Source organism: Panthera onca, chromosome B3 (assembly GCF_046562875.1).
Source record: "Panthera onca isolate mPanOnc1 chromosome B3, mPanOnc1 haplotype 2, whole genome shotgun sequence".
Taxonomy (NCBI): Eukaryota; Metazoa; Chordata; class Mammalia; order Carnivora; family Felidae; genus Panthera; species Panthera onca.
Genome location: NC_138344.1, coordinates 7119892 through 7264070, shown reverse-complemented (window position 1 = coordinate 7264070; position 144179 = coordinate 7119892). Strand labels below are relative to the sequence as shown.

At 47.6% G+C, this 144179-nt stretch overlaps 2 long non-coding RNA genes across 2 annotated transcripts in view; both read right to left on the bottom strand.

The window, feature by feature from the left end:
* The window catches only part of LOC144616576 (uncharacterized), a 6838-nt gene extending 4426 nt beyond the window's left edge, over positions 1-2412 (bottom strand). The window contains exon 1 of the long non-coding RNA XR_013555931.1: positions 2293-2412. This is a non-coding gene — a long non-coding RNA (uncharacterized LOC144616576). The remainder of the gene's footprint in view (positions 1-2292) is intronic.
* Positions 2413-54952: 52540 nt separating this feature from the next.
* LOC144616577 (uncharacterized) lies at positions 54953-141096 on the bottom strand. Its single transcript, XR_013555932.2, has 3 exons — positions 140941-141096; positions 66111-66165; positions 54953-55230 (listed from the first exon to the last, which is right to left on the bottom strand). It is a non-coding gene; the product is annotated as an uncharacterized LOC144616577 (long non-coding RNA).
* Between the last annotated feature and the right edge of the window lie 3083 nt (positions 141097-144179).

The window sequence follows — 144179 nt, the reverse complement described above, 5'->3', positions numbered from 1 at the left end:
ATCCCTACTATGCCACACCTTCACCTTGTGGATTGATCCCTCCGTCCTTGTCTGTCCAGATCTTCAGGCATCTGGAAAAATCACCTGCCCCACCCCCCCACCACTTCATGTCAGCTACAGGTCCGTTTGCCAAATCTTCAATAAAACAGAATGTTCTGCAGAACCGGAGGCTCAGCTAGAGACAAATCACTTCTGTTTGAGGAGCAAATGCCCACCCGCTCATTAGCGTTCATTCACTTCTCTGCCTGGACAATTTCCCTCCCCTCTGTGAACTAAGTGCACCAGCCCATGTCCTGTCCAGCGGGGCCCTCCCAAGGAAGGCCTCCCTTTCCATTTTCTGGTAAGTCCCAAAAGTCCAGCATCTCCCCAAGCTCCACACACCCAAGGAGCCAAGACCAAAGTCCCAGGGCCCCAGTGCCCAGGCTGCATGTCACACTTCTTTGTGGACGTGGGGAGGCTTCTTTGCTTAGAGAGATATACCTGCCATGCTGGAAGCGTGCAATAAACGGCCCTCAATTCAAGAGAAATGAAGCATATTCTACACATGGGTGTGAAGCTCTGAGCTGGGAACTGGCTTCCAGAGGGGCTTCAAGGCCACCCTTCCATAAACATCCATCCATATTTACCCATTGGGCCATTCCTAAAGCCCTTAGGCAAAAGTGTTTTTAAAGATCTCCAAGGGGGAAAAGCAATACAGTCTCTGTGCGGCCTTTGACTCACTCCACCAAGCACTCGTGGACTGAGCATGCGCCATGTGCCAGGCCCTGGGGCGGCGGGGGGTGGGGGTGGGGCTACACAAATGGACGTGATGAGAAATTGACCTGCAGGAGGTGACAGTCTGCTCCGTTAGGGAGCCGTGGAAACATTGCATGATCCCCGTATGTGAAGTGCCCTGGTGGCTTGCTCTGAGCATCCAGGCGACAAAGGGCCTGCCCTTGCTTAGAGGAGGTGATATTTGAGCAAGAGTGGAGGCAAGGTCTGGTCCCCAGTTGTTCTAATCTCCCTGGGGAAGAAAAGGTGAGGCAGAGTCTCTCCTTAACTCATTCCCAGCCCATAAGGGCCACGGGGTTGAGTGAAGGGAAACAAGTGTGTATCTCTATCCCCTCCTGGGTCCTGAATCAGCCCGCAGGTCACAATGCCTTGCATCCCACCCAAAAGGGCTGCTTAGCAGGCAGAACATTCCGGTAAGCGAGGGCTGCGGTTTGCATCGCCAAGGCCCCAGCTGGGCCTCAGCTGGCATCTAGCACCACCTACTGGCCACAGAGGGAAAAGTGAAGGCTGAGCTGTCCCCTCCTCCCCCTAGGGCTCCTTGAAGTCACTCTCTGGGCCTGACTGTCACGCCTCTCCACACCCTGATCACCCCGCTGACCCCCATCTCTCCACCCAAGGGCAGAAGGCAGCCTTGGAAGATGACACGGACACTCTGAAGGGAAAGAGGCCATGGGACCGAGTGGAGCAGTCAGACCCAGAGACCATCTGTACCCAGGAGCATAAATAAGGGCGATGAGACAGAGGGCCAAGCAGGAAAGTGAATGGGAGTTAGGACCAGGCAGCGAAGACATGGAAGGTGCTGGAGGAAGCCTCCCTGGGGAGAAAAGACGAAGCTGTCCTGGGAATTCCAAGGTCCCCGGGAGGAGTCACATGCCCGCCACTGCAGGCCAGGTGCCAAAAAGTGGCCTCGTTCTAGAAGGTGTCCCTCCTCTTACACACAGATCGTCTGGGCAGCTCCTCCCAGCCCTCCAACCTCAGGCGGGCCTGCACTTGCTACCGCTGCTCCGCCCAGGTCGACAGCACCCTTGTGGTGCCCGGCCCCCCCTACCCTGCTCTTGGTAGTTGGGAGAGAATAAGGAAGGGTAGGAAGAAACAAGGGAGGGGGAACAGGGGTGAGGGTTTCCACACGAGCTGATATTACGTGAATCATATATATAAAGTTTCCTTTGTAAGGTTAACATGCAATTAAGCATCCTTCAGTTTTGAATCACCAGCTCAGGGATTTCTGCTTCGAGAGAAAGAGAGCTTTCTGGGCACTAGCAGCAGCCGGCACCCCTGCCAGTCCACGCTCCCCCTCTTCCTGGGGTTCCAAAGAGGGGCCCACGCCTGACCTGCTGCCTGCGCTGAAGAGCAGGACGCTGCCCTTAAAAGCTGGGGCTTTGGGCTCAGAGAGGCTGGCTGTTGACTTTGGACTTTCACCCTCTCTGAGCCTCAGGCTTCTCCTCTAAGAAACAGACGTGACAATACCGTGTCACAGGACTGTTGTAAAGCGTCAGCACCAGGAACCACTCGGCGCATTACCTGGGAGATAAGCACATCAGGGAAAGGAGCCCCGGGCTGCGTTGTCACCGGGCACCTTGCAGCCCCTTCCTTGGAATTAGCTCTCAGGCAGGGCTCGAAGCCTCCCCAGCCAGCGCTCGCAGCCTCCTGTGGGCGAGGAAGGAAAGGTGGGGGCGAGGCCTGTTCTCACCCAGGGAAGAATGCTCCTGGGGTGGGTGATGACTGCACACCTCACCCACAGGGGAAGGCGCTCCCCTAGCAAGCTGAACGGAAAAAGCCAGCGCCCCTCTCTGCTGCATTAATTATTCAGAACTTCCCACGGCCTGGGGCGGCGGGCAGCTCTGGGGGTGTGTGAGAGGCACCAGCCAAAGCCAGTTTTGCCTTCTCTGCCTGAGGTGTGGACAGCAAACCCAGCACAGGGACCCGAAGGAGGGTCGGAGCCGTCTTCTGGAACCTTGACTCTCCAAAGGTCTAGGTGATGGGAGCGGTAGGCATCACACAGGAGCTGGGGCTTCCCCCGGGGTTGGGGTTTCCAGGCTAGTGTTTCTCAAGCTTCACGGTGCATAACAACCCCCTGGAGGGCTGGTTAAAACCCAGATTGCTGGGGCCCCATTCCCAGAGATTTTGATCCAGCAAGTCTGGGGTGAGGCCCGAGAGTCTGCATTTCTAACAGGTTCCTGGGTACAGAGCTGCGGCCGCCGCCATTGTAAGTTTCAATTGAAGTCGATTAAAATTTAATTTAATTTATTTACTTTAAAAATATGGATGCTTGGCCCCACTGGCCACATTCCAGGGCCTCAGTAGCCACATGTGGCCAGTGGCTACCGTATTGAACAGTGTAGACAGATACAGAACGTTTCCATCAGAGCAGAAAGTTCTGTTGAACAGCACTGCTCTGCAAAGTCTATCCTGAACGATGGGAATATCGTGGGAGATGAGGAAAAAAGGGAGTGTGCATCTAAAGCCCCAGGGGAGGCTGAGGCTTTATGAGAGCTTAAGGAACCCTTGGGGGGAGACGGGCCCCTCACTCAGAGACCCTCCAGAAGGATCAGGGTGTGATGTGAAATGCCAAGGAGCAGCCCCAGCTCGTCACTGGCCATGACGGAGAAACACAGGTACCATAGTAACGGGATGGAGGGGCATTTTTAAAAGCGAGCTTGGGGGAGCCGGGGAGGGGGGAGGCATCGTTAAGATCTGAAGGGAGGATCAGGAGGGAACCAGGCCTCTGGTATTTTCTGCTCAGCTCCGATCCACTCGCCCACAGGCCTGCTAGTACCCATGTCAGTCAGGACGTGAGCAAGCGGCTGGGTTTTGTCGTGCGGGGTAGGGGCAGCCGGGAAGGACAGAGCCCGTGCCAGGCAAGGAGCCTGAATAATGTGGCGCCTGCTCTGAGGAGAAGCATACATCAGAGCTCTGAACAGATGGCCCAGCAAAAGGGGTTAAGCAAAGAGATCGCTGTGAGGAGTCTTGTCACTCGCGTTTGAGCGGAGACCCAGGAGGAACAGACTTTCGGTGGGTCCGAAATAGCAAGTGCCAGGGAGGAGCGCGAGCCGCCTCCCCTGCCCCCTCCCCCTCCTGTCCCTGCCAGCGCACCCTGGCTCTGCGAGCTTCTGCCAGGGACAGACAGGGGCTTCTGACAACGGAGGGAGGGGGGGCTCCTGTGGGTGTGTCTTTGTCACACAGAAAAACACAAAGGAATCCGCTTAGGGGGTTGGGGGCTAGAGGTTTCCAGGCCGCACCCCTGACTGAGCCCAGACTTCGAGGGACTTAGAGGTCAGTCCCAGATGTTCTGACCCTGACCTTCTTCCCTTTTGTGACCCTTCTGTAGGGATTTTGCACCCCCAACCAGCCTGGGACACAAAGCTACTGGGCTAGCTGTAGGGACCCGGCACAAGATGGGGCACTGGGTCATGTGGCCACGTGGTCCCCGCACATCTGTTTTGTCCCCTTGCGCTTCCTCTCCGTTTCCAGACAGTGCGTCTGCCTCCCGCCTTCTCTCCCTCTTTCTCCTCACTTCCTCTTTCTTTCTTCTTCTCACATCCTCCGCTGATCCCTAAGGAAACCAATTCCATTCTCAACTTCTGGGCTTCCCGAAGCCACCCCTCACCTGCCTCTCCACCCCTGGGCCCTGAAATTCCCGGGACCAGTCTCCCTGTTTGGCACAGAGCCTCTCCTCACGGCCCCTCTCCTTTCCCGCAGCCTCTGCCTACCTACCACCTCCTCTTTAAGCCTCTCTGACCACTCCTTCCTGCCAGTCTCCGCAACCAGAGTCAGCAATGCAACCAAATTCATTATCCCTGAGCCCAGGGTAAGGAATTTGGACTCTGGTCCCGCCATCCTTTTGCCTGACAAGCAATCATTTCATATTGATTTTGGATAACTTTTTTGGTCTATAAGGAAGGCAGATTTTATGATGCCTTAAAATATTATATATATTTAGCATAAGAAAGATTGCAAAAGGCAAAAAGACATCACCCAGTTACGCAAATCTATTACTTCCAAGGAACTTCACCTGCCGGGACCTCCTTCAGGAATATGCTGAAAAAATCATCACCACCTTGGGGTGAAGGCAGGGATGCCCTTCCCATGGGAAGAGTAAAAGTGCACCCGTGTTTTCAAAATTGCCTTTAAAGGTCTATTTCTTGGGGTGCCTGGGTGGCTCAGCTACTTGGGCATCCAACTTCAGCTTAGGTCATGAGCTCACTGTTTGTGAGTTTGAGCCCCACATCAGGCTCTGGGCTGACAGCTCGGAGCCTGGAGCCTGCTTCGGATTCTGTGTCTCCCTCTTTCTCTGCACCTCCCCTGCTCACACTCTGTCTCTCTCTCTCTCTCTCTCAAAAATAAATAAACAATAAAAAAATTAAAAATAAATAAATAAAAGTCTATTTCTTGTTGGAAACCCCGAAGAAAGGTTTCACACCCTAGGCACTACTGACATTTTGGCTGGATCCGTTTTTGTCCTGGGGGCTGACTGTGCATTTCAGGATGTTTAGCAGCACCCCTGGGCCCTAACCACGAGGCGCCAGGAGCATCCCCTCCCAATTGTGACAATGAAAAAATGTCTCCAGACGTTGCCAAATGTCCCTTGGGAGACAAAATCACCCCTCACTGAGAACCCTCAACCTGACAACAGGCAGGTTGTTTTCATGGGACAGGGAGGAGACTGGTGACTCTGGACAATCTTCTAGGGCCGGGGGGAAGAAATATGACTCTCTCAGATGCATTCGGGGCCACTGCCCAACTTGAGACTTAACCCATGGCCACTTGGCCTCAAGACGGTGACAACAGCTCGTGTGCATTGAGTTCCACTCTGCTCCAGGCACGGACCTGTAGAGTACATTCCATGTGGTATGTATCACACATCATGTAATCTCACCATGCCAGGAGGGGACCTGAGACCTGGGGAGGCTGAATGGCTGGTTTAGCCCTTCCTCCTAACTCCAAGCTTGGACATCTGTCCCTTACCCCCTTGGTTACCCCCTTTGGTACCCCCTTACCCCCTTTGTAGACCTAAATGACTGCACACAAGCACAGAAGCTCATGCCACAAACTCCTAAGTGTGCAAGACATGTTTGCAAACATTAATTCTAACGCTCTACACCACTCCCCACCTTGAGCCCCCTTTGTCCTGGTTGACAGAAATGTCGTCTTAGTCCTTCTGGAGGCTCCCCTGCCCAACAGCCTCCCTGGGGTTAGGTCAGGGCTTCTGGGTCTTCAGCTGTGCCAACACACAACCAGGGGACAGGCAGCGTGAGAGATGCTGTCAGCCACCTGTGCACTCAGATTACCACTGAAATAGTCACAGTCACTCTACGGCCCGCTTGAGTCTGATGGCTCTCTACCTGTGCATGGTACTTGAGACAAGGACCCTTTTTCAAGGTTGCATATAGTCCCACGTGCCAGGCTGTCTTTCCAAAGACGGCCATGATATCTGCCATCCCACATGTTCTTACAAAATGACTCTGAAACTCCTCCCAAGGTGAAGAAGGTCTTGTTGCTATGACACAAGGTGACATCATGTGACCGTACAGGGAAGTGCAGCCCTGTCTGGTTTTCATAAGATGCACGTGCTTAGAACCTAAACCGCCATGTTATGAGGAAGCCCAAGCAGCCACGAAACACAGACACATGTGGGTGTTGCAGCTGACAGTCCCAGCTGAGATCCCAGCCAACAGCCAGCAATGACTGCCAGACATGTGAGTAAAGGGCCCTCTGATGACTCCAGCCCCCAGCCGGCAAGTCACCCCCAGGCTTCTGTTGCCCCCCCCCCCAGATGTCACAGAGCAAGGACAAGTGCTTCTTCCGCACTCGTCCGCTTCTTAAGTGCTCCTTCTGCATTCCAGACCCACAAAGTCTATGAGCGTAATAAAATGATTGTTTTACAGACTTTGGAGTGGTTTGCTACACATCAATAGTAGGCAGAGAATCCACCAAACCCATCAGAATGCAGACGCACCAGTCTGGGGTCTTGCCTCCTCACTGGGGCCCTGCCAGGGACAAGGGCACTGATCTGGACCTGGCCCACCTCTCTCTCCTCTCTCCCCTGTTCGGGAATCTCTTTCCAGCCCAGGATGGAGAATCTAGCTTCCCTTTTTGCTTTTCCAAGCCACTTCGTTTATATCCAAGCATCTCGTCCTTCTTCCTTTCATCTTTCCATAACACATCTGACTTTGCCTAATGGCTTAGACTTTCGAAGCAAAAAATCCTATGAGACACGCAGGCTTTCCACGTGCCCTGCCATCTCTCCTCCAGGGGAAGAAGTACAGAGTGAGAGGCTTACTTCTGTGGGACAAGGGAAAGGGAAAAACACCCCCTGGGAAGGGGGGAGAGGTGCATAGATTATTTTTAACAGCTTTATTAAGACGTAATTCACATAGCATACAATTCATCCTTTTCAAGCATGCAATTTGGTAGCTTTTGGGATAGTTACAGAGTTGGGCAATCTTCGCTGTGGTCAATTCAGAACATTTCATCACTCCAGAGAGAAGCCCCACATTCCTTAGCCATCATCCCCCAATCCACTCCTACCTCCCGGTCTGGGGCAACCAGCAATCTGCCTGTCTCTATAGATTTTCCTATTCTGGACCTTTCATTTAAATGGGATCATACAGTATGTGGTGCTTGGTGTGGCTTCTCTTCACTTAGCACAAGGTCTTTAAGTTTCATCCCTGCTGTAACAGATGAACATACTCACACCTCAAGGTATCCTCAGGCCAGAGACACCCGTCCCGCATCCCCTACCTCCCTTCCACTTGTGGGGAATTTGTTTTCTGCATGTAAAGAGGAGCTCCTGCTATCACGCACACAGCCATTCCACATGTGATTGCAGTGGGGTCAGCAACTAGAGGACCCCCCCCGCCAAACTTGGGGTCCATGCCCCAAAGTGAAGTGATAACGGAGCTCCCAACAGCCCCTCTCTCTGCTGTTCCCTGTGCGATTATGTGCCTCCTGGGTGTCGTGAATGAACTACTTACTCTGCGGGACCTTAGGTGTGCATATGTGGACCTGCCCTGCCCGGTCACCATGAGCTCAGCCAGGAGGAAGGGAGTGGAGGAGAAAGCTAGCAGGGCCCCCAGCCTTGCTGAGGGTCTCCAAACACCGGGTCTGGGGCAAGAGCTCCAGTTCCCAGGATTGCTGGTGTGGAGGGCTGTGAGCAGGCAGGGTTTAGGACCCAGAGCCAAGTGAGAGCTGCCAGTGGAGAGGGCTTGCGGCTCACCCAAGAAATGGATGAAGAATGGGCTGGAAAGGGGTATGACCATCAATGAACCACAAAGCCTTTTAGCGTCCATTTGTGACTGCTGCTGAACAAACATTTGCAAACACGCCGGTCACTAACTGGGGCTTGGGTCTCCTGGGGCAGCCTTGAACTCCAGCCCAGAGCCCCATCCCCAAACAAAGGAGAGAGGATGTGCCCTCAGCAGCCCCATCTTGGTCTGTGTAGATAAATCCAGACCTGGAAGACTGCAGCCCTCCACCTCCTTACCTGTCCCCATTTGTGTTCTGGTCCTTGGCAAGGAGGAGACCCTGAAACCTTTAGGTTAGTGAGCAATGCTCCGTGATGAATAGAGAGGAGCCGCTGGGCTCTGCTGTCTCAGAACAACTGCTTAGGTATCAGCTTCCAGAACCAGCTCCTGTTTAACCCATACAATGCTTATGAGTCCCTAGTTGGAGGAAGGCACAGACTCTGTGTGTGAAGGTTTATGCAAAAGGTTCTATCTCCCCAAAACAAAGGACCAGAAGAGTGGAAGAGCCCATAATTTGGATAAGCGGAAGCGGAGCTATCCCTCCAATGCTCCCCTTCTGTCCTTTCACTCTCTAGGGTGCTGGCCCCCAGAGTTCCAGTCAGCTTGATTTGAGAGTCAAAAGTGGGGTTTAGAGCACACAAAGCCCCAAGGATCTCATAAAGAGGATAAGAATTCCTGGCAAGGAGCAAAGGATTAGGTTCCTTTACCTCCTGACCCAATACAGTGCCCTCTTTGATACATGAACCAGCCAGATCCTTCTGGCACGCCTTCCAGACACAGGGGCTGTGGGCTGGGGACTCTTCACATGGGGAACAAAGGGCAAAGCTAGAGCATAGAGAGGGCGGAGGGGTCAGAGTAGCTTTCCAGCCCCACCAGCTGATTTCATCCCCGGCCCAGGCGGGTTGGGGGGAGCACGATGTTTCACTGAAATGGAAAGCTAGTCAGAGACCAGAACACAGGAGATGTCCAGTATGGTCTTACTGACTCTTAATTCGTCAACTCTCCTCTGCTGTTAAGACCCATTGGCAGAAGAGGGAGAGAAGGTGACAGTGGAAAGTGTCAGGTACTCTGAGAAAGGGCTGAACACAAACATCAACTGAGTCAGGCTGGGAGAGCACCCTCTCCCCAACCTGGGTTCCCAGTGCCACCAACCCGGCAGCAGAACCGCCAACAAAGCCGTGAAGCTCTGTGCGCCACCCCCTGCACCCCACCTCGCCCTGCCGATCCCCTCCTCTCCGCTCCCCTCCCCAGTGGCGTCCGCCTGTTTATTTGCTGAGCACTGGTTTAACAATGCCCTGTTTTTATGAGTTGTGCTGTAGTTCTTGGTAAAGCACTTTAATCCACTTTAATGCCCCCACTCTGCTCCTCCGTGACAGGCTGGTGGTTACTCTAATGCATCCCTCTCACCTCAGGGTTACTAATGAGGTCAGAGGGAACGCAATATCCCAACTGAATAATTCACTAATCAGATGCTACAGACTCCAGTGGTAAAATTTATTTCTGACACCTAAACAGCAAATGGGTTTGTGGACACACTCCCTCTCTTTTTGCTCCAGAGCTATTTCTGCTAAGTGGAGGGCTGCTGTGTTTGCTTAACAAAAGGGCTCTGGTCTGGCCACAAACACGGCTCATCAATGGGGGTTGGGGGGGGGGGGCTTGCATTTCTGCAGGGGGGTTGGTGGAGGGGGATGGGGACACCCAAGGGCAAGCACTGTTGAGATGGGGCTCATGCAGATCTGGGCTGCCTGCTGAGCCCCCTTTCCCTTTTCTGGCCAGCAGCAGGTGACCTCCCACCCACTTTACCATTGTGCACAAGACCACTGAGATCCCTGCTCGCTGTTAGATCCCACCACCATTAGATCAGTCATTCTGACCAGTTGTCCTTGCGGCAGCCTTGCAAATGCGTGGAAGCTCCCCAGAACCACTCCCTAGGGAAACGCACACATTCCTTACAATTTTGCACTCACTTTTCAGGAGTTCCCAGCTCCTAGGGAGGCCTCAGATTCAGGGTAAGACTCTTTTCTGCATTGGGTCCTGCTAGATTCTCTATCACTAGATTATGTTCCACACTAGCTGTCCATGTCCCCAGTTTATAAAATGGAGAGGGAGTGCTAGAAGTCTCCAAGCCGCTCCATAGTCCGGGGTTCTAGGAAACTCCAGCAGAGCCTCTGAGGCCTGGTTCTTCCTGTACCAGTCCACCCAGAGAGACGGCCCCCCAGCCCCACCCCAGGCAGATGCTGTCTCCAAGAGAGGGGGTGACTCTCAGGGGCTGGGAGGACACACATCCATCTTCAGATCCCAGCCACAGAGAGTGTCCCCTGTCCTCCGACACATGTGAAGCTGCAATTCAAACGCCAGCCAGAGTTTCTCCAGGAACCAGAGCAAGTGCCCCTTTTCCCGAACGTTCCAGGCTATCTTGGATCATGAAGGTTTCTTTTTTACCTCTTCAAGTGAACAGTGCCTGGCATCTACGAAGTCAACCACAGTCCCAGTGTTGTGGGTTCAGGGTCTCAGACAAGAAGGAACACGAGAGGCCTGCCTGCCAGGCTCCAGACCCCAGCACGAGTGCACCAAGCAGAGGGCTCTGTTAGTATCCTTTCACCTTGACTGTGTCTCTCTCTCTAAGTATATGCATACATGTACAAGAGAGATACAAAAATCCAGACTATAAATCAAAAGTATCTTCAATTCCCCCAACAAGCCCTACCGTTCAGACATCCTTTGTCATGGAATTAAAACCAGAGCTTGGGGGGCTCTCTCTCCTTTCTCAAACCCCCGCACAACATACGGGGGTCCAGAGCCCTCGCAGGTAGCTGTGCCAGGTGACTGGAGTCCAGCCACAGCCCGTTCCCTCCCTGGGCACAGAGTGTTCTGGGAAAAGTGCGGGAGGAGCCTGGGATGTCTGGGAAGAGCTGGCTGAGAGGAGCGAGCCCAGCTCCCATCCACGTGTTTTTATTCATCAGCAGCCGTGCCACCTGAGGCTGGTGGCCTACCCCGCCTCCCGAGGCTGCGCCAAGGTGCTGGAGCCGGCAAGAGCTCGGCGGCTAATGAAGGGCCCTCTCCTTGGCAGGAGGAGGATGTGCCTCCAGCCGCTGGCAGCTCACCAGCCTTAATTGCCGGTCTGCTCACTCAGCCCCTCCCCAGCTCCCCTCCTTCCCCCCTGCCCCTCTCCCCCTCTGCTAGAAGCTAAATGGGCCTCTGCTCCCTGCCCCAGAGGCCAGGCAGGGGGCTGGCGGTGGGGGGCAAGGTCCCTAGGCTGAGTCAGGTGTGCCCTCAAGGTCACGGAGCTCCAGTCTGCTTTCTGTAAACAGAGGCAGGGGTGGCCCCTCCCCAGCAGCCTGTCTGAGCTGCCCCAGTCTGCCCGCAGCTTCCCCGCTTGACCCTTGCTCTGAGGTGTGACCCCAGCTTTGCACTCTGATTCTAATTTAGGAAGCTTCCTCCTCGCCTGGTTCCTGGGAGCCTTGAGCCTGGCATATGGATGTGAGTCCCGCTTTGCTTTGCTGATTCAGGCAGATTAACACTTGCACTCCTGGACTGGAGCCTGGCTGGGTCGGGAGACTGTCACCTAGCAGGTCCAGCACCCAGATTCTGGCTCTGGCTCCCTGGTGCTGGGTGGTGTTCTTTGTCACAGACTGTTCCAGAACCTATCTCTTCACCTTTCTTCTTCTTGGTACTCAGTCGTGAGCCCTGAACCTTTCTTCCCCTTTGAATCCAGGATGAGACTGTCTTGGCCTGATACCCCATGGCTCCCAGGACCCAGCCTCTCAAGAAAGCAAAGGGAACTCACATTTGCTGAGTCGTTTCCATGCACCAAGAGGTGTGCTAGGGTCTTTATCTTTGAGGCAGTTCTGGGAAACCTCATTGTAGCCATTTTACAGATGAGGAAGTTGAGGCTCTGATAGGTCTGTAGGTTACCTGTGTCCCTATCCACTTTCCTGCCTCATTTAGCTCAGAATGAAAGAACAACTGAGTCCTGACTCAGGTGTCCTCTCTGAGGAGGCTCAGAGAGTCCTGACTGAGGAGACCAGAAGGACATTATGGAAGCAAACAACATGACATGTCAGCCCACACCTCCATGGAAGAAGGGAAGGAGAGCTGAAGGGCAAAGCCTTTACCCCGGGAGGAAGCACTTGCCCCAGCAGGAAGTAGTTACTCCTCCTCAGGATACCACAGGCTTGGGGTCTCAGGGGAGGCATGTAGGGCAGTGGGAACAAATGTCCAGGGCCTCAAGCACTCTGGCTCTGTCACTCAGCAGTTGTAAGGACTTGGACAGGTCATTTCACCTCTAAGCCTTGGGGTCTGCATTATGGGAAGGTGCAGGACCAGATGACCCCTCACGTTCCCCTCAGGTTCTATCATTCTACATTGGGACACAGATCCTTTGTACAAGGGGGCGATAATGAATGATGGTGACCAAGATGTTAATGATATTAATAATGAATTAATAATGAAAAAAGAAGAACTAACATCTGGGGGGGGGCTTATTATGTGGCAGACATCACACAGTGTGTTTTACATGGATTATTTTATTTCACCCTCACATCAAACCTGTGAGAACCAGTACTGTTCTCACAGTAGAGGAAACTGAGGCTCAGGGGTGTCCTGCACCTTACCCAAGATCACACAGCTAGATACTGGCAGAGCCAGGAATCACACCAGGTTCTCGGACTTCAGACTGCTTATAGCCACTTAGGCCCTTCCCTACTATGCTACATAAATGACTTTACCAGTCATTGACCATGCTGTCTTGAGCCCCAATGGGAGAAGGCAATGCATGCTTTTCCAAGGAGTAGCATATTGGGAGTTAGGAATCTGGATTACATATTCATTGGCTTTGACCCACTCTATGACTCAACTTCCATCTATTCATCCACCCATTTGTAAACTCCTTTTATCCTCTAACTAGGTTATTTCACTCAAAAATTCACCTACACATCCATTCACTCGCACACCCAACCATCTACCTATCAACCTATTTATTTAGCTACGCATCTATCTATCCATTCACTCATTCATCTATCTAACCTCCCATCCATTGATCAAACCACACACGTATCCCTTCATCTATTCATTGACTCAGTCATAAATTTCATCTATCCATCCACCCACCTATACAACCATTCACACACATACCTATCTACCCAACCTCCACCTACTCATTCATCTGTCCCTTCATCCATGTACTCACCCATCTATCTCCTCACCCAACCATTTTTCTATCCACCCAGTCACCTCTCCATTCACACATTCATCTATCTACCCTCCCCACCATTCATCAAACCACACACCTATCCATTCATCTATTTATTAATTTATTCATAAAGCCCATGCATCCATCCTTCTATCCACCAATTCACCTTTCCTTGCAGCTGCTCTCCCATGCACCTATTTACAAATTCATCCACCAACTCACCCATCCAACCATCCATCAATTCATCTAGCCTTCCATCAATTCTTCCATTCATTCACTTAACACGTTTCGACCACAGAATATTCCAGATCCTGTATTACGTGCTAAAGATAAAAAGGTGAAAAAATCACAGATTCTGCTTTGAAGAGGTCAAATCACAGTGGACAAGAGAGTTGCACATAACTAGGCAACTGCAATAGGGAACGACGAGGGGTGGCACAGTGGGAAGAGTGCAAAGATATGGGATTTAGAACAAGGGCCTCTGTGGGGATCAGAGTGGAGATCAGGGATCTTCTCCCAGCTGCACACGAGAGTCCCTATCCCCCAAAGTACTGTCCAGCCCCAAATGTCAATAGCACCAAGGTTATGAAACTGAGGAATCTATTCTGGAAGGACTGTAGATAGTTCAAGACAGCTGGTGTGAAGGAAAGAGTTAGCAGTGAGAGGAAAACCCCAGAGAGGTAGTCAGGAGCTGGGTCGAAGACTGAAAACCACATTTACTGAGCATTTATTGCCTTAGTTCAGGCTGTTATAACAAACTACCATAGATGGGGGAGGCTCAAACAACAAACACTTATCTCTCATCATTCTGGAGCCTGGAGTGTCCGAGATCCCATGCCTGGTGAGCTCCTCTTCCCAATTCATACACAGCCATTTCCTCACTCTGTCCTCAGATGGCAGAAGGGGCAAAGGAGTTCTTGAGGGGTGGGGTCTCTCTTATACAGGCACTGACCCCATCCACGCCAGCTCCACCTTCATAACCTAATTTCCTTCCAAAGGCTCCACCTCCAAGCTCCATCACACTGGGGACTGGGACTTCAACATATGACTTTGTAGGGGACACACACATCCAGTCCATAGCACTTACTCTGTAGTAAGTTTTGTGAGAGGCACTGGGAATCCCGAGATAAAATAGGATCCAGCATCTGCTCTCTAGAACTTTAAAGTCTCACTGGAGAAACAAACGAGACATAACCACGAGAAGAAAGAACTTCCAGCAATGGAGCCCCTACTATGCACCAGTCTCTGTTCCAGGACCTTCATATTTATTATTTCATGGCTCTCCTACAATAATCGTATGAGGCGGGCACTTCTTTTTCTGCTTTACAAGGAGAAAGCTGAAGCTCAGAGAAATTAAAAACAAACAAATAAACAACTGGCTCTCCATTATACCGCAAGTAGGTAATACACCAAAATCCACACCGCCCAGCCTGGCATCCCAAGGTGGCGGACAGGAGGCAGATTACCAGTAGGGACCTTGATGGAGAGCGTGGTCCACACAGACTTCATGGAGAGAACATAATTTTACCAGCAAATTGAATGAACAGAGGAATCAGATATGCAGGAAGCGCAGGAGAGGCGGGAGGGTGAGTAAATAATTCTTGCACTGCTGAGCAAGAATGTGGCAGATTCTGGAAACCCTGGGAGATGAGGGACTGGGGGATGGAAGAGAAGAGGAAAAGGGTTCTCTTGGGAGCACACTGCAGCAAACTGCATGTGGAGCTCTGCCGGTGCAGGTGATCTGCTCGTGGCCACGGGAGCCCAGAAGGATACCAATGGTGCAGACATGAGAAATGCCTGTCAACAATCTCCAAGGAATGCAGAGAGAGTCAGAGAAGGAAGAGTTGAGAGGAATTTTATGTTCCGAGCCTGAGTTCTGCCTAGAAATATCTGTGCCCCAGTCCTCTGAATATGGAAACTCCCTCTGCCTGCTCCCATCAGTTTCCAAGGGGAAGGGGCAGCCTACAGGGATGACCACAGGAGAGCCTGCTGCTATCTTCTGCCCCAGCCAGGCCCAGGGGGACAGTGGATGTCCTTCAGGGCATCACATTTACCTCTGTTGAGAACTGTGCCCACCTCCTTCGATTCCTTCCTACCTGCCATATACATCACGCACACGCGGGTGCACACACACATGCACACACGCATGCACACACAGCCACACACATACAGGCACCAAATCTGAGGGTTTAATGGACACTGCCCATCAGATGGGAGAGACAATTGGCTGAAGGAAAGGTTCACTGGCCCCACTGCTCTGAGCTGCATCAGGGTGAGAGGCTTAAAGAGAATCAATTTCGTCCAAGAAATCTGAAAGGAGACAGGGAGGGAGGGGCTCATTTCAGCAGCAGCCAGAGAGACAAGGCAAGGGAGCCACAGCCCAGGCCAGGGGGAATCTTTGCAAATTGAATTTCTGACCATAGCAGGGAGACAAGCCAGAGTGGAGGAAAGGCCTGGTCTCTCTGGGAGGAGCCCAGTGTCCCTGGGTCAGAGGACCAAACTTTGCCTCTCAGGGAGGCACAGGAAAATCCTGTCCCAGGACGGCAGTGCCCCCCTTCCAGGCTGCCCACTGGCTCCTCATGTCCTCCATTTCTCCTTCACCCCTTGGTATTTCGGCCCCCTTCCTGGTAAGAAGGGGAGACAGGGAGGACCAGAGACTCTGCCTCTGGAGTGAGGCCTTAGAGGTAGGAACCATCCAGGCAAAGAGGAGGTGTGAGCCTGAAATGGGGCATTACCTGCCACCTGTAAGGGCCACAAGGAAAAGGCAGCCCTCCTGACCCTGCTCCATTGATTTGAACCCAAAAGGAATCTTCTATGGTTAGTCAACTGGATCCTCTGTCTCTCTGACTCTGAAGACCCCTCCCATCCATTCCCCACCTGCCTCAGACAGTACCTGAGCAGGCCATTCTTAGTGAGGTTATGGTCAGCATTACATCCAAAGAGGACCCTACTGGAGAGTGTGGGCCAGGATGTGAGAAATGCTATATGTGTGCAATGTGTGTGTGTATGTGTGCACGTGCATGTGTGCGTGCGTGTGTGTGTGTGTGTGTGTGTGTGTGTGTGTGTGTGTAGAGCATACCCAGGGCATCAAGCAGCAAGAGTCAATCTTAGACTGATCCTTGGGAGAAACGAAGGTTACCCAGTCAGCCCTCTCTGGCTCTGGGCTGATACATCACACACTGTTGTGTTCACTTGGCTTTGGTTTGAAGAACAAGACCCTAAAGATTGTGGGAGGAGACCTGAGGACAGGGCTCAGGAAACCCTAGGAAACAGCCAGCACTGTGTTCACACTGGAGTGAAGAAGAGGCAGGACTGCAGACCCTATTGGCAAGGCCAGTCCAGTCCAGCCTCTGAGGGATGGTGGGAGCGGGGGCGGGGGGCGGTTAGTTGGGATACATCAGGGACCCAACAGTATTCACAACAATGGAAACACTTCCGGAAGCAATGGCCCGCTGTGTGGAACAATCCAGGTGCCCTTCTTCCTTCCATCAAGAACCTGTCACCCTGCAAGTACTTTTATGTGCTTTACACGCATTACATCCACTAGAATGGTTTTGTCCAACACAGCAAAGCACTAAAACAGTGCCTGACATGTACTAGGCACTTAGCAAATATTTGCTTTGCTTTGTTGATAATCAAAGAAGCATTATCTTGGTCTTGGGAGCTGTAGCATGTTAAGGAAGATTCTACTGAACTATGAATGAACTGAACTACCACGGCCAGGACCGGCCAAATGAGGGAGGCCTTATGGGGAGGAGAGGAGGAAGAATGAGGTCAGGGTGTCTTCAAAGAGCCCCAAGCCTTCCTTGTCCAGGAGCAGTAGGCACAGGGCCCACCAGGGGAAAGGCTTGTCACCAGTAGCCACAGAAATACTTGGGGGAGGGACACGGGGCACCCTGGGGTCAGGAACCTGCTTGCAATGAGAACTGGATCTGGTGGAGTGTGCCTCCAGCACAGACAGAGAGCCTCCTTCCAACCATAGAATGATCCCTATACTTTGATACCGCCAAGGTGGGGGCCTTATCTGTGAGCACTCATGACCCGGGGCTTCCTACGCATGCCTCCCCTGCCCAGACCCTCCAGAGTGAATCAGCCTCCCGTCTTCCAGACCACCTGCTGAGTTTAGATATCATGAACACGCTTCCTCAGGGCCCGATGTCCTCATGACAAGCTCATGTGAGGGGGACCAGGCGCCATCATCACGAACCAGCATCTCTGAGACCCAGCCACCTAGACCTGTTGCGTTCCCTTCCCTCTTCACTACCTTCTAGCCCAGGCTCTCTGCACCCCGAGGGACATCCTTCTCTGTCCCAAGGGGCTCGTGCCAGCCCCTCCCCCAGACCAGAGCGGCTCCAGCCACTGCAGAGGGGTCAGGCTCTCTCGACCACGGGGAGATCATTATTTTAAAATGTGCCCACACCTCTGGAAAGTGTCAGTGCACAGAGCAGAGTGAAAATAACACACCGGCACCACCACCACCAAATGCCACCTATCACAACAGGGACCCGACAAATGAAGAAAATAACTTGGAAGGTGGGGGAGGGGGTTAAGGCTTTAGTCGTGGCAGGACAAGGGAGGTGAGACCGAAGTCTGAAAAGGGGGAGATTCCCCCACCCCCATACTAGAGTACCGTCTCTGCAGCCCTGAGCTCGGCTCCCCACCCACGTCGGGTGGCCTGGGCCAGAGCAAGATGTGGATGCAGAGGGCAGACACTAGGGGTCCTACCTGGAGCGGAGGTCAGCTTCAGGCCAGACCAGATGATCTGAAGTGGGGTCACCAACCCCAGGGCTGGAGAGAGAGAGCATGAGCCAAAGAGAAAAGCCAAAACGGGGCACAGAAACCAGGGGAGACATCGAGCACGGTAGGGCAGCACAGGAGGGGTGGACACGGGCGTGGAGAAATTCTACACCCAGGGAAGCTTCTCTTGCCCACCTCACACACACCACGAGTGGGCTTTGAAAGGCGTGTCTGTCGTCACATTGATCCAACTCTGCTCCCTGCTCTGGTGACAGTGCCCACTTCTCCTTCAGAGAACAAATCCTCCTTCGTGCCCAGCCCACAGTGGAGGCTCTGGCTTCAGGGGTGGGCAGGCAGCCTGGGCCTGGCCAATCAGAGTATTCCATCCCCCTGGCCATGCCAGTAGCTCATGGACGGGCTTGAGAGTAAATTCTGTCACGAGAAAGAAACTCACATCATGCCAAAAGCACGACATAAGCCAACTGCTACCAAGGGCCACTATGCCTAGAGGGCCTGACTGAGAGAGAAGTAGACAAATGGAAAAGAAACTGCGAAGTCAGAGACTAAGAGAGACTAAGAGAGAGAGAGAGATGATGGCACTATTTGTTGTTTTTTTTTTTTTTTTTTAATTTTTTTTTTTTTTTTAACGTTTATTTATTTTTGAGACAGGGAGAGACAGCATGAACAGGGGAGGGTCAGAGAGAGAGGGAGACACAGAATCCGAAACAGGCTCCAGGCTCTGAGCTGTCAGCACAGAGCCCGACGCGGGGCTCGAACTCACGGACCGTGAGATCATGACCTGAGCCGAAGTCGGACGCCCAACCGACTGAGCCACCCAGGCGCCCCATGATGGCACTATTTGAACCCCAGGATCCAGCTGTACTTGACCCTGAGGTCATACAACTTGATACATTTCTTTGGCTTTAAGCCACTAGGATTTAGTGTCTGTCACTTGCACCTAAAGAATCTTGGTTTTTCCAGATACTCCAGATGCATTAAAAAGGCCCAAACAGGATGTTGTCTCTGGCTGATGCTTATTAGGGAAGCAGAGAAGCCATCAGTCAGACAGAAGGTTTGCCAGAGTATTTCTAGGGCTGACTCCACTGGGCACCCTGCAGACTAGGCCACTAGGGAGGTTTCTCTGCATCATGGTCAAGTGTGGTCAAGTCAGAGAGATACACTCGATGGAAGCCCAGGCCGCACGCCAGGACTATAGACACAAAGTTCCAACACGGGCCTCTCTGCCTCACATGGTGGCAGTGGCCGCTCCACTTTGGTACATTCCCCCAGAGCACTAGGCAGTGACAAAAAAATTCTGATCCCATCCTGCTCTGTGCAACTGGGACTTTTGTGAATAATTTACCACCTTACAAAGTTGTGATATCTCTGTTGTTTGTTTGTCTAACGTAATGAGATTATGAGAAATTATTGGTTTCTTTTTTTTGGAAAATGGATTTCACTATCATTTTTCAAATTTAAGAACTGGTGGCTAAAAAGTCATTTTAGGCCATGATTCGCCTTGTCTAGGACAGCAGGTTAACCTACGCCTCCATTTAGTAACATTACTAACGTCTATTTACTAACATTAACACTGACATTTACTAACATGCCCAGTCAGTGGCATGGAGAACATTCGTGTATTTGGGCTACCAACAACACTACCTACCTCTAGAACCTTTCTCGTCTTCCAAGTTGAAACTCCTTGCCTGTTAAACACTACCATCCCATCCCCTCCTTCCCACTGGTCCTGGACAACCAGCCTTCTAACTTCAGTCTCTATGAACCTGACTATTCTAGGTACCTCCAAGGAATGGAATCACATGGTATTTATCCTGTCATGACTGGTTTATTTCACTGGGCATGGTCTTCAAGTTTCCTCCATGTAACATAGCTTCTGGGATATTTTGTGGGCAAACCTTCTAACAGTGGTGCTTCTGTTCTTAACTGAGGTGGCCAGCTCACCTGCGTTATTTCACACCTAGGAAAGGTCAAGTTCAGAGAAGGAAATCTCTAAGTATGGGCCCAGCACCCTATAATTCCAGCAGACTTGAATTAATTCTCCTGGGAGTGAGCTGCTGGCCTCCTCACACATCTGGTAAACCTCCCTGTTAAAGTCCTTTCCTGATGAAGAAAACAACAAGGAATCAGATGATGCCTCCTGCCGTCCATCCCCGAGAAAACCCCCCAAAATGGAGAAAGGTGGTCCCGGGACCCAAAGAATAATTTGGCTACCTATTCATTTGCTTTCCCTCTCCTCCTACTTCCAACCAACCTCATAAGGTTGAAGGTGGTGATTTTAAAGAAAGTTTTGTCAGGTTAAGCATGTGATGTCTTGCTCCAGTCACAGAAAATGAAACCTTCCCTGAGTGAATTTCTGTGGCCTTAAAAAGAATTGAGCTCTTGTTCCTAAGTGAACCAGGTATACCCATGGACGCACTCACACATAAACCCTGTCAAAGACACTGGATCTTGCTTGTGAAGCTTTTCCAGATCGCCCATCCCGAGCCACTAGTCTTGCCCTGGCCATTCCTGGGTTCTATGTGAGTTACTACTGCAGCCTAGATTCCACTTCTTGGCCCAGACCCCCCAGCACATTATGGATGCTTCACCATTCCTAACTCAGCATCTCCCAGACAGTTTTCTGAGACTTGCCCTCTGACCCCGTGCCCTGCCACCATTCACGTTGGATCCCAATTGCTTCCGGCCCCAGCCTCAAAAATAAACAGACCAGAGAAAAGGGCATGGACACTATCCCAAAGAACCAGTTCTCCCACCTGCCCAATCCCAGCCATTGGCAAGGGGGTAGGCAGGAAAACCTGGAAAACCTATTCCTGCCTACTGAAGTCTCTCCCTGCCGTACAAGGCCGAGGAAATACCCACACCGTCTCTCTTGTCCCTACAGGAGCACCCTTGGCTTACCAACTGGCGGAGTGTGCCTACATACTATTGGGAAATAAACATACTATCTGACATTCTCGTTTAATTTATGTGAGATCTCCTGAGCCTCATTGAGGGGTCTCTGTTTGACAGAACTAGAGAGTCTATGATACTCCCCTGATCGAACAGACAGGTAAGTTTTGCCCCATTGACACGGAGAACAGAAGTCTGGATTCAAGGTGCATTAAGCACCTTGTGGTTTCATTATCCAACAGACAGACATGTACCACCTTAAAAATGATAGGCACAAAGAGATCTGGATGGACCCAGGTCCAAGGGCTGATTTTTAAGATTCATTTACTTTAATTCCACTTCCATCTAATGACAGTAATATGTTCTACTCAAAGGGTGGAAGAACTAAGTGAAATAGTTGATGTAAAAGTGTTTGACACATTGCCTGATGTAGATCCCGAATGTCATTTCTCTTCTTCCTTTCCTCCCCCACCCTCCTCTGTCCCTTCGTTCCTCCCTCCCTTCCTTCCCCCTTTTCCTCAGATACGTAGGAATTTGCTGACTCCATGGACTCCATGGCATTTTCCTTTCCACTTGCTCTACAATGACCCACCCTCACCCTGGGAAGAGACAGTCTGATTGGCCCAGGCACAGACCAGTAACTGGGCCATATGCACTGGGGTGCTGTTTTTTTTTTTTTTAATGTTTATTTATTTATTTTGAGAGAGACAGAGCAAGCAGAATTGGGGCAGAGAGAGAGGGAAAGAGAGAGAACCCCAAGCAGACTCCACACTCTCAACACAGAGCCTGATTCGGGGCTCGAACTCACAAACCATGAGATCATGACCTGAGCCGAAACCAAGAGCCAGACGATTAACCGACTGAACCACCCAGGTGCCCCAGTCGCTGTGTTTTTAAAGGTTGTGTGTCCACACTCAGCTCCTCTTCCCTCTAGTCTACCCGGGACCTGGCCATCCCTCTCTTGAGTGCCTTCCTCTGTCCAGCTGGCCACAAGTAGTAAACACCCAGGATTTGCATTCATGCTTCCAGGTATTCTTTCACCATTCAGTTCTTGACTCCCATTCAATATTCTGAAATCCTGCGAAGGAACAGTGGTCAAGACACGAGCATTTCTGGACTCTGGAACATAGAGTAGCAAACTTCGAAGTAATGTGTGCCACCTGCTGCCAACAGAGCAACTTCAGCCTGGCCTGGCAGTATTCCCCTGACGCTCAGAGGAATTTCTTCACCCTTGATGTTTCTTCCAGCTCCAGCAGACCTGTCCCCCTTCCCCGGCCAGGACACCCCCGAGTTCACCAGTACTGTCTCCATTCAGGGCCCTCAGTGGGATCTCAGGGAGGCGTGGCGGAGGCCACAACACACAATGACCTCCAGGAATTCACCCGGAAATATTCATTAGGAGGAAAAGGCACCTCACAGGCTGGAAGGTAAATAAAAATAGCAGTAAAAGAAAGATTCCTGCGCATCCTGGGATGAGGGGCCCCAGCCTTCGGCCCAGACCTGACAGTCCAGTTTTCTCGCCATCTGTTTTAGGTAGGTCAGATTTTGTGGCTAAAAAAATTGGTGCTGTCCGCATAAATATAGTTCATATTGCATTGCACATATTTATAAATATAAGTGCTGTAGCACCACCACATTGCCTGTGAAGAATGCAAGCAGGTTGTGATTAGAGGTGAGCCAGTTGTTGATTGTGGGTTAATTAGCTCTGCTAATAAACTGCCTGTAGCTTTACTTAAGAAAAATAACATATTTCATCTTAGGTAGAACAATTACGGTGCGTGTAAAATAGATATTTTTGCCTAACGAGCATGTGAAATGCTTTCTTTGGAAAACACACACACCACTCTTCTTTTTTAAAAAAATTGTTTTTAAGTTTTTATTTATTTATTTCGAGGGAGACGGAGACAGCGTGAGTGGGGAAGGGGCAGAGAGAGAGGGTGAGAGAGAATCCCAAGCGGGCTCCGACGTCAGAGGCCAACTCGGGACTCGAACTCACGCAACGGTGAGATCGTGACCTGAGCTGAAGCCAAGCGTTGGACGCTTAACCGACTAAGCCACCCAGGCGCCCCCTCCAAAATAATTTTTTTGAAATCCACCCCCCAAATTCCCCAGGTGGATCGTGGTAAAGATGAACTTGTAAATGGTTGGAATGGCTTTCCAGTTGCACAGCTGATCTTCAGCTGATGGCCACTGGCAACAAACAGAGCATGTTCCAACGAAAGCAGAGTTGGATCCCAGTGGGAACCTGGGGGCTGTGGGACAAAGAGCAAAATGAGCTGAAAACAATAGGGCTCAGAAGAAATGCCGCCATTAGCGGTGAGAGGGACACTCACAACAGGCATCCGTAGGACTTCGTGAAGGTGCCAGCGCAGAAGAACCGCCAACGAGGGGGCGGCAGCAGACGACTGCAAGGGCGTGGTGGTCCAAGGAAGAGGACAGAGATGTGACTCCAGGGACAACATCAGGGGACAGCTGGATCCTAGGTCTGCACAAACCTCTCATCAACAAGGGTCCTATAAACTTGGGGCTGGAAGAGCCCTTAGAATTCCTGGGATTCTGGGAGGGTAGACACCTGACATACAGACTACCTTTCTCTTCCCCCAGCACCTTCGCAGACACAGCCAGCTGGGCATAGGATTCTTTCCTACTAGTCCATCGCAGCCACTTGGAATTGACTAGAAATGGTCATTCCTGATCTCTGCCATCTTTGATCCACTCTTCATCTTTGCTTCAAGGTAAGAGCAGTGAGATCCAAGATAAGTCCATGTGAAGTATTTTAAGTGACCTTCACAAAGGTCTCTTGATTCTTTGCACTACAAACCGTGTCTGGGAGGCTTTCAGACAGGTGTAGTTAGTTCTCAGTTTGACCAAGGCCACCCTCAAATGAGTCACAATAAATCTTCCGGAATCCACAAAAATAATCCACAGGAATGCAAGAAAAGAAAGTGATATTTGTTCCAAAGAATCACCTTTCGATGAAGGAGGATGCAAGAATGTAGACTGAAGGGCGAGAGAGGGTCTATGCGGCCATTAGGTTGCACGCCAACAAGAACTGTTCTCCATGGGTGCTCAGCCAGCTGAGACGGTGATGTCAACTAAGATGAACACTCTTCCCATCGGGGTGTCTTGGTTGCTAGGGCTACCATAGCAAAGCACCACAGACTAGGGGGCTTAAACGACAGAAATTTATTCCTCACAGTTGTGTGGCTTGGTGTCCCCTGAGTCCTCTCCCCTTGACTTGTGGAAGGTCACCTTCTTGCTGTGCCTTCACATGGCCTTTTCTCAGTGCGTGCATATCCCTGGTGTCTCCTCCTCTTCTAAGAACATTAGTCCTATTGGATTAGGGAACCGCCCTTATGACTTCATTAACCTAACTACCTCTTTAAAGGCCCAGTCTCCAAATACCACCACACTGGGGGTTAAGGCTTCAACATGGGAACCTCAGAAGACACAATTCACTCTACAACACAGGGTCATCAAACCATAGCCCTCAGAGCTAAAGGGGTCTTGGAAGGCATCAGCTCTAGCCCCTACCCAGCGCAAGACTCCCTTTCTAGAACATAAGTGTGTTCTTCCAGGCTCTTCCCCGCCATGGGCAGGAAATCTGCATCCACACAAACACAGGTGCATGGAGGAGGGGCTAGCAATGCTGCCAAATGAAGGTTATTGATCAAATAATGGCCCCCAAAGCATCCATGTCCTGACCCGCAGAACCTATGAATATATTAAGTTACATGGTGATGGGGAACTAAGATTGCAGATGGAATTAAGGTAGCTAACCCTAAAAATAGGGAGACAAGCCTAGATTATCTGAGTAGGCCCGGTGTAATCACAGGGGTCCTTAAATAGGGGAGAGGCAGGCAGAAGAGAGTCAGAGGGACATGTGACTATGGAAGAAAGCACAGAGATGCAAGGTTGCTGGCTTTGAAGATGGAGGAAGGAGCCACAAGCCAAGGAATGCAGCAGTCTCTAGAAGCTGGAAAAGGCAAGGAAACAGCTTTACCCCCAGAGCTTTCAGAAGGGAATGTGGCCCCGCTGACACCTTGATTTCAGTCCCCAGTCAATGGGGACTTCTAACCCACAGCACTCTAATAAAACAGTGAGTTTGTGTTGTTACAAATGACCAAGCTTGTAGTAATTTAGTACAGCAGCCACAGGAAACGAATACAAACGAATACGGAGGATGCTACCCCAAATGCTGACAAAGGGGGACAACAGCGTTGAAAGGACCCCCATAGGAGGGATGGCAGGGCCCCCACCATGTGGGAGAGCAGCCTCACTGCTCCCTGTTGATCGAACACGTCATACGTGGACTCGCTTTGCTGACTGTGATCAGCTCATGGGCTGGCTCAGTGCTGGCTCGACGCCATTCCATTCCTCGTGGCTTCAGGGAACCCCTCCTGTGGAGTCTGACCTCCTGTGGGACCTCTATCCTCATAGGACACGAGTGTCTCCTCAATGACACCATCAAGCTCCGAGGGCCAGAGCTATCAGCTTTTCAAAAGGGAGACAAGATGGATTCTGGAGTCAACCTTGGGTTCTCAGTAACTATTTGAAAGGAAAGGCAACCCAGAATTTCACGCATCCATATAGTAGGTAGCATCTAGGAAAGTCTTTGCTGTACAGTGCTTTCTGATACAATGCAGTTTTATTTTTTAAGTGTATTTATTTTGAGAGAAAGAGAACAGGGGAGGGGCAGAGAGAGAGAGAGAATCCCAAGCAGGCTCTGCATTGTCAGTACAGGGCCTGACGTGGGACTTGACCTCATGAACCGTGAGATCATGACGTGAGCCGAAATCAAGAGTTGGACACTTAACCGACAGAGCCACCCTGGAGCCCCATGAAACAACGTATTTCTTGAAGACAGTTCAAACCTTTGAAAGGTGGCCTTCCCTGTAATGTCAGTCATCTCTCTGAACTGTTCCTTTTGCCCCCCAGGACCTTGGCAGACAAGTCTGTGATCTGTGCAGATCTAGGTGGTCTCTTCTGTGGCAGGAAGCCTCCCTGGGGAGGGGAGAAAGCCACGGGAGAAGGAAGGCAAGAGCCCCTTGGTAGCCATAGCTTCTGCCAGACCAGGGAGCCAGGCTGGAGGCAGGCTGTCCAATCTTGGAGAGCCTGGCAGATAAGCGCAACCAGTTTTCCCTTCTCTCCCGGAGCCCAGAACCCAGGGACATGTGCAAGGCACGTCTGGGCTTTGGTGTAAAAATAAACCCGGGGCTGTCAAGCCCCAGCATATTAATGACAATTAATGATTCGCTCTAATCCTCCCTAGCTTTCCGTGGGCATCTGTGACATGCTTTGGGCTGGACACCCCTCCCCACTCCCTCCGCCTCCTGCGGATTCCATCCATATGCTGAGGTGCTCGGAATGCAGGTCTGGGAGGGAAATCTAATGGCAAGAGACGCCCACTACAAAACGCCTGCCCAGGGGTAACTGGGGAACAGCAGCCCATCGCCACGGGTGGGGGCTCCCCTGCCTGGGACCTGCAGGACCCGAGCAGCTAGCATCTCCTTACAAGACCCCCTGGGCCAAGCAAATTGCAGCCTCCAACATGGACTCCCGGGGTCAGATTTTGGCACTTCAGGGGCTCCTGCCTCTCGGCTCAGACCCCACTCAAAGAGCAGCCCCATTTTCCCCCTGCTGACCAGCCTCCTCCCACTCAGGACCCCAGGCCCTACAGGCGAGGGGCAGCTGCTCCCAGCCCCAGAAAGCCCCCATCATCCTAACCTCTCTTCTGAGCTAGGAGTGTCTCAGAGGCAATGAGCCCCTTTCTGTGTTGCTGCGGCACCCTGCATGACCCCCCACCCCGAAGCACTCCTCATGGTGTGCACCTGGTCACCCTGCTTCCTGGCCTTGACTGTAACACGGCCGGAGGGGGGAGGCAGGGACCACACCTCTCTGTTCTCCACTGGGTCCCATTGCCTGGCGTGATGCCAGGTGTGTCGCAGGGGCCTAATAAATGTTGGCTCTCTGCCTGGCCAACTGGCCACACATGGAAAGTGCTTAGAACCACACCTCACATGCACTCAGTGCCCTGCGAGTATTAGCTCCTGTTCTCAAGCATCACCTACTTCATTCAATCTTCCCACCTGCCTGTGCACTAAGTCCCATCATTCAGAGGAAGAACATAAGGATCCCTCCACTGGACCGCTAAAGCCAAGCGTCAGACCCGGGTTGCGTCTGCCCCATTCCACCAGGGTCACTTAAGCGCAGAGGTGGGGTCCCGGCCTCGCCAAACAGAGCAGGCTTGTGGGGGGGAGGGGCGGTGGCGGTTCAAATGAAATGCTTGTGGATGATAAGAATTCACACACTTCTGACTGATCAATACTTGAGAAATGGGTGCGGAAGGCTGAAGAAGGTCCAGCAAGAGGTGCTCAGAATGTTTGTGAGAACGTGCCCTGAGTGAGGTCTGTGCTCAGCACCATGAGGTTAGAGGCAGAGATAGTACTGCTGACACCGGAGGGGAAACTATTTGCATTGCTGACCGTGGGGCCAAGATTTCTGTGCAAATCCAGGAGTAGGTGCCTGGGTGGCTCCAGCCCAACCCACGCATTTATAACCCACTCACGCGGGAGAAGGAGAGGAACCGCTGGAGACTGCCAGTTTCCCCTTGTGCTATAATGAGCAGGAGATAAACTTTGCCTACATAACACGCTGCCTTTTCTTGCCAGTTCCATTTGGGATTAAAACCACAATGAGAAAAAAAAAAAAAGAAAAAGAAAGGAAAAGAAAGAAAAATGGAATCAAAAAAGCCCCGAAAACCAAGTACCTTGAAGACTTTTCCCCCTTTGAAATCTCTCTAATTGGGCACTTATCTGGGGCGGGAATGTGGGCTTCTCCGAGCCATTACAGAAACACACACAATGAGGAAATTGTTGCCTTCTTAGTCCTATACGGAATGCCTATTATTCCTGTTGAAGCTGCGTTGGGTTTCCACACTGAAAGTCTTTTGGTAGCAAAGGAAATCTCTCTCTCCGAGTCCCCAGCTGGCCTGGGGAAAAAGAATCAGGTTGCTGTCATGGACTCAGTGTTAACCACCAGATTCCTCCTTTTAAAAGCATAACCTCCTGCACATGCAGCCCCGAAACGTGATGTAAAACACCCAATTCTGTAATGTTTATGCGTCCATTTCAGGCACCAAGGCAGCCGGGAGGATTTAACCTGCTCACACGGTGCTTTCTTCTGGCTTAGTGCGGCTGCTTGGTTTTCCAGCCTGCCTCTCCGTCCACCTGTCTTCTCTCCTCCTAAGGCCCAGACGCAGCTTCCATGGGGACCCAAGCGGAGAAGCACCTTCCACCCTCGCCCTTTCTTGGTCCCCCAAGACACCGAATCAGGGTATATCCATCCCAGTAGCAGCCTCTCTCTCAGATCGAGGTTGCTGTTTTATGAGAAATCAACAGGATCCACCTCTTCACCGAGCACATTCTTTCAGTTTTTCTTATAGAAAAAGGATGGTGATGTGTGACAAGCCATCGCTCCCTTGAGCCCACATAACCAAGAGCCACGTGTGTCTGAGCACATGCAGACTGCACTCAAAAACATATTTGTTGAGTTGTTAAACCAAATCCTGCATTAGGGTCTTTCACGACTCACCCCTCTCCCCACTTCCCTGGCATGCAGTACACCCCCCCCCCCCCACCGGCACCACCACTGCAATGACCTCCTATCATACCTCACACCGCTTGTCCCACCCCCAATCCAGCCCCGCACACTTTTCAGGTTGGTTGTGTCCCTGCCTTGTTCAAAATCCCCACTGGCACTGCATTGCTCCCAGAATAAAGGTGATGCCTTTAGTCCGACACGTAAGACCTCTCCCGACATGGCCCCAGCAGATCTCTGCACTGTATCTTTCACGGCGCCCATGTAGCCCCTGGCCAGCTGCTCCCCATCCCTTGTGCACACACCCACGCTTCCTCCTGTGAGCTTGCTCATTCTACACCCTCTGCCTAGACTGTCCTCCCCTCCAGCTCTACCTGTCATATCCTACTCCACCTTCGAAGCCCAGGTCCGCCATCGCTTCCTCCACGAATCTGCCCACATTTAGCCTGCTACCTGGCCAGCCTGGTGCGAGGCTTGCCATGCAACTGATTTGGCTCAGCCATGTCAGTGTTCAAAATCCCCAAGCCCCAGCTTAGGGTGACTCCCATCCCGTCTCTGATACTCACCCCAGTGGTAAGGGCAGACCAGGGAGGGAGGGGTGTGGGGATGAGGCAAAGGTGTCTGGTTTACACATTTCTTAGCTGGGAAACAGCTGGGCGGATAAAGGTTTGGTTTTCCGGTGCACTAAAATGTTTCTCTCTCGGAATGAGCGCGGGAAAAGCTCCGTTCCTTGCCTGCCCCTCCGCAGGTCTTCCATATGCCTATTGAATAAGGGAGTGGATAAATGAATGAAGGACTCTCCCACCGCTTGTTGTACCTCCTCCCCTCCTGGGCTCACGTGGAGACAGACACCAGCCCGAACCCCTACAGTCTCCACAGTGCCCCTCTTGCCCTCTCAGCCCGCCTCTGCCCCTGAAACTCAGTCACCGCCCTAGAAACTCTGCCGCCAATGGCTCAGCCCTCTGATGCCCCCTGCCCGTGTCGCTGCCCAACGCTGCCCCCCACCCCAGAGTGCTCATTGTGAGGCACTGTTGCCCCTTCTGCCAGATTTCTGGTGACACAGCCTGGCTAGATTCACTGCAAACCCATCCGCTCTTCCTCCTGGCACATACCTGGACCTCATTCTGGAGAATGTAGGGTAGCCACATGACCTCATTCTGACCACAGGAACATGGGAGGAAGTAATGGACTTCTATACTTCACCTCCAGGCCTAGTCCATAAAACTTCCTGTTCAGTCTCTCTCTGTCTCTGTCTCTGTCTCTGTCTTTCACTGGATGATTGCAGATAAGGAGGAGGCTCTTGACTGCCCTGTCCAATATGACAGTGGCTAGCCACATCACCACCATGCAGAGAACATGTCCATCATTGCAAGACACTCTAGGACAGCAGTGCTCTGTGGAGCCCGTGTTGAGTGAAGTCTGGCCCAAATAACAGCTCAGAGCAGACTCATCACCTACTCCTCAAATGACCTTTGTAAGAATGAATGTGGACGAGAAATGACCTTCATTTGGGTTAAGCTGCTGAGATTGCGAGATGGTTTGTGACAGCAGTTAGTGTACCTACCACCCCTTGCTCGGTCGTCCAAATACTCTAGACACAGCGCCCAGCCTCTCTACTCATCATCTGTGCCTTCCTCTCTATCCCCAGAGGGTAGGACCTGTGGTCAGGTCTTCATCCTCTCTTCTTGGCCTTTCCTCATTCCTGCCTAGGTCTGTGGCTCTTTGCATCCTTCCCCTAAGCTCTGCATTTCCCAAACTCTTCTCTCATGTCTGCCAAATCCATGGACTACCTCTATTATTATTTACTTACTATCTTTCCTTAAATGAGCTCCTTTTTTTATTTAAATAAATATATTGAATAAGGACATTTTCTTTACCTTCTTAAATGGAATTACTAGTATTACTTGCTGTACTAGTCAGGGTTCTCCATAGAAACAGAACCAATAGTGTGTGTGTGTGTGTGTGTGTGTGTGTGTGTGTGTGTGTGTGTACGGGGGGTAGGGGAAGATTATTAAAAGAAATTGGCTCAAGCAATTATGAAGGTTGATAAGTCCCAAGATCTGTGGTTGGCAAGCTGGAGACCCAGGAGAGATGATGGTGTGGTTCCAGTCCAAAGGCTTCCAGGCTGGAGACCCTAGAAGGGCTGATGTTTCAGTTCAAGTCTGAGGGCAGGAAAAGACCAGTGTCCTAGCTCAAGGCAGTCCGGCAAGAGGAAATTCCCGCTTCCTTGAAGGAGGGTCAGCTTTTTTATTCTATTCAGGCCTTCAACTGACTGGATAGGGCCCACCCATGTTGGGGAGTACAATCTGTTTTACTCAGTCTACTGCCTCAGATGTCAATCTCATCCAGAAACACTCTCAAAGACACACTCTGAAAGATGTCTGACCGAATGTCTGGCTCCCTACGGCCCAGTCAAGCTGACACGGCACATGAACCATCACACTTGCCACAATCAGCAGACAAATAGGTGGAAGCCCAGCAGTATTATTTCAGTCCAGCTAGAATCTGTAGTCTGTCTTAGCTCTGGGCCTGAGGCTTGCTATTTTTCTCTATTTAAAAGGGCACCTGGGTGACTCAGTTGGTTGAGCGTCCAAGTCTTGATTTTGGCTCAGGTCATGATCCCAGGGTCATGGGATCAAGCCCCACATCGGGCTCCATGCTGAACGTGGAACCTGCTTAAGATTCTCTCTCTCTCCCTCTGTCCCTCTCCCCTGCTCATGCTCTCTCTTTGTCTACAATTAAAAAATAAATACATAAAATAAAAGGGAGATTAGCAAGTATTGGGGAGGTGTTAGAAGTGAATTGACACCACACAGAGACTTTTACCTGAAAATAATCATAAGGACTGTAAAGGGATCCAAAAGGAAAGATGTCTGCCCCTGTGTGATTCAGCTCTAGAATGTACATTCATATCCCATCTCAACTTATCCCCGGTGCCCACCAGTGGGACCCATACTCACATGAGGGCTGCTATCCTAGACTATGGGCTTCTGAAGGCCAAGCCCACATCCTGATGATAGTCACATCCCCCTTGGTGCCTCACATATAAGAGCCACTTAATAGACAGTAAGTGAGGGAAGACATAGCCGGGAACGTTCTGTGACCTAGTTGGCGGTTTCTGTCAGAAGCAGAACATCATGGCGGAGGAAACGGGACTAGCATGTTAAACCACACAAAAGGTTCCATCTACCAAATAGCTCCTGTGGCACTTTGGGGCAGGGCTGTGTCTGAAGGAATTAAAACACTCAGTAGCCCCAGGGCCAGATTAAGACATTCTGAGGCTCTAAACTCTGTGCCACGTCACCCAAAGCACCAGAATGTATTTTCACAGAAAGAACATTGGACATTTATATCTAAACACAGATCAAAGCTGCGTATACACAAACACACAGTGTATTAAGAGAGAAGAGAGGGAGAGAAATTGGAGCGGAGCAGAGAAGGCAAAGAAGAAACGCAATGTGGGGGGAAGAAGAAAGCTGAAATCTGGTTGCAGCTCTTCCTGGTGTGAAACTCTTTGTGATTTTTCCGCTTTGTAAGAGGGGCAAGTCCAAGCTCCTCCTTAGATACACAGAGCTCTGGATCATTTATATCTAAATCAACCCCCTCCCTGTTGCCCTGAGACCACCCGGTGTCTGCAGGCCCCCACAGGAAGTGCTAAGAAGAGCTGTCCCCCTACATGCTTATGGACGACCCAGGGGCATCTTTAGCTGACAAAGCCTTAATTTCACCCAGGACTCCCTGGGCTGGGGGCGGGCGGTGAGGTGGATTCTTAAAGATAGATATGGAAGTCTGGGAGCTATTTTCAAATTTCCAAGAAAAAAAAAAAAACCCATTAGGGTATCATATCTTTTCCGGCAATAAAACCTACTAAATTACCCAAAAGTCAGTCCCAAAGCAGGGCCCTGGACTTACCTCTAACAGTACATTTCATTTTCCTGCCTGTGTCCCCGGAGAAGCACATGCTCCTTACAACGGAGAACCATATATTTGCCTGATTTTGCTTTTTCAAAAAAGATGTCCTCAGTTCCCGCCGCATAATAGTCCCTAAACAATGCCTGATGATTTAGTGAGTGAATGAGTGAATGGCAGAATGCAACATGTACATGTGATGTTGTGCTGTCTTAATCACACCCTTTGTTACACACACACATAGACATAGACATAGATATAGATATAGATGACATAGATATATCTTTGAGTAAGCGAATGCACAGGCAAATCCACTAGTAGTAAATGTAGATTATTTCAAAGGAAAAATTACGCAAAACAAGTTTTAAAAAAATGATGAAGGAGGTGCTAGGGCACGAAGAGGTTGGGAACCTCTGACAGTGCACACACACACATTTGTCCCCACACAAAAGCCTCAGAAACCCACACTGCCCCCAAGGAAGCAGCGTCCTGGGACACAGTCTGCTTCGAAGGCAGGATTTCTCAGAGTTCCGGAGACTCCCAGTATTAGACTCAATGGGAAGTCGGGTTAAAATGCAGATTCTTAGGTCGTACCCAAGACCAGAGAGTCTGAAGATCTGAGGCTAGGACCTGGACTATACATTCTAAGTCCTTTGGATCAGTCTTAAGCACTCACAAGTTGGAAAACCATTGCCCTAAGAGCTTATGGGCAAGTCCCATTCTGGCCACCTGCCGCCCAGAGCCGGGGATGGGTTCAGAGCTCTCTCATCCCGGTACTCCAGCTGTGAGCGCTCATCCCTCACCTGGGACCCATAAACATTGTATCGGAGAAAAGAGGTAGTGAGAACGAGGCATAAATCATGCTCCTCTACCCCCTCTTCCCACCCCTGCCTTCCCCAAAGGAAAACCCCCACCCAGGGACTGCTCACCGGGTATTTCAATAAACTACAACTGGCCCTTTATCAGATGGTCCAGTCAATTAGAACTTCATCAGGAATCAATTTGTGAGGCCCAGCTGAGATGTAACTATAGATCAGGGCAATGGCAACTGATTATCCCACTAATGGAATATTCCATTGATTAATTGAGTATTTAAATCCTTCAGACCATGGCCATGCTTGCTTGCTGCCATTGTTGCTGGATGAAAGGGGTATGGAGAGCATCTCGGTCAAAGAAACGGACGGTTCATTCTTCATTTGTCAGCTCTCAGCAAGATAACAGGTCTGTGCTTGGTGCCCAGAAAGCAGGAGCATTGCAACGTCTCCAGTAAAATGCAGGAACCTCTCAGCTGATTGAACCAGTCAAGGGAAGATGGGTTTAAATGCTCCATTTTCCTGCAAGGCTCTATGCCAAGTGTCTCCGAGAAACATCCATACCCATGCTTCTCGAATTTCCCAACCACCTGGAGACTTGTTACATCACCTGGGGTCTATTCAGCAGGTCTGGGGTGAAGCCTGAGAATCTGCATTTCTAGCAGGATCCCCAGTGAAGCTGGAACCACACTTTGAGTAGCACTTACCTACAATTTATAAACGTACATTTTAACAAGCAGTAGGGGCACAGGGTAAGAGGGGGAGGCAAACGTTATCTAATATCTATCTGAGTTATGCTGGAGTCTGAAATTTAGAATGCACATTTTCAATGCCAGTGCAGCATTCCAACAATCGTAAAACGCATACACGCTGCATCGATGAAAAGGGGGATGCAAGCCACACATTTTACTCGGGCCCTTGATCATGAGTAAAAGTTTTGTTTGGGGTTTACGTCCTGACGCCAGTTCTCGGCCGCATAACTCTGGATAGGCAACCGGGCTTCTCCAGGCCTGGGTTTCCTTGTACCGATGCTGCCCTGTTCCCACATTGTGGAAGACTCATGGTAAGAAAGCATAACGCGGTGCTGGCATGTGGTAAAGACGCAGGAGACGGAAGCTATTGCCGTTATCACCCTGATGCCCAATACCTGAAAAGGTCTCAGACGTCAGGTTCCCTTTGGGGAGAAGAGGGATGCGACTGCTGTTTGCCGAGAAGCAGATGTGTCCGCTCAAGGGACGGGAAGAGCCCGGGAAAAGCCCCCTGCTCCCTGCATCTTCTCCAGTCACCGCACTGGGTCTTCTCACGTGACTGTGAAATTTCTGACGTGCAGACCTTCCAAGGGGCCAAATGAAATTTCCCTGAGCAGTCAGTAGACTGTGAGGGAAAAGGAAAGAAGCAAGGAAACTGGCATGTGTTGAGACCCTACTAGAGATGCTATGCACCTTTTTCATGAGCGATCTCGTATCATCTTCACTAAGGCCTAGAGGGGCTGATATAATTATTCCCATGTTTCAGATGGAGAGACTGAGAGTCAGAAGAGGAAAGAGATTAGCTACGCACCCAGCTGGTAGGCTGCAATTGGAGCCCCGGTTTGCTCTGCTCGGAGGTCTGTGTATATTCCTCCACACCACACCGTGTCCCAGTTCTGGGTGTCTGTGCAGGTGTAGGTGTGAATGCGTGGGTGGTGCCACACTGCCATAAGATACATGAGTGTGGGGGAGCCTGGGTGGCTCAGTTGGTTAAGAGTCCAAATCTTGATTTCAGCTCAGGTCATGATCTCATTGTTCGTGAGGTTAGGCCCTGTGTTGGGCTCTGTGCTGACAGTGTGGAGACTGTTTGGGATTCTCTCTCTCTCTCTCTCTCTCTCTCTCTCTCTCTCTCTCAAAAAATAAATTAACATTTTTTTAAAGGTACATGACTGTGTGGAGATGTATAAACATGCCACACAGGCAGACGTGGGTCATCCAAATTCAAAGCACACTGGTGTAAGTTATTCTAGTCACTCAGTGTTCAACCTATCCCCCTGAGGACTTCCTAACACTGCTCCTTCCCTGACAAATATGGATTGCTTCATTGGTCCTTAAATTTTCATTTGAGTGACCTATAAAGCACAAAGAGTGACAGCAGTTCTTGAATTATTTTAGTCTGTAAACCACTTCAACAGGGGAAAAGATCGCATCAGCTACCTACGTAGTAGCTCCTGCAAATACACATCATCACCAGAATCAAGGGAAAAACTGGCACTACTCTTGATGGGACACCAATGAGAGAGGTCTGATTTTCCGAGAATATCAGATGTAAATTCTTCACCCACGTGATACCATATCAGACCCACAGTCACCTTGTAAAAATTAACCCTAAAACGGACGCACCCATCAAAACCTGAGGACTTCTTATGCATATGTCTGAGAACTCTCAAACTAGGAGATCGTCTTTCTCCCAGGGATGTGAGCCCAAGTGTTGGAAGGTTATAGAGTCTGAGAGAACAGGACACTGAGATAAGTCTGTCTGCCCTCAGCCCTAACTTTGATGAACACACTTCCCCATGTCTTTATTTCAGGTGTTTGGGGCGCCCATTAAATAGATTCACATATTTAGTGTCATACAGGGTGCATGCAACCGGGCATCCAGAATGTTGACTTTTCCACTAACTAGCTGCTAACAGTACAAAATGGTCTATCCCTATATGGGCCTCAACGTCCTCAGTTCTAACGTTCTGTGATTCCAAAAGATATTCTCCATTTGGCAGATGGGATATTAAGGGTCCTGTCCTTGCAGTGAAGGCTCTTGGTCTAGACGAGGATGTTTCCTCAAAGGGTAATTTGAGTTGGCGCAAAGTATGACATAGACAACTTTTTCATAGCCAGCTTGATGGAAGGCAGGGACGGCATTAAAAATTCAAAAAGCAAAGACCAGAATTTAGCCAATGGCCTCAGCCCACACCCCAGCTAAGCCTTTTCAGACTTCCGCCATGTCCTGTGTGGGTTCTGAATCCTGCCAACTGCAGGCTCAACCTGGCCAGTCCCTGTGCCAAGAAGAGCCAGCCACACAGCTTCTTCCAATCTCTGCTTCACTCACATGAGAAGGACTTTTAGAGGTGGTCTGTGAGTGGAAAGCCACCTTCTAGGTGGTCATGGGGTCACAGTAGCTCTCTGGACAATGTCAAGAGGGTGAGGCTGTACCCTCTCTGCCTCGTGCACTGAGAATGACCTTGTGCCCTGCTGCCTCGCTTCTGAACCCATTCCAGTTCTTATCAGGAACCAGGGTCCAGCCTGACCCTCTGAACTTTTCCCACCAATCCCTGACTCACCTCGAGAAGGTAACAAAAGAGCTAGACTCCTAACCCAGTGCTTCTTTCCCCAGACCACACAGCTGCTCTACGTGCACAGGACAGTAGGTGGCAGGGTGAATATATATATACAATTAGTTACGATGCTGTGGGCTGCATGTAACAGAAAACCCAACAAAGGTTAATCAAGAAGGGCATGTATTTACCTAACCTAACAAGTTATGGAAGCTTGGAAGTTCAAAGGTCTATTTAGTGATCCCACAGTGTCATCAAAGAACCAGGTTCTTTCTTGCCTTCTCCTCTTCCATCACTATCAATTTTCTTTCGGCTCATCTCCTCATGGTCCCAAGGTGACTGCTGTGGTTCCAGGCATCAAATCCTCACATGACCGTATTCATAATAAAAAGAGGGCACATCTTCCTTTCGTGTGTCTCTCTTTTTTTTTTTAAGTTTATTTATTTCTTTTTAAAAAGAGAGAGAGAGAGAACATGCGTTGGGGAGGGCAGAAAGAGAGGGAAAGAATCCCAAGCAGGCTCTGCACTGTCAGCACAGAGTCCGACATGGGGCTCAAACCCACGAACCACAAGATCATGACCTGAGCCAAAATCAAGAGTCGGGTGCCTAACCAAATGAGCCACCCAAGCGCCCCCCATGTGTTTCTTTTCATCAAGGAGGAAAATGTTTCTCAGAAACCTCCTTGCACATTTCCTCTTAGATCTGATTGGCAAAGTGAGTATGTGACATTAACATTTATAGTAGAAAGCTAGCTCTACCATCAAGAAAGGATTCGGAGTGCAGAGAGGTCTGTTGGCTAGGCAACCAGCAGCGTCTGCCCCAGCCACCAAGATGGTCATTTATCTGGGTAAAGTTGGGCCATAAATACCTTTTAGATATATAAAATCGCTTCTTGAATGAGTTTGGAGTTCCAGGATGACATAAATATTAGAAGGCAAGTTTTGATAGGAGATATGAAAGGCCATTCCAGGCATAAAGCTCAACCACATGGCGGCAGGAATGGCAGACCCACAGAGAGATGCCTGCTGCAGCTGGAGCGTGAGTGGTGGTGCATGTCAGGCCTCCCCTGCTGCACAACCCCAGGACACGCCGTCTACCTAGGATACAGTCATGGCACACTGAGAAGGTGCATGTGTTGGCACAAAGAGTCTCAGAAGAAGAGCTTGGTCCCCAAAACAGCTGGAAGTCACTGCAGAACCTTCAGCACTGCCCCAGGTCTCTAGGACGCCTCCAGAGGCTCTCCCCCACCTCCCAGGCATGCCTTCCCCTCCCCCCCCCAAAGTCTGCTCTCCCTCCTGCCTCTCTTGCTGGACGTGAGATGCAGATGGCCCTGAGCCCAGTGGACCAAACCTCCTGAATAATCATCGATGAGCAAGAAGAAACAGTTCTTTTTTCATCTCTCTCCCTCCCTCACCCTTCCATCTTCGATCCCATAAGACACATGTCACAAATAAGAGAGCCCTAGAGAAGAGCAGAAGACAGATAAATGAGGGTCGCTGAATGAAACTGAGGGTGTGGTCTCTCCAGAAGATCTCTCTGTTATCGCTGAGGCTCAGATGTCAAATAACCTCCCCTACTCATATCATGCCTATAGGAGAGAAAAAAAAAAAAAAAAAAAAAAGGAAACACTAACGGGCCTCTTGGAGGGCCTGCTGTGTGCCATACAGTAGGTGGGTACCATCTTCTGTAATGTGGCACATCACTAGTGAAAATGAGCAAGCCCCAATACAGAGTCTGCCTTCTTCATGGCTTCCCCCTGCAACCAACAGAAAGAGTTCCCATCGTTTCTCCTTTAAGAGGTGAAAATAGGTTTGGGAAAGCAGTGAGGTTCTGAGCATTGAGCCAGGGCCGTGAGCAAATGGGATGGTGTGTGTGCACACGTGCATACAGGTGAGTGTAGGTGCGTGTTGTGTGGCTCACCAGACAACCCAGCACGGATGCCTTGGAGCCATGCATGACAGGGTGGCTAAGTGCTGTCACCAGAGTGCTACAGTCACCCAAAGCAGCTGCCCAACCAACTGGGGTCTGAGCTGATATTACAGCCCCCCTTGTATCCCCTTACCTTGGCTTGGTTGTCTTGGGTTATCAGCTCTCCACACTGGCCATCCACATTTCCATCTGCCACCCTAGGAGGCAGCCTACCTGGGGTTTTCACAGCCATGGGGTCCTACACAAGCCATGAGACACCCTGGGTCCGTGTTTCTGTGGCTCCCGTGACCTTATGAATGCCATGCAGTGGGTGTCGCTCCCTCTATTCTACAGAGAAGACACTGAGTGACCCTCCCAAGGCCACACAGCTAGTAAGTGGCTAAAGCTGGATCTGGCACTGATCTTTGTGACTTAGAAGCCCTTCCATGGGTTGAGGGCCCCATTTTCCCTGAGATGGGGATAGAGGTTTTCGGGGCGCCTGCGGGTAATAAGAGACAGCTGCTTTGCCCACATCTGTCTGGTACATTTTTGTAGCGTGAGGAGCTCTCTTCTTCCATGGCAACCACTGGGGGTTTGGGCTGCTAACCCCATCGTGCAGGACAATAGCAGCCTAGCCAGGCAGCACCGTGTTCCCATACCCCACTCCAACCTCTTTGTGTTGGTAAACCCTGGATCCCACTTTTCTTCCTCCCGGCTTCTCATTTATTTTTCCAAAGAGCACAATAAGCAGAATTGATTTTAGAATAAAAACCTCTGGCTTATGCACAGAGGCATTATTCAGAAAGGTTAAAAATGATGAGGAGGCATGATTTCCCATTAACCTTCCTCTGTAACCTTGAGACTGAAATGCCACAAGACCGAGGTGGCCTCTCTTGATGGTGTCCGTGTCGGTGGCTGTTCCAGGCGGGCCCTGTGCACAGCGCTGCCGGGGTGCCCTTGGTGGATACAAACCCACAAAGGACAAAGCCAGCAGAGCTGAGAGAGGCCCTCTGCACTGTCTGATACAACTGCTTCCTTTGCTAGCCGGGGGGGAAGGAGGGTAGTTCCATCCAGAGAGGGGAGGAAACCTCAGAAATGTGTCAGTCAGCTAAGCAGAGAGCTACATGGAATTCTACGGAACATCTGGTCAAACAAGGAAACTTGGCCTCCTCCCTGGGGTGAAGCAAACATCTTCTGCATTGAAATGCCCCCTGGGAATTTGGCTCGTGCTTGTCTCTCTTTCGAGGGTACGAGGTGGTGCACAGGTGCCCTGGGAGGACTTGGAAAATCACCTCTGGAAGAGCCACTAACCCTCGAGTCACTGACATGGGTGTAGCAGAGGGAAATCACCTGTGAGCGGGTGGGCAAAAAGGGAATTTTGTGTTTAGAGGGTCTGAAGAGAGTCTAAGGGAAGGAAATGGATTAGGTCTTAAATCCCAGAGGGGGCACATGTCTGACCCAATCCTGACCCAGCACGCCTGTGCACATGGATGTCCAGAGATGCCATCCCAGGATACAACTTGCTCGGACCTGGAATGGATGTGAATGAGGGTGCATGGAGTCCCCGGGGATGAGAGGCGGGGCTGGGGAGGAGGACACCCCATCATGTTGCAGGCAGTTGTTACCCCTCCCCCCCGGCACAGCCTGTTGACCCCTGCTCTGGGCTCCCAGCATATATTGTTGATGCTTATGACGGCACGCAGTGCTGTCTCCCTTGCATTAGCTCAAGCTGGTTTAGCACTGTCTTGTCTCTCCCTCTAGAAGGTGGGCTCCTTGAGGGCAGAGTTCATATCCTATCAATACTCAGGCACCTACATACACACACCACCTCCAGAGTCCACAGGGAGCAGCTGGAGCTTGCTCTAGAAATTGGGCCATGGTCCCGCCTTGCCTAGATCGGTTGGGGGAAGGGGGAGACAGTTAAGAAGATTCAACAAATCTCTAGCAGGGAGGTTGGGATGATGCCAGGAAGGCTTAACTAGGGGCCAATGGGTCTCCCAAGGTAACTTCTGCCCCAGCCAATTCACCAAAGCATAAATCGAGGGGCTCAGAAACTTGATGTGTTAACACACTAATAATCAGTCTGTCATTTGGCAACAACTAACATCAGCTGAGTTCTTCAAATGGCTATTCAAACTGGGCTCTGTTAATTCACATTGAAAAATGTGTCAACGTAATGGTAATACAGACTAGAGCGCCTGAATCTGGCTGACAAGTGTGATCGTTCCTGGAAAAGGTCCTTCCCATCAGCATTAAATAATGCTCAAGCCTCTCTCCTCTGAAAAAGAACAACAGAAATAATCTACCCCCCACCACACACACATACATACTCTGGGACTCATATCTTCCCATTTCTGCCTGTCTTTTCAGAAACGAAGTTCTATAAAGAAGTGTGCATTGTTATTATTGCTGTTTATTCACTTCTCGATCCACAGCAGTGACATTCAAGACACTTAGTTTCCAATATGGCCTGGAAACCTACCAACTAAACCTAGGGTTCAGGCAGGGTCCTTGAGACCCCCTGCTGGAGGCTGACTTTGTGCGGAGATACTGGGGGGGGGGTGGGGAGGGGGCAGGGAAAGGGCCATTGGGCTGGGATGGTGGAGGATCATTTAAGGGGCTCGGGTGGTAGCTATTTACCAACCAATACATACATATTTCAATATTCTAATAACCAGCACGACTCTATTAGGTATGGTGTAAATACCAGCCCTGCTCTGTCACTCCATGTAAATAGCTCCTGCTAAGGTCATCGGTGACCTCCATGTTGCTAACTCTGGTAAGGATATTTTTCAGTCCTCACCTCACCTGATCTGCCAAATGTGTCTGACACTCCTGACCGTGCCCTTCTTCTTGAAACACTCCTTTCTCCTGTCTTCTCTCACCTCACGCTTTCTTGGGTTCCTCGTGCAGTTTGGGCAGCTCTTTTTTAATCTCCTATTCCAGATCATCCCATCCTACCTGGCGAGTAAGTTCGATAAATCCTAAAGTCTCCATCTTCAGCTCTGTCCTTTTTCAATGCTATTCTTCCTCCTTCAAAAACTGTACCCATGCCCATGTTTTCAATTTCAATTTACACAACAATTACGCCACAATTTATGTCACTAGCCTAAGACATTCCTCACTTTAGTGTCTCAAAAGTACTTTAGGACAAAATATTTATAAGACACATATCTGATAAAGGACTTTTATCCAGAATATATATTTTGAAACCCTCAAAAGTCAACAGTAAAAAAACAAGCCTGGAGCACCTGGCTGGCTCAGTCGGCAGACCACGCGACTCTTGATCTCAGGGTCATGAGTTCGAGCCCCACATTGGGTATAAGGCTTAGCTTAAAAAAATTTTTAATAGGCAAAAGATATGGACACTTTAAGAAGATACACAGGTGGTGCATATCAGCATATGAAAAGATGCTCAACATCATTAGTCACCAGGGAAATGCAACACTAAACCACTACATACCTATGAAATGGCTAAAATAAAAACATAATGCCAACACCCAGTGCTGGCAATGATGTGCAGCAGCTGGCACTCTTGTGAATTGCTAGCAGGAATGCAAAAAAGGTACAGCCACTGTGGAAACCAGTTTTGCAGTTTCTTACAAAGTTAAACATATACCTATCATTCAACCTAGCAGTCCCCCTCTATTTATAATCACTATTTATTCAACAGAAATAAAAACATATGCTTACGCATAAATCTGTATGTGAACACTTACAGTGACTTAATCATAACTGCCCAATATCGGAAACAACTCAAATATCCTTCCACTGAACTGTGTAAGCAAACAGCGAGACATCCATGTCACAGAATAATACTTAGCTATAAAAAGGAACAAACGATTGTTACATACAACAACAGCGATGCATTTGAAATTCATCATGCTAGGGCGCCTGGGTGGCTCAGTGGGTTGAGCGTCCGACTTTGGCTCAGGTCATGATCTCCCAGTTTGTGAGTTCAAGCCCTGCATCGGGCTCTGTGCTGACAGCTCAGAGACTAGACCCTGCTTCAGATTCTGTGTCTCCCTCTCTCTTCTGCCCCTTGCCTGCTCATGTTGTCTCTCTCAAAAATAAATAATCATTAAAAATTTAAAAAAAAAAAAAAAAAAAAAGCATCATGCTAAGTGAAAGAAGCCAGATTCAAAAGGCTACATTCTGTATGATTCTGTTGAAATGACATCAGGAAAAGGGAAGCTATGGGGACAGAAAACAGATCAATGTTGCTGCCAAGGGGTAGGGGGGGGACCTTTTTGGATTAGTGGGAAACAGGACCAGCTACATAATTTTCAGGGCCCAGTACAAAATGAAAATGCAGGATGCTTGTTCAGAAAGTATTAAGAATTTCAAGAAGGTGACAGGAAAGCATTTAACGAAGCACAGGGCCCTTCTAAAGCCAGGGCCTTATGCCACTACATAGGTCACATGCCCACGAAGCCAGCCCCTGATGGAAATGTTCTACTTCTCTATGGTGGTGACTACACAGTGCGATGCAGTTGTCAAACCTCACAGAACCACACACTGAAAAGGATGAATGTTACTGTATGTAAATTAAGCCTTGATAAATCTGATATTTTTTTAAAAAACCGAGTCTTATCGAGAGGAAGCCTCACGCTAATGCAGTCTGAGGATCACCCTATGGAAGGACAGGCCCGTAACCTTCACACTGCACCTGAACATCAGGGAAATACTGAGAGAATATTCCAGACTGGAGGAGAGTGAAACAGGGTAGTGGCCGTATGTGACATGTGTTCCTGGATGGGCCCCTGGGCCAGAACTAGGGAAAGACCTAGATGAGGTGGTCAGTATAATGTGAATGAGACTCTTGGTTTTATGTCCTGATTTGAGGTCAGGTGTGGTAGGAATGTGTCTTTGTGAGGGTGGATTTCAGGGTGATGGAACAAATGTGGTCAAGGCTAACTACTGGGGAGTCTGGGAGAAGGGGACACAGGAGTTCTTTGCACTGTTTGTGCAACTCTTCAAGTTTGGTATTATTGCAAAATACATTTTTTAAGTACTCCAGAATCAATAGGTGCAAACCAAGCCTCATGATATCTCCCAAAACCTCACCCCTGAACTTTGTCCCTCTCAATGTGTCCTTCTCACTTGAGAAATGACCCCACCGGCTACTGGGGAAGTGAGCTGGAATCTGGAAGGTTCCCCTGGGGCTCCTCTTCTCCCTTGGCCCCTGCTCACCTTCCAGCTTCTTCCCACACCTTCATACCTCACCTCTAGCCAGACTGGCCTCTGACTCCCCCACCGGCGAATGCCACTTCCTCAGGAAAGCCCCAGGACTCCCGGCTAGGCCAGGTCCTGTGCTGTGCTACTACCCCGTGGCCCCCTGGCCTTTGGGCACACTGTCTCTCCTCGGGCGTCTCACAAACACCTGCGTGATCTACATGTGCTGGGTTCTTCCATCAACACTTGCCTCCATCACGAGGCCAGGTCTGGTCCTGCCCACCACCGTTCCTGGCACTGCTTCACACACGGGAGGGGCTCCGTAAATATTTGCTGATCAATGTATGGGTAGTGAATGAATCCTCGCACATCTCTCGGGGGGCGGGGGGCGGATTCTCATCAGAGAACTGCTCTGGTCGGTTTCAAGTCAGGAAGGAGAGTGAGCTGGTTGTGAGATCAGAAAGCAGAATAGACTTCTTCAGGTTTGGTTTCTCCATCTTTGCCTCCTAAACTCTGGTTTTCCCTCTTTTAGGCAGCCCAACCCCCTCCTGACGGATTCTCCTGTAAGTGTGTTAATTTACCCAGACCCTACTAGCCAAGCTTGCCTTGTCCCGGGACCTCTCATTTTGCCCATCATTCACAAGTGTACATGTCTTTTGTGGGGGCTTAACTCTTCCCAGGCAATGAAATTTTCCTTTACTAATAAGTTCCAGAATGCCATATAACAGGGCAAGACTTCAGATGGGAACCCCTGCCCCAGCTCCCCCTTCTCTTCCCACACCCACTCATTCTCACAAGGGGCCCAGGGCCTTCCTGCCTGTGGACTCTGAGTCCTGCACAGCCAGGCTCTGTCCATAGCCCCATCGTGTGCCCCGACCCTGGGACACCCCTGGAGCTGGAGATAAACATACCAGGGAGCCCATCCTGGGGAAGTGGCCCAGGAACAGATGCCTACACCGGCCCTAGAAGTCGGCGCTGAGCATCCAGGCAGCGAGGTCAAGAAGAGAGTGTAGGGTTCCCGTATGTGTATCCCCTTTAGTGCCTTGGGAGGGGCACAGCCAGAAGAGGACCCGAGTGGGGTAAGGGTTGGGACAGGAGCCTGGGCTATCAGATCTAAGGACAGTCCTGCTGTCTGCTACCGGTATGCACTCCCTACCTCGGCAATTTGTGTTCTGGTCTATTTATTTAGAGGGTTGCCAGGGCATCCATTATGGAAGGTAAGATGCACGGCGCTGGAACATACATATCCCACTAATTGATACTGAATGCCGAGACTTGTCTCAGTGAGTGATGAGGTCTGAATACAGAGCATAAGGAAAGACATAAAAGAAGGTTAAAATCACAGGGGCCCAGTCCAACTCCCTTATTTTAAAGAAGAGTAAACTCAGCCCCACAAAGTCTCAGCAACTCTCCAAAGCTGAGCATCTAAGTGGCAATGCCATGTCCAGAACCCGAGGCCCAGAGCATCCCTGGCTGGGCACCAAAGCGCCTAATACCTGGGGCCAGCGGGGACAGTGTCACGCAAGGGCAAAGTGTGGGGGCCACCAAGCACCACGCTGCCTGTCGCTTGAGAGAAGCCAGACCCTGGGACAAATGACTCAGTCATGCTGAGTTTGATATTCTCATCTGTAAAATGGGTGTGGTATGAGTCTTGGATCCACTTGGTTCAGATGCTGGAAGGATTAAAAAAAAAATCCAGGCAAAGTAGGCAGCACAGTGTCTGGCGTAGAGAAGACAGCTAGAGAAACATTGAGTCACTGTTAATTTTTATGACGGCAAGGAGGATGATATTCACCAAATATTGTTGTATCCACAGGCTCTTGGGAATGAAGGGCTGAGTGCGGATTGGGTTTGCTGTCACCACCCTTGGTGTGGGGAGAGTTCTGGAGGCTTCTGCATCTCAAGCACGTGCATTTCCAATTTCCTCCCCACCACCCCCCGCTGTGGCAGCTAATTTATGCTGTCTCGATTTTCTCTCCCACTAATCTCTCTCCCTCCCCTCATCAGGCTCTCAAACCAGATTCACCTATTTTACCCGTCCTTTCAAGGAATAAGCTTTTGATTTTATTTACTCTTTCTTTTTTTTTTTTTTTTTTTTAACGTTTATTTATTTATTTATTTTTTTGAGACAGAGAGAGACAGAGCATGAACGGGGGACGGTCAGAGAGAGAGAGGGAGACACAGAATCTGAAACAGGCTCCAGGCTCTGAGCTGTCAGCACAGAGCCCGACGCGGGGCTCGAACTCACGGACCGCAAGATCATGACCTGAGCCAAAGTCGGCCACTCAACCGACTGAGCCACCCAGGCGCCCCTTTATTCTTTCTAATATACTTTTGTTTTTATTTCATTAATCTCTTCTCTGCTTTCATCCTTAATATCATTTTCCCTTTTTTGTTGTTTGTGTTTATTCAACGTTCCTCCTCTAACTTCTTAAGATGACTACCTAACAACGCTCCTTTGTTGGGAGAGCGGGGCGGGGGGCTCTTTATTGCTAATGAATGCATTGGAGGCTATAAATTTCCCTCTGAAAACAGCGTTCACCGTGTGTTAGATCTGGGGGCTTACACCCTTCGTAAAAAAAAAAAGACTTCTGGACACAAGTAAACTTCAGCTCAGGCCTTCAAAAAAAACAATCACAAATTCAAAACTAATGAGACGCATGGCTGATGGGTTAATGCTTGAAAGCCCATCCTCAAAGCTCTTCTTCCTCTTCCCACTGATCCCAGACCGGCCTTGAAGGCCCAGGCCTGCAGCTCCCTTCCCTGAACTTGTGCACCAGCTGCTAATGACTTCCTGCCTCCAGCTCCTTCTCCACAGCGTGGCTTCTGTGACCTTTCCAATTCACAAGTGTGTTGTCATTGCTCCTCTGCCCAAAACCCTTTAGTAACTTTCTCACTACAGGATGGATTTGGCATGGTGGATGGGACCCCTTGTGTGAACACCGGCCCATCTCCGGCCTCAGGCAGGCTCACCCTCCACTCCACCCACCCTTACCCTTCATCCTCGGGCAGAACCGTGGTTTGTACTCCCCCACACGCCCCGCTTGCTTCAGAGCTTCGTCTCTTTGCTCTGCGGCTCCCTCCGCCTGCCGTGCCCGCCACGTATCCCCTGCCAACCCTGCTCTGTGACCACCTCGTCTGGACTTGAGAGCCACTGGCTTCCGGAAGCTTTCTCTGGCACTCTCCCTGGACCCTGGCAAAGCGCCACCGGCCTCACACAGCCACCTGGACACCGCTCTCCCCTGTGCCTTACCACACAGCATTAAAATAACGTTTGCTTGTTTATCCATCACTTCACCGTGAGCCAAAGACAACATTCTCTTTAACCTGGGTCCCCAGCCCCTCGCTCAGTGCCAAGTTTGATTGCATCTGATCAGCGTCTCTTGAGCCATCGGCCATAAGGGGGCCAACTGGCGTTCTGGGAAGCAAACACACACACTAGAGCAGATGCAGGTTCCCTTCCTAACCGAAGGCACGGCCTCTTCAGCAGTGAAGCACAAGAGGTGGTCCCCCCCAGTCTCCATAAAGCCTCATTGAGTCCTAGGGCTCAATGACAGGCAGACTGGCTGGTCCTTCCATTGGGGCAGATGACATTGGTTAGGGGTCTAGCCTCTATTGGGCATTTTCTGTTTGGCAAGAATGTTAGAGGCGCATGGGTGGCACAGTCGGTTAAGCGTCTGACTTCAGCTCAGGTCACAATCTCACGGTTTCGTGAGTTCGAGCTCCACATGGGGCTCTGTGCTGTCTGTGCAGAGCTCACTTGGGATCTTCTGTCTCCCTGTCTCTCTGCCCCTCCCCTGCCCACACTCTCTCTCTCAAAAATAAATAAACATTAAAAAAAATGAACGTTATATGGTGCACCTCATTTGATTCCACAAAGTATTCCCATTTTCCATGACAAGAAACTGAGGCTTACAGCAGTAATCCTCAAACTGTAATCTGCACAGGAACCACCTGGAATCTTGTTTAAAATGCAAACTCTGGCTCAGTCAGTCTGGGCTGCAGCCTGGGAGCCCGAATTTCTAGTAAGTTTTCGGGTCAGCTGACACTGGGATCCGTGGACCTCCCTTTGAGTAGCTAGGGCTTAAAGAACTGAGTGGAGGCAACTCCCTTCCCATCATACAACGTCCAGAACAACACTGACAGGACGTTGTGCAGAGATGGAAATGTTCTACAATCTGCACTGTCCAATACGATGGCCACGAATAGCTAGTGTGACTGAGGACCTGACTTTTTCAATGTTTGACTTCATTTGAATTCTTTAAAATAAGTAGTGACATGTGGCTAAGTGGTAGGTACCATATTGGGTCAGTGTAGCTCTAGACAAAACTGAGGAGAGGAAGGGGTCAAAGCCCTTCCCCAACAGGAGTCCAGGGGTGGAATCGGTCACAAGCTCAGGCCTGGGAAGGCTCAGATGCAGGAACCACCCTGAGCTTCCGGCTGGCATCTGGGACAGGGTAGGGGCTGGCACTGCCCATCTGGGCACTGGGAGGGAAGAAACGTGCTTCACAGCATGCTCTGCTTCCATGAAGTAATAAGCTCCCTGCCCTGAGTGGTGCCTGCAGGAAGGCTGAGGAACGCAGGGGAGGCCTTCGCCCCTCACAGCAGGCCGAGGCCAGGGGCAAGACTGCTACTAAACACTCGTCTCTGTGCCAGGCACTCTTGCAGGCACAGCACATATTGGTTCATTGTAATCTCCACAGCAGCAATTTTCCCTTTGTACAGATAAGGCACAGAGAGGTTAAGAAACTTGCCTAAGGTCACACAGCTTGTGAGTGGCAGAGCTGGGGTTCAAAGCCCAGACATCTAAGCCTTTGCTATTGCCTGCATGCTAAAACTGAGGAGGGGGTGGTCCGTCTGGCTTGGAAATGATTGCATTAAGGAATGTCTAGACCTCTGGCATCCCAGTGTAGACCGTTTATTAGGGCTCCAGAGCTCTCCTATGCCATTTGCTCCAGTGAGATGGCAGGTCGTAGTGAAGACCAGTGGCCAGGACTGAGGCCATTACCAGCATCACCAGGGTAGGGAGCCCAGGAGCCCAAGCCAGGGGGGCCTGGGCAAGTCCTCTCCTCCTCCTCCTCCTCCTCCTCCTCCTCCTCCTCCTCCACCACACTGTCTTCAGCTGTGTTCGGTCAGACAAGAGAGCACTCGGCCTCATCTGACTAAGCTGTAAGTTGCGAAGAAGGTCCCAGAGGAGAAGGGTGCAGGATCAAGTAAGGTGGTGTCCATGGGGTAGAAGATTCTATTTCATACCCACAGGGCACCCCAGGACACAGGTCAGAGAGAGGCTCCCTCCCTGGCCTGTCTCAGAGCCCACCTCAAAAGTACTCAGGCAGCTGCTGGCCCTTTAAATGGAGCCAGCTCCCACTGGGCACTCTTAAAGCTCACTTCATTCATGAATTAAGTCCCTGACATCCCATATCTGTATGATCAATATGTTTGTTTATTAGCAGCAGCTGCTGTGTTTTAGCGAAGGCGGTGGACCCCAGTGAGAGGGCTGCTCTGTAACCACAGAGCAGGGCCTGGGATGGGGAGCAGGAAGGCCTCCCGCTGGCCGATGGGAGCTGGGGCTGGATAGGGTTTCATGATAATGGTCCTTTAATTGAAATCACTGGTTCAGTAGGACCGTTGGGTCGGGAGCTGTGTTGATGGCTCCTGGCTCAGCCCCTCTTCACGAGGTCCATTAACTGGTGGATGTGCTCCCAGCTGCTGGGCTAGGAGAGTAGCAGGACCATGGCTGGGGGGGCGGGGGGGCAGGGGGACAGGGGTTGGGGGGAGGCGGCTGCTCAGCAGCATCAGCCATCAGCTTCAGAGTAGCTGCTGGGGGGCGGGGCAGAGGGGGTGGGACTTCGGGTAAGACCCGCCCACTGCGCCTCCCTGGCCTGGTCCCAAACCCAGCTCAGCCCCAATGTCCCTGTCCTGAGTTCATTTCTCCCCAGTGACTCAGGAACCTCACTCCCAGCTGACTTATGCTTTTCCAGAAGAGGACTCATCATTTTCCATTTCTGATATCTGCCCTGTTGATGATTCAGGATCCCTGCCTCTTGTGCATTTGTGGTGCTGGGAGGTCCAGGGAGCAATCCCCAAATCACTACTTCGTTCCTTCATTCATGTGCTTGAAGAACATTTAACAAGCAATATCTATATGTCAAGACCTGTGCCAGGTTCTGGAAACACAAAGATAAAACAATGTACTCTTGTCCCAGAGGGATTTAAAGTACTGTGGGGTAAAAGCATGTGAATATTGAGAATACAAGAAACTAGCAGTTTTATTGGGAAATGTGTGTGATGCATGGTGGGAAAACAGGAGATGGAACCTCTGACCCTTCCATCAGGAAGGTGAAAACCAGGCAGGTGTCAGCTGACCTGAAGGAACCTGTCCTAAGCTTTTAAGTTAGCAAATTTCCAGCCCCACAAGCCTCTTCCATTTCTTTAGACCCCCCCAACATTCCAGTCCGGACTGGCAGGTCTCCTCTACACACCATAACATGCGCTGTGAACCACAGTCTGGCACAGCCTGAGAAGGCAGTGCTTCTCAACTGGGGGCAATTTGCTCCCAACGGACATTCAGCAATGTCTGGAGGCATCTGTGGTTTCACACCCAGGAGGGTGGGAAGGGGGAAGTACCACCAGTATCTAGTGGGTAGAGACCAGAGATGCTGCTGAACATCCTACAGTGCACAAGACAGCACCTCCCAACAAAGAATTATTTGGTCCCACATGCCACAGTAATGCCAAGACTGAGAAACCCCAGGCTAGGAAAATGTCTTCATATTTTATTCTGCGTGAGATATAAACACAAGCACCTTTACCATTTCTGCCTCATCCATCCATCCATCCATTCATCCATCCATCCATCCATCCATCCATCCCTACTTCCAACATGCAACCAACCCTTCCAATGGCTAGGCTTGCTGCCTATTCTGCCTTTCACATTGTTATCTTGACCTTTGGGTTTGATATTGGTTATCACCTTCTATGACAAGACCCTGGCTATTTCCATCTCTACCCCCGGAATCCTCTAATCATAGGGCTGTCCTCCTGAAAGTTGTTCACAATGAGAAACATTTCCCATTTCCCTAGACATGCACTACCTCCACTCCCATCCTTGCTCTCCTGCCTCCACCCCCTATTCAGCTTTAAGTGTGGACACATGGCTAAGAACACCACTCCCTATGCCTATCACCAGAATCCTATCCTCCCAAAGATCTTGTCTTCAGCCCTACAATTCACTTGGGCATGAACACAGGTCATCCTAGCACACAGACAAAGGTCAGGTGAATAGGTGTCACCAATTCATCACACCACATTTGCCAGCCCCTAACTTAGGGTACTGACCCCATGATATGCCTATACCCAAAAATTCTGAGTTACCTTCAATATCTATCTCAGTAAAATATGCTGATGCTGAGAGATTCCATCCTGATTTTTTCTGTACAGGATGCTCAACAGAAAATCCCAGGTTACCAACTCACTGCGTACTGGCCAACTTCTAGGAGGCTATAGAAAAGGTCAACTGTTGCCCTTAAAATTTCTAAACCAAAGATGACAAATAACCACCTCCAATAAACTGATGGTAGCTGCTGGGAGTAATGTGTTGGGAAGGATTCTGGGGCAGTGGAGGACCAAGGAAGATCCTTTAGAAGGGGCTTTTTGGAGTTCTTAGTCATTTCCTCCTCCACTCTTTAGCATAATTCAGTTTTGATCCCACAACTCACTTATACTTCAACGAGGCAGCTGGCCCTAAATCTCTCCTATTATAAAAATTCTAGAACCTTAACCATTTGAGGCCAAGTTTTGGGGAGAGTCAAGATCAATTAGCAATATTTTTACATGCATACAGGTGGGAGGAGTAGAGGTGCTAGGTGGTTGCCATTCTTGCATCTAAATGGAAAATGAATTGTAATACATTCTTCATGCTCTTTTCTTAGTAGGAGTAACTATAGTTTATGGTCAGTGTTTGGGTCTTCATGAGAGACCCAAACCAGTAGTGAGATTGATTACATATTAAATGAAGTTGACAATGCATTCTCATTGACTTTCACCCATGATAATGTACACAGAAAATAAACCTGTCTTCAGTCTGCACATTTCAAGGACCCACTCATTGGAGAGGCACCAAATCTGCGACTTTGTTTCCCTGACTGTCAATATGCATATACCATAGAATATCCCAATAATCAAGGATTTTGCAAGTCCCAAAGGACTAAATCAACCACTTAACCAACGTTTGAGTATACTCGCCAACATTTCTGCCAAGTTGTTGTATGAATTAGTCCACAGATGAGGATTCACAGTCTTCTGCCCAATGCAGCCTGTTTGGCCTGGGCTCAGCCAGAAGCTCTGGTTGGTTAAACATCTTCCTTAAAGGGAACAAAACCTATAGATCTATACTTTCTATCCTTCAGCCTCACTTCTCCCTCTTGAGGACCCTCAGAACAATCCAGTCCTCTTTCAGACATTCCTTCAGTTATCTCATGATGGGATCCTAGACTAGGGATCAGCAATCTATAGGCCAGGGCCAAATCTGGCCCTCCACCTGTTTTTATAAATAACCTTTATTTGAAACACAGGCACACCCGTTCATTTATACATTGTCTACAGATGCCTTCACACTTCAACAGCAGAGCTGAGTAGCTGTGACCCAGACCATACAACATACAATACTTAAAATATTTACTATCTGGCCCTTTATAGAAATATTTGCCGATCTCTGTTGTAGACTACAACTTCTTCAGCACCAGCTGAACAAACCAGCTCTCATTGGTGATCATCCTTGGCAAGGTTGTGAGTCTTTTCATCCTTACCCTCCTGCTCACTCTCCTTTTAACAGCTTCTTTTAATTTATGTTCGTTTTTTTAAAAAGCAGATCCAAAAAAATAAATAAACAAATAAAATAAAAATAAACAAATAAAAAGCAGCTCCAGAACTATGCTCCTGCAGGGGCTGACCAAGGCTAGTATCCTTGCTTTTCCTTAACAGTAAGCCCTTCCTTCTGGAAGATTGCATTTGCTTCCTCATGGTCAATAGTCACTGCTGCTTTACAAGGTGTCCCCTGTTGACAACAAAATCGCACCACCATTACTAGCTAACATGTACTGAGCACTTGCTATAAACCGGGCCAGTGATCAGTATTTATTTTATATCATTGCTTTGATTGTTTCCACCCAATTGCCTTACAACGGAACCCTATCATTATCCCCATTTTATAAATGAGGAAATTGGGGGCTCAGAAAATTTAAGTAAATACCCAAGGTCACACATTCTTAAATGACAAAGTTAGACCTTAAGCTCAGGCTCCACTGACTCCCAAGCTCCTCTTGTAAGAATGGCTTTTCCCTTCCCAGGGGCTGGGACTTTGTTGGGTGGGATTTGGCTGTGGTGCCCAGAAAAGTAAACCTTGACTTTGACTCAACAATTTAGTTCACTTGCATTCATTCATGCATTCAATCATTTATTTATTCCAGAGATGGCCCATTTGAACAACTACATATGCCAGGCCTTGTTCCAGATGCTGGGATAATAGCAGTGGACAAAATAAAGAAAATTCACTACCCTTGTGGAGCTCACCTTCCAGCGGGGTGGGGGAAAGGGGAAGAGGCATAAATAAAATAAATATAAAAAACATATATCAGAAGCTGCCAAGTGCTATAAAAACAACAAAGCAAGGAAGGAGCAGCTTGCTGGAGTGAGGCAGGATTACAGGTCTAAGCAGGGTGGTCAGAATAGCTTTGGTGTGAAGGGAATGCACAGGTGGTGAAGGGTTGAGCCGTGTGGGTACCTGGAGGAAGTGCCTTCTGAGCAGAGGAAGTGTAATCGCAAAGACCCCTGGGGCAGGAATGTGGCTATCACAGTCCCGAAGTGGCAAGGAGCCCACGTTGGCCAGAGCAAAACCAAGGGGATAGTAGTAGGAAGTAAAGTAAGTACAACAGATTCAATGTTTATCTCTCCTCCCTGGTCTACCCCCCAAAATTCATATATTAAATCCTAATGCCCAGTGTGATGGTATTTGCCTTCAGAAGATGATCAGGTTATGAGGGGAGCCCTCATGAATGGGATTAGTGTCTTGATAAGAGATCTCAGAGAGGTCCTTCACCCCTTCCCACCAAACAAGGATGCAGTGAGAAGACGGCCATCTATGAACCAGGAAGTGGGGCCTCGCCAGACACTGAACCTGCCAGCCCCTTGATTTTGGAGTTCCCAGGCTCCAGAACTGTGAGAAAAAAAATTTCTGTTGTTTATTAGCCACATAGTCTATGATATTTTGTTATCGCAGCCTGAACGGACTGGGACAGTGAGAGAGGTAAGAAGGGGCCAGACCCTCTAGGGCTTGAGGCTTCAGTAAGGTTTTCAGGCTGTAGTTTGAAAGGTCAGACGATAAGCCACTGAAGGGATCTGAGCAAAGCGGGGATGGCATCTGACTTATGCTTTATTTTTTTTCAAATTTTTATTTAAATTCTAGTTAGTTAACATACAGTGCGATATTGGCTTCAGGAGGAGAATTCAATGACTCATCACTTACATATGACACCCAGTGTTCATCACGAGTGCCCTCCTTAATGCCCATCATGCATCTAGCCCATCCCCCACCCACCTCCCTCCATCAACCCTCAGTTGACTCTCTATCGTTAAGAATCTCTCGTGGTTTGTTTCTCTTTCTTCTCTTCTCCCCCATTTCCCATATGTTCATCTTGTTTCTTAAAGTCTACATATGAGTGAAATCATACAGTATTTGTCTTCCTCTGACTGACTCATTCCGCTTAGCATAATATACTCTAGCTCCATCCACATCAGTACAAATGGCAAGATTTCATTCCTTTTTTTTGCTGAGTAATATTCCATTGTATCTTCTTTATCCATTCATCCTGACTCATGCTTTATTTTTTATTTAAAAAAATTTTTTTATTAGTTTATTTTGAGAGACAGAGAGCATGAGCAGGGGAGGGGCAGAGAGAAAGAGAGAGAGAGAGAGAGAGAGAGAGAGAGAGACAGAGAGAGAATCCCAAACAGGGTCCACACCACCAGCACAGAGCCTGACTTGGGGCTCGAACTCAGGAACCATGAGATCATGACCTGAGCTGAAACCAAGAGTCAGACACTTAACCGACTAAGCCACCCACCTGCCTGTGACTTATGCTTTAAATGGCTCCCTCCAGCTGCTGGTTTACAGTGGACTTTGGGGACAAGAGTAGAAGCAAATGGGGGCAGTCAGGAACCTACTGAAATGCCACAGGAAACAGATCATGATGGCGTGGACCGGGGTGGATGTGGGGAGAAGTGACCAGATATGTTTTGGAGAACTCCTTATGGATAAAGGATGCCACCAAGAATTCCTCATGGATAAAGAATGTGGCATGTGAGAGGAAGAGGGGAGTCGAGGATGCCACCAAGATTTCTGCCCTGAGTGACAGGAAGGATTGAGCTGTCTTTAATGGAGATGGGAGAAGGTTGTCCAGGGTCAGGTCTGGAGGGGACAACTGGGAGTCAAGTTTGGGCACACTCAGTGTGGGATGCCGATTACACAGCCAAGTGGGGGCGCTGAATAACCAGTAGGCTATGAGAATGGAAGTTCAGGGAGGATCTTCTGGTTCATTCAGCCCTTCATTTGTTCACAGCTGTTCAATGAGTGTCTACTTCAGTTCAGCTAGTTGCAAAGGCATGAAAATGTTTCTGGAGAAAAAATACACTTGTATTTATATTTAGATCAATGCTAAATGGCACATCCTACTATCTTAGATTATTAACACCTATCACTCCTCCATCAGCAGCACGAGCACGCCCTCTACACAAACATACACATGCACACGCACACATGCACACACACACACACACACACACAAACCACAAGAGGATAGAGCCTCTGCAGAGGAAATCTGGAGTGAAGAGAAGGTGAGAAGATGAGTAGACATTTCCTGGATGGAGGCAGAGAGAGCTCTCTCTAAGAGCTCACTGCTTCTGCCCTCCTGTGTCTGACACTTAGCTCCTGCAACTTGGGAATCTCCCCACCCACCTCGACCTCTGCCTCCTTGCTCATCTGGCCTGGCCACCTTCTCTAAGAGGAATGGCCCAGCCGGCATGGCTGTCCAAGGAAGGTGTGTGGCCACCTTCTAGCACTGCAGTGAGGGAAGATCCCTATGGTCTTAGATGACATCTTTTCTTTCTTTCTTTCTTTCTTTCTTTCTTTCTTTCTTTCCTTTCTTTCTTTTTCTCTTTCTTTCTTTCCTTTTTCCCTTCCCTCCCCTCCCCTTTTCTTTTCTCTTTCTTTTCTTTTCTTTTCTTTTCTTTCCCTGGTTTAATTATGGCTTCTGGCAGAGAGGGCTCAGCTGGTACAGAAATCCGTACTCCAAACTCGTTGGCACAAAGGTTCCAGCCAGACAGACCTGAGGAGGCTTTTCTCTTGGACTTAGGCAGGGAGATGGAGACTTTTTAATTAGAAGTTGTTATTAATGGGAAATGCTGCAAATTAAAACTAGGCCTCCTCCCTCTCCCTCTCCCTCCTTCCCCACTATATTTATCTCTGATCTCAATTAGAAAGTTCAGGGGCTCTCTGCTGAATAGAATTTGCGGAGATGAAAGCTGCTGGAGACACCCGGGGTAGGGGAAGACATGGGAGCGGATCGTGGGGGTGGGGAGCGGAGGGGGAGGGGCTAGCTGTGACGGGGCGGGGCCGCGGAGTCCTGGGACCTCTGGCCAGCTCTGAGCTTGGGAGAGGGTCCTGGAACTGCCCCAGAAAAGGCCTCCTCAAAGCTCTTTGTGTCCCTAACACTGCTGACAAATATCTCCCCCACTCTCCCGCGAGGGAGTTACTAGTCACCAACACAGGGATGAGACATCAGAGATGGCTGCGCTCCGAAGAGGGCTGTGTTCAGCAACAGTCAGTGACGCCTTCGATTTGGGCTAGTGTACACATTTCCCAAAACTTTCAACTAGAAAACGACCTTATTTTTCCCACTGCAAAGATAGTGCATGATTGTTACTTTCAAAAATTTCCATGTTACAGGTAAGGTTAAAGTGGGGGAAGAAAAGAAAAAATTATTTGAAATCTTGCCACCTAAAAAGATTTACACTGCTAATCGTTTTGGTGAACATCCCGCTTACTCTCCATCTCTGTGTCTCTTTCATAATTTTGTATCTTGGGGATAATGCTATATATATCAAATGTCCTGAGGCAAGCTTTTCCCTCAACAAAGTATATTGTGAGGTATCTTTCTATATCAATCAACATAAATCTATGTCGTAATTTTTAACGGCTACATGGCACTCCATTATGTGGGTGTACCATCATTTATTTAACCAGGCCTATCTTGGTGGCCATTTAGGTTGTTTCTAGGGCACATTCTTGCAAACAACGCTGTGCCTCCCCTCTCCCCTTTTATTTTTTTTTTAATTTTTTTTAACATTTATTTATTTTTGAGACAGAGAGAGACAGAGCATGAACAGGGGAGGGGCAGAGAGAGAGGGAGACACAGAATCCGAAACAGGCCCCAGGCTCCGAGCTGTCAGCACAGAGCCCGACGCGGGGCTCGAACTCATGGATCGTGAGATCGTGAGATCGTGACCTGAGCCGAAGTCGGCAGCCCAACCGACTGAGCCACCCAGGCGCCCCTCCTCTCTCCCCTTTTAACACTATTTTCATAAACATTTTTTGGAGGTATAACCGACATATAACATTACATTAGTTTCAGGTGTACCGACAACGATTCCATATTTGTATACACTGCGGAGTGATCACCAAAATAGGCCCCTTACTATCTGCCATCATACGAAGTTACACATTTTTTTTGCTTGTGATAAGAATGTTTAAGATTCACTCTCTTGGTGACTTTCAAATACACACTACGATACTGTTATCAGTATGTTATAGTGATATGACTATAGTCCCCATGCTGTACATTACTTCCCCATGACTTGGAATCTTGTCATTTGCGACAACAATGGACCTAGATGGTATTGTGATAAGTGAAATAAGTCAATCACAGAAAGATGAGTACTGTATGATTTGACTTACAGGTGGAATCTTTAGAATAAAACAAACAAAACAAAAGGAGATACAGCTAACGGAATGGTGGTTGCTGAGGTGAGAGGGAGACGAATGGGTAAAGGGAGTCAGGAGGCAACAATTTCCAGTTACAAATAAGCCTCCCCTTTTACAGAGCTGAGCAGGGACAGACCGCCTAGCTCCCTCCTTCCGTCTACAACATGGGACTTCCCAGGGTCCAACAGCTCCACCTACGGGCTGGAAGACCCCAGAGCAGTAGAATTTTCTCAGCCACCTCAGCTGAGAGTTAGAAAGTCTAAGGGCAGAACCTCCAGCCCCTAACATTCTGCCTGGTGGCCGAGAGCTGTAGAAAGTTGCACGGTAAGAGGATCTAGAACAACAAGCAACCTCCCTTCAGGGGCTAAACCCTTAGATGGACCTTCAGATGGGTAATAGCCCAAGCTCAGCACATTCAATATGGTTTTCTCTGATTATTCTAGCCAACCATGAGATATTTGGAAGCATGATCATGATAATCTAATTCTACCAAGGGGGTAGGGGGACTTCAGAGCTGGCCAGCCCAGGAGCAAATCCCCAGCCTCGCTGTAGGACAGAGGTCAAGTGACTTGGTCTGAGTGTCATTTCCTTCATTTCAAAATGGTAATAATGATCCCAACCTTGCAGGTTTGTTTGAGAATTAAAAGTAATGTCTTGAGAGGCTCACCATATGATCAGTGCAGTAGTAGCTTTAATTACGATTATTATTAGCATTAGTTATAGTAGCAGAATAACAAAGTATTAATACAAAATTTCTCTCTATCATGCCTTCTGCTGGTCTTAACCAAGGAACATGTACAAGACATGGGCCCTGCCCTCAAAGCAGACACAAATCTCTCCGCAGGCAACTCTCTCAGGACGCAGGTCATTAGAGAGGCACAAGGTGGCTGTGGGGAGTGAGTGGCTTCCTGGAGGAGGCAGCACAGAAGATAGAAAGAAAGGAATATGTGGCACAATGAGGGAAATTTAGGAGTCAGGAAAGAAACGCAAAGGCCACGAGGTCTAGCTCCCTGTTCCCACACTCCCGTCAGGCCTTCTCTGTTTGCCCAACTGCAGGGATGAGCCACAACCACATCTGGGAATCAGCACTTTCCCTCCGCCAACAGCTCAGCGTTGGAAAATTCTCATGCTCAAAGCTGAGGAAGCTCTAGCATAGGATTGCTAAACTGTCAGGATGATTAAACGCAGACCTCTGCGGGGAAGAGAGATTGTGGAGCCATAAACACGCTAAGCGACCATGGTCTTGGGTGGCTTAGGCTATCATCTGCCAAGAGCAAGGACTAGTACAAGTGACCAGATGACCTCCTGGCTACACCAGCCTTGTGCTCCAAATTTTAGACACATGTTGCCCACCATCCGTGTTTCCAACCCACGCTGAGGACCTCAGAGCACACCCGTGACAGCCAGTGTGGTGGTGCTGGAGACAAAGCAGTGGATGGGGCCGGGGGTGCCCTCTACATCCTACACCACTGCCCCATTGCAGACTCCTACTGCCTCTTCTATGGGCTACTATAACCATCTGTGGCTGGCTCCAGCAGTCTTTGCCTTTCCACTTCAAATCTTCCCCCACTCTGCTGCCAGATTACTCGATTGCAGCTACTCCCCAGCTCAGAAACCATCCGTGGCTCCCCACTACCTGCAAATTGACCCAGCAAACAAAACTCTCCATTATCTGACCCCAACTCTTCCCCCAACCCAGCTTCCTCTCCAGACATACAGAAAGGCCCCATGTCTCCCGGACACATCCCGTGCTTTCCCACGTTCCTGTCTTTGCTCACATAATACCCTCTCTTGACAGTCTCTTCCTCCAGACCTCTACACGCCCAAATCCTCCAAGGTGACACCTTTGCTGGTCGGCCATTCAGAAAGCCATTGTGGCTTTCGTTTGTATCTTCCATATGGAAGTTAGCATTTTAAATCTTTCACAATTATTAATGATTCTAGAGTATGGGCTTCATAGACTCATCCTGGAGGACAGGGACAATGGCATTCATATCTGTCTTAATACCCTAACAATGACCTCTATCTGGCAGATGTTCAGGACACACACCCCCGGGTCTTATCAACACACCCCCTTTGTCTCATCAACTATGTGTCCTCAACTAAGTCACAGTCAAAAGCCTCAACAGCCTTTCTCGTCTGTAGAAGAGGGGGCTCATATCATCTTCCCAGGGTGACTTATCCATCACAAAGCTAACAAATAGGATCCTACACTCCGTGACAAAATCAGTGCAACCGACAGGGCGATCTCTAAGTAGGTGTGTGGGATGGAAGAGAAAGAACTGAAATGGGGTTGTCTCTGTTCCCTCGCCCGGAATCCAAGCAAAGTTCACTGCCTTCCCAAAGGTGGTGCTCTGGAAGGTGTGGCCGGGAACCACTGGAAAGCGACAGCTTCATTTTATCTCCCTTCCGGAGATCCCGCCTCCTTGCCTGTCCCTCAGAGGGCAGATGCGGGACCTCTGGTCCCTTACAGGACACATCCCGGTCCCCTCCCTCTCCCTGCGAGTAGCCCTTCCCTTCCTCTCCCCATCCAGGGTCCCGGGCCTCTCCTGCCCTCTGCTGGGGGACTGCGCTCTCCAGGCAACAACGTCAAGGTGCTCACTCCCACGGAGCAGCCCAGACTCTGAAATTACCCCTCGGCTGCTAATTGCTCGCTGCTATCTCTCCCTCTCTGCAGGAATATCATTGCCAGCAATTAGCACAAAGATCCTTTCTCACTCTGGTTAAGATCCCAAGCTGCAGTTAAATGCTCCCAGATCCCATTTAAATGATTTCAAATGCAATTCATTCTGGCTCATTAAATAATTCCAGGGCTGGCTTTCGTCCTCTTACCACCTTAGGAATCTCTTTTTCCAGAGAAGAAAAATAAATGAGGGAGGGTTGATAACGGGAGAACTGGTCTGGCCTGGGAGAAGGAAGGAGAAGATTTTCTGTTCTGGCCTCTCCAGTGCCTTGTTTTGCATTTCGCTCCCTCCCTCTGGCTCCTGCCCAGAGCTCCCCCTCCAGCTCTCTCCCTCCATCCCTTTCTCTCGGAAATGACTTCACCTGACAGCTATGGATTTAGAGCTTTTTTGCCAATTACTTATGCCCAGTGAGAAAATAGGTTTTTAATGTCTGTCATTGTTCCGCCCAGCCGGGCTACCTCACGGGGAAGTGAGCCCACAGCCCTCTCTCTCTGACCAGACTATGCTCACTGCCCAAGCTGCCAGGCTGGGGAGGGCAGAGTGAGGATGGCTGGAAGGAGGGGCGGGGGGGGAGTGTTGGTCACAGAGGCTCTGTTCATGGAGGCAATACCCATGCTCCTGAGGTCGTTCCAGCCAGTGCAATCCACACCCCGTGCAGCTTGGTTCATCGTGCATTCAATCATTCCTTCATTCTTCACTAATTACTATGTTTACTGAGCACTTACTATATGCCAGGTACCAGGAGAGCATTCTACATTTGTTACTTTGCTAACTCCTTGGAACAACCCCATAACATAGATATTCTTATTAAGGCAGTTTTACAGAGAGGGAAATTAAGGCTCCAGAGAACCTTCATAAATCACCCCAATTCACACGACTAGTAAGTACCAAAGTGAGGACTTGAACTCAGGCACTGTTGTTCCTAGATGGGCATGGCCCTGTGCTGCAGTGACCTACCTATGCAGGGCTCTGGCACACCTTGGGGGGCCTGCCCCGGCTGAGCTCCCTGCCCCATCACAACTCACTTGCTACCTGGGGAGATAAATACTTAAACTACTTTTTCTAGAACACGGCGCACGGCCTGTGAGGGCCATGATCAAGGTCTGTGCAAAGTGCTGCTGGAACTCAGGGAACAGAGCCATCCGTTCTGCCCTGGGAAGGCAGAGTGCAGGCTGGAATGGGTTACTGGAAGAGGTGGCCTGTCATCCAGGCTTTGAAGGCTGAGGAGGAAATCGGCAGAGGAAGGAGAGAGGGGAAAAGGTATTCCCAGGAAAAGAGCGTGAACAAAAGCTAGAGGCTCAAAAGGGCCTGGCACGATTCCACAGCATCATCCGAGGCAAGACACAAGCTGTACATGACCGAGTGGCCTGGAGATTTGTTGCAAAAATGTTTCTCTATCTAGGGCAGGGGTTCTCTCTGGCAGGGGATTCACTCCGCCCTCCCCCTCCAGTGGACTTTGGGCCAGGTCTGGGGACATTTTTGGTTGCCACAGCCCGGTGGGGAGGCACTACTGGCCATCTAGTGGGTAAAAGCCCGGGATGCTGCTCAACTTTCTACAGTGAGCAGGACAGCCCCCACAACAAGGACTCATTCGGCCCCCAAATCTCAATAGAACAGAGGCGGAGAAATCCTTCCAGAGTGAGGGTGCTATGGCACTCAGAGCCTAGTGAAATCAATTCTAGTTGAAGAAATCAGAAAAGCGTTTGTGGAGACGGGGCATTCTTGGAAACAGGCAGGATGGACATGTGGGGATGGGGATAGGAGAGAGCATGAGCAGGACCCAGAAGGTGGAGAGTGAAGGACACATTCAAGGAGTTGGCCAGATTGGCTGGTACAGGGTCCGTGAGGAGCAGGCCACAGAGAAGGGCTGAAAACTAGCAAGGGTTAGATCCTCGTGAGCCTTAAAGCAATTGTGAATGATTCAGTAAGGCAATGGGGAGCCGTGGAAGGGCTATGAGCATCAGGAGACAGGGTCGGAAATGCACTTTAATTCATCAGGCTCTGATGAATTAATCAGGCGATGTAGGTAGAAGCTAGAGGATGGGAGAGCAGTTGGGAGCCGTTTCCATATTCCTGGCAGGAGTTCTGCCAACCTGACCTTGGCTAGCGGCAGCCACGATGAGGAGAAAGGACAGTCCCATGAGACTCTGCGAGGGAGGGGAGGGCTGGGACCCGCAAGGCCCTGGAGAGCGACTGCATGCATGGGAGGAGGAGAAGGAGGAGGGCAGGAGGCTTCAGGGAGGAATCTCCATCCCTGGGGAGCAATCAGCAATACAGGCCACGCAATGGCAGACGCTGAGGGAGTCTGCAGGATCGCTTCCCCCCGACCACCACTTCTGCCTCCAGGAGAAGCTGGCAAGTGGGAAACGCCAGCCACCTTGCTCACTGGCAGTCACAGGCGTGGCACAAAGGGTGGACCCAGGAGGATGCAGCAGAAAGAGCTGCTTGGCAGGGCCTCAACAGCATCCCGCTGGCAGAGAAGAGCAAAGACTGAGCGTCCAGACGTTGATGGGGACGGTAATGACCACAGAAGTTACCATTTGCCAGGAGTTTACCCTGGGCCAGGCCCAGTCCTAACACAAAACACAACACTGAGGCATAGCTGAGCCCCATTTTACCCACCAGACAGTCCTCTAGGAGATACAAAAACCAAGCTCCTATTAATTACTTTAACATTTAAATGTAATTTGATATTTTAATTTGTTAAAACAAGCATGCATTACAGTTGCAATTAAAAAATATAAGGATTTAAGGGGCACATGGGTAGCTCAGTCCGTTTTGATTTTAGCTCAGGTCATGATCTCAGGGTCATGATATCAAGCCCTGCATCGGGCTCTGCATTAGGCACGGAGCTTGCTTAAGATTCTCTCTCTCCTTTGGGACGCCTGGGTGGCTCAGTCGGTTAAGCGTCCAACTTTGGTTCAGGTCATGATCTAGCAGTTCACGAGTTCAAGCCCTGCCTCGGGCTCTGTGCTGACAGCTCAGAGCCTGGAGCCTGCTTTCAATTCTGTGTCTCCCTCTCTCTCTGCCCCTCTCCCACTTGTGCTCTATCTCAAAAACAAACAAACAAAAATTTTTTAATTAAAAAAAAGATTCTCTCCTCTCTCTGCCCCTCTCCCACTTGCTCTCTCTCTGTTTAAAAAAATAAAAAAAAATAAGGATTCTTTTCATGGAAACCAAGATTTTTTTTTAGACAAACTAGGTTGTTTTTTTTTTTAACATGAAATTTATTGTCAATTGGGAAACCAAGATTTATAGGCAAATATATTCACTACAATATTTTCTAGAATGGCAATGTGTTTGCCATCAGTGATTCACCAACTACGTGTCAGACATCGCATGAAAACAAACAGCTATTCTCTTTATAAATAAATAAATAAATAAATAAATAAATAAATAAATAAATAAATGTTTGCTAATTTTTTAATGTTTATTTATTTTTGAGAGAGAGAGAGAGAGAGAGAGCAGGGGAGGGGCAGAGAGAGACAGAGTCACAGAATCTGAAGCAGGCTCCAGGCTTTGAGCTGTCAGCACAGAGCCTGACGCAGGGCTTGAACTCACGAGCGGTGAGATCATGACCTGAGCTGAAGTCAGGCACTCAACCAACTGACCCACCAAGGTGCCCCAATAAGAGTTTGCTTTTAATGAACTAGCATACAGTAGCAGGTCAATAAAATGTGTTGAATGGATTATTCAATTCACCCCAATTAGAACAGAAGGGCACCTGCCTGGGCCTAGGCCTCAGGTATAAGCCAGAAACAGCAGGTATAAATCTGAGTGCCACATCATGCTGGGTTTGCCTCTAAAGTGAGGAGACCTGGATAATGGGAAGTGGGGTGAGAGCCACCTCAAACCCTCTTGCTCCAGATCAAGTCCTGGAGCTAGGGGCTGAGTCTATGACAGGGGAGCAATGCCCCCAGGGAGTCAGGAAGAGAGATGCTGAGGAAGGGACCGGTGAATGACAGGGCAGGTGAAAGGTTTTGTGAAGTGCAGAGAGCTTTACTGAAGAAGCACTGTAGACCTCGGCTGCCATGAAACAGGGCACCTATAAGTCTTGGTGGCATACCATAACTAGCCTGACTTTGTCACTCGTGAGTCAATGGGTCAGCAAAGGGGTGGGAGCAGGGAGCCCCCCAGCCAGGTTTTTCTCAGGGCAGTGACAGAGATCAGGAGGGCAAGGCCAACTGCACAAGGTATTCCAAGCTCCTTCTGGAATCCGCTCTGCTAATATCCAACCAGTCAAAGCAAGCCACATGGCTGAACCCAAAGTCAGGAAGCAGAGAAACACACTTGCCCTTTTGTGGAAGGAATTACAAGGCTTCAGAGCAAAGGATATATTCAGTGACAGAGAATTAAGGGCAACCATCAACTACGCGGTCTCAGCTCAGAGCCCATTTGCAATGTCTTACTCTTATGTACCAAATTTTCCCAAAGAGGGCGCTCAGAGAGGGGCTCTTTGTAATGGGTGAGTGCTCTCTGCCCTGAGCAGAGAATCACAGAAGAGAAGGAGGGCATAGGGAGAGATTTGGTCCATGAGCTGGAAGCCTTGCATCTTTTCACTGCTCTTGGTGCTCAACCCTATTGAACTTTAGCTTCATCTGATGCTAACCTAAAACCAACCTTAACCTTAACTCTTAGATATTGTTGATCACCTAGTTCTTTATGCAACTGAAGAATGTCATTCTCTCGCTGTTTTTATCCTGCCCCCAGCCCAACCCAAGCAGTTCCTTCTCAATCTTCTTTGAAGGTTTTCCTTTGACCACCTGCCCCTGACAATACTGGTGTCCTCCAGAATGCCGTCTTAGACTTCATTTCTCTCTCCACACCATGGATGAGCTTCAGAGCACTTATAAACCCCAAGAAAGTTATTAAAACCCTTTAAACTTTTTTCTGTTTGTAGATTTCTGAATTGAGGGTTCATGGGTTTCGAGGGGTTTCAGATTACCCATAGGCTGCCCCACCACTGCTCTGTACTCTGATTCTCATCTTCCTTCAGTCTTTGAATAGCATCTAGACCCTAATACCTCCCCTCCCACCCTTGATTCCACCCAAACCTCCCATCTCTCTCCACGCAACTGCCCACTTAGTCCCACAGGTACCTCAGAACAAACCCATGACAGAGTTCCAAGACAGAGTGTACTATCTCCTCTCCTCATAGATTCCCAAACTCAGTGGCAGCATCAGACTGCCCTATCCTCTACAAAGACTTTGCAGAGTTGTGTCTGCCTTTAGCCTTCCTTTCCAATTATTTCTTAAATCCATACTTTCCCCTCCTTCCCAGCTCTCCTCAGTGTGGGCCCCAACACCTCCTCCCTAAAATGCACCAAAGGTTCCCCACTGCCTTCAGGATAAAGAACAAAGTTCTTGGCCGGCCATAGAAGTTCGACTATGTGAGCTGGTTCGCACCCACAGATGCAGCCCAGGCTCTCCCAACAAGCACCACGGCCGATTACTCACAGCTCCCAGAGCATAGCATAGTCCCTCTAGATTTCCACACAGGCTGTGCCCTCTGCCCTGCTCCCAAACTTTCGTTCTTCCTGTAAGATTCAGCTTTGACATTATCTCCTCCAGGAAGCATTCCCAAACTGCACACTGGGCAAGTGCCCTTTCTTTGAGGTCACAAAGAACCAAGGGGTGATTCTGTCATAGCTCCAATGAGATCATACTGTCCACTGATTTATAAATACCACATGAGCAGGAATATTGTGTTTGCTCCTCAAAGGCCTTATAGCCTTTGTATCATATGATATAATAGCAGGTGCCCTATAAATGTTTGTTGAGTGAATGAATAATAATAGATAAATGGATGAAATGTTGATTGTGCCTCTTACCTGTCTTGTGATGTTGGGTAAATCTCATATCTCCTATAGACCTCAGTTTCTTCATCTGCAAAATAGAAATAATAGTCTAAATATTAGTACTGAACAATGAATGGTAGCCCAGTCGCACAACTGAAAATTACATAATCAAAAAATGTTTATCAAGACTATGTAGTGACATGGACAATGCATATGATGTTAAAGCAAAAGAAGGACAAAAAAGTAATTTACTGTGATTACAACTACATAAAAACAACTGTGCACACAAACACATCCGCACACACACAAGATGGAAAAGACGTGTCCTTGGGTGGTGTGCCCCTGCGTGATTTCTCCTTCACTTTATATCCCCATGTTTTCCACATTTTCTTTAGAGAATGTGCATTATTTTTATGATGAACATTAAACTTTATTACGAAAAGAAAAAAGGAAAGAGGTTTCTAAGAAAAGAACTCCGCATCCTCCTCACTTGGCAGTGAGTCGAATGCCTCCCGCACACTCAGGGACGCAACTCACCACGTCGCTCCCAGGTCTTCTTACTCCTGTGCGGAAGCATGTCCCTCCCCCGCACCCCCGGCCCTCCCACGGTGCTCACAGGCAGTGCCTGGCGACTAGACGCTTGTGCGGGGGTGCGTATGAGCACCACGCCTAGAAACGAACTCTGTCCCTGGTCTCCAGACGGTGGGAGGAAATGCAATGCAGCCTCAGATACTTCCTCTGACCTACAATTCAGCGCAGGATGGACAAACATATTTCTGAGCCTTGATGTGTGAGAACACACTCCTGGAACCAGCTCTTTGGGACTGCCTGTTTTCGGGGTCTCAAGCTGTGCCCTTAAATCCCAGGAAGGGCAGCCCATTTCATCTTATTTAGAGCCATGGAACTGCTAAAGTCAAAGGTATTGGTCTAACCCGCATTGGGGAGGCTTCTAGGAAACCCACAGTCTCATCCAGTGCTGGTGGAAGCCAAAAATGGCACAGTCTTCCTGTTGAGTCATTTGGCAAGATGTATCTGACCCTGATTTCCACTAATAAGCATTCATTCAGGAATGCGGTGAAAGGCAAAACTCAAAGGATGTTCATCAGACACTATAATATTAAAAAACTGGAAACAACGTAAATTCCAAAATAGGGATTAAATAAATTATGATATACTCATTAAATGGGTTGCCATGCATAACAAGGTAGGGAAATCACCCACTACTTAGAAAATTTGTGGAATACTGTTAAGACTGGAAAATAGTCTATACATATAATCCGGGTTTGCGATATGTATAAATGTATCCTCAATGTATCTATAAGCATAGAGAAGAGACTGATAGGATAAACAGGAAACTGTGAGTGGTTATTTCTGAGTAGTAAAATTTCAAATGGCTTTTCTTCTTTTGGCTCATTTCTATTTTCTACATTTTCTGCAATTAGTTTGGATTGCTTTTGTAACATGGAAAAATATTTTAGAAGATTTCTATTTTTAACAATCTTCGAATTCCCTTGAGCCATCTTATTTTCTAAGTCTTGCGTTATGGATTTGGCCACCTTTTCTTCAGTTCTACTCAGCTCTACCTTCTTACGGTTTCTGATTATGCCCAGTTTCATCCACTCTCAGATAGACTGGGAGCTTCCCAAAGACACTGGCCATTTCTTCTTTATCAACCAATTTCTGTTTATCAGTTCAAAGACTAGAGTCCTAGGACCCCATGAGTTTCCACCTGTCCAACAGATGAATTTAACAGGAAGGGAGTTCTAAAGATTGTCAGAGACTCGGCCTGTAGTTGAATGGGATTTCAAGCTGGGTGGATTTCCCCATCCAGAGCTGCCTCACTCTTGCACAGGTTGTTCACTGCACAAGGCACCCACACATCCAAGGGGGCAAGTGGAGGCTGAAACCCCAGCCTTATTCTGCTCACTGAGTCTCATGCTCACTGGGCTCACAGGGTACAAGGGTCCTTTTTAAAATTCAGAGGTCAAGGGGCGCCTGGGTGGCTCAGTCGGTTAAGTGGCCGACTTCGGCTCAGGTCATGATCTCACGGTCTGTGAGTCCGAGCCCCCCGTCGTGCTCTGTGCTGACAGCTCAGAGCCTGGAGCCTGTTTTGGATTCTGTGTCTCCCTCTCTCTGACCCTCCCCCGTTCATGCTCTGTCTCCGTCTCAAAAATAAATAAACGTTAAAAAAAATTTTTTTTAAATAATAATAAAATTCAGAGGTCAAATACTATATGATCTCACTCATCTTTGGAATTTAAGAAGCAAATGAGCAAAGGAAAAAAGAGGGGTGGGGGGAGAGAGAGAGAGAGAGAGAGAGACCAATAAACCGACACTTAACTATAGACAACAAACTGATGGTTACCAGAAGGGAGGTGGGTGGAGGGATGGGTCAAATAGGTGATGGGAATTATGGAGTACACTTACCATGATGGAAAAATAAATAAATAAAATAATAATTTTTTTTTTAAATGAAAGAAAGCAGGTGATCAAAATATGAGGGGAACACGTCAAAAAGGCAGTCCTGCTGGCCAGATCTGGGACAATGTAAGCATCAAATAAATAATAAGGGTAACAACAGATTATAAGCTGCCGAATAAACTATGAATCGTGTATACCTCCTGATATCAATGAAAAACAATTAAAAATAAAAATAAATAAATGTTGTTAAAAAACATTCTTGGATATAAGTGCAGGTCTCTCTAAATGTCCATCGAGAAGTAATATTTGCATCTTGCCAGCAGTACCTGATGGTCAAAACTTGTTTGTTGTGCTTTTATAAGTTCTGCCAGTTTGATGGGTGTGAAAGGGCATCTTACGTGAAAAATCTTAGAATATTGCCTGGTTCATAGTAGGGTCTCAGTAAGGTTGAGTTACCATTTTAATTAACATTTCCATAATCAATATGGACATGGGGCACCTTTTCATTTGCTTGCTGATCATGAAAGTTTCCTCTTTGGTGAAAAAATTAAATTTTAAAATTAAAAAATAAATAAAATTCAGATGGGCAACCATCCTCCTGCCAATCATGGCACCTGCAGGGCTGAGTCTCTCTAGAAGGGATGTGTTTCTAATTTGCACAAAAATGCCGTGTGCTAGCAGTGGCCTTGTCCCCAACACCGTCTGCATCTGGAAGCCAGTACTGATTTCCTTCGTCAGGCTTCTATACGGATATTAGATCTCTTCCTTTGTCCTATCATCTCCTCGAATGCTTTCTAATTTGTTTCTACCCTGAGTTCCTCGACTCTCTCCTGGAGCAAGCAACAGCCTTGCACGCCACCCCATGGAGGGGGAGTGGGGCCCTGCTCAGGTTCTCGGCCCTGGCTGCATATTAGAATCCCTCAGGGAGATTCGTAAAGTCTAGATGCCTCGGCCACACCTCAGACCAATTAAATCAGAAGGCCTGACGTGAGACCCAGCCAGAGTTGGAAAGCACTATAGCACCGGAAACAACTTGAATTAAAAAAAAAAAAAAAAAAAAAAAAATCCTGGGTTTAAGGCTCAGCTCCTCTCTGCTTCTCACCACACAATCCTGGACAAATTACTTTACTTTTTTCTGGCCCGGTTCTTCAACTGTGAATCCACCAGATCAGTGTCTTCCAGTCAAAATTAGAATGTGACCTGGTAAACCCTCTGACTGTCCTATCGCTGACCCCAGCACGAGACAGTGAAAGAGATCCAGCCACCGTGACTGAGAGAGAGGGGTGCAGTTGGGAAACGGGGGGAGGGTACGGGCATGAGGTGCTAAAATTTCGGCTCACCAGGCCATAAAACAGTGGTTGAGAATTCTAAGTCTAGATGCTCCCTGAGAGTCCTCTCCTCCCTAACAATTGGTATTCTGTACATGTGTACGAAGCTGGCAGGAAGATAAAACTCTGCTTCCACATGGCTCAGAGGGGATTGTGAATTGCCTAAATATGACACCATTTATTTCTCCCAGATTCAGGTCATCAGGCTCAGAGAATTTGCTGCTCCTGCCACTCCCTCCCTCCGCCATCTTGAGTCCTCCCTCCCCTTGTACTCGGGAAAACCTTTCAGCTACTGCCAGCCATTGCCAACCAGCTGGCTCCACTGAGAGATCACCAAGAGAAACAAAGTCACCGGGCCAGGAAAGTAACAACCCTTCAAGGAATTCGTCAAATCTCTTAACCTTTTCCCACTTTTTCAGCTCCTCCCACAAAGACAAGCCACACGCCATTTTCTCCACACTGAGAAGCTACCCTGTCGGATGATGTGATATAGTAGAAAGAATGGTGGGTGAAGCCCCAAAAGACTTGAGGTCAGGACAGAGCTCCACCACTTCCTAATTGCTTGAAGAAGCATACCCTCCATGAGCCTCAACTTCCTCATCTGTAAAATGAGGTTGATAATATCTGTTTTACTTTTCTCACAAGGTTTTGTAAGGATCGGTTGAAAAAGTGCAACCAAAAGCAATTAACACACTCTGTTATTGCAGCCTAGTTTCCCAGCCTACATCCTGCCACCCTTAGACTCTGTGGTCCAGTGGGGCCAACAGCATCCCCCAACCATGCTCACTGGACAAGGGATGGTCATATGACCTAAGCCGGCCAGTGGGCCTTTTGCCGGTTCTACTACAGAACAGTCCTCTCTGCTGGGAGCCATCTTGTCCCCCCACAGGAAGAGGTATTCCAAAGAATGCAAGCAACACAGAGAGAAGCAGAACGGGAGATGTTTCAGAACAAATTTCCCATGATGTCATTTGAGCACCTGCATGAACTCATTCATTCATTCTTTCATTCAACAACTAGTCATTATGTCCGTCCTATATTCCATGTCCATTTCTGGATGCTTGGCATTTTGTGGTGAACAAAAGAAAGACTCTACCCACCTGGAGCCTGCATGCCAGTAGGAATCCCAGGCAGTAAACAAATACCAAGTATATACATAACATAATGCCAAGTAATGATAAGTTATGAAGGAAAATTAAAGCAGGGTAAGTGGATGAACACAGAAGGGAAGATTCTGTTTAGATAAAGTGACTGACTCCAGCTCTCCCTACGGATTTTCAAGCTCCGTGAGCCAATAAAGCCTCATTGTGTTAAGCGAGCTTGAACTGGGTTGCCCTCGGTGCCACCAAGATTCCTCATGAACACAGCTTTACAAATGTAAGCATTGGTAATGCTGCTGCTGCTGATTACTATAATAGCAACAAAACAGCCTCTTGAGAAGGAACTGGACCACACCCTTGGGAATGCATACCTAAGATATTTATGCCCATGGAACAACCCAAGGACAGGAAATTATCAATTGATTTCCAAAAGTATTGTCTGTGGAATTAAACACATACAAAGGTCATTCCTCTAGATTCATCCACTCCATCAGTTGACTTGAAAGTCAGAAACTTAAAAAAAAAAAAATGTGTTTAGGTCAACTACACTTTAATTAAAAAAATAATAATTTTAAAAACGTGCTTAGAAAATTGGAGTTGATCATCGAGTGAAATAAACTGTTAGGTTGGTCCATCTGTGGCCAGTTGGCTGTCGAAATATTGCCAGCACGAACACCTACCACTTACATGGATTTAAGGGACACTCTAAGGGCATGAGGAATAATTCAGTTACAGAGCATCCACAGCCAGTATTCGCGGGGAGCTGACTCCCTGTGGTTCTTACAGAGTAGTTAGAGGCTGATAGTTGCAAACTCTGACCTCACATAACCAGTTGCCAAGGGTAAGAATGCAAATGCCCAATAATATCAGCATTCCCACAAAAGTTTTCAAACTTTCATCCCTTTAATTTTAAGTTCCTAAAACCCAGGACATTTTTCATGCTTTCTAACTCACCCCATGCCCCCTCACATACATAGACACATAGGCACACAATCTCTGGAATTCTGATGTGATGATTAGTATTTAAGGGGAGCTCCAAACATAGGGTCTCTTAGCTTGAGCTCTTAGAAGGACTTGGGAGCATCCTATATCACTTTGATGCACAGGATGCATAACCAAATAAAGAAAAATGTGAAACTGGAACTTCTATCATTGTCCTCCTGGGCTGCCACACCCACACTGTGAATAATAATTTGCTTTACTCAGATTAAGACATGTGCAAGCCAAGATGAGCCTACTCAAAAAAAAACAAAGAAAGTGCTTCAAGCCTTCCTGTAGCTGCTGGAGTTTCCTCATGTTTCTCTTCCACAAACTGCAACCATTGTGGAGATATCACATTACCTGCTGGGGAAAGGTGTTCAGTAGCACTGAACTAGACAGCATGAGGACCCTTTCCAGAATGTCTAGCAGGCATTGTCTTCTGTAACTGGGCTGGTTTAAAGTATTGCACACCAGGACTGAAATGAGCTTTGCAAGGGCGGTGTTCTGTCAGAGGTGCTGTGACTATGGTTTTGGCTCCTTTTTGTACCTGAATCTTGACTCCAAGAAACGTTTATAATCTACCTGATAAATATATATCTCAACATGTCCCCAAAAATGTTGGAACACAGGCTGTTACATGAGGAAAGAGTTCTATGGTCAAGGAAGTTTGAAAAACACTAGGTTTTCTTTTTAAAAAAAGACTTTTTAAGTGATAATACCCATTGGTTACCCAGAGCCTTTTAAATGGTAATACACATTGTGACTATCCCAGAGCGAGGTATGCCAGCACTCCCAATTTTTTTTATCACAGATATTTTTTAGGTAGGAGCACCTGTTAACACCCCGCAGAGCACAATCTGAGACAAAGCGAATTGTGACCATATTCAGGAGAATTCTTTATTCCCAGACATTGGGGCTTCAACACAAAGGGATAAATGAGAATGTTTGAACTAACACACTATGGAAAGAGATTAAAAAGAGATTATACTCTGGTTTTAACTTAAGTATAATTAAATTCAACAAATTACAGATTAAAAATTTTGAAAACTTCTCTACTTATGAATGTCCAAGTTACAAACTTTCATGGAGACAAAGCTGCAACACATCAGCTCGACCTCCCACCAGCAGATGGCAGTAGTTGTAGTGCAAGGTCCTTCCAGTTTGGACCATGGAGTCTTTTGATAGCAAGCAGCAATCTTGCCAGGGTTCTACTTAGTTTTGCAAACGTGGTTAATCCCACTCTATCCAATGAGTACAAGAACAGCAAATGTTTTAAATAAAAGGTGTGCAATTGCAATGGAACTGAAAGAAGAGATAATAAAAGACTGAAAGTGCAGAGAAAAAATAAGGACTGTTGTGCTCCTGGTGCTGTGATTCATCCCAAGAGGAGGCATGGTTTGGGAGAATGCTTAGCATAAGCCCCGCTGCACATACACCATCCATGACAATCAGCAAGAGAGGAGGGGAAAGAACAAACGCCAGGGGGCTTGAGAGCAGGGGGCTGCAAGATGAGCACCGACATGGGCTTCCCATAAGCCAGATGTCAACTCAGAAGAAAGCTGGGACTTGGCTCAAGGACCCAACGGCAGAGCATGGTGAATGTGCTGTTGAAGTGTGTATTCATTCATTCAGCACCTGTTTTACTGAGCGCCTAATACGACCCAAACATACTTGCTGGCTACTGGCAACACATTAGTGACTAAAACAGATATGTCCCCACCCTTGAGAAACATACATACTATGGGAAGATGCGGAGAGAAACAGGCAATAAACAAACAAAAACATAAAAGTGTACATGTTGGTGAGTACTATAAAAGAAGCAAAATGGAAAACAGTGGTAGAAAGCAAGAGAAGTGAAGGTGGGGTGCTGGTGGTGTAGATGTGGTCCTCAGTGGATAACTGGGGGTGGACCCTGAGTTTCGGTCCCTCCAAATCTTCACAACATCACATGGAGTGGGGAGGTGGAAAATGTAGCTACCATGGCAGCTTAGGGGCTCCACAGGAGGCAGGTGGAGGTGGGAGAGCGTCACCCAGATCCACAGACCTCCTAGTACACTGCACTGATCTACTTTGGAGAAAAGATGGCCCAGGAAATATTTATCAGCACAAAGAAGAAGCATCTGCTGGTTTTCAAGTTTCACAAGACTCATACTCCAATTAAGTAGAAATGGTCCCAGGGCCTTGGTTCCCCTGGACTCAAACAAACAGACTCACAAAGAACGTAACCCTCTCTCTTAAGTAGAGGAACTTCTGTGCTACCTAGCAAGGCTGTGGTGTTAATTTTTAACTTCTTATCACTTAATAACTGAAGACATGTTTTAGTGGATTTAACGAAAAGAACCATCTGTTAACCTGATCTGGATTTTTTCTTATCTTGTGTACCAAGGAGTCTGCTGAGCCTCTTCTATTCTTCCTACACTGATCTTGACCCACACTTGTCTGCACTTCCTGTGTCACAGCCTTCTATTTGCAGACAGCCCCCAGTTTTTATTTAACATGTCAAAATCACATTCAGCATTTATCCATTATGATGCTGTGTTTGCTAAGATTAGGTTTGGCGATGACTAGTAGCCAATTCAGAATAACAATGGCTTAAAAAGACAGAAGTTTATATTTCTCTCTCAAATAAGCATTGAAAGACAAATAGTCCAAGGATAATGGCAGCTCTGCTCCACAAAATCCTCATGAAGCAAAGCTCCTTTTCTCTTATAGCTCCAGCAAGCATGGCCTCTGTTTACTCAGGAGCCAATATGGCTGCTACAGCTCCAGCCACCACATCTGCATTCTCAGATAGGACAAAAAAGGAAGAACAGTCCCTTCGTGGACCCTTCCCAGTAGTTGCACTCACCTCTTCCACTTACATCCCATTGCCTAGTCATATGCCCAGACTTAGCTGCAAGGGAGTCTTGGAACTTATTCTCCATCAAAAATAAAAGGGCTGCCTCAGCCAACAAGCTCTACAAGTTGTCTGTTACTAGTTTTGATGGCTCTGCTGTGTTGTTTTTCATCTGTATTCCTACCTTAGCTCCTTCTGGGTTCTGTGCTCTATGAGAAGTCATATCTCCCTCTCCTCTGAGGTGAAAAGACACAGTGTGATTTTTACAGGGCTACAAATGGCACATTGGGCAAACACCCAAACACCAGGATATACCCTAAGTATTATAAGAAAATAATTTGTCTAGATTGCAGCAGCTTATAAATTTGCTATTTAAAATCATCATGTCCAGGGTGCCTGGGTGGCTCAGTTGGTTAAGCATCTGACTCGATTTTGGCTCAGATCATGATCTCATATTCATGAGTTCGAGCCCTGTGTTCGAGTCTTGACTTGGGCTCTGTGCTGACAGCATGGAGCCTGCTTGGGATTCTCTTTGTCTCTTTATCTCTCTCTCTCTCTCTCTCTCTCTCTCTCTCAGTAAAATAACTTAAAAAATAAATAAAGGTAAATAAAAATAAAATCATCATATTCACTGTTCTAAGGACTGAAGCAGTAATTTTAGTAAAGGGTCTGAACAAGGAGGCAAAGATGGGAAATAATTTTAATGAAAAAAACCACGTTATACCACACATAAGCTCAGAAGCACTTTACCCACTTACAACCTCTAAGAAATAATTATTGCCTCAGAGACGTTCATTAACTGTATTACTTCATTCAACACCTACTTCTTGAGCACGTGCTATGTGCCTGACACTGCTCTAGCCATGGGGCATGCAGCAGTAAACAAGACAGGCAGGGTCCCTGTCCTCATGGTTCTTGTATTCTAGAAGCAGAGAGGAAAATAAGAAATAAGAAAATAAAATAATCACACATTCTTGCATAGTGGATAAGAGGACAGAATGGCAGTGGTTAGTGAAGGTAACATGTTATTGACTAATAGTAATAGCTAACTCTTACAAGAACTTACATGGGATGGGCATTATCCTGAGACTTGACAGACACTGACTCATTTAATCCCCACAACAATTCAGGCACTCAGGCACATGGAGCCATTACCATGCTCAAGGCGGCAGAGCTTAGATTTGAACCGAGGCTGACTGGCTCTAGAGTTCTCGCTGTTAATGCTACATGATAATATCCTCCTGAAAGAATGAGTAGAAGGCTGCCATGTGAAGAACTGGGAAAGAACATTTTAGAAAATGGAATAAACTTCAGTACGGGCCCTGAGGTTAGACCAATCCAAGATGTTTAGAGAACCATAGGAAAGGAAGCAGGATTAGAGACTGGAGGTGCTGAATGAGGTGGAGAGTGACATAAATAGGCCAGGTCCACTGACACAGGCCTGGAAAGCCAGCCCAGGTGAGGAATTGCCAGAGAGTCACAGAAGCAGGTCTTTGTGCCACTTTCTTCACCACCAATCATCCTCTCTCAATGTGACACTGGCCCAGAGATGCTGAGCTGTGCTCAGCCAGAAAACACCCATCTGCTTCTAGTCGAAAGCAAGGTCATCTACAGAGGGACATTATGCCAACATTGGCTCAAAAGCCCTATTGTTAAGCTCTTGGAGTTAAGAAGAGTCGCCATTTTTTTCTTTTATAATCTGTCACATTTTTTTTTAATGTTTATTTCTTTGTGAGAGAGAGAGAGCACAAGCAGGGGAGGGGCAGAGAGAGCGGGAGACACAGAATCCGAAGCAGGCTCCAGGCTCTGAGAGTCAGCACAGAGCCCGACATGGGGCTCGAACTTGTGAACTATGAGACCATGACCTAAGCTGAAGTCAGACACCTAACTGACTGAGCCACCCAGGCACCCCTGGAGCCTTGTACTAAGGCTGATAGCAGGCACTTTCAGGGCTCCTCAGAAGAAGAACCCACAGCTCCTATCCATTCCTCTGTAGGTACTGCAGAGTCTCGGCATGGTATTTCTGCCCTCTTGATGACGTGAAGGAGAAGCAGTGGGAGGCAGGAAGTTCTGTGTGATGGAGTGGCCTTCTCCCACACCACTGGGCCTAGGACAGGCCTCTTCCCTTGGAAGTGCTGTCCATGGCCATGGAGTTTACCTCCTCAGGTGGGTTGATAACACCACACAATAATGCCCCTGAATCAATACTCACTGAGGTCTGGGGCTGGCTGCCGAGAAGTATCCTTAGAGAACCTGCCTGAAGGAGTCAAGCCAGTAACAAGGGCTGTCTGTCCACAGTGGCCTCTTATATTGGGAAGTCATCCACATGCTTGTTCCATGAGACAAACCTCACCTTCTTTTTTCTTTTTTTTAGTGTTTATTTATTTTTGAGACAGAGAGGGACAGGGCATGAATGGGGGAGGGTCAGAGAGAGAGGGAGACACAGAATCCGAAGCAGGCTCCAGGCCCTGAGCTGTCAGCACAGAGCCCGACGCGGGGCTCGAACTCACAGACCGTGAGATCGTGACCTGAGCCGAAGTCGGAAGCCCAACCAACTGAGCCACCCAGGCGCCCCAAACCTCACCTTCTTTCTCATCCTGCTACCTCAAAACCTTAAAGGCTCCCATTCCTATAAAATAGAGCAAACACTCCCATTGTGTGTACGCGGCTTTTTAATGACCAATTGCTGCTTCACTGTTCAGGTTCATCTCCCCCCCCCACCCCCCCACCCCCCCACCCCCGTCCTCCATCATGCCCACTTTCCTCCCTCATGTCAAATACTCTATTCCTCAAACACATGTCCATTGGTTCAGGCTCTGCTCTCTACCTAGACTGTCTTCCCATCTTCTAGAGAACTCCATCCTTCATGGTTTTCATTCGAAGTCCACATCATCTGCAGAACCTTCTCTGACTTCCCCAGGCACAGGGGACATTCCTTCCCCATCCTGGTCAAATAGCTCCTTGCACACTGCACTATCAAGTTTATCTGCCACTGCCTCCACATGCACTGGTTGAGACAGGGTCCAGTTTTCACTTACCTTTGTCCCCCAGTAAAATTTTAGAATTTTCTCCATAAAGGTCTGGCATATATCCTGTTTAAGATTATTCTCAGTATTGGGGCACTTGGGTGGCTCAGTCAGTTGATCTCACGGTTCATGAGTTTGAGCCCCACATCAAGCTCTGTGCTGACAGCTCAGAGCCTGGAGCCTGCTTCAGATTCTGTGTCTCCTTCTCTCTCTGCACCTCCCCTGTTCTCTCTCTCAATCTCTCTCTCTCTCTCTAAAAAAATTTTTTTTTCCTGGGTACCATTATAGAAGTTTTATTTCCCTAGTGAATGGGACTTTTTTTCTGTATTATATATTCTGGTTAATGATTACTCATATATTAGGATTTTTTTTTTTTGCTTTTACTTTTATCAATCTATCAAGCTATTGTATTAATCTATCAATCTATATTGGTAAACATAAAAGTCTTTGAACAGTCATCTGGTTCAAAGACTTTTTCTTAAAATAAACATGAAGCTTCAGTCTTCCTTCTCCCCTACCTCTTTAACACATTGCCACAGACAACTTTTCATTTTTTTTAGATGATTCTTTTGGTATTTACCTTGCGATCTCTAAATACCATGTTTCTACTGCTATTTCTTGATATTACTTGTAGAAATTATCTGTTAACTTCCCCCTAACCTTCCCCTGACCAATATGCACATACTCCCCATCCACATTAGTTTACTAGGGCTGCTGTAACAAAGAACAACCAACTGAGTGGCTTAACCAAGAGAAATTTATTGTCTTGTGGGTCTCGGGGCTAGAAGTCCAAAATCAGGATGTCATCAGGGGTGGTTCTTTCTGAGGGCAGTGAGGAAGAATTTGTCTCATGCCTCTCTCTTAGATTCTGGTGGTCTACCACCCATCTTTGGCATTCCTTGGCTTGTGGACGTAAAATTCCAATCTTCGTGTGGCATTCTCACTGTGTGTTTGTCTCTATGTCCAGATTTGCCCTTTTTATGAATACACCAGTCATATCAGATTAGAGCCCACCCTAATGACCTCCTCTTAATTTGATCACTGTAAGACATTATGTCTAAAAAAGATCACATTCACGCATAGTAGGAGTTAGGACTTCAACATATTTCAGAGGAATACAATTCAACCCATAACACCATCCTTTCAAAACTATATAATTATATTATCACACTGTTAATGTTCAGTATTTACACTGTAATGAACCTATAGCTAGGCAGAGCTAAGCCATGTAGCTCTATTCCCTTTCCTGAATAATTTTGTTATATCCCTGGAGTTAACAATTATATTTTATTCTGTTTGATTATTTTTTTGTGTGTTCTTATCCCTAGCTCAACTGAAAACTCCCTGCCAGTTGTCTAATTTATTTTTCATCATATTCCCCCACCTCAGCTACTGTATCAATTTCATCATGATGAATTTCCCCTTCCCGAGCCTTCTGTCCGGCACTAATGTGGCCACATTACTCTTTGGAGGATGTCCCTTCACCACTATGCTAGAGATTCTCCTTATTTCCTGTTTCTTGGATCAGATATCTTCCCTTTTTTAGCTACTCCCTTGATTTATATAGTCTCCAATAGTTTCCTAAGAAAAAGTGTGCAAGAGATAAATATTTGAGACCTTTTATTTCCAATAATATCTGTATCCTACTTTCACATTCAATGGATAGCTTGACTGGGTATAGAACTGTAGGTAAGAAATCATTTCACTTCAGAATTGTGACAGCAATAGCTCCAATACCGCTATTCAGAAGGCTGAATCACTCTGCTTCCTATTGTTTGTGTGAACCTATTTATTTATAAGAGCTTCTTTTGGTTTTTTTTCTTTGTTTGTTTGTTTTTCAGTGTAGTTAGAACACAGTGTTATATTAATTTCAGGTGTACAATATAGTGATTCAACACTTCCACACATCACCCAGTGCTCATTACAGGTGCCCTTCTAAACCCCCATCACCTATTTCCCCCATCCACCCACCTCCCCTCTGGTAACCAGCAGTGTGTTCTCTATGGTTAAGAGTCTGTTTCTTGGTTTCTCTCTCTCTCTCTTTTCTTTTCTTATCTTTCTTTGCTCATTTGTTTTGTTTCTTAAATTCTACATATGAGTGAAATCATATGGTATTTGTCTTTCTCTGACTTATTTTGCTTAGGATTATATACTCTAGCTCCATCCACATTGTTGCCAATGGCAGGATTTCATTCTTTTTATGGCTGAATAATATTCCATTTTGTATATATACCACATCTTCCTAATCTATTCATCTATCAGTAGACACTTGGGCTGCTTCCATATCTTGGTTAATAATGCTGCCATAAACATTGAGGTGCATGTATCCCTTTGAATTAGCGTTTTTGTATTTTGAGGGTATGTAAGAGCTTTGTTTGATCAACAGTTGTGGTAGGCAGAATTCTAAGATGACCACCCAGTGATTTACACCCTTATAGAATCTGAATGTGAGTAGAACCTGTGATTTACTTCTAGCCAATAGATTATGGAATGGTAACTTCCTTGATTAGATGACATTCTATGACAAAGTTGATGGGCTAATCACTCGTGATTGTATTATATACATAGAAGGTTCTGTCTTAGACTGGAATGGGAGATTTTCCCATAGGCTCTGAAGAAGTAAATTGCCATATTGTGAGAGGGCTTGTGAAAGGGCAGTGTGGCAAGGAACTGAGGGATCTCCAGGAGCTGAGGGTGACCTCTAGCTGACAGCCAGAAGGGAAGCAGGGACCTCAGCCCTATGATCACAAAGAACTGACTTCTGTCAACAACCACATGAGCTTGGAAGAGAACTCCAAGCTCCAGACTGGAATGTGGCATAGACTGCAGCCTTGGGAGCCCCTAAGCAGAGGACCCGTCTAACCTATGCCCTAACCCCTGGAGACTGTGACATAAGTGTACGTTCACTTGAGATACTTACGTGCATGGTAATTCACTACAGAGTGATAGGAAATTAATACAATAGTACTCTAAAATTTCATGATGAAAAGCTTTTAGTAATGGTTTATTTTCATTTTCTTAAGTAATGAGAAATTTTCTTGAATTATTTCACCAATTATTTTCTCTTGTCCATTTTCTTTGTTTCATCCTTCTGACTCCTATTATTTGGATATTGAATATCCTAGGTTGATTTACATGTAGATGTATATATTATTTCTCTTCTACTTTGCATTTTTCTGTCTTTTTGTTATACTAGCTGAGAGATCTGCTCAGCTTTATCTTCTAACCCTTCCATTGAGTTTTTCATTTCTGCTACCATGATTTTCATTTATAACAGCATATTTTGTTCTTTGAATATTCTTTCTTCAGAGAGCATTATGTTCTTGTTTCATAGATGCAATGTCATCTGTTATGTCTCTAAGGATATTTATGATAGCCTTTTTCATTGACATTTTCTTCTCCCTTCAAAATTTCTATTTTCTCCCTGTTGCCTCCCTATAAGCTTGTTGGAGTTTCAGTCTTTCATATCAGAATCTTTTCTCAGATCTCTGGTGGCCATATTTAAGAGTAGGGGCCTAAAGCACTGACTGGAAGCTCTGAGCCCATTGGTGGAACTTGCTGGTTGTGAACAACACTGTCAAATGATATGGCTGAGCCATTTGCTAGGGAACCTCAACATCAGTCCTTCAATGTCAGCTTCTTCTGGAGCTACTCAAATTTCACAGAGAAGAGTTTTCCAATCTCCTGCTATGCAGTTGAAGGCCTGTGTTTGGGTATTCAAGGAGGGCAAAGTGTAGGAGAGAAGGCTGGGAGTCTTAGCATTTGGTTTGTGCTCAGTTATTTTTGTCCCCCTATTTTCAGTATGTACCCCTGAGTTCAACTGTGTCTGGACCCTCTCTTTTACCTGTCCATAAAATAAGCCACTTGTACTTTGGCCAGGATGGGAGAACTTCCTACCCGGCAGCAAGAAGAAAGGGAGGGGCTGTAAAGGTCTGACTACTTCTTTTATTATTGTGATAAAACATATATAACATAAAATTTGCCACATTAACCATTTTTAAGTGTACAATTCAATGGCATTATTTATATTTACAATGTTGTGCAACAACTGCCACTACCTATTTCCAAAAATTTTCATCACAGAAATTCCGTACGCATTAAGCAAAAACTGTCATTCCAACTGCTTTTTAAACAGCTTTCCACCAACCCTCTTTATTCCCCCTTCTACCTCCAGTCTCAAAAGTTTCCAGTGCCACTGATCCCTGAGTCTTTGAGGATGCTGCAGTGTAAATGATTGGTTCTTAGGACTTTTCTTTGTTATGTTAGTTACAAAAGCTATCATCTGCTTTCTAACTTCCAAAGTGATGTTGTCTCCACTCTCACTGTAATCCTTGCAGATTTATGGCAAAAAAGGAACTCTTTACTGGTAGTTTTAGTGGCATTTCAGGACAGTACAAGTTAGATGAGTGTGCTTAACCCACCATTTTTACTAAAAATTTGATTGGGTATGCAGATCTTATATCTGACCACCTTGCCAAAATGCTCTGATTTCCAACTACTTTCCAGTCCATTTCTTAAGTATATGATCATGTTGTGTACAAATAATGAGAGCTTTAAGATTTCTTGCAACATGGTCTGCTGAATTGATGCAATTCCCCCATCAAACTACAAATATGTAGAAAATTCAAGAGCTGTACTTGAAAGAAGGAGAAATGCCATGGTGTCAGAAATCAAGAGAGAAGTCAGAACTAAAAAAGTACAGGAAAGGTAATAACCACCCACAGAGGGCTTGGGGTTATGGCCCAGGGTCAAACACTCACATAAGACAAAAGATGCTGCCTTAGCTCTTGAAGTGGGGACTCTGGAACTGAGCTGTAAGAGGTGCTTTTTGTGTCCTGTGTTATATTCTTTGGCCAGCCCCTGGTTTCCATGTGACAACATGACAGTGTCCCATGTCTAGTGTGCACCTAAGAGCAGAAGCCAGGTCATGTGGGGCCTAATAGACCAAGATAAGAAGTTTGGAAGGTTTTTGCATTGCAGAATGATAGTATCTTATCTATGTTTCCAAAACATGCCTGTGGCTGCTATTAGTGGGAGCAAGAAAATAAGTTGGGAGGCCACTGTAGTTGTCAAGGGGACTGCTCTGATCTATTATCTATTGCTGGATAACAGACCAAATTTAAGTAGCATTAAAACAATAATCATTTTATTATACTCATGGATTCTCTGCATCAAGAATTCAGAAAGGGTACAGTAAAGAAAGCTTACTTCTGCTCTGTGAGGTCTGGCTCCTCAGCAGGAAAGTCAGATGAGTGTGGATGATTTCAAAGACTAGCAACTATGAAAGTGGGACTTAGCCAGAATTGTCAACTGGGCCACCTACATGTGCCTCTCTTGGGCTTCCTCACAGCATGGCAGCTCAGTCAAGAGGGAGCATCTGAAGGGAGAATCCAAACAGGACCAAACAGAAGACTGGTATGATCCATCCTGAGAAGTCACGTAGCATCACTTCTGCAATACTCTATTGGTCACCATAGTCCTAGGCCCATCCAAGTTCAAGGGGAGGGAACATCACCACCACCTCTCAATGGAGAAGCATCAAAGAATTTGGAGGATGTGTTTTTAAAGCACTAAGGGAGAGATGACTGTGGCTACAACTAATACAATAGCAGTGGAGATGGTGGGAGAAATCAGATTCAAGAGACATTCAGGAGCCAAGCCAAGGAACTTGCTATTGAATTGTGTGCCAGAAAAAGGTGGAGTGCTATTTTAAAAAAATCAAGGGTAGCTCCTATCCTGGGCATTTGGGTAAATGGCAGTGCCATTTATGAGATGGGGGGTGGAGTTATCCCAGAAGGTTTTATTTCATTCCAAAGGAAAGGTTAAAAGAAAATTACATTTTTGACCACCTAATATACACAGATTTTGCGCCTGAAATGTGTCTTTTCATTTAATCTTTGAAACACCTCTGCGAAGTAGGAATATTTACTTACATTTTTCAGATGTAGTAACCAAAGCCCCAAGGATAAGCTACTTGCATAAGGTTGCGTGGAAAGTGAGGGTCAGAGCCAGGATTCAAACTTTAGACTCTACTCTCTCCTCAACAATCCTCCCTTAGCCAAGCTCACATAGCTAGGAAATGGAAGAACTAGACTTTGGAATAAATTCTAGCCCTAAAGCCGCTGCTCTTAACAGTGCAGGTCGTGACTGAAGGCAACACAGCAGGTTTACCACTGGGACCCAGCCCATTCATGGAAGAATGCTAACTCTCTGAATAAGAATGTCAAGGCCCCACACGATGCCCAGTGCTCCCTGGACAGTCCCACGCACATCAGGATGCTCTGTGGATCGTAGATGATTTTCAATTTCAAAAACCGAGAAAGGAGAGGAAAAGGAAGAAAAATGCCTGCCCTTGAACACCTTGACCTAGAAGTCACTACCTAAAACTTGCCCACAGATCATCCATCCACCCAGGGTATGGTCTTACGGATGTTCTTTGAAGACACAGAGCTGTATGGGTGTTAACCCAAAGGGAACAGCAGTATCATCAACTTTTGAAATGCAAGAGAAGAGATGTTTGTTTTGCTTAAGTCCCAAATCTTTGATCATCTGCATCACAAATTTTTGATGCTTCTGGCAGTCTGCAATTGGTGAAAATTAACACTCAGGTAGGAAGCAGGTTAAAGAAGCTGCGAGAAGTGAGATTTAGGTCTTAGATCTGAACGGCGGCACCCTTTATCTCCACCCTCTTCCCACTCAGAAGCTGAGGCTTGTTTATTGTCTCTCTCTTCCACTGGAAGTGAAGTTTCTTGAGGTCATGAACTTACCTGCCATGTTCATTCACTCTCCAGCACCTAAAAAAAGGGATCTAGTATGGACTATGTCCTCAATAAGTACTTGTTAAATAAATGAATCAATAACCTAGTTACTTTTCTTTCCTCCTACACTAGAGAGTAGCATCTCCTGCCTATTGGTGAAATCTCAGGGCGCCAAATCAGTGCCAGACTTCCCATCCCGACTGCCCACAGCCCGAACCAGGATAACTTCAGCCCAAGAACAGCACTAGGCTTCCTGATGGCTGGCACACTATCAGGCGGGCATCCCTCCATTCATGATCCTGTTGGAGCCTCCATGTAACCGGCAGTCCCCAGCTCAGGGAGTGTCAGAGGAACCAGGAAACCAGAGAGGGAAGTTCCACCTGTGTCTCTCCAGGATGCCAGTCCTACAGCGAGAAGCAGAGGGCACACATCCTGTGCTATGTCCCCAGCCTATCCCCATCCTACTCACCCCATCAGCCAGCCTTGGCTTCATGCCCACAGCTGACACCAGCCTCTTGCCCAGAAAAATGCCTACTGGGCTACTGGATTCAGTGTGATATTCAACTCAGGATATTTGATAACCTTAGACAGCAGTAAGGGTGAAAAGAGAAAGCCAAGGGCAAGAAGGAGGAAGAGAACAGGGAAATTAAAAATGGACATTGGTTTCAAAGGGAATGGGTTTCTGAGGGAGGAGGGGAAGAAACGAAGTGACAAATTCTTCCTCCTTATAACAGATTTTTCCAAACCATGTAAAATTCTTCTCTAGAAACTTAAATAAGTTGTGATCAAAAGGTCCTCATGAGTTTTGGAGGCAGACAGACCTGGTTTTGATTCCTGGCTATGGCATCTGCTTGTTCCGTGGCTTCTGTGGCTTCTCTGGATCTATTTCTTCCCCATGAAAGTGTGGAAATTACTTGTAGAGGGGCTATGAAGATTCAGTGAGGGATGGGAGGTGAACTCGCCCCATGCACCTCATAGCCACTCAAAAAGGTATTTAAGTTTTTTCTTTCCTTGCTCTCCGCGCACTCCCCACCCCACGTTGAAACCCCGCCTCTGGTTGTCCTCTATTTTTGATTGTGGGTTTGCCTGTTCCAAAGTCTCTCACAAGCATCTGACCCTGGATTGTGAGCTCAGGAAATAAATCCGTCTATGAAGAAGCCCTGTGATAAATAAGTTGTTACGCCCCAAGCCAGCAGTCAGCTGAAAATGGTCCCAGGAACATACCTGCCTTCAGTGGGACTCCAAGTCTCGTGGTGAGGTAAATCGGGAGGCAGCATGGGGACAGTGAGGTCTTGGGGTGGGGAGAAATAGGGGAGGAAGAGGAAACTGAGGCCCAGGGCGGTTAACAAGCTCACCCATGTGAGTTAGTAGGTGGCAGAACTAGGATTCCCAGTCAGGCCTGTTGAAACCTGAGCTTGACCTCATAGCCTCTGTGCTGGAGGCCTTTGCCAGTGTGTGATGCAGAAAGAGAAGTCCACGGAGGACCAGGAGGCTGTGTGTGTGCTGTACAGGGACAGACACCAGACGTCCCCATGCAAGCAGCAGAGCCTTCGGGGATGCAGGGAGGAGAAGTGGCAGGGTAGACTGGGTCCCGGACCACAGTCCCAGGGGACCCTGGGAACTCTTCGGGAGGGATTTGGGGGTGGGGATGGTGGTCAGAGTGTGACTGTCCCTGAAGTTCTATGGACGGGAGCTGTACCCTTCAGGTCCTTTGATGCAGATAATAAAAGACAGCTCTGATTAGCATATCTTACACAGGAAAGGAATGTGCTGGAGGAGATCAGAAGAACTAATATGAATCCTCGAGAACTTGGCTCAAATCACTAGGGGCCTGGCAGCCATGAGTTCCTGTAAGTCCACCCACGTGAAAAGCTGATTGGGACCATGCTGATGGAGCACCCATCCGTCACCCCAGCACCCACAGACGACAAGTGATGCTGGGCTCTCCTCAGCTGCCCGGCCCCGGTGACTGATTCCAATACTCCTATGTCACCACTCTGTCCATGTTCGCAACTCCAGCAGCATCCCCCAGGAACCCCCAATAGAAGCTGTGTGTTGGGGGTGCCTGGGTGGCTCAGTCGGGTGAGCGTCCAACTTCGGCTCAGGTCATGATCTCGCAGCCTGTGGGTTCGAGCCCCGTGTTGGGCTCTGTGCTGAGAGCTCAGAGCGTGGAGCCTGCTTCGGATTCTGTGTCTCCCTCTCTCTCTCTACCCCTCCCCCACTCACGCTCTGTCTCTCAAAATTGAATAAATGTTAAAAAAAGAAGTTAAAAAAAAAGAAGCTGTGTGTGTGTGTGTGTGTGTGTGTGTGTGTGTGTGTGTCTACGATGAGGGTGGATTTCAGGAGAGGAGATTCCACAGTGGCACTCTCTGCCTCCCACAGTGACAGGTTGGTTCCTGCCTCTCACCAAGTTCCTTTCGATGCACAGATTTCCCAAATAAAAACGTGTCTGGATAGGTGGTAGACAAACCAGGACAATGTCCACCTCAGATACTGACCCACCTTCCATCCTAGGCTGTGACTCTGCCACAGAGCTCACAGAAGATTTTCTCAGACAATCACTTCTGGGAGGTAGACAGAGCAGATATCAGGATTTCCAGCTCTGGATGGAGACACTGAGATTCAGCTTGCCCACAGGCACCTGGCCAGCTGTGCGGGACAGGGAAGAGGACCCACAGGTCCCCCAGTGCCCAGAGCAGCAACCCTGCCTCTGTTCTACACAATGCCTCTCCCACAACAGGGGCTGACACGTCCACCTATAACCACGGTTCCCCCGGAAGCTCCCTGATGTCACCACAGGGTGCCTCCGAGGAACCTGCCCATTCAGTCACCTGGCAGACAGGCCAGCCAGCACATGGCAGAGGGCAGAGAAGACCTCCTGGTTCCTCTCTTTCTTATGACAAGCTCAGCATACTTCCCGGAGACCCTCTCCTCCATCCCCTCTGAACGCTGGGAAATGACAAAGAAAGGGGGCCATGGAGGTCAGAAAAGGGAAGTCGGCTGTCACGTGACACCACGGGCTTACCCGCTCCCGTATTATATCTGTGGTTCATGCCGAGATGTGGCGCCAGACCCAGAGAGCAAATGTCAGCTCCTCGCCAGATGTGTGACCTTGGCATGTCACGTAAGCGGCAGCCTGTTATGTCAAATGTGAAAGAGTAAAACCACTGTTCCCCTCACAGGGTTGTGGCGATAATTGAATGAGAGAAAGATGCACCCTGGGTATGACCCTGAAGGGCACGATGATTGTAACCGGCTCCTCGGACTAGCCTCATCTGGTGGTTTATAAACACAAACAGCTTTGCTTGATCTTTTTCTCCTTTCTACTGTCTACTCTCCTTTCTCTGTCCCTGATATATTGAGCAGTTCACGTATATTTTCTGGGTTTTTTTTCCAGGTTTTAACAGTTCTTAAATGTAGTAAAAGTGTGGAGGAATCTAATAGAAAATCTTCGCTCTCATCTGATCTAAGTGGCTCCCTTCCCAGTGGCCGGAGGCCACAGTGGGAAGGAAGACATCTTGGGTTTCTCCATCCTTCTTGTTCAGTCTCTACCCCCATTCACTCAACTGCTTGCACCACATGTAGGAATGGGGGCGAGTTGTGCGGAAGGAAGGGAAATAAAGGTCACAGAAGCTTTCACTTGACTTGTACTGTTGCAGTCTGTCATGGATGCCCTTCTAGGGCTTCCTGGCTCCCCTCCCCTCCCCTCCCCTCCTCTCCTCACCTCTCCTCTCCTCCCCTCCCCTTGTCTTTCCTTCCTTCCTTCCTTCCTTCCTTCCTTCCTTCCCTCCTTCCCTCCCTCCCTCCCTCCCTCCCTTCCTTTTGTTAATTATTGCAGTAAGAACATTTAAATATTATGGCATGAGACCTATCCTTAACAAAATTTTAACTGCACAGTGCAGTATTGTTAACTATAGGCACGATGTTCTACAGCAAATCTCTAGAACTTATTTGTCTTATGTAACTAACACTCATATCCACTAAACAGTGACTCCTCACTTCTCCCTCCCCTCACCCCTGGCAACCACCCTTCTATTCTTGGTTTCGATGAGCTTGACTATTTAGATTCCTCATATAAGTGAGATTATGTAGTATTTGTCCTCCTGTGTCCAGCTTGTTTCACTCAGCATATCCTCCAGGTACCTCCATGGTGTGACATATGGCTGGATTTCCTTCTCTTTTAAGGTTTAATAATACTCTATCACACACATGCACATGTGTGCATACACACACACACACACACACACACACACACACACACACACACACATCTTTTATCCATTCATCCATCAGGGGACACTTAGGTTGTTTCCACCACTTGGATCGACTTGAACTTGAACAGCGCTGCAATGATCATGAGAGTGCAGATAGCTCTCTGAGATCTTGATTTCAATTCTTTTGGATATATACCCAGAAGTGGGATTGCTATATCAAATGGCATTTCTATTTTTAATGTTTTTAGGAACTTCCATTCTGTTTTTCGTAGCAGTTGCACCATTTTGCCTTCCCACCAACAATGTGCAAGGGTTCCAATTTCTCCACATCCTCGCCAACACTTATCTTTCGGTTTTGTTTTGTTTTGTCTTGTTTTTGATAACAGCTACCCTAACAGGTATGAGGCAATATCTCATTCTGGTTTGATGTGCATGATTAGTAATATTAAGCATCCTTTGGGGTTTTGTTTGTTTTTGCTTCCAAGTTGTAGGAACCTATAGAGATTCTGTGAGCCCTGTCCTCCCCGTTTGGGAACCTCTCTGTGCGTGGCATCTCTGTGCAAGGGAAGTGCTCTCAGGTGACCTCCTTCTAGAGCCCACATCCAGTGACACAACCTACACAACCTCTTTTTGTTGGGGGAGTCCTCTTGCACAGGGCCCTTTCCAAATGCCATCACCCTTCTTAAAGACTCAGAACCACTCAACTGAAAGAGGGAAGAGCCCACCCGCTCAAGAAAAGCCCAAGGAAACTACAAGCTTCCCAGAGACGTGTGTCCTCCAAATGCTCTGCACGTCCAGGAGCACCTCCCCAACCAGGACCCATGGATGGAGCTCAGCAGGGCTGGGGTGACACACAGAGCTGGGCTTCTCCTCCTCTCGGATGTGCTCAGTGTCTAGGAGCAGAGATGGCCCCTGGGCTCCTGCACATGAGGACCTGAGGAGCAGGGCAGCTCCTGTGGGAAAGTGCAGAGCAGGGGGCGGGAGCGGGGGTGGGGTGAGCCAGGAAGCCAGAGACAAGGCACTCAGGAGCCCTTGAGTTTTCATCCCCCAGCACACCTGCTGGTCCTCACAGAGGGCCCCCCTCAGGTCCTCACTGTTTCCCTTTCGCAGAGCAAAGAAGAGAATGGGGGAAAAAGTGACCACATAATAATAATAACAATAATAATGGCAAAGCAGCTGTAATTTGCTTAACTCTTATCACAAGTCAGCACAGGCCCAGGCTACACGGACTGTCGCATTCAATGTTCATGACATTCTGAGGCAGTGGGCAGGCAGAATAATGGCCCCCAAAGAGATTCCTGATCCCCAGAATCTCTGTATGCTCCGTTACATGCAAGGAGGAATTAAGGGTGCATATGGAATGAGGGCTGCTAATTAGCTGACCTTGAAATAAAGAAATTATCTGGGTGCCCCAATGTAGTCATGAGGGTCCTCAAATGGGGCAGAGGGAGAAGAATGAGTGTCAGAGTGATGTCACGCGAGAGACTCAACTGGCTATTGCCGACTTTGAGGACAGAAGGGGCCACGAGACAAGGGATGGGGGTAAGGAAAAGGCAAAGAAACAGATTCTGCCCTGGAGCCTTCAGATGGGAGCCCAGCCCTGCCAACACCTGAATTTTAATCTAGTAAGACCTGTTTTGGACTTCTGACCTCTAAAAATGTAGAATGAGAAACTTGTATTGTTTTCACCCACGAAGTTTAGGGTAATCCGTTGCAGCCCATGGGTACTCTTATCAGATGGGAAAACTGAGGGTGGGCTTCTTCCAACTGTGGGCCCAGGGCCAAAGACTTCCCCCCTTTCAAGTCCTGTATCCAAGCCTTCTCCTCCTCTTTCAGACTCTGAGCTTCTCTCCCTAATTCAAGACCTAAGACTGTGTTGGCAAAGGGGAAGATGCCACCTCGTGGGAGAGAAAGAGGAGAAGCGAGGGGGGGCCCGGCCAGCACAGGTGTATGAAAGGAAAAAGGAACATCTCCCCAGGGCTCTGCAGGCTGTCTCTGAGCAGATGATGCAGAGTGTGTGAGGGAGGCTGCTGCCGCCCCCCAGCCCATCACCATTCTCCCTTCTGCCTCCCTGCCCCCTCCCCGCCTCCTACTCAGAACCAGTGACTAATTGCATTGCATTTCTCTTTGACTTGCGTCACCCAGCAGAGAGTGTGTGGTTGTTTTTACAGCTTATTCTTTCAGGGATTCTAAGTGACATTTTTAAGTGCTCTTCCCCTGTCTTGGAGCCGTACACCCTCCTCTGCTCTCTCCCCCTCGCTCCTTCCTTCTTCCGGGGGCTGCAGGTGAGAAGAGGCCTGCCCCCAGGCCTACAAAAGCAGCAGAGGGGCTCTCCTGCTCCCTGATCGTTGGGAGACCCTGGCAAGGGTGAGCCCCTCAGGAGGCACACCCCACCCTGCAAGAGAAAGCCCACACCTGGGTTCCTTCTGTCCTTCTTCCCCTCTTTTCTTTTTCCTTCCCTCCCTCCCTCCCTCCCTCCTTCCTTCCATGAATGTTTTCTGAGCACCAGCTAATTGCCAGCCCCAAGTACAGAGTGGCGAGCAAAACAAACATAATTTCTGCCCTTGAGGTGATAGGCGGAGGGGGAGGTCCACTGTTATCCATCAGGAAACTGGCTGTTCTAACACAGTGGGTATATATATGCTTCAATCTGGAAGGCTATAGGGGCCATTGCATTGCATTGAGTAGGGACCAAACCAAACCCAGGAGAGGAAGGATGATCAGGGGAGGCTTCTAGGAGGTGATGTTACAAAATGAGGATGAGAGGGGCGCCTGGGTGGCTCAGTCGGTTGAGCGTCCGACTTCAGCTCAGGTCGTGATCTCACGGTGTGTGGGTTCAAGCCCTGCGTCGGGCTCTGTGCTGACAGCTCAGAGCCTGAAGCCTGCTTCAGATTCTGTGTCTCCCTCTCTCTCTGCAGCCTCCCCCCCCCCCACTCACCCTCCTTCAAAAATAAAATAAACATTAAAAAAATTGAAAAAATAAAACAAAACAAAATGAGGATGAGATGTTGGAGGAAAAGGGGAGGGAATGAACACAAATAAAACCCCCAAAACTATCATCATGGTTAGAATACGATAGAAAAAGCAAAGGAGTGAGATGAACAGTTCAGTGTGAGCCATCGAGCAGCCATCTGTGGTCCTCAAGTTTCCTCCCCCACAATGTAAAGAATTTAGGCCAGATGACCTCTAAAATCCCCTCTAGCACTAAAACTCTGGTAGTCAGGACGTTCTACCATTTAAAAAAAAAAAAAAGGCAAATACAGCAAATGACAGAGAGCTGTAGAGTAAAAGGCAGTGGCTGGGCTTTGTTTCTGAGGACCTGTATTTAAATCCAGGGCACTTGCCACCTGTAAAACTTGGGCAAGATCGATATGCTACTTGAGCCTCAGTTTCCTTATTTGTAAAACGGGATGAGAATGTTACCTGTTTCACAGGATTATCAGTAGAATTATCCTGTGAAGTGATAATGAGAGACTGTTTACAAGTGTGTATTGAGTGCCCAGTGACTAAGTTCTCAGCACCCGGTGACTAAGTTCTCAGCACCCGGTGACTAAGTTCTGAGCTACCACTGCCAGGGGTGTGCCTACTGGCCCACACAGAACGTTAAGGACACGGGGATCTCTTTTTTGTTCGAGTTTCAAGCAGAGACTCTTCACATCAAAAGAAAGGAGGTGCTTAAAACCCCAAATTCCAGTCAGAGAGCCCAGGAGTATAGTCAACAAAACATTGCTGATCCCAAAGGACTTTTTAATTCCTGCCAGAGAAGCCACTGATGGGGCAGGGAACTGTAACATCACAGGACCCTCCACAGATTAGATGACCAAAGACCTCCCACTCCTAGGGCCTAACGAGCAGGCATCCCAGCACAGAGCAGACCATAAGGACAAGAATACAGAGGGGCACTCAGACCAAAACCCACTGCCAGTCTCGAATCTGCTAAGCCTTACCTGCTCCTTAGTGAGGAAGATGCAGAGGCCAACATCGGGACCTGCGTATGGGGATCCCTGGTCAACCGTCACAAGAGTAAGCCCTTCCCAGGAAATAGTTTGGACAGTATCCAAAAGTCCCCAGTGGAAGAAGAGCTCTTGTTCCACATGCATACCTGAGCGTGCCAAGAGGGAGTAAATCCAGGTAGGCCACTCCCTTCCAGAACTCTGTCTGGGGGTGTGCCACTCTGACAAAACATCCAGCATAGCACTCGGCACGCAGTAGCACACAAATGTTACCTGAACAACATCTCACTTGTGTCTGTTATTTGCAAAGTGACTTTATATCCATTACCCCCTTTAATCCCTACAGTAACCCTACGGGGAAGTTGCTATTACAATGCTCTTGTAGGAGCCAGTGGTGCTGTTCACCAAATGCTTCCATATCTCCCCCTTTCTGGGCACATGTTAAGACTGTACTTCTCTGCATCCTTGGAGTTAGAGGTGGCCATGTGACTTGCTCTGATCAATGAAACAGGAACAGAAATGACTTGCGTTACCTCCAGATGGAAGTGGTGTGAACCACTGTGCCATTATTTGCCCCCGTTCTCTTTGTCCAAGTGTCACAAAAATTGGAAACATTTCTGATGATAATTTTTTTTTATCAATCTGAGTCCTAGAATGAAGGCAACATGTAGCAAAGCCATACATAAGTCCAAGATGGACATGAAAAGTGAATAAGAAATAAATCTTTGTTGCTCAATGTCACTCATCATCAGGGAAATACAAATCAAAACCACATTGAGATACCACCTCACACCTGTCAGAGTGGCTAAAATTAACAACTCAGGAAACAACAGATGTTGGCAAGGATGTGGAGAAACGGGAACCCTCTTGCACTGTTGGTGGGAATGCAAACTGGTGCAGCCACTCTGGAAAACAGTGTGGAGGTTCCTCAAAATATTAAGAATAGAATTACCCTATGACCCAGCAATAGCACTGCTAGGAATTTATCCAAAGAATACAGGAGTGCTGATTCATAGGGGCACGTGTACCCCAATGTTTACAGCAGTGCTTTCAACGATAGCCAAATTATGGAAAGAGACTAAATGTCCATCAACTGATGAATGGATAAAGAAGATGTGGTTTATATATACAATGGAATACTACTTGGCAAAGAGAAAGAATGAAATCCTGCCATTTGCAGCAACATGGATGGAACTGGAGGGTATTATGCTAAGTGAAATAAGTCAGAGAAAGACAGATATCATATATTTTCATTCATATGTGGAACTTTAGAAACTTAACAGAAGACCATGGGGGAAGGGAAGGGGAAAAAATAGTTACAAACAGAAGGGGGAAGGCAAACCATAAGAGACTCTTAAATACAGAGAACAAACTGAGGGTTGATGGGGGGGCAGGGGAGAGGGGAAAATCGGTGATGGGCACTGAGGAGGGCACTTGTTGGGATGAGCACTGGCTGTTGTATGTAAGTGATGAATCACAGGAATCTACCCCAAAACCAAGAGTACACTGTATCTACTGTATGTTAGCCAATTTGACAATAAATTCTAGAAAGAAAGAAAGAAAGAAAGAAAGAAAGAAAGAAAGAGAAAGAAAGAAAGAAAGAAAGAAAGAAAGAAAGAAAGAAAGAAAAGAAAAGAAAAGAAAAGAGAAAAAAATCTTTGCTATGTTAAGCAATTGAGATTTGGGATTATTTGTTACTGCAGCATGAGCCTACACTGACCGATACACCCATGTCACAGATAAGAAAACCAAGGCTGAGTTAGGTTAAGTGAACTAACTTGCCTTAAGTAACACAGCAAGATAGGAGCAAACCCAGAATTTAGAGGGTGTTCTTGCTGATCTTAAGTCCAATATTGCAAAACTGTTTTGAATCTTGAACTTTGTCCCTTTGGAACTAGAACTACAGGACTTCTTTATCCTTGTCATCAGTCCCTAGGATCTTGGCTTCTGGTGAAAAAGAACACATGAAACAAGTCAGTTCATGACTACCTTTTCTGGGTTGAAATTTCCAAGAGATTTGGAACCTCCCAATTATAGTCAAAGCTCATGCCAACAGTAAGCTGACAAGGATATGCTTCAGTTTCTCTATTAATGACAGAGAAGATGGCTTAGGTCACCAGCCCTTTCCTATCTAGAGCTATGAGAGAAGATAAGTATAGGCATATGGGAAGAACCAAGTAATGACTTAAGCAGGGAAGGCCAAAAGTCCCACCCACAAAGAATAACATTCACCTGAGCCCCAGACCAGACCACCAGACAACTCTGGAGAAGACTACCAGGTCGAGGATGGCTGGGGGATAACGGTCAGTGGAGCTCAGTCACCGGTGACAAAAGTGGACTAGGGTCTTAGATGTACAGCTGCACCCAGCATGGATTATTCTTCTAAGAAGAGAAATAGATACAGCTCTATACTTGGAGTTAAAAATATCCCAGAGTCACTGCTCTTGGCTTAGGCTGCTAGCCCAAGACTTTTAATGGAGGACCTTGGTACACCACATAGCCAGCCTCACCCCGGCCCAGGCCTGCATAATGACCTCCCAGGCAGCCTGTCGGACCTGTAGTCCCTTATAATGTCCTTTATAGGTGCTCTGGGTTCACTCAGCCTTATCCAGCAGTTCTAACATACTAGGGTAGCAGGATGGCCATCCAGGAGTGGCCAGACAGGAAGGGTCTGGTGTAAATTGAGCATTTACCAGGTGTCAGGCACCGCCCTGGACATTTTACTTACTTAAATCATCTAGACTTCACAGGCTCTCTGTTGAACTGATGCTGTTTTGTTCATTTTGTGATGAGGAAACTGAGGCTCAGAAGACAAGTAACTTAGCACAGTGGCCTCCAAGAATGAAGTATTCACATAAACATTCATTCTTATTATTGTTACTGTCATCATCCTTGTTTTCATCATTTGGAAGATCCAGACTTCAAAGAATTCCATGGTGTCTCAAACTCCCTCTTTTAGACATCAGTAAACTCTTTAGATCAAAGTTTCTCAAACTTGGATGCAAATCAGAACTATTTCAGAAGTTCTAAAAAATTGCATATTCATGGGTTCTACCTCAGTCCAACTAAATAAAGATCTACAGGTTTGGGTCACAGGCCATGGCACTTTAACTTACCTTCCCTATAACTGTAATAGCCCTCCTAGATTGGAGAACCACTGACCCGGTGGAAGAAGTTTTACAGCCATCTGGCTACTCACCCACACCTCTACTATCTCAGTCTCCAATGCAGTGGGGTGGGGTCTCTAAAGTCTGATTTCTTCTGCCTGAAATCTTAGAAGCCTAATCTCTGATCATTAGAGATTGGTCCTTCGGTAGGGAAGTGGTGTGTGTGATTGCTGAAGTAAGCAGTCTCTAAAATGGCCCCCAAATTTGATTCCCTCCCCCCACTGCCCCATTCCCAATAGTCACACCCTTTGCAACCCCCCTCTCCATGAGTGGATTTATTCATTCATTTCTAACAAAGAGAACATGGCAGAAATGATGGGATGTCATTTCCAGTATTGGGTTATAAAAAGATGGGGGCTTCCATTCTGGGGGCCCTCTTTTGTTCTCACACTCCCTCACTAGGAAGGAATTCAGCTGCCCTTAGAAAGCAACTCACCCACTCCCCCCATCAAGCCTTGAGATGACTACAGCTCCAGTTGACCTTAATTATAGCCCTGTGAGAGACCCCACACCAGGAGTAACTGAATTTCTTACCAACAGAAACTGTGAAACAGCAAATGTTTCTTGTTTCAACCATGAAATTTAGAGGTAATTTGTTAAGAAGCAATAGATAACTAATACAATTACCCTTAGGGTGACAGTATCATCGTAGGCAGAATAACAGCCCCCAAATGGCACCCACATCCTACTCCCTGGAACCTGTGAATATGTTACTTTACATAGCAAAAGGGATTTTGTAGATGTGATGAGTTAAGGACCTTGAGATGGGGAGATTTCCCCGGATTATCCTGGTAGGCTCAGTATAATCACAAGTGTCCTTAAATGGGGAAGAGAAGGACAGAAGAGTCAGAATCAGAGATGCGCATGGCACAGTAAGAAAGGCTCGACTGGCCATTGCTTGCTCTGAAGACAGAGGAAGAGACCACAGGCCAAGGAATTTAGGTGCCTCTAGGCAAAGAAACAGATTCTCCCCAGAGCCTCCAGAAGGAATGTGACCTTGACAATACCTTGATTTCAATTCATTGAGATCCAATTCAGACCTGTGACCTCCAGAACCATAAGATGATACAACTGTGATTTTTTTTAAGCCACCAGGTGTGCTAATGTATTACAGGAGCCAGAGCTGTAATACAAGCATGTAATAGAAACTAACGCAGGCATGAACAGCACTGGGAAGTGTTTTTCTACCCAAAAATGTTAGTCTTGACATCCCTGTAGGAAGCCAGGCTTCGGCTAGCAAGGGTACTGGGATGAAGCTATGGGGCACAGGAAGATAAGGATGAAGTAACTAGTCTGCCCTCTTAGGGGGAGACCAACTAGGCACTGGCCTGACACACACCAGCTATCACTCAAAAGCACGCCCCAGATGAAACCTTTGAGAGACTTGCTAAGAGGGTAGGACTCATTCAGGATAGCGTCTGTGCCTTTCAAGGTGTCTACACCACCATCTCCGGGTACCAGCAAGGCACAGAGCTGCCCATGAAATTCTCAGCCCAGTTCCCTACTGGTACCACTCACTCCCATCTCAACTTCCAGAAAATGGAGGTCAAGAGTAATGGGGCAGTATTGGGGACCCCCTAAACCTCAAGTCCACTGAAATTTTCACAGCCATGTCTGACTTTTCTTTACTCAGATAAGAAATCTCCCCACCCCCACCCCAGATGGCCAGGGAGTCTGCCCAGTGGATTGCTGTTATTGTAAGATCTCTCACTTTACTGATCTGATCTAATTTTGTCCCTAATCAATCAATGAAGTAAGTGGAGAAACTAAGGCTCAGAGAGGTTAATGGATTTCAGAGCCAAGACTAGAATCCAGATTTCCTGATTCTGGCCCTACGTTCTGTCTAACAGACCACACTTTTGCCCACTTGTAGCAAAAGAACTCGAATTAAAATCTAATCTATAGGGCTGTGAGACAGACCACTAAGTTCCAAGCCTGGCTCAGTCACAGAAGTGCTGTCTGTCACTTCCCTGTGCCTCAACTTCCTTGTCTATAAAATAAAGATCTACGGGGCACATGGGTGGCTCAGTCAGGTAAGTGTCTGACTTCCGCTTAGGACATGATCTCGTGGAGTGTGAGATCAAACCCTGCATTGGGCTTGCTGCTGTCATACAGAGCCCACTTCGGGTCCTCTGTCCCTCTCTCTCTGCCCCTCCCCTGTTTATCCTCTCTCTCTCAAAATAAATAAATAAACTTAAAAAAATAATAATAAAATAAAATGAAGATCTATGGGGCCCCTGGGTGGCTTAGTCGGTTGAGCATCAACTCTTGATTTTGGCTCAGGTCATGATTCCGGGGTCATGGGATGGATCCCCGCATCAGGTTCCGTGCTGAGTGTGGAGCCTGCTTAAGATTCTTTCTCTCTCTCTCTCTCTCTCTCCCCCTCTGCCCCTCCTGCCACTGTGCTCTCTCTCTTTCAAAAGTAAAATAAAAATAAATAAATAAAATAAAATAAAATAAAATAAAATAAAATAATAAAGATCTAACAGGAAATATGAAACAGAGTGTGTGGTGATGTCAGGGAGCTGAGGAGGGATACAGAAATACCCAAAAAGTCAGTAGTCACCCCACTCAATTCTCCAGACCCAAAGCTAGAAACCATGAGGAAAAAAAAAATTCTCCAAAGTTTTTTTAGAACAAACTTTGAAAACTAGAATGTGGGTGTGAGCACTACTTTAAGGGTTTATGAAGTGACACGCGGCTCACCTGTCAGGGAGCCAGGATTAGAATGCTGGGTTTAATTACACCGAATATTCCGCTTTCTTATGCAGAGGCATAATCAATTATCTTATTTAAAGGCATTACGATAATGTGTGTGTAAAATGGAGCCATTCCCTGTATTGCATTAGATTCTACTAATTATAGGAGAATGTTTGGAGCTAAAATGTCAGCTTGTCATCCGGATGGCTTGTAATTCAGGATTTGCATTCACAGATGAGAAGGGAACTCTGACAAAAATTGCATTCAGCCCGAGTCTGGCCTCCGCCCTCACTGGCTCTAGCAGTGTGGGGAGCACTGGTCTTTGCTCTGCCCCCACCCCGCCTTCCAGGTGTGGGGAGGGGGGGCTCCACCCCCTTTCTTTCCCCCAAAGGGCAAGACAGTGAGGAAGGCGTACGGGCAGGATCAGAGCACAGCAAACCACACCAGCCACAGAAATGGAAGAGCAAAATCCCCCTCAACCCCCTTCTCTCCTATTTTGTTTTTTTCCTAGTAACCGAAATTCCAAAAGTGGTGGGTGCTTAAAGAGATTCGGGTTCCAAAGAATTTATGATCTTTGGCTTTCTTGGGACTAGCAATCTGATTCGATTTAATTCAATGCAACAGGTATTTCATGAGCACCTACTACGTGCAGCACGCCAGGAATTTGGCTCAGGCGGCACTGGCTAACAGTGCAGGCTCTGGAGCAGGCTACCGCTGCCACATCGGCCTCTAGAACTTCCTGGACGTGAACTGTGAGCCAAGTTAGCTCTCATTCATCTGAGTCCCTGTCTGTAAAGGGAGGATGGTGGGGTCACTATTGAGGTTGAGATAGATGATCTCTGTGGAATGCTTAGAAGGAGGCTGACGTCAATTAAGCCGTCAGCAAAGCTTAGCTGTTACTGCATCATGTTACGTGACCATGACAGTCCAGGAGGACAAACAGGGACTCAGCAAGGGAGGGCTCCCTGCCCTCGTAGGGGTAATCACACTAATACTCACTTTCTCATAACCATCTGCTTTATAGCGAATTATTTCAATGCCTGTTTCTCACTTTATCCTCCCAAACCTCAGCTGCCCTCAGACTCTCAGAAGACCCATCCGAGTCTTTGGGCTCCAAGGAGAGAGACCAGCTTCCCCCATTCTGTCTTCCCTGGGCTTCACTCTTTCATGGGGTCCTGGTGTTTGGAAGCAGAACCATATCTGGGGCACCCCTTCTCCTCAAAACGAAACTCTTAATCTCTGGTCTTAAACCTTCTTCTTTTGATTTGTTTTTATAATTACTTTTTGTTCTTTAAAAACTATCGTATGCCAAGAAAAGTATTAAATGCTCGCTGTAGAAAATTTGGAAGGTCCAAAAAAGTACAAGAAAGAGGGGGGAAAGTCGCCATCAATCTTTGGCCAGGAGGCCACTACAGTTAGCATCTCCTTGTTGAGTTTTCTAGACGGGCTTTTTCTAAAGTTAAATCAGATCACAGACTGAGGTGGGAAATTAGCTGCACTCAGATCACTGTGGAAGTGTGGGATCCACTCCCCTGTGAGGACCACTTGATAGTTTGCATTTCTTCCCCAGACAAAGAATTTCCCGTGGTCCGATCGTCTGTAACAAATCTTTAGGGATGGCTAGCCAGGCTGCTCTTGAGCTATACTTTACTTTTGTCCCTGGAGAAACCTGGTGCCTGTGTCCCTAACCTAGCCCTCTTGAGTCATCGCTATGGTCCCAATGTTTGTGGCCTGGCTTCAAAATTCATATGCTGAAAAGCAATAGTATTAGAAGCTGGGACCACTGGGGGGCAATCAGGTCATGAGGGTGGGGGTCCTGTGGATGCCCTCAGTGCCCTTCTGCCACGTGTGGACACAATGAGAAGATGCCAGGTGAAGGTCCCCACCAGACACACAACCTGACTGTCCTGGCACCCTGATCCCTGACTTCCAGCCTCCAAAACTGTGAGAAATAAATTTCTGCTGTTCCCAAGCCAGCAAGGCTATGGCACGTCGTGATGGCAGCCGGAACGGACGAGGACGGCCACCCTCCAGGTTCCAGGGGGCCCTGCTCCCCTTGAGTCCCATGCCCTCAGCCCTGGCCAGGGCCCCTCCCCTGAGCCCAGATCCACGTGTCCGAGTGCACCCCAGTGTCTCCTTGTCACACCCAGCTGCGCAAAGCCCAACTCGCTCATCTCACCCTGAGACCTGCCCCCCCACCTTCCTCGGCAGCATTGTTTACTCAGCGCAGCTGGCAACCTCCAAGGCATCTCTGACTCATCCTTCTTGCTCGTACCAGTCACTCGTCAAGTCCCAGTGTTTTGTCTCGGAAATATCTTGCACGTCACTCCTGTCTCCTCCTACCGCCACCACTGCTGTCACCTCTCCTGTGGCAGCCAAGGCCCTTTCTCAGCAGCCTCAGTCTCCCTTCCCAGTCTCGTTGACAGTACGTCTCCCCAGACAGACTTCGTACATTCCAGGTACAGTCCCAAGCGCCTGTCATTGACGTCCCCTGCCCTGTGACAAGGTGCTCCTCATCGGGCCCGTGCTACATCTGAGAATCCAAGGGTCAGAGGAATCAAACGTCTCGGTTATCTATGAGTCAGTGACAACAGATCCTCAAACTCAGTGCCTCGAAACGTCAATGATTTTTTTTTCATTTCCCACAATCCGGGCTTACAATCTGGGGGGTCCTTCTGCAGGTCTCACCCGGGGTCACTCAGCTGCCAGCTCCCCCGGAGCTGGAAGGGTGCCTCACTCGTGAATCTGGCAGCTGGTGCTGGCTAGGAGCATGGTGTCTGGTTCTCTTCCACATGGGCCCTCACCCCTCACCAAGCTAGACAGGCTTCCTTCCATGGTGGTCTCGGGGCAGCGTTCCAAGACAGTGGAAAGCAAAATCTACAAAGTCTCCTGAGGCCCAGGCTCCAGGACTCACCTAAAGACTCATCCACCATATTCCAGTGGTCAAAGTGATGAGCCACGGGCCAACCCAGTGGGAGGGAGATGGAGAAGTGAACTCTTCTCTCGGAGGGAGGAGTGGTGACATCTCAGTGCAGAAGGGACACAGGGAGGCCTGTCTCTTTGGCCTGTCCAGGACCATTTTTAGAATAAGCTACCATACCAAAGAACCTGTCCACAGTCGCTCACTCAACCCAAAAGCCCCAGCATATGAGCCAGGGCTTTCTGATGCCTATGTGCTCCCATTTTCACATCTACCGCCAAACCTGCTTCCTACCAAGAGGAGGCCATCAGGGGAAGGGTCACCCAGAGGAGTCACAGTGGTGACACTGTCCACTTTGCCACCCTGGATGAGAGTGGCTGTCCAGTGGGCCGGCACCACCTCACCTTCCAGTGGCACTGGCTATGACAGCAGCTGCCCATCCCGCCTTCCCACCACCGCATCCAGCTTGGCTCCAGCGAGCAGCATAATGCGGGGCTTGAGATCTCCCCCAGGTCCCCAGACTCCATTAAGGAGCTGATTAAAGTTTGATGCTCCCATTTAACACCTATTAGCAAACCCAGTGCCCTCCTGCTTGGAGAGAGAACTTGGAAGAGGGGGCCTCCCCAGCTCCCAGCGGCACCCTTCCTGCCAAGGTGGCAAACCATTAGATGGAAGAAAGCAGAAGCAGAGCTAGGGGGCGGGGGAGGACCAGCCCTTCCTGAGCCCCAAAGAGGGACTGAGAGCTTAAGTCCTCAAGTGCAAGTGTCCCACAGTGGATGGTGGGACTGGGCAGAGATGAGACACTGGCATCCGACAGAGTGAAGCATAAGGGATAGTGAGAGGCCCCCTTCTCTCCCCTGCCTTCCCACAAGGAAAAGATCTAAATTGTCCAAGATCATGAAAAGATGCATCACGGGAATGAATGTCATCAGGATACAAATGCTCCAGCAGAAGGAAGTGGATCTCTGTTCCCAAGGTCAGGTATGGGAACTCCTTGCAAAAACTTCCAAAGGAAAGGGGATCTGAGAGAAAATGACAGCATCCCGTCTCTCCCTCCTAAACAGAATGACTTAAGGGCAGCGCATGTTGAATCGAGGCTAGGAGGGAAGAGATAATCAGCCGAGTGTTGACTGAGCACTTCATATGTTAGTCCCTGGCACGAAGGGGGGCTTGCACAAAGCAGAAAGCAATCTCTACCCTCAAGGAGTGTATAATTTCACAAGGCTGCAGGTGCACACACGCCTGCAGCTAAGTACCACTACAAGGTGTTGAAAGCAACAGAGAACCAGGATTTGACACCCAAGCTTTTCACTTACTAGTTGTGCGAAAAGCTTCTAAAAAGCTAATTCAAGCACTTCTGGTTAGCACTTGGCAAACACAGTGCCCTGACGCTCTGAAAGGGAACTCAAAAGGGGGCTTCCCCAGTGACCTTCAAGGCCACAGTGCCAGCCATTAGGAGAAGCCTAGCAACTCACACTTCATCTCAAACCTCAGCATCCTCATCTGTAAAATGGGCATGATAATACCCATTGAATAGGGGGTGATTAGGATGATGGGATGATATAATGCACACGAAAGCACCTTGTGAATGTTCGAGGGCAATTCGAGGTCACTGAACAACACTTATGGTTGTTATGACAAGTGCTTGGAGAAGAACCCTTCTCCTCCAGGTTGTGGACCTTCCTGGGGTCACTGTAATAACATGGAAATTGAGATGTTTTAAGGTTTATCCAGTTAACTTTATTCCCTATGAGGCCCTCTCCCTGAGATATGAAACCTTTCCAGTCCTACCCAAGAACTGTGGCCTTGGCTATATGCCATAATAGGTGTTTTCACAGCAGAGCCTGGAGGAACCCTGTGATGACCCTTGTCCATAATATGGATGTGCCCTCAACACACCCACCTCCCTCCCCCGCAGGATCCTGTGGTTGACCGATGGCTCCCGTTATCTCTGCTTCCTCTTTTGGCCTTTTCCTCTATCCAGGGCTCTTTTGCTCTGAGACTCAATGCCCTTGGCCTCCCTTTTACCTTGGCCAGCCCTCAGCACCACTTCCTGGGGGGTCAGGCAGACTTCACATCACTATGGCATCAGGGGAGGGCTGGCTGGCCAGGGAGGGTCCGGAGAGAGGAGAGGGCCCGGTGTACCTTGAGGAACACATCTCCTTGAGTTTGGAGGGATGGGGTGGCCTCGGCAGAAGGGCTGTTGTGCCTCTCTGGGGGGCCAGGACAGCGGAGGTTCTGTCGGGAATGGTATCAAGCGGACTTGAAAGAGAAGCCCAGGGCCCTGTGGTGGTCGGACCTTCCCTGCCAGGCTGGAGAGCTACGTGTGCTCTGTAGATAGTGGCAACACGGGGTGCCCGGGTGGCTCAGTCGGTTAAGATAGTGGCAACACACTGCAAATCGGGCACGTCTGAGCAGTAGAGGGATGGAATGGAATCACAGCAGTCCCCCTCATTCCCGAAGGAAACGTCCCAAGACCCCCCCACAAAGCCTTTCCTGTACTCCCAGTGGACTCTACTGTTTTTCCCTCTATGCCAGGGGTCTGCAAACTACAGCCCAGATCCAGCGGACCACACGCTTTTCTCTGGAGCACGAGCTGAGAATGGTTTTTACGTTTGTAAGCGTCCGAAAAACATCAAAAGAATCGTATCAGGATACAAGAAAATGGTGCCGAGGTCAACTTGCAGTATCCATAAACAGTGTCGTCAGAGTCCAGGCACGCACACTCGTTCACATGTTCTCAGGCTGCTTTTGTGCAACCGGGGGAGAATTGAGTAGCGGTGAGAGACCACGTGGCCCACAAAATCAGAAACATCTACTCTCTGGCCCACCCCCACCCCCACTCTGTGTTGCTATGCTTTTCATTCGCAACAGCTCCGGTCCTAGGAACCAGCCGTCTTTTCCGTGCACCGGGAGCAACTTGAGGAAGAATCCGGTTCAACTCTATCCCCGGGGCCTGTCCCAGTCCCTGGCAACAACAGACAACTCAATGTTCTGTTCCCACCAAAAATACCTCTTCAACGGCCCGGCCCCTGCAGGCAGGCCCGTGTGCCTGGGGTCTGGCGTCGCCCCTTGCCTTTGGCCCTCCAGCCCCGGCAGTGGCGAGGTCTGCTGAAGACCCTTACGGAAGCAGACGGCAGAAAGCGTTCCGCTCACCGGGACACGGAAACCGCAGCCTGTCGGAGCGAGCCGGCTTTCCTAAGATCACGCAGGTAGAAGGGCCAGAGCAGAGACCCGAGTCCAGACCTTTCCCCGCAAACCTTGTCCGAACACGGCCTGGGGCCGCGCGGAGGGACCCGGAGAGCCCTTCAGCTCTGGGGAGCCGGGATTCCCTCGGCAGCAGAGTCCCGGGACCGCAAGCAAACGCCGCGGGAGTGTTTGTTGCGTGGGGTTTATAAGTAGCATTTGTCTAATAAAGTAATTTCTGAACATCTCACATCCCCTAATTACTTGTCACAATAATGTGAGGCATCTCCCGGCATGCTTGTTTTTCCCGTTGCTGGCACAGAGCGGGAGCTCCTGGGCCCAGGAGGCGGAGATAAATATAGCCACTCATTTACCCACCAGTTGGGTTGCCGGAGCGCACAACCATCCACGTGGCCACCCCACACACGCCAAGCCCGTGCGCGCATGCACCGGGAGTGACGCTGCTCACGACGCGTGACGTCACTGTCGCTTCCTGGACCAGCCCCAATGTGGAAAGGGGCGCAGACTTGTCTGCCCAGCATGGCACCGACTGGCCACAACTGGGACCGTTTTGGGGGAGTTACTGAGGGCAGTGATTTAAGAAGGAATCTCTCTCGTGATAGGAGACACTTAGTGATGCCCAACCAAGGGCATTTGTCACTAGGCAAGGACGAGTTACCTTCTAAGGTTCTCAGAGTTCCCAAGCCCAAGTCCTCCCACAACGTTTACCCAACCCGTGACTTTCTTTAGGGTCTGCTGAGGATCCTGTCACTAGCTCTGCCTCTTGGGAGGATCAAGAGCAGGGCCATGAGGTGGTGATGCACGTGGTCTCAGTTCTTTCCTTTCTGGGTCCACACTCCCATCCTCCCTCAGCGACCCCTTTCTGGTGTGCCCAGTGTCCCCACAACTCTTGAACTCCCAGCAGCCCCTCCCCAGAGTCTTGACCAGAGCCTTTATTTCCCCACATCATGGTCTGGAGGCCCCAGATAAAGTGCTTCAGAAAGAACGTATGTGTTCCCCCTCTTTCTACGCATGTGCATGAACAGAGCTGACCCCAAATTGTCCAGAAAACAGCCCCAATCTAGAAAGGCAGAAAACTGCTTCCTGCGGGCAAATTCTCATTTCTCTCAAATGGTCTTGCTCAAAGGGTCCTTCTTGCTTGCAAGTCTCCAGGTGGATACAGAACTGAAATACCTTGTTGCGTGGTATTTGTCCAGCTCCTCCCAATGTAGGGACCATTCCCGGGGTGGGGGGAGGTCACAGGATTCCCCTGCTCTCTGGTGTCATTCTGTGAAACTCCAGGACTTGTGTGTGTTCAAAACACCCTGTGAGCCCAGTCGTGTCAGGCAAAATACAATGGCATTTGCCAAACATTAAGACTGGCTGGAAGAGGCTTTGGGCAAAACAGACAGGTAGTGCCACTTGGAACAGATTAAAGAGGCCAGGTCTCTTCAGTGTAGATGTGTCCCTTAGACAACCGTGATTCCCAACACTTCTGCCCAACCACCTGAGGTCCATCTGAGGTTTACCCAGTCAGTGGCTTTTTTCTCACTGGTTATTCCAGAAGACCAGATTTTTTTTTTCTCATCATTCCCTACCCTGTTCCCTTCTACTCCCTGAACAAGCTGAAGTTTCCTGCAGTCCCCTGTCAAGCCTGAGAACCAAGGCAGAATGAAGAGTGAGCCCAATGTGGATTGACATTGCATCTCTGCTAAATCTTAGCTGTGTTAACCTGTTACAAGCCACTTAATCTCTTTTAGGCTCAATTTCTTCATCTATAATATGGGGGTTGCAATATCTATCTCTAATACACAACTACCATTTTTGCCTATCCAAAAACCATTCTCCCATCTTCTGGTGTCAACCCCACTGTTTTCTTTTGAGGAAACCACATCTTTCTCACTCTAAATCCATGTAGTTTAGACGGGGCAGGCACCCCCATCACCATAAGAGGGCAGATTGCCCTGGGTTGGCAGTGAGAGTACAGCCAACAGCCTGGCCATAGTGATTGGCTCAGGAAAGGCCATGTGACCAGGCCAAGCCAATGAGAGTCAGCCCTGGGATTTTTGCTGAGGACACTGCTACAAAGACAGAATGGAAATGTAGAGCTGGTAGTGGTCACCTTTGCCACCATGTGAGGCACGCCTGCCGGAGAATGAAACCAATACAGAAAAAAGCAGAACCGGGAAATACAGAAAGAAATTCCTCAGGACACTATTTAAAGAGCTAGACCTAGGGGCGCCTGGGTGGCTCAGTCGGTTAAGCGTCCGACTTCAGCTCAGGTCATGATCTCGCGGTCCGTGAGTTCGAGCCCCGCGTCGGGCTCTGGGCTGATGGCTCAGAGCCTGGAGCCTGCTTCCGATTCTGTGTCTCCCTCTCTCTCTGCCCCTCCCCCGTTCATGCTCTGTCTCTCTCTGTCTCAAAAATAAATAAACATTAAAAAAAAATTTAAAAAAAAAAAAAATAAAGAGCTAGACCTAGCCATATCTGAAGCTCATCCCTAAGCCTCCCAGTGACGTGAGCCAATTTCCTCTATGCTAGTTTAAGTTGGGTTTCTTTCACCGGCAACTAAAAGTCCTGACTGATATTCTACCTCTGGGCTTTTGTCAGAAGCAAATGAAACAGCATATGCAATCACCTCGCAGACTGCTGGCACATAATAAGAACTCATTAAATATTAGTCACCTTCCCAACAAGAGGAGGAAGGGAAAAGTGCCAGTGGACACAAGACTGAGAAGACAAGAAAGATATATAATCAACAGAACAAGAGCCCAGAAGAGCCAAGAAGGGATGAGATCAATGCACGGGTGGAAGGCTTAGCCTAAGCAGGGACAGAGCAGGGAAAGGGACACTCCTTTTGGGCGGTGAGGTGAAGAAAGTCCAGGGAATTCAGAAAGACTGAGGCAGGGAGCAAGAATGGCAGCCTGGTTTGTTCAAGCTCGGGTTTGGGGTCCTCTGCTGAGTGGCCACATGGGTGGCCTCAAAGGCTGGAGGACAGTGGGGACAGGCTGGATGGACTGCTATAGCAAGAGAAAAATGGCGGACTGCTGCAGAGCAAGAAGCCTGCTGCCCGTGGCTGCTGCCGACCTGATCCACACGGTCTTGTGCCTTTTTTCCTATAACGTTTCTTTGGTTCTCATCCTGTCTCCCTCTTGATTCTGAAAAGAAGAAACTGCACCTTGCTTCCCAGGAGACGAGCTCTAGGACCCACGACCAGGAACTCCCTGCCCCCAAAACACGCAGCCCTTGTTGGCGGGAGGGCCCTCCTCTCTTCTGCTCCTCTGGGAAAGAGAGAAGGTGGTTCTTGATGGAGGTCGCTCCTCCACTCAAGCTGTCTCTGCTCGCGCTCTCTTTCACTTGCCTACAGTAACCACCCTCCACTAGAATCCAACACATCTAAGACCTACGGCCTCCTTATCCTCAGCCCCTCACCCAAGGTCGCCCATGGGAATCCTACTCAGCACTCAAGGCCAGACCCACAGCAAATCCTTCTGAGTTCCCAGGGCAACCTCTTTTCCTCCAAATCAGAGGTTGGCAAATTTTTCCTGTAAAGGTCCACATAGTAAATACTTTAGGCTTTCTGGGCCCAATGGCCTCTGTCACAAGCAACTACTCAACTCTGCAGTTGTGGAGCAAAAGCAGCATACACAACACATAAACAAATGGGCATGGCTGTGTTCCAATAAAACTTTATTTATGGACACCGAAATTTGAATTTCACACATAATTTTCACGTGTCATGAAATATTACTCTCCTTTTGATTTTTTTTTTCCGAACCATTTAAAAATGTAAAAATCAGGGGCATCCGGATGGCTCAGTCCGTTAAGCATCCGACTTTGGCTCAGGTCATGATCTTGTGGTTCGTGAGTTCGAGCCCCACGTCGGGCTCTATGTTAACAGCTCAGAGCCTGGAGCCTTCTTCAGATTCCCTCTCTCTCTCTCTCTCTCTCTCTCTCTCTCTCAATCTCTCTCTCTCTCCCCCCCTCTCCCCCTCCCCTGCTCACACTCTGTCTCTCTCTCAAAAATAAATAAACATTAAAAGAATAATAAAAAAGTAAAACTCATTCTTAGCCTTTGGGCTGTACAAACCTGTCAGTAGAATGGTAACAATTTGCCAACTCCTGCTCTCAAAAATGAATGCCAATGGCTGCCATTCATTAAATTCCTGCTCCGCACAACATCTACTTATATTTCCTTATTTAATCATGGCCCCAGCCTTATTAGATGAATAGGATTATCCCTATTTTACAGTTTAGAACATCTGAGTTTCAGAGAGCTTCTGTGACTTGCCTCACAGTATCCAATCCAGCCCACGGGTGGCGAATCTGGGGTTACAAACCAGGTCTGCTGTCCCCAAAGTCTGCTCCTTCATCAAGCTCTTTCCAAAGCCCCTCGCATCTTTCTGAACCCTCCTCCCTGCGTGGTCCCATTGGTCTGATTTATAGCTGTTTGTTATCTTGACTTAATTCCCCTGCAGAGGTATACACTGCCAGAGGGCAGGGACACGACTAATTTACACACACATCCCCAGGCATTACTGCTGAGCCCTTGGCCAACCCTTCTTAGTCACTCAGAAGCAAACCACATGGTGAGGCTGGTGTTCCTCTAAATTCAAGACCACAAAGCATCCTCAGCGCTGCCCAGCAATCCTAGCATGTTTCTCTAGAAACTTCTTTTCTCACTTTCTGAACTGATCATTGAATACCTCTTCTTCTCTCCACATCCCTCCATCCCCTGCTCCCTAAGTCCCCCTCACTCTCAGCAGCTGATCTCACCTGGTGCTTCCTGCTTAGTTCAGAAACAAAAGCCACACTTGGGTACCCTCTTAGCTGCCATCACCAAATCCACAACCGTCCCTCTATCCAAACCCAGAATCTCTTCCACGAGCCCCTTTAGGATCTGGCACTGGCTCCCTCGCTAACCCCATTTCCCCACCTCTCCCCACACTCATGCTCTTCCTTGAACAGATGGTGCACATTCCGCTGGGGCAGGGCGGGGTGGGGGAGGGGAGGGGAGGGGAGGGTCTTGGCCTCTCTGCCCTTCCCCCACCACCTGCCACCTGCCTCGTTCACTCCTTCACTCCCTCCAATCTTGGGGCAAAGGTCACTTGCTCGAAAGTCTTCCTGGGCCTAAAACCAACCTCCCTTGTCTCTCTATCTCTTAATTTGGCTTTATTTTTCCTCTTGCAGGTCCTACTCCCTGACAACATACCACATATACACCTGCACACGCGCTTCTTTTGTGTCCCCAAGGCAGAGTGTGAGCTCTGCAAGGGCAGGGAAGGCCATGCTCCATTTTGTTCAGTGGTGGACCTCCACCATCTAGAACAAGCAGCCACAGCAGGTGCTCAGTAAATATTTCTGAATGCACTAAGAAAACTCAGAATCCTGGAAAAACTTCTGCCAAATCCCCTTTCCTAAAACTTGCCATCTCTATGGGGGCCTGGGTGGCTCAGTCAGTTGAGCATCCGACTTTGGCTCAGGTCATGATCTCGCGGTCTGTGAGTTTGAACCCCGCATTGGGCTCTGCTGACAGCTTGGAGCCTGGAGCTTGCTTCAGATTCTGTGTCTCCCTCTCTCTGCCCCTTCCCTGTTCACACTCTGTCTCTGTCTCAAAAATAAATACACATTTAAGAAAAAATTTTTTTAATTAAAAAAAACTTCCCATCTCTAGAATTCTCCTTCTGGTGTCCCAGAGGCCTCCCTTCCTGGTCCCAGGGGTGCTGACAGGGATGGGAGACTCCCAGGGATCCTTCAGGAAACACTCTCCTCCCTCCGCTGCCCTGGTCCACATCTCCAGAGCCTGATGCCATCAGAGCTATTTCCGGGGCCTTGTAAACTTTCTTTAACTTGGGAAGCCCAGGGTGGTGCTAGAAACCAACAGAGCAATTAGAGGGCTTTTAAACTGCCAGGCTCCTCTGTGCTCCCTTCCCCAGGGGCCTCTCCGAGGCCAGGACGGGGTTAGGCCAAGAGGGAGGAGGAGAGCACGCTCATCTCCCCCAGGGCAGAGCATGTCTTCAGCTAATGCAGCAGCTGCCTGCTCAGGGCCTCAGAGGATGGGCACCCAGGGAAGGGCTCGGGCCGGACAGTGGATCCAGGCTCCCATACCCCCAAATCAGGACCCGGAACTGGCTGCGGTGGGAGGGTCTCCACCAGACCAGGGATAGTTGGGGGCGGGGGGAGGCACTGACCTCAAAGTTAAACCCGTGTCCTTGGCAGAAGAGCCTGAACTGGCTCTGCCTACCTCTCTAGCTGCATCCATGGGGGGCCATCTGGCCCACCAGGCACAGGTCTGTCCATCAGATGGCCAATGACACCGAAAAGCTCTTCCTGGCTTACGAGTCTGCCTGCTTCCTCTGCAGCCCCCTTGATGCTCATGGGCTGTGACTTTTTGTCCCCAGAGTGGGTGCTTAGTCAATGCTTGCTGAATAAAGAAATGGCCCAGGAGAAGCAGGTGGGGTAGGAAAGGGGTGCCGAACAAGTCCACCTCATATACGGCCTGGTATATCACAGGCCGTGAACTGCTCTGCAGCTCACCAGTCTTCAAGTGGGGTCCGGAAGGTGGGGAATTTGATACGGAGCCAGCTAGAGCCCACTCTTGCCTCGAGCCCAGTCGCCTCCTGGAATGCAGGGTTAGATGTGGCCCCCGGAACAATAGCCCCTCAGCTCCACCGCTCTGGCCTACCCTCCAGGACAGGCTTATCTGTGCCACTAAGAGCTCAGCCACCCCAGGACACAGCTGAGTGCCGCTTCTCCTGAAAGCACAGAGTGTCAGAGTTGGAGGGGCCCTCAGGACTCCTCGAGGCCAACTTCCTCAATCAGAAATGCTGGACGTGGGGACACCTGGGTGGCTCAGCCAGTTCAACATCCAACTTCAGCTCAGGTCGTGATCTCACGGTTCATGACTTCGAGCTCACATCGGGCTCTGTGCCAACAGCACAGGGCCCACTTTGGCTCCTCTGTCCCCTTCTCTCTCTCTACCCCTCCCCTACTGGTTCTCTTTCTCTCTCTCTCTCTCTCTCTCTCTCTTACTCTCTCCCTCTCTCAATAAACAAACTTAAAAGCAAATTGTAAAAAAGATAAAAGGAAAGAAATGCTGGAAGTGAATCCCCAGAGCTCCTGGTACCCTAGCAGGACCACCGGGAATGGGGTGGCCTCACAGAGACCATGGTGCCGGGGGAAGAGGCTTTCATCCCTCGCGGCTTGAGCAGTTCTGACCCTGGGGGTCTGGGGCAGGCCCCCAGAATCTGTAGTTAACAAGCCCCTCAGAAGAGGCTGAGGCAGCCCGATCCACCTCTGTTGGGGGATGTGTGCCACTGGGTTCACTCTCTTGTGAAGACTGATAAACCGCCTAGAGACACCGAGCGATGCCATGCTAGGAGCCTTGCCCTTCCTCAGCCCCTCTCCTGGGAACCACGTGGATGGCTCCCGAGGTGTGAGTAGGGGCACAGAGGAACTTCCCCAGGCTCTCTCTGGCTGAGAAGACCATGTCCTTTGGAGGGATGGGGCAGGAGCCTCTCTGAAGCTGCCATCCTCTGGGGTGACTGAGTGGCCCAGTCTCTACGCTTGGGGACGATGTCCCACTGGGACTCACACCTTCACACAAGGAGGAGGGCCTTATCCAACTCAAAGCTCTGTGCTGGGCGGGGGTGGGGGAGGGGGAAGAACAGAGGAAGCCCTTACTAGGCCCCTCTGAACCAGCTCTCGGTGAATAGTCACAACCACCCGGGGGAAAGGCTGTCACTGCCCCCATTTTACAGGTGGGCAAACTGAGGTTCTGAGAGATGCAGTGGCTTCCCCCATGCCATCCACCTGGCATGCGGCAATGGCCAGAGCCCAGAGCTTCTGGCCCAAGGCTGGTGCGCTCAGCCTCCCCACTCAAGGCCTAATGGCGATCACCATTCTGACTGCGGATGAGGCTGCTTCCCCCTCAAAGGGCTGAGAGACAGCCGAGACTGGGTAAAAGCTGTGGGTTCTGACCCCAGTGGAGCCTCTAGGGCAGTATCTAGATCACCGCCGCCGGCCACACCCCTGCCACCAAGTGAAGAGGGAGATTTTGCTGGTGCGGCAGATCTCCCCACGTCCGGCTGTGAATCAGGGAAACAGATAGAGCTCACAAGCCGAAAGCGCAGGCTGAAAGCCCATTAACAACCCTCCTGGCAAGGCCTGACCTAGGCTGCACAGGGGGGTGCCATTCATAAGTCTCTGGCTTGGGCTCCAGCTTCTGCACCACAGCCTGTAGGGAAGGGATGATTTGGCGTGAGCAGCCTCCAGAAGCGACTGGGAGAGGAGCCAGGGGTGTGCTGAGCCCCCGGAGGGGGACCTGAGAGCCTCTTGTCCCCCACACCCTTCTCCCCAGACTCCACAGCAGCGGGAACCAGGAGGGACACCTGACCATTCTTTTCCAGGCTATCCAGGGAAGCTGCACGCTTCACGGTCGAGGATGACCTCCAGCCTGGAGCTCTGGGACCACAGGCAGGTGCTGAGCTGATCTCGTCCAGGACTGGTGACAGCTAAGACCCTTCCCTTCCAACTCCACTATCCTTGGTGCTTACACAAACCTAACTGTGAAACTCGGTTTCCCTCTTGGAGGGTAAGGAACTAACATTTCCAGAATAACCACCAAGATCTAGGCACCCTGCGTGCTCTACTTCAGGGAGTCTCCCCAATAACCTGATGAGGCAAGTGCAGAGGTGAAAACCGAGGCTCACGAAGTAAAAAGAACTTCCGCGGAATCACAGATCTATTAACGGACTGGCTTAGCCACTCAGATCCTTTCGGAATGTGACAGAGAATCAAAGAGAAAACAAAAACTCAACACGGAGGTAGAATTCAAACCCGGGCTGCTAGGCCTGCTAGCCCCTGTGCCGCCCCAGAGCTTCTTCCTCCTCACCAGTGGTCCTCGGCAGAGACATGGGGCAATGTAGGGAGATGTTTTCGATTTTCACAGCTCAAGAGATATGGTGTACAACTGGCATCTAACGAGTAGAAGCCAGGGATGCTGCCCCAAATCCTCCGGTAAACAAGACAGTTCCTGTAATAAGACCACCAAAACCGAAAAGTACAAAGCACCACAGTGGAGAGACCCAGACCTAGAGCCCCTGAAGACAGGACAGAACTGTGCTCTGTCTGGGCTCTCACTGCACAGATCCTCTGAGACAGGGCCAGAGAGCCCCGACCGATGGTTTCCAGAGTATCCTGTGGGGTGCACTGGGTGTAAATGGGAACGCCTATTGTTGGCAGATTCTTGTTCGTGCAATTTTAGGAAACAGAGGGCTCACCAAAGTGAGAGTGACTTTGGTGTAGGACTTCTCAGTGTGTTTATTTGTGTGGTCAGTCTTTATACGTCAACATGCCTGGACAGAAGCCCTGGTTATTCAATGGAGTATTAATCTAAGTGTTCCTGTGTAGGTATTTTGTAGATGAGATTAAAATCCATGATCAGTTGCCTTCAAGTAAGAGACATCATCCTTTGCCATCTGGGTGGGCCTGAGTCAACCAGTCCAAAGGCCTCAGGGGCAAAACTGAGTCTTTCACGAAGAACAAAGAAGAACAAAGCCTGCCCAACTGAAGCTGCACCCGGTGCCCGAGGGTTCCAGCCTGCCCTTCCTGACAGCCAGCTTGCCCTGCAGCCTTTAGACTTGCCTGGGCACCCCTAAATTGTGTAAGCCGATTTCTTGCAATAAATCTCTGTCTGTCTGTCCGTCTATCTGTCTGTCTATCCCATCTATCCATCCTCCTGGTCCTATTTCTCTGGTTGAACTCTGCCTCATCCAATTTTTATCATGATTCATAACCTCCAAGAGTAGAACATAGTTTTACGACAATTCTGAAACAGATTTAGCCAGTGGGGCCCTGAGCTGGGGAGCATCTCATGGGATTCATGCTGGGCAGATGTCTCTCTCTCTCTCTCTCTCTTTCTCTCTCTCTCTCTCTCTCTCGGTCTGTCTCTCTCTCTCTCTCTGGCAAACCCTGGTTTAGGCAAGCTGGACGAGCAGACCACAAGGGAACGCCAGCTCCCCATGACAGCTGGCATGATGGTGTTGCCCCCACAGTGGGCAGGGCGTCCTCACCGCTGTCATGTCAGCCTCCAGTCACGGTCCTGGTGGCTAACAAAGCACATCCTCCACATCAAGTCAGGTGGGACTCCCTGGGACACCACTGGGCCCAGATGTTTCTCTCAGTCAAGGACCTTGTCTATAAAGCAGAGCTAACAGCCCCCAGCCCTTCGTGGAGGGCACAGAGACAAAATGAGACCGTGCATGCAAAGGACCTGGCACACAGAGGGTGGTGGGTGCCAATCCCTCCTCCCTCCTCCCCCTGACAACGCACTGTGCTAAAACAGGCCTCCTACTATATAAGGTATGAGCAATGTTTCAAAACCACTCAAAATGTTCAGCAGTTGCCAAAAGATGCTACGGAGCTCTCCCAGGCCCGTGGCCCACCCTAAATTTAACAGGCTCGTGTTTACAAACCCAAATGCATGCATCTCCGAGGCTCCCACACACAGCCCAGCTGCACTTCTCAAGAACTCCATTTGGAGCGTCTGTGACAGCGTCACCGCCAGCTGGTGCCTCTCAGAGTGTTCCTGACACTCAGCCTGGGCTCCAGGAAGCCACTCGCGGGTGGGAGAGAGTGGGAACCAGGAGACACTTCTGCTGTCTAAGGACCACTGGGACCCCACGCTGGAGGGTTCGGGCCAGAGCTCTGAAACCAGGACACGGGGTAAACCCTAGCAGCTAAGCGCAGGGAGTGGAGCAGGAGACCCACATCTCTCTGAGCCCTGGTTTTTTCTCTTTCTACCCTTCCTTCCTCCCTCTGCATGCACACGGGCACAGGCGCACAGACTCCATCCTAGGACTCAGCCACCCTGCAACAATCCAGTCACACTGCACAAGACTGGGACCCAGGGAGAAGCCCCTTGCTTGGACAGAACACAGATCAAAGTGCCCGCAAGTCTGCACACAGCAGAGCACCTCAGCCCTCGCTGGACCCTATTTATCCTTCCTCACAGCACTGGTCCTCCGCAGGCAGGGACAGCTGCACCACCAGGACAGCTTGTTAAATACAGCTCCTGGCCCCACCCACAGAGTTTCTGACTCAGCAGGTTTGGGAGGGAGCCCGAGAATTTGCATTTCTAACAAGTTCCTAAGTGAAGCCCAGCTGCTGGACCAGGGGCCTGGCTCTGAGGATCATCCCTTTCCAGTTTAGAGAAAACAAGTCCACTGACTCCCCAGCACTCCTGGCCCAAAATACCAGCAGCTAGAAAATGGAGCACAAAACTAAGATGAGAAAACCGTGCTTTCCATAGTTGATCAGCTTACCTGTAAATAGAGGGCATTAATGAGAATCAGCCTGAGCTACTGGTTGGCAGGAACCGCCTCTGGGCTGGCAGGGCAAGTGGAGAACTGCTCCCTCCTGGCACAACGGGCTGCATTAGCCAAGCAAGACTCGAGGACATGGGGAGACTCCCCGCCAGGCTCCCCAGGCTGAGGACCCATCTTCTTCTCCCCAGCTCCATCACAGCCTTGAATCCATTTCTTGAGAACTCTACAGAACTCCTCAACTTGCCAAGAAGCCCAGCAATGTGGACATGCAAGTGTGCTATAACCTAGCAGCTGCCTCACCCACGAAGACAGTTTTCCTCACTTCTCCTCGGGCGAGATTCAGATGGGTTCTGATTCTCCCAAAACTTCTCTCAAGGTTTTTCCATGGGAGAGTAAAACTTTTTAAGGCGGTAGTTTTCCCTATTTACCACCAGTCCGAATGGCACGTTTCTCAGACAGACTTCCTTCTCTCACATAGAGCCAGGGTGTACTACATTATGCGCTGGTAACAAACTCCCTAAAATCTCCTTGCCTCTCGATCACAAGATTATTTCCCACCCCTGCAGCATGTCTGTCCCAGGTCAGTTATGGTTCTGCCCCAAGAACCAGGCTGAAGGAGCAGTCACTCCTGGAGGCTGACGATCACCAGGGAAGAAGGAAAGTGAACTTGGCAGAAGCACCTGCTGGCTTCTAGAGCTTCTTGATTGGCTAGAGCCAGTCCCATGGCCATGTTGAGGTTCAAAAAGATAGGGATATATAATCCTTCCCCAGCGAAGAGTGCTAAAGAGAAGGACACCAAACAGGAGTTACATAGTTATACAACCCACCACACCCTTGACTTGCCAGGCTGCCATCGTCCTTATAATAATTTATAACCCATCACAAGCACACAAACACCACCCACACCATCATCACTCTGCACCCCCACCACCACACTCACCCCCCTCATCACACCCACATCAACACCCTCCTCAACAACGTGCTATTGTTATTACTATCTGTCTTCACCCAGGGCTCCTGGAGAAGAGATCCTGCCTGGGAGGAAAGCTTACCTACTAACATTTGGTTGGAGAGTGCAATACCAGGGAAAAGGAGACTGAGGCAGGGAAAGAGGGGGAGCAAATAAAAGAGGATATTTAAGAAGCACACCACATTTCACAGCAAACGCAAATGATTACTGATAGGTCAGCCTGTTTGGTTTTTTTTTTATGTTTATTTTTGAGAGAGAGAGAGAGAGAGAGTGAGAGCGGGGGGAGGGACAGAAAGAGAGGGTGACAGAGGATCCAAAGCGGGCTCTGCACTGACAGCAGTCAGCTGGATATAGGGCTCGAACTCACAAATTGTGAGATCAAGACCTGAGCCAAAATTGGATGCTCAATTGACTGAGCCACCCAGGCGCCCCCCGATATTTTAGTCTTTCAGGTCATCTTCAGATCTTTTTTGTTTTTTAATTCAAGATAGTTAACGTACAGTATACTCTTGGCTTCAGGAATAGAACCAGGAGATTCATCTCTTACATGTGACACCCAGTGCTCATCCTGAAAAGTGCCCTCCTTAATGTTCATCATCCATTTAACCCCCTCCACACACACACACACTCACCTCCCCTTCCAGCAATCCTCAGTTTGTTCTCTGTATTTAAGAGTCTCTGATGGTTTGCCTCCCTGTTTTAAATTATTTTTCCTTCCCTTCCCCTATGTTCATCTGTTGAGTTTCTCAAATTCCACATGAGTAAAATCATATGATATCTGTCTTTCTCCGACTGACTCATTTCACTTAGCATAATACCCTCCAGTTCCATCCATGTTGTTGCAAATGGCAGGATCTCATTCTTTTTCATCGCCGAGTAGTATTCCATTGTATATATACCACATTCTCTTTATCCGTTCATCAGTTGTTGGACATTTGGGCTCTTTCCACAATTTGGCTATTGTTGATAGCACTGCTATAAACATTGGGGTGCATGTGCCCCTTTGAATCAGCATTTTTTTATCCTTTGGATAAATTCCTAGTAGTGCAATTGCTGGGTCGTAGAGTAGTTCTATTTTTAATGTTTTGAGGAACCTCCATACTGTTCTCCAGAGTGGCTGCACCAGTTTGCATTCCCACCAACAGTGCAAGAGGGTTCCCCTTTCTCCACATCCTCGCCAACATCTGCTGTTTCCTGAGTTGTTAATTTTAGACATTCTGACCTGTGTGAGGTGGTATCTCATTGTGGTTTTGATTTGTATTTCCCTGATGGTCACCTTCAGATCTTAACAGTTGCTCTGCCACACCTCTTCCTGGTTCATTTGTGGAGAGGAATGGAAAATAATGTATCTATTGACTCCCTCCTGGCCCCCGTATCCCATTGGTCAAAGTCAACTCTGTGAAGCATTTATCCACTTGCTCTTCTAAGATGTGTGACCTGATCTCCCCAGGAAACCTCTAGAGAAGCTTCTGGGGATCTGGGGCACAGCAGTCAATATCATTATGCAGTCTTGTCTTCAAGGATCCTCCATCCATAGTGGTAGTGATGACACAGACAGCCAGAGAACTGGCTTCACTGTTGTGGTAACAACATGCGAGGCTCTTGCTGACTCTGCTTGACTGGAGAACAAGGCAAGTTACCAAGGCCCAGGAAGAGGGAAGCTGTGGCCACATGGGCCTGGGGTGGCATACAACCAGAGTCCAGTACAATCCACCCCTTGTGCCTTTTGGATCTACTCATTCCAATTTATAACAGGTATCTCATATCAGAAAAAGATACCTTCAACTCATCCCAAGAAGTGAGATGAAATCCAGTTCTTCAAGGTGACAGCAGTTTTCAATCTGCTAAAAAGACTTAAAGAGGGTTAGTAAGCCAAACTTGCTACATCTGCATTATGGCAGCTGCTCCTGAGCTGTTATAACTGATACTTATCATCACTTCATTCAGCATCCATTTCTGCTTGCCTGGTGCAGTGACCTAGACCTTCTACCCCCAAGGAGTCTGAATCCTTAGTTGCCCCAACCTTGTAGAGCCACCATTGCTAGGGTTTCCCACAAGCACAGTGGCACCAAAATATGCCCCCAGTGAATCATCTAAATTCCTGGAATACTCTTCCCTGTCCCCATTATGTAAGAGCAAACCTGGCCCCCATGACAATCAGAGTCAATTACTCCCCCTACCCAGTGACTTCTTGCTTTTCCTATTGATTTCATTGCCATAAGGACCTGTGATGCTTATTGCTAAAAAATACTAACCATTATCTGAGCTTTAGGTGAGTTATAACCACTGATCACAGAATACCATAACAAATACAATAAAGCAAAAGTTCAAAATATTTCAAGAATCACCAAAATATGAAAGAGACACAAAGTGAGCAGCTGCTGGTGGAAAAATGACACCAACAGAAGCTCAATGCAGGGTTGACACTAATCTTCATCTTGAAAGAAAAAAAAACCCCACAATATCTGTGAAGCACAATAAAGCAAAGCACAATAAAATGAGGCATGCCTATATTTGTCCTTGCGATTCACTGATCTTGAATCTGTCCATTTATGTCTTCACAAAATGGAAATTTTCAGCCATTTGTATCTTCAAACATTTCCTTTTCTGCCCCATGTTCTCCTTCTGGGACTCCAATTCTACAGATGTTGGACATTTTGATGTTGTCCCTTGGGTACCTGATGCTCTAGTCTATGTTTTATTCAGTCGTTTTTCTCTCTCTGCTTCAGATTATACAATTTCTACTCATCTGTCTTCAAGTTCACTAACTCTTCTGTTACCTCCATTTTCTTGGACTCTTTTTACTTCATTGATTTCTACAATTATGTTTATTATTTCCTTTACACTATTTACTTTAGATTTAATTTACTTTCTTTTTTCTAGTTTCTTAAGGTGGAAGCCAGATAATTGATTTTAAGCCTTTTCTTAATATGAGCCTTTCAAGCTATCATGCTTTATTTTTATCCCACAAATTTTTACATGTTCTGTTTTCATTATCATTCAATACAAAGTACTTTAAAATTTCCCTTGTGATGACTTCCATGACCTATGGCTTTCTTAAAAATACAGTTTAATTTCCAAATATTTGGGGATTTTCCAAATATTTTATTGTTACTGATTTCTTTTTTTTAAGTTATTCATTTATTTTGAGAGAGGCAGAGACAGCACAAGTGGGGGCAGAGAGAGACAGAGAGAGAGAATCCCAAGCAGGCTTGGTGCTGCCAGGGCAGAGCCTGACATGGGGCTTGAACTCACAAAACTGTGAGCCAAACCTGAGCCAAAACCAAGAGTCAGAGGCTGAACGGACTGAGTCACCCAGGTGCCCCAGTTCTTACTGATTTCTAATTTAATTTCACTGTGATCAGAGAACACATTCTGTATTATTTCATTGTTTTTTTATTTAAATCCAAGTTAGTTAACATATAGCGTAATAATGGTTTCAGGAGTAGAATTTAGTGATTCAACACTTACATGTAACACCCAGTGCTCATCCCAACAAATGCCCTCTTTAGTGCCCATCACCCATTTAGCCCATCCCCCCGCCCAATGCCCCTCCAGCAACCCTCAGTTTTTTCTCTGTATTTAAGAGTCTCTTATGGTTTGCAGTTTGCCTTCTTCTCTGTTTTTATTTTTCCCTTCCCTTCCCCTATGTTCATCTGTTTTGTTTCTTAAATTCCACATGAGTAAAATCAGATGATATTTGTCTTTCTCTGACTGACTTATTTCGCTTAGCATAAAACATTCTAGTTACATCCATATTGTTGTAAATGGCAAGATTTCATTCGTTTTGATTGCCAAGTAATACTCCATTGTGTGTGTGTGTGTGTGTGTGTGTGTGTGTGTGTGTGTGTATACATACCACATATTCTTTATCTATTTGTCAGTCGATGAACATTTGGGCTTTTCCCATAATTTGGCTATTGTTGATAGTGCTGCTGCTTTTTGAAATTCATTAAGGCTAGTTTTATGGCCCAGTATATGTTCTGTATAGTGCACATTCCATATGCACTGGAAAAGAATGATTGTACATTCTACAGATGTTGGATGCGCTGTTCTACAATTATCAGTTAGATCAAGTTAGTTCATAGTGTTTAAATTTTCTATACACTTACTTATGTTTTAGTTATGGTTCTCGAATTACAGTGCGGTGATATTAAATATCCAACTACGAATATTGATCTCTTTTTCCCCCCTTTATTTCCATCAATATTTGCTTCATGTGTTTTTCCAGCTTCTTATTAGGTGGGTACACATTTAAGATTATTAGATCTTCTTGATGAACTAGACCTTTTATTATTATTAAATGATCCTCTTATATCTGTAATATTCTTTAGCTTGTCTGATCTTGATATACTAACAGAGCATCTTCTAATGCTGAGTGTCTACAATTTATATACTGTTCCATCTTTTACTTTCAATCTGTCTGTCTTTAGATTGAATGTGGTTTTCTCATAAACAGCATATAGTTGGGTCTTACTTCATCACTCTGATGATCTCTTTTAGTTGGAGTGTTTAGGATTAGTCCATGTACATTTGACAAATGTATTGATACGGTCGATTTAGTTCTATCATCTTACTATTTTTTGCAATTGTCCCTGTGTTTTTCATTTCTCTGTTTTTCCCTTTCCTACTGCCTTTTGAGTTAATCAAATTTTTTAGTATTCCATTCTGTCTCTTCCACCTCTTTGCATTACTTTTAAGCCATACCTCTTTGCATTACTTTTTGGTTCTCATAGAATTACAATATGCATACTTAATTTATCACAGTGTACCTTGAATTAATGTTATGCTACTTCACATATAAGAATTTATAACAGTAAAGTTCCATTTACTTTCCCCCCTTTGTTGTCATATATTTCCCTTCTACATAGTGCATGGTTGTTATTTTTATGCTAAAGAATTATCTTTTGGGGAGCCTGGCTGGCTCAGTCAGTCAAGCATCCAACTTTGCTCAGGTTGCGATCTCACGGTTCATGAGTTCAAGCCCCACATCAGGCTCACTGTTCTCAGTGCAGAACCCACTTCAGATCTTCTGTCCCCCTCTCTCTGCTCTTCCCCACTTGTGCTCTCTCAAAAATAAAAACATTAAAAAAGAACTCACTTTTAAAGTAATTTAAGAAAACAATCTTTTCCCATATATTTATCATTTCAGCATTCTTTATTCTCTCCCATAGATTCAGATTTCTACCTGATATCATTTATCTAATAATACCTTTATTTTTTGCCTTCATTTTTTCTCATTTATTTTGTCTTCATTTTCAAAAGATTTTTATACTAGACATGAAATCCTAAGTTGATAGATTTTAATATGTCATTACATTCTCTTCTTGAATGACTTTTATGAGAAGTCAGCTGTTATTCTTATCATCATTCCCCTGTATGCTGTCTCTCTAGACTTTTTACCTGGTTGCCTTTAAGACTTTTTACTTATCTATCGCTTTCATCATTTTGATCATGTGTGATTTTCTTTATATTTACCTCCTTTGGGGTTGGCTCTCCTTTTTAGATCTGTAAATTGCTGTCTTTGATCAAACTGGGAATTTGGGGTCAATATCTGTTCAAATATTTTTCCTGCCCTATGCTTTTGGGCTCTTGGTTTTGTTGCCTCCCCCACCCCCACCCCCATCCCCACCCTGCCACCTCAGGACTCCAAGTACATGTTTTCTAAACTCCTTAATATTCCTTTCAAAGGTTACTGAGACCTTATTATTTTATTTTCATTTTTTTCCCTCTTTGTTTCAGTTCAGATCATTTCTATTGGCCTGTCTTGAAGTTCACTCATCTTCTTTTCTATTCTGTCCAATCTGCTTTTCATCTCATCCAATAGATTTTAATATTTTATTTTTGTAGTGTTAGCATTTCTATTTGGTTTTGTTTTATAGTTTTCAAATATGTTTTGAAATTCTCCTTCTTAGGGAGCCTGGGTGGCTCAGTAGGTTGAGCATTCGACTTTGGCTCAGGTCATGATCTCACAGTATGTGGTTCGAGCCCCGCCTCGGGCTCTGTGCTGACAGCACAGAGCCTGGAGCCTGCTTTGGATTCTGTGTCTCCCTCTCTCTCTCTGACCCTCATGTTCTGTCTCTCTGTCTCTCAAGAATGAATAAACATTAAAAAAAATTTTTTTAATTCTCTTCCTCATCACCATTATATCATCTTTTACTATAGATTCTAACATACTAATTACAATTATTTTGAAGTATTATTTACTAAAGCTGACATTTAGAGCAACTCTTGGTCTGTTTCTATTGACTTTTTTCTCTTCACTATGTGTCCCATTCTCCTATTTCTTCTCATGTCTAATTTTTGTTTAGCAAGCATTTAAACTACTGGCAGATAACCTTGGTCTTTTGGAGGCTTTCTTTTAAGCTTTGTTAGGATAGGTCTTTTCAGTTTTTCATTTTTCCCAAGGAGCAGCCCATAGTCCTTGTACATGGCCCTTATGCCTAAAGTTTTACCCTTTGACATTTTAATAGAAAAGCTGAGGTATTTGTCAAACTCTTTTAACTTGGTAGAACTTGAACTCTAAACTGTGTATCCACAGAACTGGGGAATTGCTGTAATATCTCTTATAGGAAGTTCCCTAGAGTTTTCTTATAGGGTTCCTTAGAGTCTTGCCCTGTGTCTTCACAGTTCAGGGGTCAACCAAGAATTTGAGAGCAGACTGCATGCAGATTTAGGGGTTTGCTCTCACATAACTCTCTCTTTTCCTCAATATCACCCTTCAATTTTCAGCCATTCTAGCAGCCCTGACCTCCAACCTCTGTCTCCTCAGTCCATTTGGAATTCTATATGAGCTCTTGTACATTAAGCAGACTGGGGAATGCTCTCAAGTAAAAACAAAAACAAAAACAAAAACAAAAAACACATCTCACCTAGGATGTTTCTCTTTTTCCATGGGTTGTAGCCCCTCCAGTTTCTACCTGCTTTTGGTCACTCTATGGTGCCTTCAAACAATTATTTTTTGTATTTTCCAAGAATTTTAAGTTATTGTCACTGGGAAAGTTGATCTGATATAAGGTCCTCTTCCATTTGAAGCCAGAAATCTCTTGAAATATTTTTATTATACAAACTGAGAAACATTCTAGTCAGTTGTCCATATATCTTACTACTTGAAACCCAGCCTTTAGATTATCTGTCATTTATTTGGGCAGCATGTCAATATCCTTGCAGATAAATCCATTTTGGTTTGAATTAGCCAGAGTAAATTCTATTATTTACAATCAAGGGCTGGGACTAATACCTCAGGTTTATATTGACTGGATGTTGCTCAAATCTTGCCTGCATATGTGGCTTCAAAGCCCTCTCCACAACCACTGGCCATCCATGACTCTTTGAAGATATTATCCCAGATCACTGCTGCCTTTAATTTTTTCAATTTTTCATTTTCTTAATTAACAGTTCGACTTAAAATATTTTATTTTATAATAATTATATTCCTGCATATGACTAAATTTATTTCTCCCTGATACTATGAAATCATTTTACCCCCAGGTGTGCATAGTGCTTCACTAGCCCCTTCAACCTGTACCTTATTGGTCAGAATTCCCCTCCTTTACATGAGTTCTAAGGGCCTATAACACCCTCATTTAACCATCTGCGTTGCTCTCCACTCATGCATACGCATGCACGTGCCCACACACAGACACATATGTCAGATGCGTATGTAAAGGCAGATGTTCCAAATTTTCACACCCTCTCCTCCCAGTGACAGGCAGAGAAGACTTCCAGACAATTAGTAAAAGAGAAAAAGAGATGTATATTTGGAACATGGTGTATGACATCAAAGGCAGAAGTCAGGAGTGAGAAAGAATACTGTGAGTGCAAGAAAGCTGATCTAGGGAATTTCAAGAAGTCCTCATGAGCTCATTTGGTTGTGCACTGTCCAATCATTTTCAGAATTCCAAACAAAGTGCTGCACTTGTTAATGAGTATGCTAATGACCCTTCAATTTACTCAGTGAAGACCAATTTATAAAATATTCATGCTCCATTATGCAGGGTTTCCTTTGTATCTCTGAAGTGAATCTTTCTCTCCTGAGAGAGACCAAGAATGGGAATGGGCAAAGTCTTTTAAAAACTGGGTTCCTGGATCACTCTTCCTGCTAAAGTCAAGAATGGATGAAGAAGAGGAGAACAAATTTTGGTAGTACCAGGCCTAAAGTTAAGTCTCCACTCAGCTTCTTACTAATTTTGTGGCCTTGGGCAAGTCAATTATGAATAATAATAATAATAATAATAATAATAGCTAACATATACAGAATATTGAGAGCTATGTGTTATTCAAATACTCTAAAAGCTTTTCTTTCACTTAATCCTATAACTATTGAGGTAGTTACCATTACTATTCCTATTTCACAGATGAGAAAACAACATCATAATAACATGTTATCTGAGCCCTGCCAGAACAGACAGCTTTTATTCACAGTGTTTGATCCTTGGTTTCATAAATGCTGTGCATCAGATGAAAGCAGCAGCAGGATTGCAGCTATAACGGTTTCATCGTATGGTTGGACATACCTCCCGGTTGTGTCGATTCTGGCTTTGTAGCTTTCAAGCTTGGATCTTGGACCTTCTAAAATTCTGTAAGCGTGCTAGTATACTGCATTGGTTTTCCATTGCTATGTAATACACTGTCGCAAACTTAGTGGCTTAATACAGCCACTAACATTAAAACATTAATTATTTCATAATTTCCGTATATCAAGAGTCCACCATATTTTACCTAGGCCCTCCGCTCAGGACTTCATAGAAATCAAGGTGCTGGCCAGCTATATCCTCTTCAGGAGGCTTGACTAGGGAAAGATCAACTTTCACTCTCTCAGGTTATTGGCAGAATTAATTTCCCTATGGCCATGTGATAAGGTCTCTATTTTCTTAACTGTCAGCTGGGACCATGACCAGCTCCCAGAGACTGCTCTTGGGTCCTTGCCACATGGCCATCTCTACAATATGGCAGTTTGCTTCCTCAAGGCTGACAGGAGGGCATCTGTTATTTCTTCTCATATCTTTCAAGGGATTGGGGAATTGAGTGAACTGTTTTGGTTTTGGTTTGGTTTTTTTAATAGTCTTTTTTAAAAATAAACTTTATTTATTTTGAGAGAGAGAGAGAGAGAGAGTGAGCACATGGGGGAGGGGCAGAAAGAAGGGGAGGCAGAGAATCCCAAGCAGGCTCCACACTGTCAGCACAGAGCCTGATGTGGGGCTTGAACTCACGAATTGTGAGATCATGACCTGAGCCAAAATCAAGAGTTGGGCACTTAACCAATTGAACCACCCAGGTGCCCCTGGTTTGGTTTAAATGAAATGTTTTAAAACTCAATGGATGACCCACAGCAGAATTGGAAGATAATAATATAAAGGTATTAATTCTCATCAAGTTGATCTACAGGTCCATTTAAAATCCTAGCAGAAATTTTCATAGATATAATCAAGTTAATTCTAAGGTTTATATGGAAGGCAAAGGAATTAGAATAGCCAAACCAATTTTGGAAAAGAAGAATAAAGTTGTAGGAATCACACTACCCAACTTGGAGACCTACTGTAAAGCTTTGGTAATCAAGGCAGTGGAATAATGGTAAAAGGATAGGCAAATAGGTCAGTGGAACAGAACAGGGAGATGAGAAATCAACACACATATAGGGACAATTGATTTTTTTTTAAACACTTAAAAAAATTTTTTTACATTTATTTATTTTTGAGAAACAGAGTGAGACAGAGAGTGAGCAGGGGAGAGGCAGAGAGAGAAGGAGACACAGAATCTGAAGCAGGCTCCAGGCTCTGAGCAAGCGGTCAGCACAGAGCCTGATGTGGGGCTCGAACCCATGAACAGTGAGATCATGACCTGAGCCAAAGTCGGACACTCAACCGACTGAGCCACCCAGGCACCCTGGGACAACTGATTTTTAATAAGGATGTAAAACCAATTCAACAAAGCAAGTATCTCATTCAACAAATTTTGTTAGAACAACTGGAAATTCATGCTCAAAAAAAATTTTTAACCTCATTCTAAACCTCACAACATACCAAAAAAAATTTTTTTCAGTGGAATAGAGATCTCAATTTAAAACTTAATACTATAAAACTTTAGAGGAAAACATAAGAGAAAACCTGGGTTTGACCAAGATTTCTTATATCTGACACCAAAAGCATGATCCGTAAAGAACAATTTACTTCATCTAAATCACAAACTTGTGCTCTTTGAAAGGCATTGTTGGGAGAGTGAAAATACAAGCTACAGACTAGAAGAAAATATGTGAAATCATGTATCTGACAAAGGACTTCTTTCCAGAATACAGATATCTTTAAAAGCTCAACAGTAAGAAACCAGACAACTCAATTTTAAAATGGGCAAAACACAGGGCGCCTGGGTGGCTCAGTTGGTTAAGCGTCCAACTCTTGATCTCAGCTCAGGTCTTGATCTCAGGGTCATGAGTTCAAGCTCTGCATTGAGCTCCATGCTGGGCATGAAGCCTATTTAAAAAAAAATAATAAAACAAAATGGGCAAAACATTTGGACAAAGGAAATGTATGGATGACTAATAGGCACACAAAAAAGATGTATACCATTGACCATTAAGGAAACACAAATTAGAACACACCTATTAGAGAGGCGGGCATAAAATAAAAACCTGACAGTATCAAGCAAGTTGGGAAGAGTGGGGAGGAAGTAAAATTTTCATACGTTGTGAGCAGAAATGCAAAATAATGTATTCACTCCAGAAAACACTTGAACAGTTTTTTTTTTTAATTTTTTTTTTAACGTTTATTTATTTTTGAGACAGAGAGAGACAGAGCATGAATGGGGGAGGGTCAGAGAGAGGGAGACACAGAATTGAAACAGACTCCGGGCTCTGAGCTGTCAGCACAGGGGTCCGATGCGGGGCTCGAATTCACGGACCGCGAGATCGTGACCTGAGCCGAAGTCGGCGCTCAACCGACTGAGCCACCCAGGCGCCCCACTTGAACAGTTTTTTAATAAAGTTAAACATACACCTACCATATGACCCAGCAATCCCACTCCTCAGGTATTTACCCTAAAGAAATGAAAATTTATGTTCACACAGAAACCCTCACATGAATGTTTAGAGGAGCTCTAGTCATAATTGCCAAAATCTATAAGCAACCAGAATGTCCTTCAGAGCTGAGTGGGTGAACAAACTGGCACATCCACACAATGGAAAATTCATCAATAAAAAGGAGCAGAGTACTGATACACACCAACAATGTGGATGAATCTCAAGTGTGTTAAGCTAAAGAACCCAGTCTGCAAAAACTACATACTATGCGATTCCACTTATATGACATCATCAGAAGACAAAACTACAATGATGGAAAGCAGATCCATGGTTTCCAAGAGTTAGGTGTGGGGGAAGCGTTAAGACTGCACAGGGGTAGTACAAAGATTTGGGGGTGATGGAATTATTCTGTAACTTGATTGTGGTGGTATCTACATGAATCTATATGTGTATTAAAACTCATAGAATTTATACGCCAAGAAAGTTCATTTTGCTGTATGTTAATTTTTAAATTAAAAAAATATTTATGAGGAACATGTGTGGGAATGGAGCCTCGTGGACCTGGAACAGGGAGAGAGGAACTTAATTTTAGATTAGGTTAAATTTTCAATGTGTGAACACCTACTAGAGACTCTGGATGCAAAATATTGACTCAAGCAACTGGGAAGGATTCCATTTATTTGCTTGGTTGATGGACTAAAACTAGAGTCAACAGTAGCCTATATGAATTTGAAATGCCAGAAAGAACTTGATATAATATAGAGGAAAGAACCCTAAAAGCTGCGGAGATGAGACTATAAGAGCAGATTTCTCATATGTTCACAATTCCTACCCTGAAAATAACCCACACGAGGGCTCAGAAGACAATCTTTTCACCATAGTATTGAAAAATATGTTGTCAACAAAGAGGAGCAACATCCTTTAGAAGCACGTTAGTAGCTATCCACTGTAGATAAAGTATAAAGGTAGGAAAAGCTGCCATTATAATGATCTCCTTAATTTAGGTGGCATGATGGAAACTTAGAATAACAAAGATCTAGCAGGTGTACTCAACTACCCAAGCAAATGTAGAGTAGTTCCCAAAATACACAGCAGAGCCAAAATAACAAACGGATTGGTTTTACCTATAGGGATGTTTGGAGATAATTAGATCTCTATGACTGAATTAAATGGGCTACCAAAGTTTTACTTAATGTGCATGACCAAAAAACAACAACAACAACAAAAACCAACCAAAAAACCAAAAAACAAAACAAAACAAAAAACCCTAGGCTTAGTAAGCAGAAAAGATTGATTTGAGCCACCACTCTAGAGACTCACTACATCACTACTATAGAGACTCCCAGACCTAAATCAGTTCAAGGAGCCAGAGCTTTCTGATTGAAAAGGAGATTGGGTATCCTTAAAAAAGAATTATGTGGTAACATCAAAGCACATACCATCAAACATTACCAAAGGGACATAAAATACATTTCAGCATAACTGTACACTAGAGGAAAAAAAAACTCTTAGGACTTTGGGGAATTATTTGATCCTGGCTCTGAGCTAATACTAATCTCTAGCAACACAGAATATTGCTCTGGTCCACTGCCAAGGTAGAGGCTTGCAGAAGTAAGGGTGACCGGAGTTGGGTGTGAGTCCCACCTCAGCTATTCCACCAGTTCACGACAGTGTAGTTGAAACAGGTAAGACTTACCCGCAAGGCTGCCTGCTTTGTGTGGAATACAAAGCAAGAGAAGGCTGTGTGGAAGGCTCTGGATGAGGTGCAAAACTATGCCACTAGGCCTGCATGTCTTGGCAGATTTGTGGCTGACTGAGAGCTGTGTGGAGCCGGTAGCCAACCCCAGTAAGGGAACCACAGCTGAGGCAGCTGGAGTCTTGAAACAAAGCCATGCCCTTTCAGTGGGCAGATTACACTTCGTGGCTTCCATGTGTTCTTGTCAGCCTTTCTATTCAGATGGGCGGGCTACAGGTGCCTGATCAGACAGCACCACTGACTTCGTTCTGCAGATGAGCAAAGTGCTGGTCAGGACACTACTTGAGCTCTGCAGGGAGGAACCGAGTCTGCTTAGGTCCCGGTGTGGGTTGTTCCAACCCTCTGCTTCTCCAGCACAGTCAGATTCCCAGGGGGAGCCCTGAGGATCCCCTGCCATCCCTATGGGGCACACCTGGAGTGGAGACCCCAAGAAGCAACCCACAATGTTAGGGGAGCTGGATGTCCTCCAGGGGTGCTCTTTTCCCACTGGAAGGACTGTGGGCTCTAGGAGACCTCTCTATTAGGCGCTGAACCATTCCCTGCTGCCGTTCCTCTTCCCTTCCTGCAGTCTGGCTAGATCTCTGTGTGCAGGGGTGCCTCAGCCTCACCCCGTGTTCTAGAATTCTCTCAGGGGTGTCTTGCCCATGAATAGTTGTTAATTGTTCTTGTGAGGGAGAGCAAAGTCAGGATCTGTGATGCCATCTTGTTGATGTCACCTCAACCGTTCATGGCTTGCTATTGGCAGAGGCAGAATGTCCAACCATGAGAAAACTGGAGGCCTTGCAACTAAGCTGCCCATCGTGAACTAGAGATTGCCAACCAGTGTTAGGGTGGATCCAAAAACACTTCATGACCAGATGGAAGTGGTATGCAATGTATAAACTTAGCTGATCCAAAAGACACAAGAAATTTGCATGATCTCCCAGGGTATCTACCTTCTCCACATTTCCATCCTTTCTTCAACCCATGCCATAGCCTTAAGAGGTGCTCCAAATGATGGGGCACCTGGGTGGCTCAGTCAGTTAAGCACCCAACTCTTGATTTCAGCTCAGGTCATGATCTCATGGTTCATGAGACTAAGCCCTACATCAGGCTCTGCACTGTTAGCTTGGGATTCTCTCTCCTTCTCTCTGTCCCTCCCCTGCTTGTGCGCTCGCTCTCTCTCAAAATAAATAAATAAACATAAAAAAAAGAGGTGTTCCAAATGACCAATTGACTATAAAGGTAAAAACGAGTACCTGATTTTGAGGTAGCTCTGCACACTCTGGGGGCATCAGATGAAAATGGACTATCACTCCACATAGAGATACAGTAAGGAAAAGAACAGAACAGTACAGTAAGGAAAAGAACAGTATAGAACAGTAAGGAAAAGAAATCTCCCCCACTAGGCAGACTTTTAAGGGCACATCTCAGCCTCTGCTGTGTATGGAAAGAGAGATGCCCTGGAATAGGGATCGTCTAGGTCTCATGGGCAGTGGCTAATGGTTTGAGCAGACTTGGAGCTAACAATATTGAAGGATTGATGACAAGTACTAGAGAAGAGGCATGTGGATGGACCTCTCAGAATGGGCACAGGATGAGAATACTCTGTGGTTCCTACTGAAGAGGAAGCTCATAATATAAGGATGGATAAAATAAGCTGTTCTGTGGATATCAAGGCCTCTTCCTTCAGCCACCCTTAATTGCTCAACAGCTCATAAAAAACATGACCGTGGTGACAGAGATGGATATTATGCATGGGCTCAACAAGGACTTTCCCTGATTGAGAAAATGACACTGGTAAGCACACAACTTGCCAGTGGTAATAACCACCTGGGATCCCTGGACAAGTCACATACCTTGACAGACAGCCAACTACCTTTGGGCAGACTGATTGCATTGCAGTCTCTTCTCCATGGAGGGGGCACTAATTTGTTCTTACTGGAACAGATACTTATTCCAGTTTGGGCTCAATTGTGTATCTCCAAAATTCATATGTTGAAGCTGTTAACACTCGGTACCTCAGATTGTGACTCTGTTTGGAGACAGGGCCTTTTAAAAGGTGACAAAGATAAAATAAGACTGTTAGGGTGGGCCTAATCCAATGTGACTGATGTCTTATAAGAAGAGGAAATTTGGACACACAAAAAGACACCAGAGATAGGTGAACACAGAGGAAAGGCCATGTGAGGACACGTGGAGAAGATGGCCATCTGCAAGCCAGGGAGAGAGGCCTCAGAAAAAAGTAAACTGGTTGACACTTTGGTCTTGGACATCCAGCTTCCAGAACTGTGAGAAAATAAATTTCCATTGTTTAAGCCACCAGTCTGGGGTATGTTTTTATGGTGGTTCTAGCAGACTAATACATCTTCCTTGCCTACCATGCTTCTGAAAATCACATAATTCATGGACTTACTGAATGCCTTATTCAAAATCTGGACATCTTTTAAACACTGCTCATCACCAGGGAATTCATGTACAGCGAGTTAATTGCAGTGATAGGCTCATGTGTATAATATTCACTGGTCTTTCCATGTATTCCATTGTCCCAAAGTAACTGGCCTTATAGGACAGAGGAATGCGCTGTTGACATGATGGCATCAGCAGACAGACATCTGGTGAGGTTGAGGTGTTGTCCTACAAAATTCAGTCTATTCTTTAAGTTAATGATGACTGTCTCACCCCAAGAAACAATGGTAAAAGTAGGGGTAGCTCCCTTCATTATGTTACCTGATCAACCACTTGCTAAATTTTTGCTTTCTGTGACTTTGGGCTTTGCAAGTTTAAAGGTCTTTGAACCAATGGGAGGGATACTTTTACCAGGAGACAAAATAATGGATCCATTGAATTGGAACCAGAGACTTATCATGCCCTGTTGGACAAAATGACTGATCCAGATTATCAAAGTAGACTGCTGCCATACACGTAGATAGAAAGGACTATTTCTGTAAACCATAAGGGATTCCCTGGGGCACCTCTAAAATTGCCATGTCCGGTGATAAAAGTTAACAGAAGGTAACTTCTAACCCCATACAGGCAGAGCTAGGAAGTATTCAGATTCCCCAAGAATGAAGATTGGGTCACCCCTCCGGATAAAGAATCATAGCCAACGGACTCTTTTGCTGAGGACAAAGAGAACATGAATCGGTAGCAGAGAAAGGACATTTATAAAGACCAGCTGCAACCTTGTGGCCAGTTTCATACATAAGTTCTGCAGTAATTATCCATAATTGCTTCTCTGTCTGCTTTATCACGTACATATCTATGTATATTCAACAAATTTTCTTTTTTCTTCCTCTTCCCTTTTCTCTACTGTTTACAATTTAGCCCACAGGCTACAGAATATCAATGTGCTAATATGGCAGAACTACAGGAGAAATGCCTATCACCCACTTGTTTCTGGAATCAGCAACTAATGAAACTTTGGGTCCTTCCTTTGGGGAAGTGGATTATCACTGCATAAGGGATAGTTGTATGATGTTGGGCAAGCACAGGTTACCGTTACTGCTGTGGTTGGAAACGTAAGTATGAAAACAGGGCCCATATTGACACTGGGGGTGAAGGAGTGGATTATAGTGACATCTGTAACTTTTGAACACTTCCACACTACAAATTCTGCCTTTCTAAGATATAATCAAAAAACGGTGCTTTCCAGCCTCCCTTTTAAGTAAGGTACAGACATGAGACTGGCTTCCTGCAAACAGACGCCTTCGCGTGAGACCTAGAAAGCAGAGGGAACAATAGTGAGGTTACAGTTACTACGAGGTCTTAGGCAGATCTGCAGGAGCTATATCAGAAGGAGGTGCAGTGGAGGGCCAATCTGTACTTTTGTAGGAGCCGAGCAGAAGGTCACAGCATCTGCAGGATTTCCAGATGAGAAAATAATCGAGATCTGGCTATATCCATCTCTACCTGCAGACGTTGCTTTCCTCTGCACCGGACTTCCTTGGACTGAGTTTTTCATGTGGGTTCTCCCCCCACAGCAGCTTCTGGCAGCTCCAATCCAGGAGAAAGAGTTTCTATTTCCAAAAAAAAAAAAAAAAAAAAGTCCACGGATTGGATCTCATTGATCCAATTTGGGTCACATCACCGAACCAACGGCAACAGCCAAGGGGACAGAATATGCCAGACCTGGGTAATGTGCATACCCTGAATGCTGAGAACAGGATGAAGTCCGAAGGGAAGAAGAGATTTCTCCCATACATATATCTCCTCCCTTATATTTTATCACCCAAAAGCAACTGGCCATAGAATGAAGCAACAGCCTATGGAAGTTATGTCACCAGCAGTGAGGCTGAGGGATGGCCCCACAAAATGTGCCATATGCTTTGGGTTCGCAATGACTAACCTAAAGGTAGCCCTCAAACTCCACTCAGGATGTAACTAAGAGCAAAGATAATGGATGGTGGGCAGCAGAAATGGCAGCTGTCCACCAGACAGGAAGCGCTGGCTGCTCCCTTTGGCTACGAACGGGATAGCAACTGGCAAGCCTGCGAGCAAAGACCCTGACGCTTCTCACCATGTGATCCCAGCAGCACTTTCCGTTTGCTGGACTAAAATTCAGAGGCCCTCATTGCCAATTCTGTTGTCTGTGAACTTGGGAATCTCCCTTAACTTTTCCGGGCCACCATCCCCTTCTTTGCCAAGTGAAGACCTAACAAAGCCTGCCTTTTGAAGATTCAACAGGATACAACTTCTAAAACGGACTCGAAATCTGTAAAGCACTCTACCTATGTAATGGATCGTCTTTACTGCTCCAAGGAAACCAAGGATGACCCGAGCCTAGCTCATCCCATTTGCTAATAATGGGGAAATTGAGGCAGATGGAAGAGGTAAGACAAACAGAGGAGCTTAGATCGGAACCACTGTCCCCACGCCCCTCACCCACAGACGGGGCCGATCCACCTCTTGCTAGGCTGTGATCACATTTTTCTGAGCTCTTCCCCTTTCCGGGATAAGAGTGAAAATAGCAGGTGGGCTCCCACCCAAGGCTTACACAGTAAATAGGTTTGACACAGAATTCCTCAATGCAAACATTTCTTCTAGGAAAATAATTGGGTAAAAAAGCAAAGATTCCTACAGAAGGAGATCTATTGCGGTAATTATTAGGAACACAAAAAGTTTGAAAGTAAATGCCCTGCGGTGAAGGATTGATTATATAGTTACACAAATGATGGTATTATCTCTTCAGTGGCATACCAGGAGGTCAAGTAAAATATGGATATTATATAGAAGGATATCCAGGATATAACAGCTGAAAAGAGCACATACACTATGATCCTGTTTTTATCAAACAATCACAGATGTATTCATATGCATAGACAAAGATTCAAAAGATATATAGTGGAGTCACATCATACATGCATTCAATTTCTCTGAATTCAATGCTGTGCCTATGCCACATGGTGGGGGAGGGGCAGGGGAGAAAGAGATAGAACAACTTCAATAGTGTACCTGTGATCTGCTACCCTCCTTGCTAAGATGGGGACACGAGGCTGCTGAAATTTCAGTCCCTCTCAGTTCCCATCTGCCTTCCAGAATGTGAGCATCCCCCCATGCTGAGTGTGACTAGAATGTTTCACGACGTGTATTTTCCATGCTATCTGTCCCCTAAATGCAAGCCAGCTACTTTTTCTGGGGCTCAACCAACAAAACAGTGATCTGGTTCCATCCCAGAAGAAAGTGGTTGGGTTGTATGGATTGAGAGGTCGTATGTCCACTGCTAATGCAACACATTCCTTAAGGAAATGTCCAGGGTAATTTTCCTCCTGGTGGACTGCCCCCCTCCAGCCCCCAATGCCAGATCCTATGCAACAAAGTGTGGACAGTAGGGATGTCTGGGTAAGGCTGGGTGTTTTTTTCAATTTATGATAATCTATATCACCAAGTTTCCTAAAACGAACATGTTACTTATGTGATATATTTTTTAATGTTTATTTATTTTTGAGAGGGAGCATGAGCAGGAGAGGGGCAGAGAGAGGGAGACAGACAATCTGAAGGGGGTTCTTTGCTGACAGCAGCCAGCCCAACGCAGGGCTCGAACTCGTGAACCGCGAGACCATGACCTGAGCCTAAGTCAGACGCTTAACCAGCTGAGCCACTCAGGAGCCCCTTCAAGGATGTCCCCTTAAAGGATAGGGAAGGCCCCCTGTCCCGGTGGGTATTTGACCAAGCACCCTCCAGAAAGTTCCATCTAGGCATCTCAGCTTTGCCAACCCACAAGGGCAGCTTCCTGTCAGGTGTCTGTAGGCCGTCCTGCTGTGGCTGCAAAGCTGCTCTCCCTTTCTCATGGCCCTTATCAGTGAGGATCTTTGTGGGTGATAGCATTAGGCCAGGCGGGGAGCCCTGGATGGCTGCAGGGCCCAGGGTGCCAGGCTGCTCGGGGCCATCTCGGCCCATCGCTCCCAGGCTCCATCAACCCTTGTTAGTCCTCATTACCAGCCCAAGCCCAGACAGGCTGCCTCCACGCTGGGTCCTTGATTTTTCTATTTTGAGAGGGTTACTCAGGCCAAATCATCAAATCGAGTTATGTCCTTGACGTCTTCGGTTGGCAGTGGGCTGACGGTTCCCCTCCCCCTGTCCCCATAGGCTGGGGGCCCTCCCTGGTCCCCCGGCAACCCAGAAATACACTCTCTCACGACACGGCCTCCCACATACTCACACACACACACACACACACACACACACACACACACACACACACACATACCCCTCACCGGCTCACAAACACACACTTTCACCGGTACTCACACAAATAATCATAACAACATGAACATCCACACTCGGGGGTCCTCAGAGGTCATGAGAGACCCAGGCCATGTGCAGCTTTGAGGCTTCCAGAATATTACAGAATGAGAAATTGCTGCAACCGAGTCCCCATATTTGTAGCTGTTCTAAATGTTAACATTTAACAAATTATCATCATGTGTTTTAAATGCAATATAATTGTGTTATCCACAAAATAACCATAGGATTTATGAACTATTAATTCTCAGGCCACTACAGGCAGCGCACTTTGGTAACGCAATGTGCTCAGAGCCGTGTGATGAATGTCTTCTCCTCTCCATCTTGTCAGCGTATCTCGGACCGCGAGTGTAACCTCATTTGGGGATAATATCAAGAGCCCATATCTGAAGTCCTCTGAGAGTGTGAGGCCCACAGCCAAATGGCTCCTGTCAACTCCTGAACACACACTCACACCAGGAGGCCACGTGCCCGCGCTCACTAACGCCCCCCGTGCCCACCCACGCCGGCCGAGAGAAAATCCAGAGTCCTGTCGCTCGCCAGTGATCTCCGTTACCTTGTGACAGTCATGGCAATGTCTCAGGGCCGGGAGGGGCCCCTTGTGCCATCTGCTCCGGCCCCTCTCAGGACAGAGGCTTCCCTGGTCGCCCCCCCCCCCCACCGGGTGGCTGGCCATGCTGCTCTTTCAGATCATTCCTGATGCGCCAGCCTAGACTGGCATCTAATGGGAAGGTCATCCTAGAGCTTCCAAACATCAGCATCCTCAACCTCTTCCATCAGGCGGCCCGGGACAGACATTCACCATCCACTCCATCCAGGGCTTCTGTTCCACCTGCCTGCATCTGGGCAAGTGTGCACACACGTATATGTGCTCACACACATACCTGCATGCACACACTTTAAAAGATAGCGTGGCATTAGGGGAAGACCCTGAAGCAAACAAGCCACTACTTACAGCTCTCTTCCTCACGAGTGGTCACTTTCAGAGTCACTTGTCCTCTCTACACCTCGCTTCTCTGTATCTTTAGAGTGGACACAGGAAAAACCTGCCTCAAAGGTCATTGGTGGATCTCCCGAGATGTTTCCAAAAGCACGTAGCAAACTCCCTGGCATGTCATTTCTTTGCTATATAGGATGCTCTTTTCGATTTGTTCCTCTGCTCGGGACTGACATTAAGAAATGACGATCCCTCTCAGAGCAAAAATGTTTTAAATTTGAAGAAAAATTTGCTTCTCCCTGTAATATGGGGCAAAGAGCATCAAAATGGAAATCTAATGCCTGAATGCTGGCTCCAGTTCTTCCAGAAACGAGTTGTGTGCAATCGCCAGGGCATCAAACACACTCAACCTCAGTTTTCCTATCTAGGAAAGGGGTACATTGGAGTAAATCCCTCAGGCCCTCTTCAGAGTCAGTGTTCTAGAACTCTTCTCAGAGGCAACTAACTCTCTTACCCAAAGTGCACACCGACTTTCCCAGACTGGCCCGGTGAAGTTGGTAAACTAGACCTGAGAGCAGGCGTATCTGATCCTGTCCCCACTTCCAGCCCCTGAGCACAACCACGCCTCTGTCCCGGTAGGGGGCCCTGTACCCTTTCCACCGTATCCTTTCCAGTCCTGCCTGCTGAGCCACGGTGAGCCTGGTGGGAGTGAGGGGCACGCGGACTGCACTGAGCTGGAGGGTCCCGGGAGCAGGGTGGCACGGGCAGCCAGGGGCAGAACCGGTCAAGCAACGCTCCAAATGGAGTTGAGGAAGGAAGGAAGGTTGAGTTTGCAAAGTCAGAAGTGGAACCTCAGGAGCGAGGACGATCTGGAGCGAGCTGGCACGCGGCACGGAAAGTGGCAAGAGAAAACGGCTCCAGGCCAGTTTTAGGCGGTGCCAGTTTACGGCACAGGGCAAGCCCCAAACCACAGAGAGGTCGGCAAACCCTTGGCCATGGCCCTGGAAATCACTAGGGCCGATGCGTGCAGAGCGAGGCTGGAAGGGGAAGGCAGAGACGAGGGAATGACAATGGTCTACAAGCCGGTCCACTTCTCAGCCTTTCCTAAGACATTCGCAAGGGAGAATCGATACTGCACTTCGCCCAGGAGCAACTCTGTCCGCACCCAGGGAATGAGGAAACAAGCACAGAAGACACAGAAAAGCTTGCCATTCCCTAAAATCTGTTCTGGAGGCTTTTGCACTAGAACCTCCAAATGGATGCTTTTCTGCTGCTGGTCCAGCGAGAAGGTGCCCACAAGGATCCATCACTGGCTGTAGTGGCTGGACTGAAGAACGGGACGTGTCAAGGCCTTGCCCGGCATCCCCAGCCGGTGAGACCAGGACCAGCCTCAGGCTCTGCACACACTGTCCAGCTCTTAAATCATAGAGGGGCCACTTAATATCAATTTTCAATACCTTCCGTAGAACAGATATGTATGCCCTTTGAAGCCAGGGGGACTTGGGTTCAAACCCCAGCTTCACCTTTACTAGATGGGTGACCATAGGAGATCGTCTTAATCTCTTTGTTCTCTACTCTCATCGGTAAAACAGGCATGAATAATGCCTACCTCTCAATGTTTCTGTGAGGTGTTTATGAGAACCTAGCTTATGTCTGTCACATAGTAAGGACTCAATAAATGGTGATCTTCTTTCCCTCTCCTCTTCTGGCCCCATTGGCCCCATCACAAGTTTTAATGCGGCTGGCTGCCTCGCACACGTCAAAGAGAAGTCTCCTGGGGTGTCCCTGAGTCTCTCAGGTGAGCACACCTGAGCATTCACACTGTTTGTCTTTGGGTTTAGGGTGTCATGGGAGTGGGTGTCCTGGAGGGGTCAGGGCCCCTCCAATTCTCAGGTCAACTGGGCCTCCACCTCTTTGCACAGCTGAGGGCAGGGAGTCACTGGTTGTCCTGGGAAGCCGTCAGCAACCAAGGTCAGCGCTGTGTCTGAGCACACAGCCAGAAGCCACCTTTCAAGGCCATTGATTAACCACTGTTGTTCAGGATGACTCTGTTTTTTTCTGGCATGGTTTGCTGATAAGAGTATCCCCCAGACTTAGCTGATTCCCCCCATGTGTATATTCAGTGGCACATTATGCCATCAAGAAACATCTCCTGAGCTCATTGGCCAAGCCCTCGGGTCAGAACCAAAAGGACTCCCTGAACTCTCCTCCTGGTGAGAAAAATCTTCTGGACTAAGTGTCCCCCCAGGATCTTCCTGAGCTTTGGGGAAATCCATGGGCCAACCACAACCTGATCCACTCCCATCTTATATGAGCACCAATTCAAACACCCAAACAGAAGATGTGGTCCATATCCTGTGGGTGGCTCATTATCATCCTTGATCTAGCCAGATATTAGAGAAGCATCATATCCTGGGCAAAGTGGGATCCTGGACTCTGCCTACCTCTTCCACCTTCTATTCACCTCCACTCATTCTCATGATCTACATTCAGAGCTTGCTGAAACCCTCTGCCCTCAGCCCTGTACAGTCTCCCTAGGCTTCATGTATTGCTCTCTCTGTTTGGAATGTCCTCCCTGTCATTCCCCAGCTCCTCCAGATCAGGGAAGGCTTCCCGGAGGCAGTGAGTCCAGGGATCAGTCTGGAGGGATGAGCTGCATCACCATTTACCTGCCTAATTCCCATTCGTTCCCCCAAAGTAGCGCACATAGCTCCTCCCCCAGGAAGCCCTCCCTGACCAACCCCCCCCTCCAGGTAGTTAGATGCCCATCAGGTAGCGTTCTTCAGTGACTGCTTTGGCTTCGGGGTTGAGACATGTATCGGGAAACAGATGGCACACTCAAACTAGCTAATTGAGAAGAGTTCAATAAAGGAACAGTTTACAAAGGCATAGACAGGGTTCAGAGAGAACAAAGAGAGACAGAGCCCACACATGGGACCAGCGGCCGAGGGCAGCCTGAACCACACACAGGGGTGACAGGAGACCAGTGGGGAGTGGTGAGCAGGACCAGGACAGGAGGGCAGAGAGGAAGCAGCGGGGGCTCGTGGGGGGCAATTGCGCATATCAGAATGATAGCAGAATAATAATGTATTCTCTGTGTTCATACTTTAATTAATACTTTTGGTTGACGTTTTGTAATCTGTTTATACATAGTTTATATTTGAAAGGTATTAAGGTTTTAGTGTCACTGATTATTTAAAAATGAATTTTAAATACTTGATTTTAAAGTACCAGTATTCACACTAGCATTTCAGCATCCCGTGAAATAAATACTAAGCCACAGTACTATCATTTTGTCCCGATATTGAAAATTAGCATTCTTTTAATTGGAGGCAGTAAGAACCCAGCCCAAACTGGCTTCCCCAGTCTGATGGCTCCAGGCCCAGCTGGGTTGCAAGGGCCTGAGCAATGTCACCAGAGCTTGGGTGACTCCTTCCTTTCACCTGGCTCTCTCTGTTCTCCTCCATGGTTGTCTTAATACTTAGACAGTCTCCTCTTTGGAGTCACTAGGAGGCTGTAGCAGCTCTAGACGTCCGACCCACTCACCTTCACATCCAGCGGAGAGAAGCCTCCTTCCAGGAAGTCCGCCGAAGGCTCGCTTCCTCTCGCGGGCTCTGGAGGGGAGACTTGTCCATCACTACAGCAATCCTGTGACCTGGCTGTGAGCTTTGACCATCCTGGGGGCCCAGCATGGGCTCAGCTTTTTCTGAAACATAAACATTGAGGATGAGAAGGAGGTGGTTCTCCCAAAACATAAGAAGCTATCCCCCAAAAAGTGAGGTCTGATGTCGAGTGAGAAAACAACAGATACCCACCTCAGCCACACCTCTCTACACTTCCACAGAATCCTGGACTTGCCTCGTAAGTGACTCAATTCACACTCTTAAAAACAAAAAACAAATAAGCAAAAAAGCCCTCTCTCTTGGACTGAATTCCTAGAGGACAGAGACTTTCTTGTATTCCCAGTCCCTAGGAAGTGCCTGGCATTCCGGGCTTCCTCCACACTTGTTTGTGGAGTGCACACATGATCACCAGTGCTCAGTAAGAATGCCTTTGCCTGTGGCCATCTATCCAATAGGCTGGAGCTCCGTATGTAGACTTGAGCATACCTAGGAATTTCCGGGGCAGTTTTTTCAAACACCAATTTCCTGGACCCAATCCCAGAGATTCTGATTCGAGATGTCTGCAGTGAGGCCTGGGATTCTGCATTTCCAGCGAGCTCCCCGGTGGTGCTGCTGCTGGTCCGGGACTATATTGGAGCAGCATTACTCCAGGGAACCTGCAAGGGAGGCCCTGAGCATCAGGGCAAGAGCATTGTTCTGGCCAAGAGTTGGGTTCCCCTTTGTGATAAAACAATATATTCAAAATGATGCTCCAGTGACTGCTACATTAAGCGAGCATTTTCAAATGGCTTTGCTCGATGGGGCTTCTAATGAAAGGACTAGAATTTTCAAAACTATCTGGTAAAAGATTTATTCAATTAAAGTGATTCCATTTTTAAAGGTATTTGTCCCTTCGTAGAGGCAAAGACATGCTTTTCTAATTAAAAGCTAATTACTGGCTAATATGCTGGTCTCACTGTGTTCAGCACAATGAAGCAGAGGAGGAAGAGGGCCTGGGGGCGATGTGAGAAACGCCAAGAGTAAAGAAAGATGGGCACTCCTCCCCCATGCCTCAGAGGTCTTGCAAAACAAACCTACACCACTTGTCTTTATTCATTCAACAAATGTCTTAAGCCTTTTTTTTTTTTAAAGTTTATTTGTTTATTTTGAAGGAGAGAGAGAGAGAGACAGAACTAGCAGGGGAAGGCAGAAAGAGAGAGGGATCAGAGGATCTAAAGCACAGATTCTCTGTGCTGTCAGCACAGAGCCCGATGCAGGCCTTGAACTCAAGAACCATGAGAGTGACCTGAGTCAAACAAAGTCAGATGCTTAACTGATTGAGCCACCCAGGGGCCCCAAGCCTTTTTTAAAGAGATTTTAAGTTCCTGCATAAACCAAATCATGTCACCCCTTTGCTTAAGACCCTTCAAAGCCTCCCAATTGCATAAGATAGGTACAAAAGCTTTCACATGGCCCATGAGGACTAATCAGGCCCCTCCCCATCTCTCCAGCCTTGTCCTGTTCCATGTGCTTCTTCTCTTGAGGACCAGCCGCACCAGGCTTCTCTCTTTTCGTTCTTCCAGTGCACTCTTTTCCTGCCTCAGGGCCCTTGCACATGCTGCTTCCTCCACCAGAACAGCCCTGCCGGCCTTTCCTGAAATGTCATACTCTTGCATAGACCTTCCCTGATCACTCCTCCCTCAGTCTATTATTTTAGAGAATCCATCAGTGAAACAGATTTCAGATTCCAGAAACATACCCAAATACAGGTAAAAATATAGTACAAGGTCAACATAACATTTTGAATCAGTAGAACAAAGGATATAGTATTTAACAATTGATGTTGGGATAAACTGTGTCTCTGCCTGGAAAAGAAAAGTTTGATCTCAACCTATTCCTTACACCAAAATAAATCCCTGATGGAAGAAAAATTCATATACATAAAACAAAATCACAAAGAAAAACTTTTACATTCTTGGAGGGAGAAAGGCCTTTTTCAAAGTATGATACAAACCCAGAAACTATGATAGGAAAGACTATTACACTAACTTCACAAAAATAAATATTTTCTTTATGAGAAAAAGAGTCATTAGAAGAGTAAAAACTGAGGGAAACATTTGCAACGTGTATCACAGACAAAAGGCCAATCCCTCAATATACAAAGAGCTTCTACAAATCAATAAGATCAACACTCCAACAGGAAAATGTGGACAAGACAAAAGCTACCAATAACCGAAGTGGAATGGATTTTAAACATAACAAGATGTGAAATTTTAAATGAGATACCATTTTTACCTATCAGGTTGGCCAAGCTGACAAAGCTTAATAACAGACTATTAGCAAAGGTGTGAAGAAACTAACACGCTCATTCTCTGCCTGTGACCTTTCTGGAGGCAGTAAACCATAATATTTAAAATGTGCGGAGTCACTAACCCAGCAATTGCAATTGCAGAAAATTATCCTACGGATATTCTTACACACGTGTGAAATGACATATGTATTCGCTGCAGCATCGTTAAAAATGTAAAAGACTAAAAACAAACTAAGTACCCTTCAATATCAGACTAGTTAAATAAATCATGAAACAATCCATATAACGAATAGTATATAGCCTTTCAAATGAATGAGGCGGGCCGCTCCCCTGAACGGATGTGGAGCCTTCTCTAAGACATATTACTATTACGTGGAAAAGCAAGCTATTGAAGAGGGTGTAGACCGTGCAAGAACGTGTTTTAAAAATAAAATGCGAGGCGTGCATATACTTACATATACACTGATTAACTCTGGAAGGAAACACAAGGGCTGGTAACTGAGGTTGCCTTCCAGGAAGGGAACTGGGCGGGGGACTTCCGTTTCCCTGCCCACCCTCTGTAACTTTTGAATTTTGTATATACAATGTATCAAAATGAATTTTTGATTAAGAATAAATGAATTAAAAGCCATTTCACAGTAGAAAAATACCTAAAGGCGGGGAAAAAGCAGAAACAAGATGTTACCAATGATTGTGTGGTGGTACCGGGAATGCCTTTTACTTACTCTTTGTATTTTTCTATATTTAACCCTGTTTCTTTAATGAGCATGTACTGATTTAAAATGGGGAAAAGAATCGTTTTTAAAAAGCATTGGCAGAGTCACTAATCACCATCTTTCCTGTTGAGCTGCATGTGTTCCCAGCTGGATGTG